This window comes from Lepisosteus platostomus, chromosome 13 (assembly GCF_059453375.1).
Source record: "Lepisosteus platostomus isolate fLepPlt1 chromosome 13, fLepPlt1.hap1, whole genome shotgun sequence".
Classification (NCBI taxonomy): Eukaryota; Metazoa; Chordata; class Actinopteri; order Semionotiformes; family Lepisosteidae; genus Lepisosteus; species Lepisosteus platostomus.
Window position 1 is genome coordinate 39,610,384 of NC_142623.1, and position 144,179 is coordinate 39,754,562.

The window sequence follows — 144,179 nt, forward strand, 5'->3', positions numbered from 1 at the left end:
ATAATTTCAACCTGAGAAAAAGATGCCTGTGCGTAATTAAATTGTTAAAGCTGTCAGCCTTCTCCAGCACAGATAAACATGACATGAGAAATGACCATATTATATAGTAAAAGGAGCAAATGTTTGAAGAAGGAAAAAACAGATACAGTGATTAATTTTTATGTAGAGCCATCTCCTTCTAACATATAATTTCTACCAAGCCTCTTATGTGTTTGCTCTATATCTATTTGTTTTTTATTTTTATGTTAGCTCCTAAAAATCCTTATACTGTCTATAACTGCCCTAACTCCATAAAATTCTAAATAAACACTTAGGTTCGGTAGAACACTTCAATAAATTTTTATATTAGAATTTGTCGGCTTTAATGACTGATTCTTTATATACTTGCTACTTGCTATACATGAACTGCCTGCAACATTTTAAAATCAGTTTTACAGCAGATAATACGCTTGGAATAGAACGGTTTTAGAATATGGTGGAATAAAATTAAAAAAAGGCAGAATAATATGTTGCCAACTTGAAGTTGGTATAAGAAAGACAACTAGATAAATCAAGCAACCAAGGCAGCAAGATTGTAGATCTCTTTCAAAGATACAGCCACAACCTCACTTATACTCTATTTTGTCTAGTTAGACTGTACTATTCACTTGTTTCACTAATTTACTACAAAAATAAGTACTGTAGTACATTAAGCTGAGAAAGTCTTCCAGCTTCTGAACTTCAAGTCTCAAAAGCTTTCTGGTTGTGTACTATAAGCATCTGTGACAAAGACACGGTTTTTCTCATGCAAAAAGGTCATGACTTGTATAAACATGCTTTCGGTGCCGAAACAGACATGAAATTATTCTTTCATAAGAATGGGGGCCTGTGAAGCAAAATAATGCATAAAATCAAAACCAACTGAGTTCTGTCAGTATCACAGGGAACCAACACTGTACTGTAAATGAACAATCTTGACAGGTTTCAAAATAGAGGTTTCTTGAAAGAGATAATTGGTCATTTCCTTTGGACCAGACACCTTCAAAAGCTACTGCAGGCTGTAAGAAAGGAGGACTTGTGTAGTTTCAACCCTCTTACTGACGTGTGTATAAAGTATTTGGGCTATTTAAAGAATAATGCCTCCCCGCAATGGTAATAAAAGGAAACATAAACTGATTGGATAAAGAAGCAGCTCATAATTGGTGATCCCTTTAGATACAAAAAAGCTTCAATTAAACATAGTTCTCGCCATGAAAATGCAAGAACTATGAACACTGAACAAAGATGTCATTTGTCCTCTTTAAGCCTTCTTTGATGTAAGACAGGAAAGAAAAGAAATTGAATCATTTATGCCCTATTGCCAGATCTACAGTGCTTCTCAGGTACTCTCCTTCTGTTCTCATAAACTTACTCTCTGTAAGAGGCTAGAGGCTCTGTGTGATGTAACTCTGTCTTCCCACTGCAGTGACTCATGAACACCTGCCTTATCATACAGTGTTGCTTCATGGGAAGACAGTTACCCATATGCTTGATTCCTCCTCCTCCAGTTTCCCCTGATTGTTGAGTTCCAACTTTGATTTATTAACTGTTTCCTCCCGTTAAGTGTTTTATTTTAGTTTCTCAAAAAAATAAAATCCAACCTTTGTGAATCAGATTGTTATTAGCAGAACGAACTACTGCAAAGTTTTTATTTCTCTCAGATGTTCTTAGTCTTAGCGTCTTCATTCACTTAAGCATTGCGAGTCTCTCCTCCCGTGCCTCAGGTCATCAGACTACTGAGAATATCCAGCAGTTTGCCGAAATAGATATCTTGTTTTCTGCCTTAGGGAAACTGCATTTCAGTAGTTACAGAGATAGCTTTTATTTGCTGACATTAGAATGCCTGAGGATCTAGTACTGATAAAAAGTGCAGTGTAATTGTAATGCTCAGGAATTCATCTAATATATTTACATGCAAGTTTTGGGTGGAGGGTGATTGTGTATGGAGGGAGTGGTGAAGCAGATTAAGTTCTCTCAGAGCTCATTTATCTTATTGGTGTGGCAGTGAGAAACGTATTTGCAAAATAAGGAATAGCATTGAGTATTAAACTGTTATTCAGCTCATTTTGGCTTCAGGGTGTAATTATGCACACGTTTTATAAAACATGAGAAATTTATCTCATACGAGCACTTTTAATCCTTGTAGGTATTTAAATATGAATTTTGGCGGTTTCTTTCTAAAGGCTCTTAGCACTCAGTAATACAATCACAAATCATTTCAATGAAGATAATCAAAGCACATAAATGACGTAACATCACACACAATTCAGACGTTTAGCCGAAACTGACCCTAAACTGCTTAGTCCTCCTACAAGATTAAATTTTAAGTGCATTAAAAGCGTCGTGTTCAACAAGCCTATGTAAGTTTCGGTGGTTTATTGTCGTCTACGGGAATCACGAGTTGTGAACCTCCGACATCACAATAAAAAACCGAGAAGGCCTCGGGATTTAAACCACACACGCCTGACAGTCGAGTGCACGGCTGTTTGGAAGCAAAAACAAAAGGGAAGGTAAAAAAAAAAGAAAGAAACAGAACATGCTCACTCCCGCAGACAAACTGCACCCAGCGTTCAAAAACAGTAAAACAAACAAAACACGTCTTGCAAACTCCAGGCAGCGAGCCGCGACTTGCAGACTCCTGGGACGGAGAGAAGACGTCATCGCGGGAGCCCGCAGGTGACGTCTCCGGCCGTCCGCAGGTAAGCGCGGAGCTCGGCCACTCCCCCGGCACACCTGACCGCCTGGGTGTGGGCGCCTCGCTGTCGGTCACCGAGTCACTGCCTGTGTGTTCGCCATTCCGGGAAGGAGTTAGCACCCCCGCCCCCTACGTGGAAAAGGCCAAAAAAAAAAAACCCTTGGATAAAGTTCGAGAAGGTAGGGCTTGTTTTTTTTCCTTTACGTTTTATCCCGAATATAAGAAACGACGTAAGCGAAGGTGCGAGTTAGCTGACTTTTCGGAAGTTTATTTTCTTCTAGGGAGGGTGATTCAGGGCAGCAGCAGCAGCGTAGGAGTGGCGTGTAACAGCCGCGCTGATCCCATTTCCTCTCGGAGTTGGGAAGTTTGGTGGAGCGGAGGAGCACGGGCAAACGGGAGGGATAAAACGACGGAGTGAAAAAAAAAAACTTTTCACGAAAACTTCAAATCTGAACTTTTTTGTTCGTTAGGGTTTCGTTCCAGGGTGGGGAAAAAAAAACGCAACATCGGAAGCGGCGTGTGTTTCAAGGTACGCATGAATCGTGTTTTGAACTGTTGTAGCTAGAAAAGAGCAACACAATCGTTTGTTTTGAAAACAACGCGATAGGCAGGGTTCATCCATTTTGACTGTTTTAATTTGGGAGGGTTCACCGTTTTATTCGAGCTTTCCTCTAAGCGTTGTGTGCTTAAAAACCTTTCCCATTAAGCACCGTTGTATCTTTTCCGACAGTAATTCGAAATGTGAGAATAATAAGTCTATTTTAGAAGCACGATAGACTTATTGTTTATGGGGAAGAATGGCTTCTCCATTTCATTTCGGGGCTGCCCTGCCTAAAAGTAATGAAGTTTCAGAAGGGAAACTAAATTAGTGGTTTTTAAAAGTCACGTTTTACGTGTGTTCAGATCACGTCCTGTAAGTTTTAGTATTTTTTTTTTGAGTTTAGGGGAATGCTGGTAGTTCTTACTTTTGACAAAAAAAAAAACATGCTAAGCACGGACTTAACCACAGCATGAGTTTTTAAAAAGTTACTCAACAGGGTTGAAACACGCACTGCCTTCGACTTGTTTCTTTTTTTATCCTGCGGCTTTTTAAAAATAAAAGTGAAGAAATGAATTTGTACAAATTTCCATTTTTTTTAAAGAACAGCGTGTGAATCGCATGAACTTTCGTGCGTCTTTTTAAAGTAGGCCCGGGCTACCATCAGACTATGTAATGATGTTCCCTTAGTTTATGTGTTATTTTTCTTAAAAGTTTTGAGCTGGTTACTGTACGAATGTCGGTTCTGTATCGATCCTGCACCCCAGGGCGATTGAAAGTTAAATTAACATGGCCCAGGATACTCCCATGCTGGTCGGGTCCGTGTTCCGCACTTTGTAATCTGGGAATGATCCACCCTTTTTACTGATTTCATCAGGAATGTGCCAAGCCGCTACCACCTGTGTTGTTGTCTTTTTTTTTGTACTTTTATTGTCTCTTAAATGTTGAGACGAACCAAACCAGATACGCCACATCTCCCAGAAAATAAAATATACGTATATTTTCGTGGGGGGGTAGGGTTGGGCTGGGCACTCATTAGGCAGAAACTTCCGGTTGTCCCAAGCGCGTAGTAATGCTGGGTTTCCCGTTTCCCGATATACCGTGTCCTTTAATTTCAGTATCGTCCTCCGTTGCCCAGTGTTTGCTCTGTGGGTGCTGCGATATCAGGCCAGCCTCGGTGGTCAGGGGTGGTTTTTAAGTTGGACCCTCTACTGATGGTGAATTTGAGTGTCCCCGGTGTAATCACGTATAACAAGCACGGTGCATATCATCTAGCAAGGCTGCAAACGTAGTTACGGTTTTAAAAATAAAAGTAACAAAATACTGAAAGTCCTCCGTGCTGCTTCTGTATCATATTTAGCGATTGGAAATAAGATTAAAAAAGTTTTTCATACTTCCTAGGCAAGTAGGCGTTGGGGTATTTAACAATCTTTACGAGACTTTCAGTAAATAAAGGAGTGATGGACTGTATACCGACTCCACCTGTCTAGTATTTTTCCTGTGTGTAATGTGAAGTCTGGCTTTATTACAATAGAAACATCTAACATTTGGTTACATTTTCGACTAAATGTCTTTTAATTAGTTCAATTTGCAATCATAGCTCCTGTTTATTAACACTAGTCACTGCTAATCGGGTTTTGAAAGCGTGGGATTTATCTGGATAAAACGTGGCTATTGTGAATGCTCATCAATTCTTAGAAAGTTATTTATATTAAAGTTGCTGCCCTCTCGCTTGTTTCTAAATTAAATTCTGAACAATAACTTGAAAAACATTTATAAAATAATAAAGACTATTGTAAGACATGGCTAAAAACGTACACCTGACTAAGCTTTTGTCAAGTTCAAAGGAAATTTCTGATAAATTGGAGTACTTCTCCACAATAGAGTTTGCAGACTTAAGTCTTCAAATCAAATGTCTGGGGAAGGTTGGAGGCTGTTACAAATGTTGCAAAAAAGTGTGTCCTGGTTCATCCCGTTACAATAATAAACCATTTTTAAGACAACAGAAACTTATGGAAATACCTGGGCCAATATTCAAACTTGACCCAAACCTAGCTACCTAAAATGAATTTCAGATGGCTCTGACCCGATGTGGTATTTTGTAAGAAGGGTCTGGTTTGCCCATAACTGTCCACAACCGATTAGTAGGTATGAAATTGATAGGGGGTGGGAGGGTCCAATTTGTGATTTAAGGCAAGCCTTGGTTTTTTACACTGCTCCTAAATTGACCTGTTTCACTGCACTGTGTAGCCTACCTGTATTTAAGATGTGGAAGCTCTGTAGCAGGAATATCTTTGCTTGACTTTTGTGTAGCGGGTTAATTTGCTCCCTGGGTGTGTTCAAAAACTGAATAAATGAAGTTCCATTTTTAACTTGTAATCCGTTTAGAAATTAAGAGGTGGGAATGTTCAGTTTCTGAATTTATTCTAAGTAATAAATCGGGGTGGCATTTTTTTGTCGGGTATTTTAGCTTTTTCCCCTTCAACTAACTAAAAAAAAAAAGTTTCTGTATATTCACTGTCCAGCATAGTAAAAAAGTTTTAAAGTCTGTAAGTGGTCTTACTAATTTAACTTTTCCATGTCTAAATATATTTTCTGTCCCCTACAGTTATCCAAAATGTATGCCCATCAGAGCTCCTGAGGCTTATGTTATACACAGACATGTAACATATTTGCACAGCAGATGATATGGTAATTGGTAACTGTTTATTAGTTGGTGCTGGTAAAGTGAGTGTGGAATCTGTTTTTTTTTTTTATTGGACCTGCTGCTGTTGGGCAGAGTGCTTCTCCTGAGCATATGTCCTGCACATTGCACCACCCCTGTCAATCAGCTTGGCTTCCTAACAGCTGCCACCCCCTGGGGGGCTGGTTGTCCTTGATATCCAATGCATGACGGTTAATCAATGAAGGATGCGGTTGTCACATCAACAGCAAATCGAAAATGAGCATGAAGATTATTCTGCTGTACCTAATAACTGTCATTCTCTTTTAGGCATGTGAAATATTTAGGCTATTTGGGAAGTAAACTCGTTAAATTGATTTTTTTTTTAAGGACAAGCCTTTCCTGTTTTTTTTTTTATACGGTCCCCAAATTTATGAATTGTGGAACTGTGTTAAGGAAATTGAGTTTTTCCGGAAACCTGAATTGCTGGGAAAAATAGGTACTTTGACCTTGTGAAGCTTTTTTAAAGAAAGTTTGTATTGTTTTATTGATCAAGTACGATATTGAACTGCTCTTGCTCTTCCTTCTTCGGTCTGCTTCAGTAGGTAGTTGATTTGTTTTTGTAGGTAGTTATAAATAATATGCTTTTCAGAGTTTTGTCTCAGATGTCCAAGGGAAGCTATGGTTATTCTGTGTTTCTGATTTTTGCCGGTGACATCTGATATTACTCTACAACAAGTTTAACACTGAATGTAAAGTCATTTAAGGTGTTGGAACAGTAAAAACCAGTGTACCCTGTGGCACAGATTCTGCCAGCATCTGAGAAAGTCGGTCGGCTCCTTCTGCGGGTGGAAAATGCTGTCTAGGGCGACGTTCCAAATTCTTGATGAGGTTACGATGTGGTGACTGAGAATGTCATGACATGGATATGGATTTGTGCTCTGTGGATGGGGGGGGACTTGCCACCGTGAAAGACGCCCTTCCCAGCATAAAAGAGACGCTGCATCATGGGATTAAAATGTTTGCTCGTTTCTGAATGATAATTGCAGTTTATCACGGACTTTGCCCTCTAAGGAATGACCAAAACCATGCCAGGAAAATGCCCACAGCTTTATGGAACTACCTGAACCTTTCAGTGTTGTAAACGGGCACTCAGGCCTGTAGGTTTGTCTGTCCTGAACACAGTGAAGGATGATTCACCTGAGCACATCGCATTTATTCACCGATCAGTGGTCCATTGCCAGCGCTCCCTGCACCACTGGAATCGAAAACATGCATTTCCAAGAGTGGTTAGTAATATTTGAGCTGCAACCTGACTAAAGTATCCCACTCTGTGCAGTTTACAGTGAGCATTTTTGATCAGCCTGGCACGCAAGCAGCCAGTTTAAAGTTTGCAGTTGATCATTTGTGTTTTGCACTTCTGTTTTGGATATGATGATCCTGGAGTATATGCTTCTGCTAACTGTTGCCCTTTTCTTTCTTTTCTGGAAATTCCATGCTGACCTCACTTTATGAAATTGCAGATTTGAGCTGGCTTGGTCACCGAAGCTCCAGCTAAACAAGTCCCAACAATTGCCCCCTTTTCAAAATGACCGAGTGTGTTCACTTGCAGCCATGCTACTAGCCATAATTATAGGCACCCCGTCCTGTTCAATATTATACAAGAGTGACCTTAAACATGCTGAGAGGTTATTTGCTTAATTAATTAAAGAACCACACCAATCTTTTTGTCCATGATCTGTATTCTATTGTACGTTGTTCCCAAAATTTTAGTCTGTAATTTGTTTTCCATAAGTCTGTAAGATTTGAAGTGCTCAGTAAATGAAACTTGTACCAGACATTAGGCCCAACATTACTGGAAGCTTTGGTACAGCTAATGGTTTATTTGTAAAACTGGATTAAAAACATGCTTTAAATTCATGGGAAGAACTTGTGTTGTGTGGGTTTTAATTAAAACGGTTTAGTCTTGATACTATGAAATGTAAGGCTTTTGCTTCTCCTTACCACACCCTAGGTTTAGGTTGAGTCTGTTTATCTAAAAGAGAATTGAGTATTGAGTTATTATTAAACTGCTTCATGTGTACAAAACCTCTGCTGGTATTTAAATGATATATTGTAGCCAAGTCAGATGGACCCAGGGTAGTTACCAAGAATGGGCTCCTTACGTAAGATCACAGGATAATTCTTTTAAATTAATTTTTAATTTCTTAATTTTTTTTTGGAAATGTACATTTAGACGTTGTTTTTTCAGATTTGTCTGGAAGAAAGTTACATTTTTCACTATCATTGCAAACGGTTTCTGCCACAGTACAGGCTGCATAAACCTGTTTTTAAATTATGGACTTTTTCCCCTTCATCCAGTTCTGTATAGCTACAGGCAGATCTGTGACTGATTAGTCCTAATAGAAGACAGCTGGTGGTCCTCATTTTGTTGGAAGTCTCTTACCACAGTAGTGGTTCTTAACTGTTTGAAAACAGTTGTGTACTTCCAAGCAGAGCCACTTGTGATTCCTCGGCAAAAAAGACAAATTTCTTCACGCTAAAAGTAATTTGTTTTCTGGATGCAATGCCTGTCTTAATCCTCCCATGTCTATGAAAATAGCTGTTGCAAACATCCTTTGTCTAGCTAAAGGATATATTGAGTTTTGCACCCCCACTATTTCTGACAGTTGTGGGTCAGTGGAAAGTGCTTTACTCCCTCTGACTTTCTTCTCATACCTCTGTAAAAGCTGAAGTTTTCAGATGTAATGTGGGTTTAGTCTTGTTGGCCAGCATGACCTGTTAGGAGCAGTCCAGAAGTGCAGTTAAGAAATCATGCACTTAGGTTCTGCAGTTTACATGTGAGATTCCCCACTCATCAAAAGTTTAATTAGGTGTGAGAGAAATGTAGATTAGGTAAGTTTGCTCCACATCTGAATATTGGTGAAATTCGTTTCTGAAGTTGCTGTTGCAGGTTTCTCCCCCGGTTTGTAGATTGCTTTTCAGATAAGCTAATCAATTTTAATTGTGTAGGAAAGTGTCATGACTTGCTGCTGGAAGCATATCTTCTGATCAGCTTAAATTGGTCTTTATAATATGGAAAACTATCCAAGTCTGCCAGAGGATTTCTGCAGTATTTCACGCTGCAGGATTTCTCGCAAACTTCAGCATCGGCTTCGAGTCTTCTTATTTTGTTTAAAGTGCAAAAAAGAAGTGTTAATTTTTATTGAGCTTTTATACATTATTTCTTCGAATCCCCAGCTGGGAAGATGGGGCTGAGCAGCCTTAGGCATATCTTGCTTAATGCTTTAAAGTGGTTTAAGTCTAAATGGTAATTCAAGAAGTGGCACACAGAAGGTGAACTGCTTTTATGGCAGCACAATGCAATAGTTTGGATTCTATTTTTATTTTAGATGGTAACTTTTGAAGTTACAGATGAGAGAACCATTCATTGTTTTTGTTGCTTTTATGCTGGAAAACTTTCATCCAGGTGTTTTTTATGGTCTGACCACTGCTGCTTTTCCAACATTGTTATATTGTTAATGCTTTATTAACCTTAAACTGAAGGTTTTTTCATTTTTAGTAAGAGATACCATCCAGTAGATGAATAACCAACTTGCCTGCTTCCTTTTCAGATACTGGATTAACATGACGAGCATTAACACAGCGAACATTAACTTCAAATGGGACCCAAAGAGCCTGGAGATCAGGACTTTGGCTGTGGAGAGGCTGCTGGAGCCCTTGGTCACCCAAGTAAGAATTTTACTTAAGGCTCAAATATGGACTGTATAATTCCAGTTCATGTTGCATTTTAATTATTCATCTATCAACCAGTTTTAATTTTGCTTCTTACTGCGTAATTGTGGTTGAACTAATTCCATGAACTTGGCTTTATTAAAACCGAAAATGACAGTTTAGTGGTATGCATTTGGGGATGTTGCCATGACTACTGTCCTTTAATTCATATAATATTACTATTCAAGATATATATTCTTTCATAGAAACACAGTAAGAAATGGTATACTGTCTCTGAATTGATAATCTCTGAACCGTTTTTCTCCTGAAAACTGGGGTTGGGAGAGGTTTCTCATTCTCAAGAGTACTAGATAAATTCCACAGCTTTGTAAATAGTTTGTTTTTGGAACGAAGTCCCCAAAAAACAGAGGAAATGTTGTAGATTTCAGCAACTGGTAATGTGGTGCATGAGGAAAATGTTAAAGACTGTCAAGTCCTGTTTGCAGCAGTTTTCTTTCTGTTTAGAGATGCAGTCTTAGGACACTGCTGGAAATTTTGCCTGAGTGCTACTTTTTCACGATCTGCAGTTCCTGTGATATCATGGCTTACGTGGAGCTCTAATTGCACCCAGTCTTTCACTTTCTAGTCTTTACAGAGGAGCTTGTGTGAGTTTGCCCCCAAGTATCAGTTTGTTCTCTCTCTAGTACTTTGTAGGAATAAGGAATAAGGCGTATAAAACTTGTCCCTGAATTCTGATTTTGAGGAAGAGTGAATGTTCTTCTTTCAGGTCACCACTCTGGTGAACTCCAGCAACAAAGGCCCGTCGAACAAGAAGAAAGGGCGTTCCAAGAAGGCCCATGTTCTGGCTGCCTCAGTGGAGACGGCCACGCAGAACTTCCTGGAGAAGGGGGACAAGATCGCCAAGGAGAGTCAGTTTTTAAAGGAGGAGCTCACGGCTGCGGTAGAGGACGTGCGCAAGCAGGGTAAGAAACAAGGGTGCGAATACTTGACGCGGTTCACCGGGCGCTTGGATCCCTGTCCTGTAATCAGGCTGGGAGGTCCAGCTGCACCAGCCAAGCAGACAGCCGAATTTGCCAGTGAGAATAATGTAATCCAAAAGTGTTTCTCATTGCTACGTGAAGTCACTGCTCTCTGAATTGGGTGCCTTCTTTACATGGGTGATTGCTTTCTGAGATAGGTGGGGTAATGTCTGGCCAGCAAAAAATAAATGTTCCTTGACCTATGAGAAGTTTTTTTTTTTAATTTCTTATGTTCTTTTTTGACTTGCAACGCTTGCAGGACATATACAGACTTCAACTGCACTTTCGTGATCTCCAAGCACAGTTTCTAATTACCAGAAGCTTACTGCTTTAATGTAAAAGGACCTCACAAAGGTCTGTGACTTCTGTGCCCTTATGCCGAGTAAGAATTTCAGTATTTAGATTGATCTGTATTTCTTCACCCCTAAGGAAATCCATATCCATAAAGAAATCCGGTGTCCTTATAGTTTATAAAATGATCAATTGATTTTTTTCTGTTTGTGGGAGACATGATATTATAAAGCTGTAAATGCTAGTTTGTATTTTTCACTTGTAGGAAAACTGAAGGATACAGAAGACAGGCCTTGATTCTGCTGAACAATTTGCTCGCAACTATACCTTTCATAAGTGTTTATACTATTGCATTGTGAATGAAGTGTTCAAATTTAATAAAATGCGTGTCTTATTTTGTCATCAGCAAGTCAGGAGCCCTTAAGTTAAATGTTCAGTGCAGGGAGGGCTTTTTCAGCAATTTACTCCTTGCCTTTGTGGTAAAGAGGATTTGCATTGCATGCACGATAAGTTGTCTATTGGATGGTAATCTAGGTATTTGTGTGCGCTTCTGGGCCAAAAGAGGATTGTCATGCTTGTTACTGAGCAGCCTACAGCTACTCTCAGCATCTCTGGTGCAGTGTCAGGTTATTTCCATGAGACATGATTGCCAAAAAAATGGAACCCATATTATAAACTAGTGAACTTTTGTCCTTCTGAATTTCATAGAAAAGCAACTGTATAAAAACGATTAGAGTATGTCCTTGTGTACCTGCTGTAGCAGGCAGATGTACAGTGTTGCTTATGGCTTACACGGATAAGGCGTAATAAGGTGTTCTTTTGCGTAAAGTGCTTGGTGAATTAAACAACTCTTTATTTTAAGAACATAACACTTGCCAAACAGCGGAAACATTAAACAAATCTGTTAGCTGCCCGGTCTGCAACACGCACGCGCACTCGCGCAGTATTTAGTAAAGCGTAAAGCATGAACATTTATCGAACTTTTGTTAAAATTATATAGAGGAAAATTGTCTCGATAATTATCGTTATCTAATTATCGCCAGGCTCTACGCCTGTGGTTGCCTTGGCAGGGCCAGACCAAATGATACGGCCCGCGGGCCGGATGTTCCCCACCCCTGATCTAGATGAACAGATCCCATAATCTTCCTTCATTCTCATTTCCTTTTGGTGTCATGTGCTGTATGTATACAAGTACATCAAATAGGATGTTGCACATTACAGCTGCTGTATAATGAAGACTAGTGAAGAGCTGTGAATTTTAGTACACAGACAAATCAGATCTTGGGGAAACATTCCTGCAGGAAATAACTATGCACACTTGTAGACACCACACAGATCTTTATGGTTATAATAGCCTATATACATGGCGAGACAGGATGCTGATATGAGGCTGTTGAGTGTGGACTCTTTCCTGTGAGGAGTCCCGTTTTTGTTTACCAATCTTAATTGTTCTGCATTGCACAATTCTCATCAAGCGTTTTAAATAGGACAGCTAACTTCATAAATACGCTATGTCCAGGCACTTTTTTTGGGGGGGTTCTTTAAATGGGGGGTGGAAAACATTTGTGACTGGAACTGGTAGTAGATAGTTCACTGCCCTGGAATGTCAGATTGGTTTTGGCATGCTTTCACTGGTGTGGAATGTGATGACTGCTAGCTGGTGCCGGGGCCTGTCAGCTATGCAGTGGCCGGGCAGCCGTGCGTGGTCAGACTGATAATGCAGCTGTTGAGTGGAACTAAATCCTTTCCAGACTGAAAAGCATTTTCCCCACCCAGCTGTAGTGCACCAGCTGTTATGTGGAAGCAGACTGAACTTAGTCTTAATTAGTGTGGTGTAGCATGATTTTCCATTAATGAAAATATAAAATGCATTTTTTGTCCATTTGGATTAGGTTAGGTTCAAGATGTTGGGCATGGCTTCTTTTTAAAATGTATTTTTACAGTTGCACTATTTATATGTGCAGGTTTGTTTTCAAATTTAGCTACCCACATTTTAGCATTGCAAAACCTCAGAATTTTAGACAGTCAAATTAAATGTATTCTGGATTTTATCCAGAATCTGTTATCCTAATTGAATAATGCCCAACAGGTTTGTCTAAAAAACAGTGCTTTTCACTTCACTTTGCATGATATAATTATGATATCCTTAATGTTATTTGCTATAATGATCGTGCTAACAAATGTGGTTTTATTTACTCAATTGTATGGTGTAGTGGCACTTAATCAATGAAGTGCAGACTCTCTAATGTTCAGCTGCTAGAAAGAATCAGTAACCCCTGGCCCTCCTTGTTCCGGGTTGGGAGTGCCCTGAAAAGCCTTTTTAGAAAACATCCTCATAAAATATTTGATAAATTTATTGATGCATCTTATATTGGTATGCAATTAAGATGGACCTATGCAAGTGAAAAATCACAGACATATTTTATGAGATTGCACCTGTTGTTGGGGTTTTAAAGCCAAGGGATGCTTTTGAGTTGATGGATGAGAGTTTATTACACACACAGCGATCACTATCTGCACTGTGAAAATAGCTTTATTGATTGGGTTCTCTGAAGGGAATGACATTCTTACGGTAGCAAGTTTAGGAAAATCTGTATCTTTCCCCAAGATCTGCTCCAGTGTGAGCTCTCTTTATTAATGGAGAGTCTTTTATTCCAGGGTTAAAAAAACTACCTCTTGTAACTGTCTGATTGTTTGATGTACCTGATGCTTTGAGTTATCAATTTGTGAGCCGACGAATTTTACTGAACAGCTAAGAAGCACTGCAGTTGCTGGGTGTAATAAGTCAACTGGTCCACATTTGTTTCCTATTTAACCAAATATTTAATCTCTTATTGAAAGGGTAATAACGTTTCTGTGCTATAAAGCCAAAAAAAATGCCAAATGAATTCCACCATTTTCTTTTCAGATTTGACTTAGTGTCTTGCATAGATTAGTGTAGGTATACCAGTGATTGTTTTCATGTTTAATAACTTCACGTGGCATAATTTGTAATTAGTTACACCAAATACTGGTGCCATGCTTTTGAATCTCAAAAAAGCAGTGGTTAATTCTTGAGGTCTTAAAACAGTGGGAGGAGGTATTCTCACATCCTGCTTGCATACTAGGAGAGACTACATTACCATAGCAATGTTCTGCCCTGCTGTAACCCCCTTCCTTCTGAATAAGACAATTGGGCAGGACCCACTGTTCTATAAATAGCAGGAAAGGAATGGAATGGTACTGTATATCGATCTGCAGCAAGTTCATTTGATAGTGGGCAAGGAGCTCGGCACTTGTTACATTGTTTCTTATACACAAAAGCCATTTTTAAGGATTATGCATAGTTCATAATTAAAACATTTTTCAGGCTTGAGCACATCATTACACACAGAAATGAGCTCATTATATATGTTCTAATTTGAGATTATTTTTTTCCCCAAAACTCCTCAGTGAGTACGCTTATTAAAATAGGCAGTGAAGTTTGTGCAGTGCTTGATTTTAATACTTTGCTTTTATGAAATCTGCGGTAAGTTGAAGATCGTATGATCAGTTTTGCCATGTTTTTTACTTTAAATCTGAGGATTGTTTGGTAGCTTGTTTGTAAATATTGCTGTATCTTACCCATTTAAAAGGAGGCTTCACTCCTAGAAAATGCAGATAAAATAGTGGATCCCATCATAAAGAATAGTGCACTATTTTGTAATGCTGTAACCCTTTGAAATATAACCTTTTTGTATGTGGATTATAGGCCATGAAAGCAACATCAGAGCATTATATGATGACTGAAAATTTGAGGCTGACCTGTTTCTTGGCAACAACAGGAAGCTCTTCAGTGAAATTGTCCTTTTTTGGCACAGCTCTAATTGCTGTCTATTCCTGTTCCCTTTGTTACAATGGACATTCCATTGCAATTACCTCATAGTCTTAAGTGCCTGCTACAGGCAGACATGGGTTTGTGTAGTTAATCCTTACCTGATGCTCAGCTGCCGGTTGGTGTCTGTTGAATTGGGGGTATTAAAATGAAGTTTGAAAGTCAAATCTGTTAATAATGAAAGGTTGGTGAAGTTAATTTTTGGAGAGTCATAGCTGTTGGAAGTGTGGATTTTCATCAGTTCTCAGGATCTCAAGCAGTCATCATCAGTAACTCTTAACTGCCTTAAGATTGAGCAGCTTGTGTAGAAAAACATGCTGTTCAGATTTGTGTTGTGTGCTACGCTACATACGAGGTCCGTCTGCTGCAAGACACTTAGATTGAAGGCGGCGTTGTATTTAAAGGCGTTTATTTCGATCCTGCAGGAGATTCGATGAAGACCGCCTCTGGGGAGTTTGCAGATGACCCCTGCTCATCCGTGAAGAGGGGGAACATGGTGCGAGCAGCACGTGCCCTTCTGTCTGCTGTTACTCACCTTCTGGTCCTGGCTGACATGGCGGACGTCTACAAGCTGCTGGTGCAGCTGAAACTGGTGAGAGAAGGGGCCTGGAAGTCAATTTGTTGGCTGCTCCGTTTATTTCCCCCTTTTTTTAGTCTACTCCAGGGGTGTCAAACTCTGTGGGTGGCTGGATTTGATTAAATTGTACTTCCTGTGGGACTCAACCGTAAAATCCAAATGCAAGGCAGAGGCGTTGATATTATTGGTATTATCGACGTGTAGCGTTCTGTGTTTTTAGCATTTCACAGCAGAATACCTCCCCTTGCAACTGTGGTTAGCAGTCATTGCATTTTCACTAGATGCCAGTTGAGGAAAACATGAATTACCTCGGAGTGTGAGGTGCTTTTTAGCATTTTTAACCACAATTTAATTTAACTTTGGTTGTAATTACTGTGCACTGGTCCTGTTTTTTCATTATATCCAAAATACCCTGAGTTAGTTTTTATTGGACTTGATGACATTTTCATTAAATACAGCTTTTAAAAAATGTTCAATTTCTTTAGTCACCAAGGTGCCTGAAAGGTAAACCTCGACCACATATATTGTAGTTATTTCCTATCCTAAACTCCAGGTTAGTCCTGGGATTTGGTATCATTTTGATTAATCTTTAGTGACACACTGGAAACTGCAGAGGTGACACCTGGCTAATGGATTTGAAAAGCTGCAGATTTGTGATTTTTTTTTTATACCTGTTTATTTTGCCATTCCCCCCGCCTGGTAGCTTTAATCTGAGTATGAGATTTTATAAGGGTTTGGTCACAAATTATCTCGCTTTCAATTTAGCTACCCTCAAGCACTGAGTATTTATCATTTCTATAGTAGAAACAAAACAACTTGATTTATGTTGCTAACATTTAAGTCATTATTTTTTTTTAATGGCATTGTGACAATGTAGATGACCACATGATTAATGTGTGACTTTGGGCTTTTGTTTGCTCTTTAAAAATTGATTAATTTTGCTGTATATTTGTGAAAGCTAAGTTGAATTCATTGTAACTTCTGTTTTTATAAGTTGCAATAAATGTAACTCTGGTCTTCCTTACATTATACAGTGTTTAAGTGTGAAGTTTCATATCCAAAAGGGTGTCATTCTCTGATACATTACATTTTCCCTATCCTTACATGCCTTAAAATATTTAAATAATACCTTCATAGGACCAAGCCAGACCATTTTTGGAGATACATGTTTAAGAGTGCCTCCGTTTCTTTTGTAGGTAGAGGAGAATCTCGTGAAGGTTCGCAATGCTGGCACAGAACAGGAGCTGGGGATACAGTACAAGGCATTGAAACCTGAAGTCGATAAACTGAACATGATGGCAGCCAAAAGACAACAGGTACGGTACATCAGTGCTAAGGTGGGGCTGTGCAGGAGCCTGATGTTTGAATTTAAATTCTTTTGTGCAGACAGAGGAGGCTGAAAACCTAAAAAAGCCTTTCCAGTGTACAGCAATAAAACTGAGGGCTGTTGTATTGGAGGTGAACAGTTTTGTCAACTTACTGCCAGTTTTTTTAAAAGCCTGCTCACTGTTTGATCTCTACTGGGACACACATTTTGACCTTCAATCACTAAAGTATATCCCAGTGTTCAAAGGCAATGCATTAAACTGTACAATCGCTTTCCAAATTCACCTTAATTGATTTGATGTGTTCATTGGTACACTTTAACAGTATAGACTGTGAAAGCTCTTGTGTGGTGACTGATGTCCAATCAGGGATAGCAACCAGGTCATGTACATGTTTTTTGAATCGTGAAAAGCTCTACATTTATGGAGCAGGCTTTTTTATTCTGTAGAACAAGTTTTTATAGATATCTGCATACCAGTTATTGATTTTTGTATACCATTTTGAATAATTATATAGATAAATAGCTCAATCCATTTTGTGGTCATCAGCTCTTCATCAGAAAGCCTTTCTTGGTAATTCCTTTTCACATTTCTAATCGCATTTAAAAACACCCCACAGCCTTTGACCTTTTTGTCTGCAAATACAAGCTTGAAAATGTTGATGTTGCCTGTTTTTTTTTTAAGTCTTCAACTGGTTGTCCAGATCCGCTCAATTCTGCATTTCAGAGATCCAGTATATTTAGTAATTTGAGTGCTTTTAAGACTTCGAGTCTGAAATCTGAACTCCAGTTTGCTTGGTTACATTTAACAGTAATTTTATAAACCTGCTTGAGTGCCACGAATGTCCATTTCTCAACATTTTCCAGTGTTGAGGCAATTTAATTGACTATATGTGTCACCCTGGTGAATGTTGTTCTTCACTTCTGCATTTGAAACCAGTCAGGATACCTGTAGTGCTCTGAGCCTAACCTTTCTAAAATGTCTGTCTGGTTCTGCTGTAAGTTATGCTGACATATTCTAATAGCGGAATTATGATAATAAAGACTGCTCTCTCTGAAATGTATCGGTGACATTCAGACAGTGACTTATCATACCCGCCATATTCCTTCCATGAAAGCTGTCACAATTAACATTCTAACAATGGTGCGTTTTCACCTCAAAAGTCCTAATCAAGCACTTCTTGATTTTATATAGTTTACAGTGTCAACTCACAGCCCTCTTCTGTTGATATAGTGCAGATGAACATAGGGCAGACAATTGGAGGACGCATCTTGCTTTTGTTGTGTATGTAGTATAATTTCAAACTGAAGTGGTTCAGGAAGATTATCAAATGCACATGAATGCAAATGGCAGGTTTTACATGAAAAAACATTGCAGACATTAATGCCGGTAATGTGATAATGAACTGTGAGGCTGAATTCTGCTGTAAAACGATGTGCAGGAAGTGCTCCTTTTTTTGATTAACAAGAAGTGGAGTTCAGCTGTAGCAGTGTTTTAAGCAGTTGAAACTTCTACTCTTTCATGGGGAATTGTAGAACTGGAATGGTTTTTGGAACGGTTTATGGTTGAGAATTTCCTCTTTGGAAACAATGAAATATAATGGCTGAATCGGATTCTCACGTTCTCCTCCCAAACCCCCCACCGACAGGAACTCAAAGACGTTCACCACAAAGACCAGATGGCAGCAGCCCGTGGGGTCCTTCAGCGGAACATCCCCATGCTGTATACCGCCTCCCAGGCCTGCCTGCAGCACCCTGATGTGGCAGCGTACAAGGCCAACCGGGACCTCATCTACAAGCAGCTCCAGCAAGCGGTGTCGGGGATCTCCAACGCCGCTCAGGCCACTGCCTCTGAAGACTCGGCCCTGAGCCAGCCCGGAGGGGGAGGCGAGCTGGCATACGCGCTCAATAACTTTGACGTAAGTAGTGTTGTCAAGTCAATTTCTTTTTATTTTTTCTTCCATACAGTTCCCTAGGTCTGTTGTAGGGACTTGCACTACTCAAACATCAAGCTAATTAGCTTCTAGTCACCATTGCTCCAATTGGAGTTAAATTTGGCAGGTTGCTTTGCGTTAAAACCTGCTTCTGACTTGCTCTACACATGCTACAACAGTATATTAGACCCATAATGGGTTATCACCTGCTTGGTGAATTGTGCTCTATGCCTCCTAAGTGTTATTCAAAAACTGTTTGGCTGCTTTCTGGAGCTCATCTAAACTTGGTAGGTATTCCTGTAGTGACAGCATGTCAAAATTGGATTCCTGCTTTAAACAGAAGGCCTCCTGATTGTCATTTTCTTCCCTTGTCAGTGTGCATCACAGATGGTTTCTGATCAGATCTGTTTGATTGAGCTCCAAGCGGGTACATATAATTTTTGTGACAATGCTTAATTGTCATGTTACGATAAAGGCTTCCTGTGTACAAGCTGACTTGCCATTTTGTTCTGAAAACAAGCTTCCTGTCTTGAACTGGAGCACCGACCGAATTAAAACTTGGCAGGTTTCACCAGCAGTCAAGCCTGAAACTGTGCTTGTAATATCCTGCAAAGTATTATGTTTAGTATTTTGTCAGTACGCAACTAACAGCCTTGTGTTCTTGACTGTCCTTGAAAATAGGTGAATGTGTTCTGTGCTTAAAATGGAAAACATCGGCAACACTAACTTAAATTAAGGTCCCCTAATAGATTCACAATGTAATGTCTCTTATAGCATTTCACTTGGATACAAGAGGACCAATTGAACTTGATTGACCGCTGTCAGGCATACATTACAATTACAATGTCAAAGACATGAAATAAAGAGCAAGTATGTGTGGGAAAGGGGATGGCATTTTTCTTCATTTTAGTGAACAGACATGATTGAAAGATGTTTATGCATATACTTTATTAATCAGAACTTGTATACAATCTTACACTGTCAGTCCTACTCTAATGTTTCTCTTACTGCCTTTAATGAAATTCAGATGCATTTATTCCTCAGTCCATTTAATATTGAACTTCACCATTTATACTAATGAGAGCTTATACTAAAATTAATCCATATGGTATTTTTGGTTTTATGGACAGGATCTAATAATTTCACATACTAGCAGAGTGACATGCTTTGGAAACTAATCCATGTGCTACTTCTATGTATGTTGATATTCTTGAAAATCATTTACTTTCTGCACCACATCTTTGTGTCTAGTGGAAGAAAAGTAGGTGTTCTTAAAACCTGAAACTTTTATGCAGGTCTGGTTATTCATTGTGACAATATTTTTGGACAGTTTACGGTCTTCAGGCTGTTTTGTTTCATAAGAGTTCCAAAGGAATAGTCACTGCGATTCTGAATATGCCTACTCAGATTTCCTATCCAAAACCGCTAGGAGCTATGTTTAGAAGGTTTGTGGTTAGGGCAATAGAGTATTGCTGCTACCCTTATGTTTGTATATTTATGTAATATCTATTCTTTTGAAAGCCTGTAATATAAAGTCTGAACTACATTTGGGTTCATCAAGTTATTTTGTATGGAAAGTGGTCTGAAAGGTTTTTAGAATTTGGGCTCCTAAAAATTAACGATGTCTTGATTTTAAAAAACCTTTTCTGTTCCAGCTAACTTAGTATCTCTTGTATCAAAAAGGAATTGTCTCAATGAAGTATGTACTCGACATTTTCCCCCCCCCAATTTTGCCGGTCTTCATCCATGGAGTTTGCAGCACACTGAAAAGGTTGTCTTGTTCATTTGCTCTGGGATACTAGATTGTCCCTTTTGAGTTCAGCGACTAGTAAACCTGAGTGCAGTCGCTGTTGAATTTGCTTTCTTTAGTGTAATGGAACAAGGCCTTTCTGATTAACTGGTTATAGTAGGCCAGGTTTTGCACTGAAAAACCAGTCACCATTAACATTCATCTTAACTGAGTGTTTGCTCATAATCCCCATAAGAAAATAGTTAAGTATCTCATTGCTCTATTTCCTTTGTGAGGCAGATATATTCAAGGTGCATACTGTAGGTCAGCATGACATTAAGTTTAAAAAGAACTATACGGTCTTCATGGAGTCTGTAGTTCTTCTGCCTGTCTCTAGGGGTAGCTCTTGAAGCATTTTTAATTGTAAGGCTGACCTGTGCATTTCTGATCTTCAATTCTAAAAGGGGCTTAAGGGTTGACATTTGGGGACGGGTTTAGAGTGAGAGGGAAAGTGGAAGTATACTTAAGGCTATGGTTGTGACTTATTAGAATCATTATTCTTAAAATTATATCTAAATCTTTTAAACTTATATCATAACCAACTGACTTTAAAACTCTTAAATAGATATTGCATATCTTTACAAAAAAAGGAAGTTTTAAGATTAAAACTTCAATAAACTTCGGAAAGCTCTACATTTCCTATTTTAAGTCTGAAGTCATTTTTCTTTGCCTCTTGCAGCATTATAAAATCACATGGTGTTAGATGGCAGTGAGATTTTCTGACAAAGGGGCTAAAGAAAGTGAGGAGTTACTTCTCAAACATCAACTAAGTTGTTACCTTTAGAAGGGCTATAAATGTGATAGGTCAGCTTTGCATTCCCTTCATCTGTTTAAACTTAATCTTCAAGAGATTTATTCACTATCTTCTGCTTTTAAGACTCTGCAACATGGACCCGAAACATTTTCTGCATATGTCCAAAACTTGGGATGCATTGCTTCTATAAATCTTGGCAATGAATGTTGTAGGATCTTAAGGATTGCTGTAAGATTTAAGGAGTTATGTCAAGTGAGGTTTACAGAACAAGTATATGACTTAGTATTTAGGTAGCATGGTGAATTGTAAGGTTCTGTGCGTTGTTTTTAGTGCGCATGTAGATACATTAGGACACAGACACCTGTTTTTCAGAGCCTAACTTGAAGCAGAAGCGACTGAGTCATCAGCCTGTTTCCATGGAAACATGATGCGTAAGCAAAGGAGGTCAGGCAGGAAGATAAGGCTAATAAGCTAGAATTTTAACAACGGAATTGTGGAATGTTTTTCAAGGATAAGGTAGCATTAGAGCTTTTTGAAATTGTTCAGAAAATATCTTTCTTGCTCAAAGCAGTTCTCCCAGGTACATACTGCAGTCTTCTGCTAACCTGTTATGAGAAGTTAAAGCTTTCCTTCAAAAAGAAAAATTGCTATCTCGCAGACTGGAATAGTGTCTTGCTACTGTTTTCAGACTGGAAATTGTTTTGGGAATAGTATTCCGGATATCATGTGGAATAATTTTTAAGTGTTATTTTGATTTTGTACTGCACAAATTAGTGATGTCAAGTAAGAATCGGGCAATATTAGTTTTTAGAGCAGAACATGTAGAGAAAGGAGAACCTGCCTATATTTGCATATACTTTCTTAATTCTTTTCACAGTCCTTTGCTGCAGCAGCAGCAGCAGCAGCAGCCCTAGACCGATCTAGAGTCACAGGATGTTAGCTAACCTTTCATGAGGGAGGTGGTCTTGGTGTGGCCTTTGTGGGGCTGGCTTGGTTACCCTTTTGAAGAGTCATTCTGACTCTCCCTCTGGGAGGTCCAGTGCTTTGCTGTCGAGAGTCAATGGAGAAACACTTGTTGGGAGTTTTGTTAGTTTTTTTTTTCCTCCTACAGGAAAAAAAGATGGCTCTCCCAGGTTGTTTACGCTGTGGGGGTAGCGAGCGCTAGTCGAGGAACTGACTCACTTGAGCTTTAGCCTAAATGTTTCCTGTTCCAAACTTAAAACTTCACTCCAAACTTAGTTAATATTTGTATTTTTTGCAAATTGGGGAATTACGCCAAGTCTAATCAGGCCTTAATACGTCTTATATTTTAAATTTATCATGATGGCATTATTGTCTGAATGTAGGCTTTATGACAATTTGCTTTGTAGGCTACCACCTTGGATTTAGTTTCAGGTGTTTCTAAATTGACATGAGGTAGAAAGGATCACTACTAGGTAGAAAGGACCTGTTAATGCAGGATTTGAAGACCTGTAGTGTTCAGCTTGTGGTTGATAGTCCAGTGTTGCTGGAGTCTGCCATGTTGAGAAACATCCGGAGGTTTGTCTGCATTTTAAGCAGCATTTTAAATTTATTTTACTGATTTCTAAGTGGTAATTCTTCACAGAATGCCCTATTGGTCTTTTGTTTTTTGCACTCTTCAGAATCGTTCCACTGGAAGGGTCACTTAACCATTGTTGCAATAGCATGTAGTGAACAATAGTCTGTAATTCGGATAGTGCGTTTTGATTTTGGTCTCAATCTCTCTGGATTACTGAAAATACCCGCTTAATTTATCACCGTGAAGCAGTAAAAGTCTTTAGAATTTGGTTATTATAAATTATGTGCAGTTAAAGAACTACCTAAAACTTGCAGGACTAGGGCTGTCCAGGTCTTGTGTTGGAGACCCATGCCATAGAACCACCTTGACATACTGCTTTTTGTACCAGTTTTGTAATAACCTATTATTTGATTCACAGCTGCATGACAAAATCCCATGTCACTTTGAGTGTGGGTCAGTGTATGTACAATTTAAAATAAACAGTTTATACAGCAGTTTTAGTTTGGTGCCAGATTTTAAGTCATTCAAAGCACTGCTAGTGCAGGAGTCTGAAATGTTAATTTATACTTACCAGTCTTTTGAGATTTTATGTCATAGCCTTGTCACTTTTATGCAGTATTTACAATCATTTGTTTGTACAGTGAACTTGAGACAGACCTTTTTGAAGTTGAAAATCTGCCAAAGTTGGTTATATAACAGTTAATTTAAAAAAAGATAATGAACATGAAATTGCTCTATGTGATTAGATTAAATGATTAGAAACTCTGCTATATATTGTGGTACATGAGGAGAATTTTTTTTTTCACTTTATTGTGAAATTATTATTACTCGATAGGTTTCATGTGTTTCATCGTTTGCTTTGGGTTTGAGGCTAGTGGTGCAGTGGTTTGGGAAACTGGGATTAATCCTCAGAATAGGGTAATGTGAGGCATTCATAGTGGAATGAAAGGAAATTGACTTTCTCTTGCCATTTTCAGGTCAGTAGCTCACAGTCCCTTGCAAACAGGCATTGTATCTCAAGGGGGAAACCTAGCTAAGGTTCCTTGATTTGGAGAACACGGCCAACGCAGCAATTCATAAAGTACACACTGATTTAATTAAACTGCACACGTTACAAAGGTTAATCAGTAGGATTAATAAATCTTAAAGTACTTTTTAAATATAATCAGGTACAGTGTAATAGGAACATACACCTTTGGGGGTGTGTACCTAAAGTTGACGGAGACGTGAGGGTCCCAAAAGCCTGTTAAACACCATATATATATATATGGTGCTTATTATCTGAGGTGAAAAGGGTCACGTTAAAAGTTTTCTTTTCTTTGTGAAGGTCACAAGAGTTAATCTTAACTTGAGTTGAAATGGAAACACTGCTCGTATCTCCAGATTACAAGATATGCCAAATTTTAAGTTACGTGGGGTACGCCTTTGGAAGCGGTAGTTCTTGGTCTTTTTTAGCAAGCTTGTGGGCGACCATGCTTAAGTAGTGGTATGACTGGCTTTGCCTTCCCGTGTCGGTACATCTTTTTCAAACTGTAACTAAGGGATTAACAAGACAGTCCTGTTGTGTTCTCCAACAAAATAAACACTTGAGCAAATGCGTGTATGAATAAAGCTTGACACCCAAAGTTCAAGGTAGTATACTGTTCCAGAGAAAGGGTTTCATGGCAACAGATTCTGTACTTGTAGTTTTAAGTTAATGCACCATCACTAAGGGAATTCATGAGGTCATCTTGCCGCTTTAATTTTCCATGAACAATATGGTGGTTAAGAAATGGACAAAAGCTTAAACTTACGCCTTGTCTAAAAGACAAAATTTCATAGTATTTAAAACTGGAGTGTGTGCTCGGAGTATGACCATCCCCACTAGATACCTGAATGCATTCAGAAGTGGACATAAATCCGCTAGAGTCAAAGCAAAACTGTTTTCATAAAATGAGTAATGCTCCGTAGCTGAGCGTGCTCTTAAAACTAATACAGAAAGGAGACAACCTTTAGACCTTAATGTTTCATAATAAACAATTGACAAACTTGCATGATGGATTTAAAAAAACTTTTAATCCACGGTGCATCCATATACAGGCCATAAATTTAAGGTTTATTTGTAACATTACAAATAATGTAATGCCTTTGAAAGCCTTAAAGGGTTTTTAAAATGTTCAAAAGCTCTCCTTAATTAATCAGCATGTCTGAAAGTCACATATGACTTTCACTTTAATAAGTTCATTCAAAATGTGTAGTGCATTGTTGAAGTTTACCACGTCATTTTCTACAGGCAGTAGACAAATGGAAAAGCTTGGGTGAATAATGCAAACCAAGTATATGAAAGCAGGGGCTTTATAATATCCAAGCATGCTTAGTGTCGCATATAAAAAATGTTAGACAACCATGATTATAGACAACCTGGCCTATCATGTCTACGAGAGATTTCATGAGCTTTGAAAGAAGCAATTTTTGGGCCATTGAGCAATTGTCTAGCTGGAGCTTCAGTGACCAGGAGCTCACCTTGCCCATGATTCACAAACAATGATGTCTCGGGTAATGTCAGTGTGGAATTCCAAAGGAGTGCGGGGTAGCCCATAGTCCAGGATCTTGATAGCCTTGCAGCAATCAGCTGACTGCAAATTTCAACCTTGGAAATGAGCAGCCAGTTTAATCAAAAATGTCCCTCTGAAAACGGAGCATGTTATCTTAAGTGGGTTGCAGTGCATCTGTCCAAGTCCAGCTTCTTGGTTTAGGTGCACTTGTTCCCTTAGAAGGCAAGGTTAATCCTGATTGTCACTTAGTGCCAACGAGTGGCCTTCACCTCATGTTACAGCTTTTTTTTTTCTTGCTGGGAGGGTTGTGTTCCAGTTGACAATGTCCCCATCAGCAGAACATGACTTATCATCCTGTGGTGGTTGATCATGGCACCGATGTTGTCCATGTCATGGCCTTTTTCATCACCAGTTCTGAACCCGGTCAAGCATTTAGGGGATATTCTGGAAACGCCTTCATTTTCATTTTTTTCAACTGGTCATTGCCTTTCTAGTGGAAGAATGGTGCCAGGATGTTACTGTGTTCCTATTTGTTTTCAAGTATAACTTTAGTATTTTCAGGAAGCCTGTGGCATTTAAATAGACTGCTTGATTTCAGGTCCGAACCAATACATTATTCTAACATGATTGTAAGTTAATTTTTCATATAACATGTCCGAAGTGTCCAGATAATGTCATAAGCAAATGGTAAGGCCTTTTCATTATTTTAATTTCTATGATCAGGTCTCTTGGGTGGCTGCCTATCATTCAGGGGTCTGAAGTTTTAAGTTTGAAAACGAGGTATTCTGGATATTTATTTCCTCTTTTTTTCCCCTTCTGTCTCTCCTAGAAACAAATCATTGTGGACCCTGTGAACTTCAGTGAGGAGCGGTTCAGGCCTTCCCTGGAAGAGAGGCTGGAGAGCATCATTAGTGGTGCGGCGCTAATGGCCGATTCGTCCTGCACACGTGATGACCGAAGGGAGCGCATTGTGGCAGAGTGTAATTCGGTGCGACAGGCCTTGCAGGATCTGCTCTCGGAGTACATGGGCAATGTAGGTCCTTTTCTGTGTTTTTCTCTTCTTCCCAGTCTTCTTTCCCCGCTCCGAGACTTATTTTATAGCCACCTGCTGTTTGAGATGCAGGGATCTTGGAGGGGGTCTTAAGCCCTGTTCCATTGCAAGTTGTGTTCATTATTTTCCATGCCGGAGCTCCTCTCTTTTAAAGATCACTCTGTTCCTCCTTGCCTTCATTTAAAGTATGTTTTTTCTGTAGAGAGAGCTGCTAGTCCCTGTGGTGTATCATTGTAAGTGCATCTCTATTTAAAGAATACCTATTTATAATGCAGTTGTGGAACTAGAATATAAATGTGCCTCATAAAGGGTTTTTTAAAAGGTGTTTTTTTTTATCTCCGTTGCTTGAAAAGGAAACTGTTTTTACCACCATCAGCAAACAAGTATGAGGCTTTTTCAACAGGTTTTTACCGATTTACATTTCTAATGTCTGTAAAAAAATACAAAACATTTTTGAAGAGTTTTATATATGTTTCTCAGATTTCTGCAATGATTATTTTTTCCGCTCAGGCTTTCCACTAGGTGCACTATTTATTATTTTAGGTCTTACTTTTGAAGACCACATTTATTACATGTTTATAGTTATGGTTTTTAACTTTTTGCAAAAAAGTCCTGTACATCTAACTCTGTAACAATACAAAAGTTTAAAAGTCACAGAAAACTAGATCACGCAGATGCTTTGATCTTTATGCCATGTTATTTTTCTAGCCTAGCTACCATGGTGAAGTCTTACCCAGATATCTCATGCAGGTGAGAGATTTTGTAAGAGCTGCCTTGCTCCAGTAAACTGAGGAGCTTCATCAAGGTTCAGTAGTACAAATCACCTCGGCCCTTTTGTAAACAACGATGACATTTATTGATAAATAAGATTGCTTTTCTGAAATCTGATACAGCATAACAGATGGAGCACATTTACCCACCTAATTAAAATGCAATTACCAGGCCACATGAACCCTTGTTTATGTGATTTTAGATACCATACTGGGATGGAGTGTTAAAGGCTAATGTGGCACTAACTTTGTCCTGAATTAACTCAATTATAGCAGAAATATCTTGCCTGTTCTTTAGAACGTGGTTTTGTTCTTCTGCTTTTTAAATGACACCGAAAATCATACAGTAATTAGATTGTCAGTTAACTTTTACTTAGGCATAGTGAACGGTTTTGTGTGGATGTGTTTCTAGGCTTAAATCTTAAGCATTGCGTCTACCTGTCAGGTGAGGAAATCAAGACTTCACAAAAATTCAGTAGGCAGTTGCTTTTTTCTCCTTAGGTTGTTTTAATATTGTGACATTAGCTAAAGCAGTGCTATCTGTTTGAAGCCTTTATCCTTCCCCCTTCAACAGGCTTGGTGCCCAAAAACATCAGACTGAGTCAGATGTAAAGTGTTGGTGTAGAGTTGGAGTTGACAATTCAAGAGACACTGCTTAAGGTTATATTATTGGTTTTACAACTTGTCAGAAAAAAGATTTTCTAAAGCAGTATGATTTTTAAAACCTTGCATCAGTGTCAAATTGGTGGTGACATATATTGATCATGTTGCTGCTTCAAGCGTGTTAAGCTCTGTTTTGGAGGTCTTACCTAGTACTCCTCAGAAGGATCCCCTTAACCCTGACCCAGTTGGAAAACTAATTGGATAAACCTGGAACTAATGTGTTTATTTTTTAGTACCCGTGTATTTTAGCAGAACTTTTTTCTGGTATTCATAGCTCGGGTGCTTTGTGTGGATTTAATCTGATGTGCCAACTGAGAAGGGCAGAGAAATTTTATTTTGGCGATTCTATTTCTTGACACGCTGAACAGAAATATAGTGGACAAATTTAGATCGGCAAATTTAATGCATGGATAATCTATAGACATGAAATACTTCTAAAACTTCAATACTTCTTAAAAGAGATAAAGCCAATAAATTGGGCATCTTATTTTAAATTCTGTATTGAGCCACTTTAATTTTATTTGCACACTTATTTAACTTTTGTATTTATATATGTAATGTTTGTAATCAGTGTATGCATCTTTAAGGTACTTTCTTAAACGCAGGCTACACAGGTAACATCTTGTAACTTTATGGCCATGGTCTCACTTTTTTTACATTTTCTAGGCTGTTCTTATATGTAGGTGATAACTGAAAGAAAAGCATTCACACTGTCTGAGGTTTGCATTTAGTGAAGTTCAATGAAGAAGCTCTAAAGAACATCTGGGCATTTTCCGGCATGGAGTGGCCTTGCTTTCCTAAGTGCTCTGAAATGTAAAAGCTTTGAAATTGTTGGATTGGCTTTAGTGTACTGATGAGGAAAAAAAATAACGGTTCAGGCAAAAGTGCAGCTCATTTTAGCAAAGTGTTGGGGAATTATGTTCATTGCACTTATGAACTGCAGCGAAAGATTCCACACCGCCTACAGAAACATTTCAGCTGTGCCCTCTTCCCTCCCTCCCTCCTCTCTTCCTCCCCTAAAGATATAGAAAGCCACTGAATGTTTCCTGCAATAATATCTGAAACGTTGCAAATACACTTTTTATCTATCAATAAAAATCAAGCTTTGCTTTCCTGCCAGTTGATCGTTTTTTAAAAAGCTACACTGAAAAGTCTAATTTAGTGAGCCTGTAGACATAACTTATTCCTCCCCCCCATCTTGTATTTTTCCTTGTATAGCTACATTTGCAGAATGCAACAGTGTGGCTCAGATACACAAGTCAAAATCTGGATGGAGAACAAAAGATGAAAGATGTTCTTTCAAGGCTGCAATTGTAATAACCATCCAGACCCCAAGGTCCATGCGCAGTTAAAAACCGCCATTACCTTTTTTTTCTGAATTTATCCCTTTTTTCTACGTTAACTAGACCAGGGATAACCGTGTGCTAAGGTTTCTATGGGGTTTCATTCCAACCCTGCTCTTATCAAGCTATATCAGCTTATTGCTGGCTTAATTGGATCAATTTAATAGCTTCTCCTAAAGCTCTTCAGGTGCTGCTGTTCAAAGAGACCTAGAAACCCTTTAGACACAACAGCACTCCGAAGACTGAACGGTCCTGCAATAGACAACATGATTTTCATAAAAGCATAGTTCAGTCAATATTCACATCAAGCAAAACCTGTAGACACTAAACAGTGCCTGCCATAAATCTCCTGTTTCAGACATTGTCGCTGAGTACAGTGTATAAACCAGGGATGTCACTTGCTGTGGTGGGCCAAATTTGATTTAAATATTTCAAGCAGGCCGTACATACTATAAATTATATAAGTACTATGCACAACCAGTACATCGTTTTTTAGTGTTTGGTGTTTTTGATTACTTTGGAATGACATTCCTGCAATAATCCACCCTTTTCTTTGCTAGAACCCCATTTTGTAAAATGTGCTCATTGACCTCTGAGTATGGTATGTCTTTTAAGATGTTTGGCTATGTAAATCACCATTCAGTTGAAAAAGTCAGAATAGTTTGACAGCTGATGTAAATGTGTATCTGTTGCTTAGCTGCAGTGCTGAAACAAGTCAAATGTACTATGGAATTAGTTATGAACATCGGTTGCAATATTTTTGTGAGACTAATAAGCTTAACACTCAATGCGTATGATAAGTGAAAAGCAGTTCCACTTATTTTATTTTTTTAACTCCACAAAAGGTATGATATGAACGTTGACAAACTCAAAATGACACGCTCTGTTTGTTATCCGTGATGTATAAACAGCAGTAATTGCATTTCTACAGCCATCGTGCTTTGGTAACTGCTGCCTGTTCCATACAGGTTGGATGTCAGCTGAGTACTTTGTTTAAATGCTTCTCCTCTTCCCTTTTAACTACACAATGTTATTTCTTCTAACAGAATTACAAGGCCTTAATATATTTAAAAACATCCTGAGATTGTAACAGAAAACCACTAGGTACAGTTCCCAGGAGCCCAGTGGCGGTTTGTTTGCTGACATTGCTCCAAAATTTAGTGTTATAAGCCTTGCGGTTTGTTTGGTTCCCCCACCATTTTGTGCAGAGTCATTCCCCCGTCAAACCAGATCTGTGATGTCAAATGGAGTTGCTGTGATGAGGTGAAGGCAGAGAACCACAGGGAGCACTGCATGTGGGACTGTTGCAGTGACATCATCAAAGACCCCAGTCTGGTGTGTAGGCTATGCAGGCTCAGACGGGGCACAAAGTGAATCGTGATCGAGGCTCTGGCTGCACCTTTACCAAGGGCTGAACAAATGAGCTCTCCTGATGTAGACATTCTGGCTTCTAGAGGCAGATTCTGACGGAATAAAAACATTACATATGTGCAGTGTTTCTATCACTTACTAATAAGTCCCTTTGCATTTTTGCCCTCATTTCTGAGATGACTTGTCTAGAATTCCATTCACGTGTGAAAGAAGTGGCCTATGCATTTCCTTTGCCGGTTAATACTGTAGTTCTAATCCAGTCTCCCCGGCATCTGAGTTAATGCTTTTTCTTGTAATTGTAATGTGCAATTGCATCATGCAATTTTGATTTTGGTGTGTAACAGGATGCCATGATTTTGTACTGAATTTAGTGTATGTGTTTTAACAACCTTGCCATTTTTGGATTATTTATAGCTACGAAATAAGATGTCCCAAGAGCGGGAGCAGTGCTCCTTTACCTTTGTTTACCTTTGTAAATTCTTATTGCTGTTTCCAGTTTGACCGCTGTCTTCTGAAAAACTCTCTCTGGCTTTCATAGCTTTAATTGTTAAAATGCTGGAGAAGTACATTCATGGATGGTTACGTATTTCCTGCAGAATAAATTTATATAATGAGGCGACTTCGAAGATCGAGAATCTCTGTACAGGAAAGAAATTTCAAGTCAACCACACTAGTTTACAGGGAAATGTGTGAGGCACAGGCACTGTCTGATGCAACATCTAACTGCTGTCTGAAGATTTTTGACTCCAGCATAGTTGGATGGAACTGCAGAATCATCTTGATTTACTAATATGAATTAAGTTAGTACTGCAGGGGCCACCTACCAGGGCACAAGTTGTACAGAAATGTAGGCCTACAGTTTTGTAGCCATCTCCGTTGTGATAGTAAGACAGTTTCTGGGAACCATGGCTGCTCAGCTAAAGTTTGCTTATTATGTATAATTCCTGACTGTAAATGTTTTTGGGCTGTTTGAAAAGCTTAGCCTTGTTTAGATAATTGACCCACTTTTAAATGTTGCACACAAATGTTTATGCAATTTTTAATTATAATTGAAGTAATTTGGGTATTTCCATCCTTTTATTTTCCCCTCTCGATTTGCCGTACATGTCTGTTAAACATAGATATCTGTTCGCTGTGATGATGTAGAACTGACATGACAAGATGCTGGCTGCCAAGCCAGTCATTGGCTTCAGTACAGATTAAGTCTCTTGAGTGTACCTGATACTTGTGTGGTACACAGTGTGTAGTCTGGTGATAGGCTTTACTTCAGGATCTTCCTGAAGTCTGCCACAAGAGATGTCAATCCTGCTGACAATAAATGCCCCTTTGATGAAGACATGGCCCATTATTGATGTGACACTTGTCATCTGCCAGTGCGGCGATGGGCTTTGACGCACATCGAGCTTTGGCAGGCACTGGCTTCTGCCCCAGCCTGCACTCGTAGAGAAAAACGACACAGAAAAGGTGGAATCTGATTATCTGCTTGTTTTGACGCTGTTTTGTCCCTTCCTTAAAGGATTTATGAATCTGATACTTTTATCAGTGGTTCTTGACACTTGCTTCTAAGCGATTTCATTATGATCCTTAAATTGTAGTAAATTATCTCTGCATGAAGGTTTCCTCATTGGAGGTCCAGCATTCATGAGACAAAGGGCACATTAACTAATAGTACATCAAGAGTTTTGCTGCAGCTGAGGCATTCTGTGATGAATGGACCCTTTAACCTTTCTGTTGTGTTCCCCCCAGATTGTGAGTGTGGGACGGTCCAGTTACCTATAATGGAACAGGTGATTTTTTAATGACAAAGCACAGTGCAGTGGATGTCTGCTCTGCTTCATTTAATGAGGTAGCTTTTATAAGATAGTCAAAAGAGAGAGAACTTCCCAAAATTGTGGAATTGAGTTGTAATTGAATTTGAAGTGCAGCATGTAGTACAGACAGAATTGTACTGTTATTAGCAATGTATTAATTGCATTGAATTTAAATGTCATAGTGGTTACATTAAATTATCACTTGGGATTTTTATTGCTTAAGAAATGAGGAGACAATTCTAATACCTTTATGAAAATGTGAGTTCCTTTGAGATTAATAGGATGCATCTGCATCTTTATAATGTTGAAGTTTTATTGGACCCATTCTCAAATTTATTTATATGTAAATGAAATGAAGATTAGCTGGATAGCTTCGCAGTGTAGATGAGCTCAGTGTAGCAGGAGTAAACCTCAGGACTGTACAGGATTGTCATTGATACATTTTTACCTCTCCAAGATGGCTTCTCCTGCAATTTGTGTGTAAACTGTGGCAGGATAGGACATCTCTCACTTTGTATATTAAGTTCATTTATGTGAAGATGGTGGTTAAATGAAGTAATGTTTCCTTGTAATATCAAGGCACTGACTTCTAGGTGGCTTGAATGCACTGCCTTTAGGTTTCTTGAGGACAGAACTTGTGTAACATTCATACAGACCACCGGTTTTAATGGAACATGCTGTGCTTTTGTTTTCACTGTGATTTGAGATCCCTTTAAGGGTGGAAATTCCCTTTAACTAGTGTTCTATCATTTTATATTCATATTCCCATGAGACTGACAGGAGTGGATGAGCAACAAACCATCTTTTGAGCATTTTTTAGTTAAATGCTCATTGTTACATGAAACAGTTCTTCACTGAAATGTACTGCACACAATTTAAAGGAAAACCTCCCCCTTAAAATGAGAGAGGGGTTTTTAAGCTTGGCTGATGATGAGGCAAGTTTAAAATTGCTCAAAACTGTAGAGCGGTTATACATCTAAGCAAGGATAGTGTTGAAATTTGTTCCTTCAGATCAAATAAACTGTGTATGATGAAGTCGCTTTGAGATGGAGGGACTGTTGATTGCTTGTGATTACTTTTCACTAAAGCTTTAACTCTGGTGGTTTTGTGCTAATGCCCCAAAAGACCCTTGCTTACTATAGTAGCGCCTCTTTAAAAAGGCACTGGAAATGTAATGTACAAAAATCAATTGTTTTCAATGATTCATTCTGCGTGACTTAGGAAGCAATTATTCATGCCCTTCTGCTTCTGAGGTTGTCAGCCATCTTTAGAGCTACCAAATACTATATTATTGCTGTGCATGTCCTATGACGTGTATACATTGTTGTGCCATTCTTTTCAATATTTGTAACTGTAACGCGGAAAGAACTGTTGAATGCAATTATGGTTGTTTAAAAATAAGAAGCCAGATTTCTACAAAGTATTCTTCGATATACAGAGTGGTGAAAAAGTACACCCCACGAAAAGGCGTTTTTCTCACAATATTTCATATATGGATATTTGATCTTCATTTCAACAGTATTGATGGATAAAGGTGATCTAATTAAACAAATAAATTATTTTCAATCATTTATTCAACAAAAAAGTCAGAAAGCAATTGTCTGCTGGGGAAAAATAAGTATACCACCTAGTTTCAATTGCTGGTGTTGCCCCCTTTTGGCAGAAATCACTTCTTGTAGGTGTTTCTTGTTAGTGTGTATCAGTCTCCTACATCGACTTGGAGAACTTTTTGCCCACTCCTCCTCACAGAACTCCTTCAAGTCCCCCCACAGCATTTCTATGGGGTTAAGATCTGGGCTTTGACTTTGCCATTCCAGAACCCTCCATTTCTTCTTTTTGAGCCATTCTTTTGTGGAGTTGCTTGAGTGTTTTGGGTCAGTGTCTTGTTGCAAGGTCCACTTAAGGTTCAGTTTTAGCTTTTTGGCAGATGACCTCACATTCTCCTCAAGTACTCTCTGGTACAATGTGGAATTCATGGTTGACTCTGATGGCAAGCTGGCCAGACCCTGAGGCAGAAAACAGCCCCAAACCATAATGCTAATACCACTGTGCTTTACAGTTGGTATGAAGTTCTTTTGGTCAAAGGCAGTTTTTGGTTTTCGCCAAACATGATGTCTGGCATTGTGGCCAAGCAGCAAACCTTTGTCTCTATTGGATTGTTGACTCATGCATTTTGGCATTGCCTAAGGCAAGACTTGTCTGTAACTCCCTTGATGTTATGGTGGGGTTCTTCTTTCAGTCAGCTCTTGGGCTGAATTTGGTGGGACGACCTGGCCTGGATAGGTAACCAGTGGTTGGAAATTTTCTCCATTTGTAGATCTTTCGGACAGTGGAGTCATTGACTGCAAATTGCTTGGAAATGGCTTTAAAACCCTTCCCAGACTCATAGGCATCAATCTTTCTTCTGAGGGGCCGAGAGAGCTCTTTTGATCTTGCCATGATATAGCCACACACCTCAATTGCTAGGACTAAACCAGACCACAGGTTTGTGATGTTTATATAAGGCAATGCCCCCCAAGCTACTTTCTAACGATGTTCTAATCATTTGCATCTGTTTTGGTGCACCTGATTCTAATTTTAGGCATTTGATGCAATGATAAAGATAGGGGTGTACTAACCTTTTCCGAACAAAGAAATTGCATTTCTGTTGATTTAAGTAGTACAAATGAGAGCAAAATGTTATTTTAAAATCGGATTACCTTTATCAGTATTGTTGAAATGACGATCAAATATCCTTTTATCCAAAATGTAAAAAGAGACCAACCTTTTCATGGGGTGTACTTATTTTCACACCACTGTACATAGTATGGCTTTCTTCAGAAGCTTCAGTTTGTCTGTAGCACTTTCATATTTTATCAGGTGTTCCTTTCTTTCTTAGGTGAACCAGGGTGCTGGGTTTGTTCTGTACAAATAGTCTTCATACGACTTAAGTGATGTTGACATCAGGGCTTTGAGGAGGGACCTTTCCTTGGTTTGAAAGAATTTCATAAATAGGTTTTATGTTCATTATTCTAGCCAATTTAGTGTTAACTTGCTTTAAAATGAATCTTGAACCTATAAGTGTTTCACTGCTGGGGTAAATATACTATCACTTTTCAATTATTTCCCAACATCATGGGAAAACGGACACCAAACTGCAGTTGCAATGTAAAAAAGGTATTTATATTTACAGTGAGGGAAAGTGAAAGCCACAGAACAGAATCTTTGGCTTTAAACTACAATGCATTAATCCCCTTACTATAAATTAAGCAGCTAAGCTACTTAGCATTCCAAAAAGTTATCTCCAAACTCTTCTGAAACTCAAAGCTGTCCAAATAAGCTTCACACTTTATAACTGAGTAATACAGGTCCCTCAGTTGATTGAATTGGACAGATTCTCTATTTCCTTCTCTTTCTCTGCTGTGCATATAACTGAGGCTCTGCTCTCTTCCTCAAACTATGGGTGTTGGCTGACACTGGAAGTCTCTTCTTGTTGGTTTTTAAAGTTTACCCAACCAGTTTTCCTTCGGTTGATCAGGTGCCGCAGGATGACAGGTTGTTCCCTGACACAAGACAACAGCCTCCTGTCTTCTCTGCACCTATTGGCTTTTACATCATGCAGAAATTATTCTATTGCTGTTTTCTGTTGCTTTTTGAATTTTATTTTAAATTAATCCCAGTGGATGTGTATTAAGTAGAACGGTACTAGTATTTTAGTTTTCTACACGTGTAGAAAACGTGCTTTGTTTCTGAGCCTATTTAAAGCTTAAAGCTTGTTATAATAGTAGAGATAACTGGTGAAGACTAACTTGATGCTCACAGTGTAAGGTACCCCTGAATGATCATGTTTGCACAGCAAGACATTGTTTTTAGTAGGGTAACTATACTTAGTGTAGGTGTTGGTTACTGACCGATGCTAGTGTTTTGTTTTTTTTACTTTTTAACGTTAGAAATCTTTAGAGAAAAGAAGCATTTCAGTTGAGACTGAGAAACGCCATCACAAATATTAAACCCAGGCTGTTCCACTTTCTGTTTATATTCAGGCTTTCCCTTTCACTGCCCCATAGTGTTGTTGGCTTAGGGCTTGAGTGATTCACAGTGGGCAGCTACTGAGGATTTGCCAGGTGCCTTCGCTAGCTGCTGCCATCTAGGTGATGAGCATTTTAGCTCTGTTTGGTTTGAACTGGTGAAGGTGATCAACCTTACAAATATCGTATTTGGGTCTTCCCAATTGCAGGAGCAGTCACTTCAAGCTTTTTAAATGTGTGCTTCAGTTTTAGTATCTTCTGTATTAGTTTGGCTATGTATACAATTTTATATTTGTAAATGTACTCTGTTCTTGCTCTTTTAGTTATGTTTGCTGCAAAGCTTTAAACTTTGATCAGTTTGCAGCACTCACTGTTGTAATGGTTTACTTTAAGCACAAAGCAATGCTTTGATTTGATTTTCCTCAAGCTAGTTTTTGGGTGTAAATCTTTTTTTATCTGATAAAGTAGATTCTGAATGAGCCTTATAAAACAGGTACTTTAAGTGCTTGTAGGTGTGTGCTTTCAGCATGCAGTCTGGAGCTGGAGAGGTTTTTCATCATGTGTGACAAATGCATTAAATGTAATGTTCCTCTGATCACAGGCTGAGATTCGAGCAAAAAGCCAACATGATGGTTAGCAAAAGCCTATCTTCCAGTGCTTTGACTGGTATTTACAGGAGGAGAAGAAAATAATGGGAATGCCTATAGAAAAAGGAGTTCTATTCCAAAGTAACTAAATCACAGGTAAAAAGGTTTCTACAGGTTTCATATTAATTCCAATATGACCGATGTTTTAAAGTTCCTAAGGCAACCTGAGAACTAGCAGATTTTTAAAGAGGTCAAATGCTTGGTGTCCGAATTGCAGGTGGCAGTCACAGAAAAATTGAAATATAATGCGCTAAAGGGAGCGATCAAAGATCATGATGGCATATGCCAAACAAGAGAAAACGGCATCAGGGAAGAGCCACAGTGATCGCACGTCGAAGCTCACCTTGTAACCAAGGCCAGTGTGCAGCAATGCGTAACCTGCTGTAATAAGCAAACCTGGTCTTCTGAGCAGTAGAAGAAAGAAATATGGTCTAATGAGTAATTTTACTGTTTTTCCTAAATCTGAATGGGTTTGTCTTCGGCGAGAGCCAAACAACCTTCACACTGCCTGTTTCTAGCTGTTAAACATGATGGTGGTATGGGCTACCATTTCATGGGAGTCATTGGGTCTGATTATTAGTCTGCATGGTAGAATTATGGCCAAGGAATACTAGGGCTTTTTAGGCAACCCGTATTGCAAGTTCATAATACCCCATACACACTACTAAATCTATTCAAGAGTGATTTTATATACAGCAGAATGAAGGGCAGTAACTTCCATAGTCTCCCCAATCACCAGATCTTAATATCATTGAACGTTTGTGGGAAGTACTGGAGTGTAAGAATAAATTTCCACGTCCTTCATCTCTAAAATAACTGAGTCTTTGCTTCTTGAAGAATGGTCCAATATCCCACTAGAGATACCTGGATGGGAGACCGCCTAGGAAAAACTAAGTTTGCTGCTGGAAGAGGTGTTAGTGGGGCCAGCAGGGGGGCGCTCATCCTGCAATCCATGTGGGTCCTAATGCCCCAGTACAGTGACGGAGACACTATACTGAAAATAGGCACTGTCCTTTGGATGAGACTCTCTGTGGTCATTAAAAATCCCAGGGCGTTTCTCGAAAAGAGAAGGGGTGTAACCCTGGCGTCCTGGCCAAATTTCACATTGGCCCTTACCAATCATGGCTTCCTAATAATCCCCATCTATGAATTGGATTCATTACTCTGCTCTCTTTCCCACTGATAGCTGATGTGTGGTGAGCGTTCTGGCACACTATGGCTGCCGTTGCATCATCCAGGTGGGGCTGCACATTGGTGGTGGTGGAGGGGAGTCCCCATTGCCTGTGAAGCGCTTTGAGTGGAGTGTCCAGAATAGCGCTATATAAGTGTAAGCAATTATTATTATTAGAAACGGATCAAAACATGTATAACACGATCTAAGAAGGATTGAAGCTATTCTGAAAACAAAGGATGGCCCATCTCCTTATTAGTTAATATTCATATTGCTTTATGCTTTTTCTTTTGTCCACCCTCTGTATCTGCATATAAAATGCTTCTCCGTTATACTTTTAAATGTGGGCGGTCATATGAAAGTATCTTGTAGTATAGCACATTTCCCAACTATGTGCTACTCTAAGCACTCTTGCATGGGTATGTGTATGTAACAGTATTTTACTGTTGAGTTCTTGAGGTTTTGATGGTCTTTAAAGAAATTCATATAAAAGAAAAACACGAGTATTGTATTATATTAGTTTGATTTTGCCCTATATTTCTTTATACAGAAATCTCATAATACTTTAATTTTTTTAGTTTTGTTTTTAGTTTGTTTAGGTAAAGGTTTCAGATCTATGGTTATATTTCCTTATTCAGTGGTAAGTGCTTTGTCCAAAGCTTGTTATTTGTAGAATGTAAGTTCTGCTACAGCGATGACCCAAGGTATTGCTCTCCCTATTACTAGTAATGATAGGGTGACTCAGTTTTTGTCGTTGAGATAAAAAGCAAAAAAAAGGGTCTTTCAGTGACTTGAGTTTAGTTTTAGTAATTTAAGGACTAAATTTTGCCCTAGTTCAAACTGAAATAAGATTAAGCATAGGAATTAGAAGGGATTCTTTGTCTAGTATGAATTGTACGGTTTCATTTTTTGTGGAAGCCTGTAGTTTAGTATCACAAAGGCATATTTCTGTTATGCTTTTCTGAAGATTTACGAGCAGGATGTTTATTTAGCGGTTTTTAATCTAGTAACTGAACTATAAAATAAGAAACTTTTTTTCCTCAGGTTTTGTACAGGGTCAGGTCAAATCTGAATTAGGCCTAATAGGTACAGTGAGGGTTAAATTGGGTTTTGCTCTACCACAGCCATGGTAATCAATCTCTGACCAGGCGTCTTGGTTCACAGTGGCAGAGATTAATCTAAATGAGTGGTTGTGTGGGGGTGTAGCTTAGAGCTGGAAGTAGCATACCATACATTACAGTTACACGCCTGCCTCCACATGGAGAAAAATACTGACTGGTTCAGGAAGGCACATTCTTCACTTTGGGTTACCAGGCTTTGCTTAGAAGAATTATCTTCCTGGTCTCTTTTCAATATATATTCATTCAGGCAAACGTGAAGTGCACAGTTCCCAAAATTAGCGTCACCCCTCATTTATCTCCAATTCTGTTGGGCTATGTGTTCTGGAATACATGTATACTAATAAAATAAAATGCTTCTGCAGTATGTATGGGAAGAAATGAACTCCATAATTCCACATGCATTTTTGTCAGGTTCGTCCATTTCAAATTCTGTAGCAAGTAAACAAAAATGCGCTGGAACTCCACCGCTTCCAAGTGGATCTAGCTGTTTCTTCCCCTCCTGCCATGCACTGCTCATCCATTCTGCCTATATGGTGCATTTGTGTTGACGGCTAGAGAGATCACTGACTGTCGGCCGGGATCGGCTTTACAAATCTTTGCTGACAGCCACAGTATGACAGACAAAAGAGTGCCCAAAGTGCTAATCTTTCAGATATCCCTGTCGTCTTACATGTGTCTGTCACACTGTAAAATGCATCTTATACACTTATTGAATTGATAGTGGAATTTTGCTATCTGATCTCTTCCATGCTACTTCACCTTTGACCTACATGTCACCTGTGAGGCTTCAGTTTTTTAACTAATAGCATCTCTGAGATGCAACTGCATGGTAACTACTCCACAAAGTTATTTGCCTTTAACAGGACTGAAAGTTATTTTTCCTTATGTACAGCCTTATTCATAATCACTGTTAAAGTGAATAATATTTGAATTTTTAGTTCCTGCTATTCCCGACTTCTGGTTATTTAAGGACAGTCTTGGGTTGTTCTAAGTTTATGATGAGTCTGTGTTGAGTGTCTTAATTTGTGATCATATACTCCCGTTTTTTATTTGGAGTCTAAAGTTCATTGTTTTCTAATTTTTAGTAGTTATTCGATATTCTGGTGAGTATTTGTTGTGGCTGTAACATGGGGAGGTGTTCGGAGGAAAACAGGATTTGCAGTCCACTCTCTATCCTTGAATGAAAATGTCTAATTTCATTTAAATGCATAATTAAAATAAATTACAACACAAAATGCATCGTAGAAGAGATTTAATGTCCCTGAGGCTTTTAAAACTATTTGCATAAGCCTCTATAAAACACATGCACGTCACTTACAAGCTGTCAGACAGCTTTCCCTGACTGGGTCCTTGATCTCTTGCTGTGGAGATCCTGCCTTTTTGATTGACTTTGCTGGCAGGAGGATGAGATACGGTTTTGTGCTCAAGCTTAATTATCTGGGCAAACTAATGTTCTCTTGGCAGCAGAAAGGTGACTAATGCGCTAGCTAACCTTTGCAGTATCTGTGCTTTCTTCTTCAGTGTTTACCTTTTTCTCTTAAAATCTGAGGTCATTAGTCATCTTCTGCAAGTGTAAAATGTAAAAGGCAGTTTTAAGTAATGTTTAACATTCCCTATATCATAAACATGATATTAGACCCAAGCAAAAAATACATTGTTCCGAATGACCTACTGACAAGCTCCGTGGAAACTGAGGTGTAAAGAAAGGTCTGCCTTAACATAAATGCGTTAATGTCCAACTACTGAACACCTAAGGATTGTAGCCTTGCCTGCAGTTAATCGTGCGTTTTATGTAATTGGGTTTCTTTTTTGAGGTCAGTTACAAGATGTACAGTATTTTGCATTGTGGGCATCCAGTAACTGTATGTGTGTAGAGGAGAGTCTGAAGTTGAGCTGTCTTCTACCATGGGTTAATGGGGTCACACTTTTAAAGATTCAGTGTTTACATTGATTACAATGGCATTTATTACGTCATAATGTCGATGGAGGAATCAAAGCATTCATGACAGTTCTGTATTGCGTATGAGTACATCAGAGATGCAAAACAGTTGGTATAGGTTGATTGTTCAGGATATCAGTTTGTTTATGCTAAGCAAGGACCTTCGATTTCTGAAGTTGTTAAGGTGAAATGGGTTGAAGTGATCTCTAGAAATAAGTTCCTGTAATCCCCTGGGAAAGACTGCATCAGGCTAGTGTAAAAACAGTTGAATTATGGTTCCTGCAAAGAGTCAAGATCCCTGGTTTTCAGGATATGCGTGCCTGCCCATCTTAAAAATGCAGCTGATGAACATTATAGTTGACTATTTCAGTTGGTGATCCAGTTTTTTCTTGTGAGTTGTGCAGGAGGAAAAATTGTGATTATGGAAGATGCGTCCATATTTAAGATGTATAATCTGTCTCTCACCCACCAAAAATCTTTAAAAGCAAAACTACAGATTAAGATCTAAAATGATTTAAGTTAATCCAATATTAGTTTTAACCCCCCCCCCCACTCTTCCCTTTTTTAACTTTGTACATTATTTCTGCATGGCAAGATCCGATTGCCAATTATGATTTCTAATTGGTCTGTGTGTTTTAAGCCTTTATCTTGACTTGTAAGTAATGAGTCAGTCAGACACTTTTTGTGCCGATTAGGTTTCACGTCAGATGTTAAACTGTGCTCCAGCGCACTTGCATTATTGCTTAATAGCAAGAGCTGGTAGATTTTCTGCCAGTGTTTGAACACCTCTTATTTGCTCTCGTGTTCTAATGTAAAACGTCTAAGTGACATTGAGTGTGGCATTTTAAAGAAAAAATGAGCTAGAGCGGTAACATTATATGCAGTAACCTTAGCCTTAAACTCACCTAAATCTAACTACTATCCTGTTTCTAGTCCTGATTTCCATTTGGGGGGGGGTCTGTTTTGAAATGATCTAGAAAAGCAGCCCTCTACCATATTGCTATAAGTGATTGTGTAAAGTTACAGTACTTTGACAGGTTACATTGAAAGCTGACACCACCCAGAGGAGCTTGTGTGGTTTTCTCAAATATAGGATGTTAAAACAACTAATTATCATTGCCTTCTGGTATGTTCCACAAAACACGGTATTCAAAGTTTCATAACGGCTGATTTGACTTTTCTGTGATTGGTTCGCATGTGATCAGATTTTCATAGAACTTCGTCAGCCTTTTCATGTCTCATGAAAATGTTGCAGCTCTAAGCTCCAACCAGGAGCGAATGAAGTGTAGGTAGACACTAATTATATGCCAGCAGCCATATCACTCTGCAACTCACAACTGGCTAAGCACGTGTGAGCCTGGTCAGTACCTGGATGGGAGACACCTGGGAAAAACTAAGGTTGCTGCTGGAAGAGGTGTTAGTGGGGCCAGCAGGGGGTGTTCACCCTGCGGTCCATGTGGGTCCTAATGCCCCAGTATTGCGACGGGGACACTATATGGTAAACAGGCGCCGTCCTTTGGATGAGACGTAAAGCAGAGGTCCTGACTCTCTGTGGTCTTTAAAAATCCCGGGGCGTTTCTCAAAGAGTAGGGGTGTAACCCCGGCGTCCTGGCCAAATTTCCCATTGGCCCTTACCAATCATGGCCTCCTAATAATCAACAGCTATAAATTGGCTTCATTACTCTGCTCTCCTCCCCACTGTGGTGAGCGTTCTGGCGCACTATGGCTGCTGTCGCATCATCCAGGTGGGGCTGCACACTGGTGGTGGTGGAGGGGAGTCCCCATTACCTGTAAAGCGCTTTGAGTGGAGTGTCCAGAAAAGCGCTATATAAGTGTTAGCAATTATTTTTATTATTATTAATTGTAAAGTTTCTTTTCACTATCATTAGAAATCTTTTTTTATTGTAGTTGGTATATTTGCTGTGTTCAGTCATTTTGTAGTATATTGTTTGGGATCAGCTCTAAATGTAACTCATGTTTCACATAGTGTGGTATTTCCTCAGTAAGCACATTTTCAGTTTAAGTGTGACTTTTCAAGTCAACTGTGCTTGTGTGCTGAAACAAAGGTCTTGGTTTATTGTATGTGACTCATAGCATGTTGACATCACCTACCTGACACAAAAACAGCCTCACAAAAGTAGGATGCTGAAAAGCCCAGAGTGAGATATGAAGTGTTTTGTGACACAGAATGTATGATGAAAGATTACTGAGTCTGCCATTGATTGGTGATATGAAAGCTACTTCATATTCGTTTGCGGAGTAATTGACTTTTTTCAGACCATGACGGATCAGTTATTGCCAGCTTTCAGAGCAAATGTCACCTCAGGTCCCAAGATATGAATTGAATTGATTTTTCCTTTGTTTTTCTCTTTAGCTTGTTTGCTTTCCAAATGATCCCTGACACACTGCACTGTCGATATTGTTATAAGTATTGTGCTTGGTAACTTCCTAAAGCAATTTCAAAAATAATTAAATGGTAATAAATCATAAACAAAAAGTTTTAAACTGCCAATTCTGTGGTTTAGGCTAAATTTTTTACATGCATATATATGAAGTGATTTAATTTTGGTGTACCTTTTAGAAAGCACATATATGTAATCAATATAAGCCCTGAACCATCTGCCTCAAGATTTTCGTTGCTTCAACTTATTCTCTGTTGTGTAGATGTAAGAAATTGATCCGATGGAAAGTTTTTTAGTGACAAGGAAAGTATGCTCAAAACGGGTCTTTGAACATCAAAACAAACTTGTTTTATGAAAGCGTGCAAATGTATTGGGAGCGAATCACATGAGGTTAATTCAAGTCCATTTCCAAACTCATTATGCAGGTAGCCTAATTCTTAGAGCCTATCTGACTCCTGAGTGTGTTTGCTGTTATAACAATAACAAAAATGTCTTTAGGATTGGCAGTTTGATGTTTCAGCCCTAATGAAAGTGCTAGGTCTTAAATATGAGCAGCAATGGATCTATTTTGCAGACTGTAGAAAATCATTTACAACAATTTTATTTCTAAAATGGCAAAATGCATTTTATTTGTTCAGCTAGGATTTCTTAAAGCATTTAAGAATGTTCCCTTCTTCGTGAAACAGAAGGGATACCTACACTTTCAGTCTTGAAGATACTTTATTCTATAATTTGTACTTTTGAATATCAGTATAAACATACTGATTTAAAAGCTAAGTTACTATTAGAAGCAGCAGAACAGCATCTCCTAGAAGTGAGAAGACAACCCTAGGTTTTTTTTCCTTCTTTAGTTACCTGCTTGCAAAGTAACAGGTAATTAACTTTAAAGCAATAAAGTATTCACCATGTTCTGTGGTAGGTGAATCTGTTTCTGCCCTGTAGTTCTGTCTACTTTCCACTGTATTTTTGTCTTAGATCTCCACATACAGTATGTGTCTTTTAAGTAAGCAATGGCCTGCCCCACTGTTGGTAATTGTGGTAATTTTCTGGATAATTCACTCCTTCCTCACTTTAAAACTAGTTTATTTAGTAATCGAATGTTTTATAAGCAATCAAAATCTTGAATTTTTGGGCACACCCCTACTTCACCAGTTGGCTGTTTTTGACCAGCAGTTCAGTTCACCGGCATTAAGATTCTGGTTTAATTTCTCATCAAACGTCTCAGTAAATTAAGTGATATTTCCTTAATAATGTAGCCATTTCCATTAGTATTTCCTACACTCAAAACATAACTAATTCACAGATAAGCCGTATTGTAATTCTTTATATTTAACATCTTTGATCAGTAACCAAATTGCATTGCATTTCTCCATTATATTTTTGATGCTAAAAGTGAAATTAGGTGAGAGGCTTCTGTGATTTTAATCACAGAAATAGGTGTGTTTTGTTTAGATGTAATGATCTATTCATAATCGGTGCACAGGCACTAGGCAGCAGCCTACTTTCATATGTGTGGCAGATGTACGATTTGGCCATGTCCCCGACCTTGCCAAAAGGAAATTACTGTGTACTGCAGCAGAGGGGAATTCATGAAGTATTTAGTTTTTATCAAATCATTTGCAAAGCTAACAAAAAGAAGCAGCTCACACAAAAGCAGTTCTTTAGTTTAACCCTTCCACTAAAGCTTTGGCCTGTATGTCCACTTTCATTGAAACCCATCTAAGCAGTTTTAAACTACTATTCATCAATTTTTGCCTGTGCTCTAATTCAAAAGTAAATCGTGTACTTAAAATTCTTACCATCATGAGACCTGTAATATGTCATTTTTTAATCAACTCCTATGGTGCACTCACGTGAATTATATAGAAACACAAAGTGAAAAGTATGGGACATAACCATTTGTCATATGTATTTCAAGCATCTTCCTTGACTTCCTTCTTCCGAACAATGCCCTGGTAAATTACATTGTTCTCCTCCTAAAATGCCTTGTAATTACATTTAATGAATATCAAGAGGAAGGGAATAAATTGTCTACAAACAGATAAACAAGGTCGGGAGAAGATTAATTGCCGCAGAGCCCAGAAAACAAATTTCAATTAGTTTAAATGGTCTACAAATGGCACTACATGCTGTCAAAAAAATGCCAGTTGTCCTGAATTGAGCTGATCTGTCGTATGGCTTAGTCGTTTTTTTAGTGTAGCTCCTCCTCCACTCAAGAAAATGAGCTCGTTTTCAGCTTTGTAAAGAAATGTCCTGCTAAATGTGCCGTTACTAAAATCTTGAGTGATCTGATTAATTTGCTTTTATAGATTGGTGCTTTTTTTCTGTGTACAGCAGAGGTGCACTTTACTGTTTGCAAACCAGTGGTGCGTTGATTTCTGTTGGAAAGTTAAAACTACGATTAATCTTCATGACTGGAAATGCAATAGGGGATTTCTAATGTTTCACCTTTTTTAGTGTGTAGTTTGTTTCTTGTCCTAAAGCTTCAAGCATTTACAATTCAAGATCTCACTAGAGAATACTAGATTCTTCAATCGCACAAAAAAGAGAGAAGCATTGATTTCTTGGAAGTACTCTATTGAAGCTGAATGTGGTATCAAACCAAATACATGTATATTCATGTGCAAAGTAACTGCTGGGTAGCTCTGTTTATTCTGTGATTTTATTGCTGCCTTTGTACTTTTCCTTGATTTTGTTTTTTCTCGGCTCATTTCCATGTGCACTCAGAGGTGTGTAATTTTATTTCGAGGCAGTAACAGTTCACTATTAGGATTAAGACCCTATAGGGCAAAGTTTAGTTTTTCTTACTCTGTTATTGCATTATTTTTCATGTGAACTGGAAACTATATTAGCAGCATTATAAAGGGAAAAGGAACAAAACAGAAGTACAATTAATATTCTGTTTTTTTCCCCAAGAACTTGCAGTCCATTACCTCTGACAATGTATGTAGCAGGTGCAAAATGAAATTTTATTGTAGCTGCCAGCATTCTGGCTTAATGCTGCCTAGAGCCAAAAAAAAAATCACAAATCCAACCCATTTGTCAGCTTTGGTTAATACTATTACATTTGTAAAAATCCATCCTGAGCTGCACATAAACAGACTGTTGAAACTGCAAAGTGTATCCTTTATTTAACAAAAATTGAAAGACTCATCTGTAATTATCAAGAATCCGAGGTTCTCAGTAACCAGTCATTGATTTATAACCTTCATTGAAAATTCTCAAGTATCTAAGGGGTGGAAGCATTGAGGGTTTGATCTGATCTTAAAGAAATTGTATTACTAATAAGAATGAAAAGGTAGCTAAAATGTATAGAGTATGTTGGATGGATGCTCAGTTAATTTGCTGAGGTTGTCTGAATTTGTCAATGGGAGATTAAATTGTCAGTTCCAGCTGTGCTCATGGTTGCTTCCTTGACCTTTTCTGGGATGTGGATGAATGGATGTAATAAAAGCAAAATCCCATTGGTTGAATTTCTACATATAAAATAAAGTACTAATCATGTTTTATTGTGGAGCTTTGTGAGGAGGTGGACTAATCAAAGCCACATAAAGTAAATATGACGAGTGTGCTGAGTGCTAACAGTGCAGTATTTTACTTTTGTTTTAGTCTACAGTTGAAAATGGTGTCAGACCTTAAACGGCTGTTCAGAGAACCACTGGGAACAATGTCCCTGGCTGATGACCTCTTAAATTCTCACAGCTCTTTCAAGAAAGAGGAGGTTCTTTTGTTTGGATTAATCAAGATACTTGTAGAGTGGTTTTGTACTTTACTGTTGCAGTTAGAACTGTGGTCTTCAGATTCGGAGGTCAGCTCAACAATGCAATACAATGCATACATGTAATGCAATACAAACTGAAGCCCTGCTAGCTCAGTCTGCACTTAAAGCTGGTAAAATAGAAGTTAATTAAATATGGGCACAAAAGCAAACAATATTTATACTGATAGATTAAGTCAAAAAGAGCATTTATACATGTTGACTGAAGGCTTTTTACAGTGAACATCAAAAAGAACGAACCAATTGTAACTGCGACAAAGTCAGCTATCAGGAAAACTTGAGGCATGTGCTCTGACATTTTATTGATTAGACACCATTAAATGCATATATTGCTTAATGTTGGTCTTCAGCTGGAGCTCTTATTTTGAAGGTCCCAAGATGGTAGCTTGTAGGGCTACTGTTAGAAGACAAGAATACAAGCTGTACATCTGCTAACATGCTTTGCTTGGCGAGTTATGTGACTTCGAATATTCTTGATTGTGGTTAGCTAGAGTTGCATTCTGGTTTTTAAGCAGCAACTTCCAGCTGAAGAGACCATATAATGCCTTAGGTCTGATTCTGTGGGACTCCTGTGAGTTATAAACTCCCCTCGGTGTAAGGAGTAATTTTGTCTTGACTTTGTGATCATGAATTTGGAAAATAATCCCCAGAAAAGGCTTCAAATGACTTATTTCCCTTGTCCTAGTCTCTCAGTAAAAGTCGTCCTGACTTGTAATTTTGCACAGTAAAAGCATTATCTATTGTTGAAAGATAGTATTAGAATAATCATAAAAAATTAAAATAGTGGTTTTAAGGACACAAACTTGTGGTAAAGGTCAGGGAGATTCCTTGAAAGTGGATAGTGTTCCAAGCTGCATTTCAAAATTGAGTGCGCTGCTCAGATCAGACCTTGAAGAGAGCTGCAGTACTGCAGCTGGTTTCGAATCTCATCCATAAACATGATTTCTTGTCTTGAATTTTCTTTTGCCACTTGTCAGCCTCTGAATACTGAATTTGGTAAAGTTGAAAGCACAGTCACCTTTTCCCTGTAACGTAATTTCTTATCTGTTTCATATTCATATCGTTCAGCCTCCTTGTTAGATTGTCACACTAATAAACAGTAGGGGTGGGGGGAGGGACATTGTTTTTGTAGTGTAAACCTTAAGATGTTCTCAGTATCACATTCAATTAAATTCAAAGCTTAAGATTCTTGTTAACCAAACACCTGAGCAGCAGCCCTAACAGTACACTGTCTTGCAAGATGAGTCATATTGCCAACTTCAGCGTGACCAATTTTGTTTGCCATAAAATGACTGGTAACCACTGATAGAGATGAGCTGTAAACAAGGCTGGCAAGTTCAATGGTTGTGCTCAGCCTGTTCTGTCAAGGGCTTTATTACCCATTTAATGTAGTTGGCTCTGTGGGATTTAGTAAATGGCATATACTGTAAAATTTTACTGGGCTTTCCTTTTTTCCTGATTGTTTTCAGATTAAGAGGTGGGGCTAGCTTTCCCCCTCCCTGGTGATCTGAAGACCTGGTGTCTAGCTGAACAGCAGTGTGAGCTGTTGCAGATGTTTAACATAGGAAATGTCATATGGCTTTGTTAGCAGTCAGCTTTAAGAGACCAAAGCAAGGTACATTTTTAGAAGGTCAAGAGTAGATTATAATGGCACTTTCTTCCCAAATCAATTTTAGCGGTAGATAACAGACTTCTGCATTGAATGCCAAAAAGTCATCCAGATTTAAATTATGCCTATGTAATTATAAAGTTGTGGTATTGTCATGAAAGAGAGAAGGAAAGCATGGGTATTTATCCAGTGAAACTAGTAGTTTTTAATCAAATCAAGACGGAAATGCAAAAAGTATCGATGTTTTGTCCAGTAATTTCGATAAACCATATTAATAGTTACATGGTTATGGATTGTATGGTGTTATACTTAATGCTCAGTAACTGAGAATTTGAATAGATTTTAAAATGCATCGTTTAAAATACAGCCCATGAAAACTCATCTTGATATGCTTTGCCACATTTTTAAATAAACCTGAGGAAGGCGGCTTTTTTTACTTTAGTACAAAATCGTGGATGTCTTATGTATCACATCTCTTCGGGTTATGGCTCATAGAATTTGATGTATAGCTTTCCACATGAGTGGGCCTGCTGGTAAATCTCTGAGGGATAGAAATTCAGTTGGTGGGGGGTCTTTAAACAATAAACATCAGCGTGTTTCAGTGTGATCTCATACTGCTGTCTAGCAGCTGGTAATTTCCTGAAGCAGTCCCCTGAAACATATTAGGTTTGATGTGGGCCATAATTTTAATATGTGGAATCCTTGTTTAATTCAGTTACACTGCGCAAAATGGCATGGAGGTGTAACAGGAGCCCTCTGAGAGAAGTTTTCCCTTTTCAGTTTAAGTTTTGCGCTACTGAAATAATTGATTACAGTGGAGGCAGGTGACTGGTGGGGTGTGGTGCGGTTGTATCGAAAGGCTAATTTGGTACACAACCCTGACAAATGAAAAATAAAAGAAAACTGCCACTGCAGTAATAAAGTGAAAAGAGATGCATGGAATGAAAAGTCTCCTGACACAAAAAAATGACAGTTTAGTTGGTTATTTATACCAAAGGATTAGTGACAAGGCTGTCTCAAAGGTAACGTATGTTGTTCAATGAGACTTTTACATGCTTAATAAATCAACCTCATGATCTTTTTACCTTTCTTGCAGAGAAGATTGATATTTATATTTTTGTCTTTGGGGGAAAAAGGAGGAGTCTGTAACTTTGCTTGGTGATTTTAAACCAGAGCAGATGCTGCAGTCACTTTTAAAAAAAATTGGTATTCAAGTCTATGTGGCAAAAGGAGCATCTGTTCATTGAGTGCTTGCAGTGTCATTTTGCTTTAGTGCTGCTGTAACATAGGCATGTGAATTTGCAATGGCAAGAACCACTGGGAATTAATGTAACTGTAGGTAATGCAAGCAGTCTGCTTTGGAATATTTTTATATTTTTAATGCGATATCTAGTGGCACCACAGAGATTAGGTTATCGGTTTCTCTTATGGTAGTTTCCATTCTTGCATTTGCATAGTGCCTTGTTCAGTGCAGATTTATGGCAGCAACATGTCAGTTCTATAGAGAATATAGGAATCACATTAATAAGCCTGTATCTCACGGATGCTGTAATTCCACATTCTTATGCTCCAGGTCAACACCATGTAAAGGTTAAAGGAAAGGTTTGGGGGGGGTTACAGAATAAATTGAACTTTCCTGTCTCACCTTATGTTGAAATCATGATTTCCATCTGCAGTTTGACTTGCCTTTACTTGACAGAATAAAGACAAATGTTGCACAGTAGTTATCCACTGCTCTGTAGGATCTGGAGGACTTGAGGTGACATTGAAACAGATTGCTTTGTGAAGATGGATGAATGCTGGCTGAACTTGGCTTAGTTGCACTTTCACAGCTCAGTACAGTGACTAGTAACTAAATGATGGACAACAGCTTTTCTTTTGTTAGTAATGTTGCTTTTGGAGACAACTTCAGACACTTTCCTGTGTGACGTCGTATCTTGGAATACAATGTTTTACAATTGATATCCTTATCAGCTGGTACATAGTTGGAGGGGAAGAACAGTTGAAACCATGCCTTTAATGAATGTTAAGCTGTTTTCCACTTTAATGTTTCAGTGTTTGTTGTACTACCATAATCCTACATGTAGTTTTGTTTTACAGTGGCGTGTCCCAATTAAAATTGCGATTAGCACTTGTTGCATCTTTGCTAAAGAGCAATATAGCAAAACATTCAATCCATTCTGAGTATAGAATGTTTATCCATAATTATACCAATTGTGATTATTCCACGATGCATGCATCTGTTCTGTTGAAAGGAGTAGTCAAACATACTCACTCGGCTAGCAAAAATGCACATCTCAACCCATAGTAGTGGATTAGTAATCGGCAACAACTCTGAACTTTGAGACATAAGGATGGTGCTGGCCTTTTTGTATTTAGCAGGCCATTGTTTCCACAAAAGGAATCATGTGATGCATAACAAAACAATCCCTGAAAATGCAGAATCCGATTGAAGAATTTCTAAGTAAACTTGGGACCAGTCTTATTAGGAAAGGAGTGAGGGAAGCCACCTTTGATGCTATAGTACATATGCAAAATTGTGCCTGGTCTTTAAAAAATAAATTGCTTCAGGTAAAAAAAAAAAGAGAATAGCCCCTTCTTAGACTCAACAATGATGGGTAAAGCCATTTAGAGTTGAGATGAATTAGGCCCCTTTTAACTATGCATCTTTAATTATGCCAATGATTTGGCAGATCCCTTGATGCATCTTATCTCAGTAGCAAATCAGTATGCTAATTTAGATGTTCCCTAGTTTGGATTTTGTGCTCATTTAAGTCAGTAGTCAGAGGACTGCTTCAGCCATTAAAGACCTTGGTCTGAGCTAGCTCAATAAAAGATTTCCTACATGGTGCTCATTCAAAATAAAAACTTAAACATCTAAAATTTCACCGCTGAAGACAAAAAGTGGTTGAGATTTAAGATGAAAAGTTCATTTGACCCCCCTACTCTTAATTACAATGGATTGCACTAATATCCATTTTTGTGTTCATTTAATGCATCTTGTTAAATAATCCAAAGAAGAATTATGCCTGTACTAACTAATAGCTGACCTGAGTCCCACTTTAGTTAACATAGGACGCAAGAGATGGAAGAAATGGAAGTTTATTAGAATATATGAAAGGCAATTTAAAAGTTGAGATGGGCCTTTCTTTAGATCTGACCCTGTGTATTGCTGAAATACTCTTAAAAATTAAGTATTTTCTCAATTGGAGAGAATTGGCCCTAGAAATCTTTTCCTTACAACATGAAATGTATAAAGTGCTACATATCTAAATGTTTATATTTGTGATTAGAAGTGTACAACTTCCACAGCAAGTTCATAAAAGACAATCAAATGAGACATCTGCATACCGTTTAAAAAGTGTTTTAAAACTGAAGAAATAGTAAACTTGTGCTCTGGTAAGGTTGAGTAACTATAAATATAGAAGAGGTGATAGGATTATTAGATTAACATTATTAAAACATTACTTTACAGTAAGAGTACAAAGTTTTTTTTAAAATTTCAGTAGACTGAAACTTGTCATAAAAGTAAACAATCTATAGGACTTACTGCAGGTGCCAGTATCCTGAAGATTTTTTTTATGGCTGGATGAGGTCCTTGGATCAATTAACTACTACCAGTGGTCACCTCATTTGTAACCATTATGTTCTTAGAGCATTTAATTAACTTAGCCACTTAACTCTCCTGCATACCTGGAGCATTTAGAAAGTTGAAAATTAATGTCCTTTACAGTAAATTGCAGTCAACAATGAAGCTGTCTTCTGCACCTGACTGCACATCAACTTAAGTATATGAGGTAAAAGCCATTTACACTTAAATAAAGCCCGTAAATACTATGCATGTTATGTACTGAGGGTGTATTTAGCTAAAGGTGCTTGTTCCTTAAAAGTTAAATTTAGTAAAGATGTCTGACGTATTGTTCTGAAAATAAATGTATGCTTAAGGATGTCTTTCTCATGCTGTCTAAACTTTCAATGCATTGTCTGTATCTTATGTCATTAGTCATGAATATCCAACTTAAATTCATATCCCTAATTGGAACCAAATGCATTTGTTTTTTTCAGTGCCTTTCAGTGTATTATGAAAAGTCAGAAATGAGCTGACGTTCAGTCTTGTCCAATATGTAATTGATGTTAAGTGCAACTGTTTTCTTACACTGAGCAGGTTGATATCAACTAATGGTTAATTTTTCATAAACATTGGGCTTGATTGCTAATTTCTGGAACTCCAGCAAAGTATATAGGTGTTTTTTTAATACATGGACATAAACCTTATACCATCACTGCTGCATCGCAACCAGTCCTTTGCTTTTAAGACTAACAAATTGCAAAACACCACCTGCTCAAACTAGACTTGTTGAATCTAAGCCGCATTTAGTCCTGGGATGGCTGTAGTAATTATAAGCCCAACCACAAAGCTTGATATACAGTCAAGGACCTCCACACTGCCTTCCTCCCTGTCTGGTACAAATATGAATTGCTCTGGTTTGAGCACACCAATAGAATTCCAGTCCCAGCCTAGGCTATAAATTACTGTTTGCAGCCAGGCAGGAACGCATGGAACAAATGAGGCCGTCCGCAGGTTTTCTCAACAGCCTCCAAGGTTCAAGGACTTGGAGGCTGGTGCATGCTTCGAGTATTCATTATGGGCTCCCAATAAATCTAGAAAATGCTTACTAGGAAGGACGTATCGATCTAGATTCTCATCAGCAAATACCCTACTAATGTATTTACTGCCAAACACATTTAAGCCCTTACATTAATCGGAATTCCCGAGTTACCTTAGTAAGAGGGAAGAGATTGTAATGTTTTAGAAGAATCTTTAGTCATGGAATCTGCATGGGACACCTTTGTTGTATCAGACCACAGTAGCTTTTAGGTATTGTCATAATTTGTAACATCCGGTCTACTGTTTAGGTGATAGTTGCGTCTACATTTTGCCTCTTCTGCATCAATATAACAATCTACCAAACTAATGTACAATGCTTACCGCTGAACCAATAATGCCAGTTAAAAACCTATTAAGCCTATTTTGAACAATATAAAGGCCGTTGTTTAAGTAGGGTCGTTGAGTAGAAACTGACCCTTAACAGAAACAGCTTTTCAAATTTACTTGGTTTGTTGCTAGGGATCCTGTTATTCCCTTTAAATTAGAAGTGCGTCTAAGGAATCAAGTTTGACATACATTTTAAATGTTTGACTGACCAATCTATGCAGCCTGCATTTTAATAATACTGTTAATAATGCCGCAGTACACAAGTATGCTGTTTTATATATAGTGCAGCTTAAATGACTTAATACTAGACCTTCATTTCTGTCTATCATGAATATAATCAGTTTTCACTTATAGGTGTCTGTTACTTGTTTTAAATCTCACATCTGTAATGTTTTAGAAAATGCATAAGGCTGTATAGAAGTGACTGCTTTCAGAAAGTGTCGACCTGATGTTTTTCTATATATTTCGAAGTTGTATAATGGTTTGTGGAATGGTTTCAAATTCTGTCTTTTAGACTTTCAAAGTGTCGCAACTCTGCACAGAGATCATTGTCTTACAACTTATGCTGTTTGAAATGATGCAGATGCATTAAAATGAAGAAACATTGCTTTTTATAAGGCTCCATTTTTGTTGCTAGGATTGACAAATGCGGTTACAAGTCAACTACAAAATATTAAGAGCTCCAAGTTACTTCCTACCAACTATTATCCCAGAAAACTAGAATTCAGAAACTGCATGCAAGCCATTTATACAAATTCACAAACAGCTTTAAAGTTGAAGGTCTTGTGAATTTAAAGTTGAAATTCAGACTGTGATGGCACCAGAGCTACTGAACTTCCAGCTCTTCAGTCTGATGCATTCTGTATTTTAATGCAACAAGCTCCTCCATTCCTGTGGCGATTCTTCTATTTCTCAATGAGCAATTAAGGAGTTGGTTGTAGAAGATGGTTCTTTACATCCTCATAGTGGATCACTGAGTAATTCATTTAGTTTGGTGTTAATACTGCGCGTTTCAAAATGTTTCTCTTAGCTTGGTGGAGAACTCAAAAGTCCACTTAGTCCGTTGCTATGCTTCGCAGCAGTGATTATACCCTAATTTGATATGTTGCTAAGATACCACATAAGCAGACTCCACCTACAGAAACCCATTTTGTTTAAAAGCAGAGCCCAGAATGAATTGAAAGATAATATTGGGAAGCATTGTTTAGAGAGACCTCTTATCTTTTTTCTCTCATTAATTGGAAAAAAAAACCAAAGCAACTGGGATCATCCTGGTATTACGTCGTGCGTATTATTGTGTCCAAGCAGAAATATAAGTATAATATCTGTGCTTCAGCTAGAGTTTGAAATGTGTACTGGAAGGAAATATCTGAAATGGAAATAGGATGTAATGTTTAAGTACTTCAAGTGACAAGCTAGCTAATGTGATTGGTTCGATTTGTAGACTCACAGTATTGCTTAAGAACCCTTTTTATATTTTAAAGATGTAAACCATAACAAAGTCAAGCTTTAAGTCAACCTGAACCGCTGCCTTTATAATGATAAAACTATTGAAGCCTTGTTTGATTGAGACCACTAGGCATAGAAACAGCAAAAGAAATGCACTACTTTTGCTCATCAGTGCTTTGTAACAGATCAGTCAAAATGTAAGCATAATGCTGAGAGAATGTTTAAAAAAAATTCAGTTCAGTGTGATGTTGATGATGACTCAATTCACTGTTTATGAAAACTTGAAATAAATGACCTATGGGCCTGCAGCAAAATTTGAGAATCACTGAATTAGTTTTCTTCTTTGCATTCAAGATCAGCAGCTTAAATAATTTAAACTGATGCCAGTCTTTGTATGTTGATCACAATCCCAGTTGTGCACTTTGAGTATCCCGTAGGCTAGAGAAGACATTCTGCATTGTCCTTTAATGGATGAATATTATTCAGCCATCACTAAGTTTCAGATTAGGAGTTTAACAATGATTGAGTGTTAATCTTCAATTAAAAAAAAATTGGTTGAAAATTCAGTAATATCACTAATTTATAGCAAGTTTTCTACTTAAATAGATGCCTTTGGAGAAGTAGAGCTGATAAAGATTTCGATTTACACTGCAGCTTTGAAATTTAATCTTAAACATGGAATTGGTTTGCTTTTATAGTTATCTTGGAGGGGGGTGAAAGATGAAACTACAACCCCTAGTCTACAAAATTGTGGAAAATGTGAATGTAAAGACGTTGTTGTTGGTAGTAGAATGTGATATTGGCATTGGAATTGTAGTCATGTTAACCATTAACTTTCTATTCATATCTGGACAAAAATTCAAAGTAATGACATCCCTGAAACTGGCTGTAATTTTCCAGACTTCAAATGCGCTTTTGCAACACCAGACCAAAGCCATCCATAAATTGTAACCGTTTTTATTTAAAAATATATGTTTTAAGGAAAAAATCTTTTCAGTTAAAGCCACATCTTTACCCACTATACAGATATGAAATTGTACATATTACAATAAAAAAAAGCATTCATTATGTGCACAAGGGTTGTGATCGGTGAAAAGGTTGGGAATGGGGGAGGGGGTAATGACTAATAGACAGGTGAGAGTAGGAGGAGTGCATTCAGATGCACAGTCCAACTAATTGTGTTTTTGTCACTTCACAAGCTGCTGCTTTAACGGTGAGATGCTCTCATGGCTGCAGAGTACGTTTATGAATTTGGTTAGTTATCGCCGTAACCGTTTGCCATCCCAAGTGCTCTTCATGGCATCAGTACTCTATTCTACAAAAAAGAGCTATTACCCGAGGGAGCGACGCTCTTTCACAGTTTAATTTTCTGTCCCATGTTTGTGGATCAGGCAAAGGGGAGGAATGACATGAATGTAATGAATACTGCAAATAGTGGCTATCCTTTTAGCGAAAGCTTCCAACAAGTAACAGAACAGTGGTACGTGGCTTTTAAATGTGAACAGATATATGGCATTTTTAAGTTTTCTCTATGAGGTTTGTGGTGGTGTTTTTCTTTTTCACATCCTGCTGAAAAAATATAAATGTTGCATCGTAACTGTAATATGCACGTAATGTTCTCTCATATTGATCATGTTAAAAGAATTGCTGTACAGTTAAACTCCTCTTGCACCTTTTAACCGAGAAATATTTAGATCTGAATTTAGAAATAAATTTAGATTTATTTAAATGGAAAAAGGTCATCCTTAAGAGCCTTGATGCTGATCATATAAGGGTGTGGTACATGTTTCTCTAAAATTGTCCCAAGTCCTTGTTTTTTTTTTAATAATGCAGTCTTGGTAACCACACATATAAATTATTCCTGAGTGATAAAAAGGTTATTTTTGGACATCTAAAATGAAGGTATCCTTCAGCCTTCATTCCTATTGGATGTGCATTATCTGCATTTGTTTTAGGAGACTTCATTCGTCATGAAATATATGCATGGCATGCTAACTGGATATTCAGGCTCAGCAGTTGTGGGGGTTAAAAGAAAACCAATACGATTTTATTTTACAACGTAGTGAAAGATCATAGGCATGGATTACAAAATTTGGCTTTAGATATTCAACAGATTTCTCTTGCTTTCAAGCAATTTGTCTGTCAAAAGAATTTCTGGTTTGCACAAATCTCATCAAATAGCTCCCTCTAGAGGCAACTTTTATTTTTCTTTTATGTTTTGTGTGAATATATCATTGCATGGATCGTGCTTATTTGTGTGGGATCATTATCATACCAATTTTTAAAGTGAATTGATCTCTAGAATAAATATCTGGGTATTCCACCGATAAAGCACTTCTTGTTTTTGGGGTGATGGATGTCAGATTAATGGAAAAAGTAATTAAAATGACTTTGCTTTTTGTAAATAAAATTGGGACTTTTAGGTAATTACTGCCCTTGTAAATGTGTCTCCAGGTTGTTAGAATGAGATGGCTTTTGCCTAGTCATCTTGGTTTTCATATTCACTGATCAGTCTTTGTTTCCCTGTCGCTAAGGTCAGACCTCAGCCAGATTTCATTAGAATTCCTCACGTTTCCTAAGATGCTGACAGCAGCTATTGTTAAGCTGTAAATTACTAGGTCTCGTCTTAACGACTTAGTTTGTTCGTGTTGCAAGGACAATTTTTATTAATAATCACAAAGACCGGAGGGCTTCGGAATTACACCCTGCCCTTTTCATTAAAAAATATTAGATGAGTCGGTTTTCTGTACCATCCATCCTTTTTGTCCAATCTGAGTTTTCTGCGTAAATTGTCCTCTGTTCCAGTCATTTGTCTTTTAAGAAATTAAGCACACGATGTTAATACTTAATATTTATTGAATTTGACAGCAGAAGGTTTCTGGGGTGATTTTATTTTTTGGGGTAGATGGAACTATTCCTTCTAAATGGGCCACATTATATGGCAAAGAAAGCTACGTCTTGTTCAGAATCAGTGGTGTGGGTGACAGAATATTAAATCCTTTCTGCGTTCCCTTAATTGGCTCAATCTTGAGTCTGTCAGACTGGATTAAAGCCAACATTGCACTGAAGCCCTCCTGACAGTGGGTTCCGCGTATAAATCTAGTTTTTAATGGAACTTTTATTTTACAGTACTAGCGTTTGCAGTACTATTCTAATAAAGACCCTGTATGTTTTGTAAACCTTGTTTCCCAACAAAAATGTGCTGTTTTAAACAATACCTCCAATTGAGAACATTTTATCATGCATAAAGATGTTAAAATGCTTAAGTCAGTGATAATTTAATTAGATATTTTTGATTTACATTGTTTCAAAAAGGAAGCACCTTTTTCCAATTGAGGGAGATAACTTAGATGTCTTGGCAGAGGGAATGCTGCAGCATATTGGCCATTAACCTTTCCAGACACAAGTGCTAAGCTTTTGAATTTAATAAGAGGTAATGGAGTTTATTGAATGAAGTCAAATCCTAAAACTGGAAGGCTATTAGAATATTTTAAACGGGGTTATCACACAAGATGAAAAAATCCCGTAATTGATTTAAAGTGAATATGCTAAGCACTTTTAATTTTCTTCATACCCCACAGACAGGGGGGAAATTAGTTCAGCCTTTAGATATAAAAACCTGTTAAGGCATTTATTACAAAAGAGTATAAACCATGAATTGAAATTTGCCAGATTTGTGTCAGTTATTACTGAAGAAGGCAAGATTTGCAGTGCGTTTTTTACAGATCAGTCAATTGTGCATCATGAGTTTGCAAGTGCATCAAGACCTTGTTAAAACAGGAAAGATGGTATCTTTGTGGAAATTCTTCCATTTGAAGAGCAGAAACCTCCGACTAAATGGTTGATGGACTTTCTGAATTTCTTTGAATTATGCATCTTACTCTCCCATGTATGACAAATTTACATATTTAAGTTCCTTTCGGGTTGCTCGAATTTTTAACAGTATATAATTACATTTCCCAGATAGGGTGATAATGTTTTTGTACATATAAAAATAAATGTCCTATTATTTCAAGGTAAATTTTGTTCCGTACATCCCTAAAAATGGAAAAGGAAGAAAGATGAAAGCCAAGTATCGGCAGCATTCTAGCCTGCTGCTGATTTCTCAGAACTAATGGAAAATGTAATGCTTAGGTAAAGTAAAAATCCTGTTTTTGTTTTTGGAATGGCAAAATGGTGAAGCATGATCACAGGAATAAATAAGAGTTCATACTTCACACTCTTTGTAAGGCAGCTGCTGACATTTGCACTGCCCGTAGCCATTGATGATGACCAGTGCTCCTTCTTCGTGCGCTGGCTCATACTCATTGTATGGGACCTGGGTGGCTAGGTCTGCCATGGTCTGCCGTGCCTGGGTCCTCATCTGGCGGCGGTTCTGGAGGGCCGAGCAGTGCCTGATGCGCCTCAGAGTAGGTGGGCAGCACTTTCGAGATATGTAGACCACAAAGATAATGAGAAAGAAAGAAAACAAGAGCGCCATGGTTCCAATGATAACACGCTGGGTGAGCAGAGTGTTGTCCATCTCCAAAAAATCTTCCTCTGTGACTGGTTCCCCTGCTACAGTGGTGGTTGTCAGGCTAGTGGTTGGGGAAGGGGTCGTGGTTGTGGTTATTGTAGTAATATCCTCTGCATAGAAGTCCTGTGTTGGGGTGGGTATAATTCCGAAAACGGAGCTCGTGGCCTCTGGCGGAGTAGTTGCCTTTGGAGAACTTGTAGTTGGGGCAGCTGCTACTGAAAAATTCTGACAAAGCTGGAACCCATAAACTGCATCCAGTATTTCCTCACCCTGCGCATACTCAGGGCTATGGCACAAAATGGAGTGTTCCCATCTTCCCCTGAAGGTGCTTAGCCAAGTAGCAAGAGAGCAGATCCTTTTGGTACATTCCCAAAGGTTGCTTGAAAGCCCTACGGTGCTCAGTGACTTCCACATATCCAAGATCTGTGAGTCAAGGCTAGTAAGCTTGTTGTTATCCAGCAGCAGAACCTTGAGATTTGGCAAAGTCTCAAACACATCTGGGGTCAATGTGTGAATCTCATTTCCAGTGAGGTCCAGCTTTTCCAGAGTTGTCCAGATCCATTCCATCCCACATGTTAAATTGTTGATCTTGTTCCACTGCAGAAAGAGAGTCTGGAGAGATATCAGCCTGGGGAAATGAGCCAAATTGATCCTGGTCAACTGATTGTGCTCCAGGTGGAGCTCACGTAATTTGATTAAGCCTGCAAAGCCATTCCTGGCCAGGCTTCTCAATCGGTTGTTACTTAGGTCCAGGAACTCTAGGCTGCGGCAGTCCCAGAACACGCGCACAGGAGTGGTACGCAGGGAATTGGATCGCAGGTGGAGTGTATGGAGTTTGCGCAGACCGTGGAATAGCTCTGGCTCGATTGATGTCATCTGGTTAAAAGAGAGGTCCAGGTTCTGAAGGTTGATGAGGTGGATGAAGGTGGTATTGGGCAGCGTAGAAATGAGGTTAGAGCTCAGGACGAGTTCCTTCAACTTGTAGAGCCCCTGAAAAGCATCCTCCCGTACAGTCTTAATTTGGTTATGGTCCAGGTGAAGCCAGGTGAGCTGACTGAATCCATAGAACTGGTCTGGGCTCAGCTCAGCGATACTGTTGTGCCGTAGTGAGAGGCCCAGGGCCCCCTTGTCTACACCATCTGGGGGTGCCTGAAAGCCCTGCGAGTCACAGTAAAACAGCAGGTCCTCGCAGCGGCACTTTTGAGGGCAGGCTGTGCCTGACACGGGGAGCATGCGGAGCAGCATGCCGATCACACAGAGTGCCACTGGTGCTGGTCCCACCAATGGCCACCTTGAATGGAAACCTGAGTAGTTTAAAGAAACAGAATAAGGAAAAATAAATCTTCTCCGGAATAGGAGAGACGTTCCGTCGTGTATGTGAAGTGACTATTTTTGGTGCATTTCAGGATTCATATTCATGTGTTCATCTGAGTAAGTCAGTGAATGCCTGTTTGAATTACTGTAGGACAGATTGTGACATTTCTGTTGCTAGCCTGAAGTTTCGTTGTCAATCTGTAATATTTTAACCTTGACAATTTTAAAATTGTTTTTTAGAACCTGTTTTATTAGCGTGTATTGCTTTGTCAGCCTTGTGCCTGTGACGGTTTGTCAGCCTTTCGTTTCTTTCATATCAGAATCCATGAAAAGGTATATCAAACAAACCAGCTCTGAAACTTTGATAATTTATGTAATTTAATACAAAGTTATTGTATTACAATACAAATGTAATATAAAGTTTATGTAATACAAAGTTAATTTTTATTTGACAGTAAGATTCCCGTGTAGAGAATCTAGTGATCACCAGAGATCTAGTGCCCTTAAAATGATTTGGGATATTCTGACACAGATCCTGTATTTACCTCCATGGAAATATTCAAGCTAATGACTGAATATTTTTCCAACTTTCCTGCTTTAATTATATGAATGTGTAGCCTCTTAAGAATCACACATCCTTTGCCTAAAAATGTACATATAAAACATGTCTGGTTGGGAGCCCTTGAGCTGTTTGATTCTCTCCACTCCTTTGCACTGTTTCCTATTCAGGTCCAGACTTGATATATAAAAGAGCAAACTTACCCATTCTTTTGTGCACATTGGAGGCTGCATTCAACTGTCCTTCTCCGCAGACTCTTTGAGCAGCGAGACGGAAAAGAAATCCAATTGAAAAGAGCCCTTTTGAGAAAACACAAAAGGAATTGTGCTTTTCTCAGATAAAGCAATACTTAGTCCCCCCAATTGTAACAAAAGCAGAAATTCCATGTCCATCGATTATGATATTTTTTTAAATCCTTTTGTAATTTGTTTTAGGGATTACTTGAGCAAAATCATTTTCCTTGTCAATCCTTATTTTTGAAGTTTGTTATTCAGATCTGAAGCAATCATTTGTTTTCTTCCCCTTCCACAATGGTGTCGGCTCAATTGGTTAATTGAAGATCAAAGTCTTCTTTCACAGCTGGGGGGGGGGCGGCGGGGGGGTCTATCAACCCCAACTTGTTGATGGCAGCAGAGATCCCCGTTCATGAAACCAGCTCCTGTATGGTTCCAGCAGCAGTGTTCTATACCGAGTGCTCAGCTCTGAGGAGAAATGCTGTAAAATGGGAAAAAAAGGCAGCGAGAGAAGCAGAGATGCTATACTGTGCTTTTGTTGCAGGCACTCTCTGCTACAGAGTGGTGGCAGGCTGGCGTTGATTCAGTGATGCTGTTTCTCTCTCTCACTTGCTGTCTTGCACACTTGCTCACTCCTACTTGCGTGTTTCTGATTCCCTGCCCCCTTCTCTCCTTCCAGCCTTTTTTTATATCCGAATATTGATAACTGAAACGTCTTGCAGGGCTCAGTTATTTAAAGCCACGTCATTGCTCATGTTAATTTTAGTTGGGCTTTTTTTTTCTGATGGGGTGGAGAGGTGTTTTATACCCTGTTAGAGCGTAGTGAGATTGTTCAAAGAATGAAGATTCAAAATATATCCAGAATAGCGTGAATATCTGTTTACTTACATGCCTGGCTTTTGTTAGGTTTGTGAATACATTCTAAATCAGTTTGGCTTTGGGATTTTATCATAGCTGATTTTAATACCTTTTCAAAGAGCCCTGTCATGACAGATTGTAATTGGAACCTGAATAGACTGTTCATTGCACATTTCTGTAGGGTGTTAACATGGTTAGGTATGGATTTGTGCCTTTTTACTTACATTTCCAAATCTTAGTGTCATAACTGAAGAAAATGATAATTTGATTTTAGTGGCTTGGTTTGTAAAATCAGTCAATTGAGTTATCCTCCATGAACAGAAGTATGTAAGTACTGAGGTGTAGTTAAAAATACTCAGGCTTCACATTGAATAGAGGCTGTTAGCAGTGGGAATTCTAAAATTATGAAGCACATTTCACTGAACAATCTTGCATATGATGCTTGAATGTTTTGTTGGTTAAATGTTAAACAGGAGATTTGTACTGTGGCATATGCCTTTGTAGAGTCCATTAGCATAAGGCATGCATTCAGGTTTTCCAGTCTTTCCTCTGAACTTCAAAGTGCTTTTACTAAATGTAAATAAATCAAAAGCAAATAAATAGAACTGGGAAGTGTATTTGGCGATAAAACTTATAAATGCATTTTTAATTTAATGAAAATCTAACTTGTGTCCTGTAGGACCCTTTTCGTTGTACTAGCTTAATAGCATTTTAAACTTAAAACATTGTATCAGATGGCAGTGTGGTTTGTCTGTATATGTCCTCAGTTACTTTTGGCTGTTTCCTGCCCTTTTGTTTGTAGCCTTTCCCTCCATGTTTGGTTCATTTTCTTAAAGCACATGTGCCTCTGTACACATTTTCTAGATTTGCCCATTTGTGTAATAGAAGCTGACACAACTAATTTTAAACCTGACTTTTCAAAATCGCATCCAAAATACATCGGAAAACACCAAATACTATGTTCCACTGCGGAAAGATGGCCAATTAAACAGGTTACTTGGGTGTCAAAAGTTTTAACAATAAAACTTAAACCTAGCCTATAAGTGTTTTTTGTCGATGTCCAAGCAGCTCATGGTTGGTGCCGAGCTAGCTTTCAGCTGTATTGGAAGGTGGAAGTTGCATCTAAGGAAGATCTCATGCTTGCCGCATAGTCCATTTCGAATTCCATGGATCGAAAGAAATGCTCGAATTACATAGTTTATTAACCTTTAAGGAAGCAGTGAAGAATTGAAAGGACCCCGTGACGGGAGCATCTTAGAAGTGGATTTTTTTTTTTTGAAAGTGATCGCTGCAATTTTGAGAGCACGTGCATAATAACTTCCTGTGTCACAATTATATAAAAGAAGCTGGACGAAGACAGCGGTGTTCTCTGGGCTCCAGCAGTGAGCCAGCCTGAGGTCAATAACATTGCCGTGTCTCATTGGCGCTCCTGCAATTGCTGCTAGTGTTCTGAGGAGAGATTCCCCGCAGGCCTCTCTGCTGAGATGCACCTTCCAAGCGCAGATGAGCAATTTGTTGGGCCGTGTGAGTGAAGTCCATTTGCCCAATAGAAACTGACTTTTTTTCTCTCCTCTTTAAGTTTTATAGGCCTTTCTTTCTGACAAGATGTGTTCGGAGCTAAATATACGGGAATTTATTGAATTTTCATTCCTGTCATCTAGAGGCTGAGTTAGTTCTGTACCTTTTGAAGTTTCAGGATCAGCCTATGGTTTGCTTATTTGAGTTAATGGTGGGTGAGAAAAGCCAAGAAGAAATTGTGCACAGTGTTTTAAATCCACATAGGGGAAACAAATGTTGCTGGCCTGCCTAGCTATGTTGTCATTTAAATTTGTAGATGGGGGGGGGGGGAATGCATGTTGACCATATAAAGTTTTAAATGTTTTTTTATAGGAAACAATGTTGCAGCCATGGCTTTTTTCCTGTTACATAAGTCTTGTTTTGTAGGATTCGGAGTATAGAATATCAGAAGTGGGTATTGCAGTGGGGTTTATCTGTATTTTTTCTGGATCCATGTAAGCCACAAGCTATGAGTTGATTTTTTTTCCAACTCTTTATATGTGCTGTTGTGTGGTTTTAAAACTAGATGCTGGAGGGGGAAAACATTTAAAGTAGTACACCTTTGCTATTTTTTCTCATAATTGTTGTTGGTGTTCTTTAGGCAACCAGGCTAGTACTTTACTTGTGTTTATGCCCCTTTTGTTATTCTGGAGTTCACAAGTGTATGAGCCAACCCTCTGTTACCCTCCTTGCTAAACTTTGTGACCTCTGTCGTCATTTTAAATCTGAATCATGTTACATTCTACTTCAGAGACCCACATTGTAAGACATGCCTTAAAATTTAATTACTGATTCAATTAACTTCTAAATAACTGTGGGAAAAACACTAATCTGCTAGGCAGACGTCTCTATGTAATGTACAGTAATTGCTCATTACCCTTATGGTTAGAAACTGGTTGAACTAGCAAGCTGTTCAATTTGTACTGTACTGCAAAAGGCTTTATAAATAGTTTATAGTTTTTTAAGCTTCCAAATCATTAATCTGTTTATTCTTGGCTAATTTAGCTTTCAAAAGTTCTTGAGTACCAATAATTGAATATAACCTCTTGGGGAATTTTAAGAAAACTTTTGCGAAGTCTGAGAGAAGTCATTTACAAAGATTTGCCTATGCATATTTATATTAAAGCAAAGGCAGAGCAGAAGTGTACAAGTGTTGGCCAATTATGGGGATTTTGCTAACTGTAATTGGAATCTTTGAACATCTCTTCCATCTTCTACATTTTTGTTACAGGCATGCTTTGATTTAATTGTTGCTTGAATAAGCTGAATTCTCACCAGCCATTGCTATAAATTAGGGAATCTCACGTCAAGCACTGAACCAAAGGTATTAGAAACCTTTTTTCTTTTAAATTCTCTTTTCAGAAGACTGAATTGTGCTCCTGGACTGGAAATGGGTTAAAGCATTAGTCCTAAATCTGTTTCCTTCACCTTGTTCTGCTGAAGCGGCTTTAAATCTGTTCTTAACTATTATTTTGTTAATCATTTAATTTTACTGATAAACCCAAGTACTCCAACAAAATATTGATTTACTTGGCAGTTGTCGGTTTTAAGTTATGCATTTTTCATACTTCATTCTTAAGTGGCCACATTTTGCTTATGCATCTAGTCCATCTAGAAATGTAGATCTCTTGTAAGACAAATGAGCAAACAGATTTCTCCTTACTGTTTCAGGTAAAGAATTATTGGTGAACACAAGAATTGAATGTGCTTAATATGAATGTTAAATATTAAATCAAATTTCCTGAATGATGAACCCGCATTTTTTTCCATCAATTTGTGAATAGTAATCCAAAACCAAAAATTACAAACGCTTATACTTCATGAGATTCATGCAGAAAAATGACTATATATCCAAGATGCTCAAATCCAATTCTAAACATGCATGCAATCTATAACAGTACAGTTTTTTTAATTACTTTTGGGGATTTTTTGTGCTTTTTGTCCGACTAGGTAATTTTTGACCGTTGCATAGACATTGAAAGCAGTTTCTCCTTCTGAGAAAATTAGTCCTTGTTCTGTTGCAATTTTAGTCTGAGGTTTTCTTGGGAAATGTTTGTAATGGCAAAAGCTTTAAGCAGATGTTGCTCAAACTTGAAAAATAAAGCGGTTTCTGAAGTTTGTGTGAAACAACCTCTTGCCTTCTCTGGCGATTCACTGATTTGGTTTTTATAGAGAAAATGCTCTTTCTGTACCTTTGTCACATTCAGATACTTATGGGATAGTGAGGACTTGTCAGTGAGTAGTCCTCTTAATGAAAACAACCTTTTTTTTTTCTTTGTATTGCAGGCTGGCAGAAAAGAGAGGAGTGATGCCCTTAATTCAGCCATCGACCGGATGACTAAAAAGACACGTGATCTCCGCAGACAGGTTTGTCCCCCATTTGCTGCCTGCACTACCACTCAGGCATACAATGATAAATAAAACTAGTGGACAAGATTCTCCCCCCCCCCCCCCCCATTTTCTTCTGAATGTTCAGAACATTTAATGGGTATCCTAAAGTGCCTGATTAGGAACACAGGCATCAAAGCCTCTTAAATATTGATTTGCTAAAATATAATTGGAATGCAACACTACGGATCAACATGCGTGCTTGTCAAGTCTCCTACAGATTCTTGCAAAAGTATAAGGAGTTATTTCTTTGCTAGTATAACTGAACATTAATTTGATTTGTGATCTTACAGTTTTTGGTCCGGAGTGTGTGTAGTAGCTCTGTCCTAATAGTCTCCCACAGAAGATTGTGAGTATAATTAAGGGTGGCAAGTAGATGAGCTTTGGACGTACTGTGCAACTGGTTGTCCACAGTGTGCTAAGCTAAGGATCTCCATAGCCACACGGAATGAAGCAAAACAGTCCTTTCTGCTAAACCCTATAAAATCTCTTTATATAATGTCTGGTTTAGATGGGTTTAAATAATTTTTTTAAAAAGTTAGGAGCTAAAGTAAAAATTGATTTTTTTGCAAGTTGCTTAATATTCCTGTGGGATTGGCCTGCGACAAAGTGCTACACAAGCATTAATAGCAGCCCATCCAGTGCTATAAATCTCTGGAACCTCACAGCCACAGTGTAGGTTATTGCTTTTAACAAGATGTTAATACCCAATAAGTACAGTTCACTTTTCAGGCTGTGATAAAGTTTCTCTTGTCCCAAATGTCTGACTTAGAGTGATGATCATGCTTAATGCTAACAGGTTTTCCCTGTTGCAGAAATCAATCGATTTTCAGAGCTCACATAAATGATTACATCTGTTTATCAAAGAAATGTCCTGCTTTTCTGCAGCCCTCACCAGGACAAGCAGGCTTGAAATGGAGCCTTCTCTCCTGTGTGCATTTTTTTCCTTTTCTTATTTTAAAAGATTAGAGCAATATAGTAAGAAGTTGACTAAATTTAGCTCATCCAGTGACTAATATTCCTTTTTTTAATCATGCTAATGTCTGCTTTTTCCTGCATTTCCTCAGCTGCGTAAAGCAGTAATGGATCATGTGTCGGACTCGTTTCTGGAGACCAACGTTCCTCTTCTGGTGCTCATCGAAGCTGCAAAAAACGGCAATGAGAAAGAAGTGAAGGAATATGCCCAAGTGTTCCGTGAACATGCCAATAAGCTGATTGAGGTAGGTGTATACAACTCATAACTCCTTTTGTTAAGCCATAGCAGGAAAATGCCCCCTTTTCTTCTTTTCAGTTTTTTTTGGGTTTTGTTTTTAGAGAGATTTCTGCTGTTGGGGTGGATTCCCACTAGTGCCATTACTGTAGAGCTCAGTTCAGTTTCTAGTAAATCTCTGCTGTTGCTGTGTTGTGCAGCAGCTGGTATTTTATTTTTTCTGTTTTTCTAGCCAATATGTGCATTATGTTTGACGGGTGGCATTTTGTTATCTTTTGGTTTGTGAGATAAACGGTCTTTTTGTAGCTCTCCCTACAGAAGCCAGTCTATTATCTTTTTTAATACATTTATTAAAGTTACTATCCCTACTTCTTTAACAAATAAAAATCACAGGTTCTCACAGTGGTAATGACTTTTTTTTATACAATTGTTCCTTGACGCTGCTGTAGTTTAATAGTTCAACAGATATTTGTAGTTTCCTTCATTGGGTAGAGGCAGTACTTTTAACTGTTAGCTGGTTTTGTCATACCAGCTGTCAAGTTCTTAGCTAAATGAATAGTTTTAAATGAAGTTGTTTTAAAAGTAGGATGTTTGACCCTTTTTTAAAAAGAGGGTGTCTCTGTAGATTTTTAAAGTTCAGGATATATAAACAGATTTTTTTTCTTTGATGGCAGTCCTGCTTCAGCATTAGTATTACATTATTTTAAAAGATTGTAATCACTATATGCACCTCACCAATAGTGCTTCTCTGAGAAGAAACTTTATAATTAATATAATTCCTAACACTTATAGCGCTATTCTGGACACTCCACTCAAAGTGCTTTACAGGTAATGGGGACTCTCCTCTCCCACCACCAATGTGCAGCATCCACCTGGATGATGCGATGGCAGCCATAGTGCGCCAGAACGCTCCCCACACATCAGCTATCAGTGGGGAGGAGAGCATAGTAATGAAGCCAACTCATAGATGGGGATTATTAGGAGGCTGTGATTGAGAAATGCAAATGGGAAATTTTGCCAGGACGCTGGTGGCACAGCCCCCTTCCCTCAGAATAATCCAGAAGCAGTAGAAGAATCCGCAACCGCACAAACAAACTGGCCATCTGTTTTTCTTGTGTAAGAGCATAAACCCTTTTGTAAATGTCCTGACTTTCCCATCAGTCATGGAAATGTTTGTGGGTGTCCTCAGCTCTTTTCAGATCCCTCTTGGGAAGCAGTGCTCATTGGCCTCTTCCGGAGTCTACGTGGCTGTTTACCCCACAGTGTGTTGGCTAGCAGGAACATTGCATGTTGGTCCGGGATCACAGGAATCCTGGCTTCTGTCGATCCTTGCTTTTGGCAACTGCATAAAACTGTTAAAATAGCTGCCACGTCTTCTAATGTGCATAATCCTATGCTGTAATACGTTTTTACAATATGCTCTCAGCTGATGTAAGAGCCACGAAGAATGCACAACAGAAGTAAATATTTAGGAAAATGGCATAAAGAAATATGTCTAAGTCACTTGCCTTATGTAATGTTATGGAGTAGTGTTCTATAAGCCCGCCTGTAATTGATGACCTGTGAAGTTTTTCAAGTACATCATGAATATCGTGAAAAATGCTCGCAATGATATGAGCAAGCTGGCCCGAATGGCCTTCTCGATTTGTAAGCTTTATATTCTTCTGAAATAGATTCCAGCAGTATTTTTTTTCCCCTTACTTTGAGTTTGTTGAAGCGTGATATCTTAATGATGTCTTAATAAAGAACCTCTTTAACAGAATCCAAACTATTTGTCACTGTGAATAATCAGATTGTATTAAGCTTTGTTTTTAAAGCTTTGATTGTGTTCAAGTATGGAAATGGATCTAAAGGTATTTTACAGCCTTAAATAGAGTCTGTTCGGATTGAAGAGGACATGAATGAAATATTCTGGATGCAATGAAATACCTTTTTATTCTTCAGTCGGAACTGAAGATTACTTAGATTTTAGATATTATCCCATTATGCAGAAGGCAGTTTCTGTCCAGTGCCCTCTACAGCTTTTCAAGATTAAAGAAAATAGTTTGAATGTAAAGTTCATTCCAAATAAACTAGCGCATTTGCTGATGATCTTTCATAGTACTTTTATCTCCTTTTTCACCATTTCATTTTTATTAATGCAAAACCTCTGTGCTGTTGATATACTGTGATCTAAAATAAAAGGGCTTTAAGTAAGGCATTAAAGGCAGGAATGAGAATATCCATCGAAAAGTAGTAAATGCCCATCACATATGATGTTGGTGTTGAATTGGTTATCTGGTATAAATGTACTGTCAGTAATTTGAATGATTACTGAGGGAGACCAATCCGTTATTTTTGGACACTTAAGTGCCCAAGGGTACATATCTTATTTAAATCGCCTTGTCATAAACAGGCATTTTAATTCTTTAAATTTGTTAGCTACACTGCAGATCCAAGGACACAACCATTAAACGTCTTGGAGTAAATCCACACGCACTTGAATTGTGTGCCCATTTAACATTACATCTAATGTTTTTAATATATTGATTTTCTTGACAATTTTAAAATGCATACAATTTGTGCAGCGCAAGAACATTGCAGACAATAGATGGTTGTATATGTGCTTTGCATAGGAATGCCCTTGTTTGGTGTTGGGTTGACACCCTATTATAAGTGCTCTTCATTAATGCAGCTTGTAGGGAAATTAAAGGCCTGGGGGCTTAAGAACTGAGGCTGTTGTTTAAACCTTGGTGGGAAATGGATTTACAGGGTTGAATCTAAATGAAAACAACAGATAAGCATGCAGAAGTCTCTAATCCATTCTGGGATCTAAAATGCCACCTCCTTTTAACCCATGGTTCCTATGTAGCACTTAATTGTACCTGAATACACTGGCAGCAGTTCATCACCAACTCATTACAGGCTAGTGGAGTTCCATTTGTTTGACGTCCGTGTAGTTGAGTGCTTTTTTTCCCTTCCACCAAAATAGTAAATCCTCGATCTCCCCAGTAGAAGTTACTGGGTTCAATATTTAAAGGTTCTTTATTTAAGGGTTTCTGCAATTTCCCTCATGGGATCACTAAAGTATCTATATATCACCCAAGTCCTTCAGACACTTTTCCCTAGTCTTTCACAAATCTGAAATGTAAACATGAATTTCATTAACATAGTCTTTTTAGTCTTAGAACTACTGTAATTCTAATTTATCTGTAATTTCTTTGCAATGAGCAATATCGGAGAACTGGGTTTTGTGTCACTTTAAATCGGGAAAATGTTTCGCTTCGTTTGCTGAGTAACATGTTTAGTCCTGATTTAATATTCAACAAGGAAAATGTAAGTGTTTTTTAAATGTTACATCTCATATACATATATTTAAACACTATGAGCTGATTCTTAAAGGAAAAAAAATCAAGCTGAATTACATTTTAAATAAACTTAAAGTGCAACAAATAAAGGTAGTTAAATTGTAACATCATTCTATCTGATCATGTGAGCAACAGTGACAGAAGAAAAAATGCTTACCTCCAGTTTTGAATGAGAAGCAGCCTAGTTCAAAGAATGTTTTCACTAGAGCATTTTTTTATTGAAGTTAAGGTACACTGCTCATTTGGGCTTATGAACAGTGCTTTTATGCAAATTACCTTTTAAAACTTTTTCTGCTTCTGTTTATGGGCTGTCCCATTGTGTGATTTGTATGCTTTTTAGGAGTTAGGATTACAGTATTAGTCAGAAGGAATACAGTGTTTTCCTTGTCTTCCAGTCTTTCCTTGTCTTATAACTTCCAGTTCTTATTTAACATGTAACTTCCAGTTCTTATTTAACATGTAGAAAACAGCAGAAGCATCTCATGGATGTTTTTGTGGAGGTTGCATATTGACTTGGGAAAAGGAGTCCGGTGTGCTTTAAGAAAGTATTTACTTTTAATAACCCACACAGTTCATTTCTAATCTTGTAGGGTTTACAGGTAATCCTGATAGAGCATTATTAGAGAAAAAGTATATTGACTGAAATCCTTTTTTCTCCTCTCTTGGAATTCATAACCATCTGTGTTTTCTGGATACACTAGTTGCTTTGTATGTAAAAGTGAATCATTTGTGAACAAGTTGGAAAGGAGTTATTTTATGGTTCCTTTACTGTTTTAATATTTTTAGTAATGTTGGCATTTCTTTGAGAATTCAATTAATTGATGCACAAGATGCAGCAGTCACAAATTATGGTTTTATTTTCTTTACTAGTGCAATTCATAAATTTGGTCCATTAAGTTGTGTTCTAAAGGGGCTTTGGAGTAGAATTCTGGACGGCCCTGTTCTTGCACATATGTACACGCCTCGAATGATAGAAACTGCAGTTCAAGCTAGTGCTATTTTTATTTTCTTCATTTGCAGTACCTTTTATTAACGTGCAGTTACAGAAACTGATTGCATGTTTGAGTAAGGGTCACGTACCTGACATGCACATCCTGCAGAACCATTGCAGCAGATGGAGGCAGCTAAAAAGTTTCCCCACCAGTGGGATTTTCCCTCACGTGGATAAACAAATCAGTTGTCTGTTAATATATAAATATAGAATTTTAAGATTGAGACAAGGCAATTCTTCACTAAAGTGCTCCATATTTCCAGAATGTTCAGCTGAAAAATAATGAGCTTGTAAAGAAATTTATGTAAAACCCGTTTCTTCTTTGATTGCGCAGCAGATGCTGTCTGAAATTTTAATTTCTTTAGGTAGAGGCTGAAAAGTTATTAGAAATCAATTTACTTTCAGAAGCCAAGAGCTTATCTGTGATGTGACATTTAAAAAATCTTTTTTTTTAAATTACTTCTCATAGATTTGAATAGAAACAATGACAACGATTACTTACCCTGCACCTCTGATAAGGTTATTCTAGTGTACTGTCATGATAGAATCAAAAACAGTGCACACATGTACTGTGTACCTTTATTAAAACAAATAGATTTTTTCTTTATTCATCGTTTTCTTTATTACACAGAATGCAGTACTGATGCTGTATTTTATCAGGCATGGATGAAGATAGGTTTTAATACATACAATTAGTGACAGTGAATAAATCTGTAATGGGGTCGAAGATCCTCTTTCTTACCTGAAGGATCGAAGAACAGTTAAAAGTGGTTGATCAGAGTTTTGTGGAGAAGGCAAAAAGAGGGGGAAAAAGGTCACTTTTCAGCCTTCACATGGCTTAATATTGAACTTTTAAATTACGTCTTTGCCAATGACAAGTAAGTGTGCAACAGTCATCTACTTAACTGTTTTCTGTCCCTATAGATGATCAACTGTTGAGGCACGTCCCTTATAGCTGCATTGCCAGTAAAGTATTAATATAGGAACAAGTAATAGGTTTATTCCAGGCTGAAAAAAGAAGAAAAAACTCCATTTCAGCTGTGGAGCCTTCCTCAGGTGTATTAATACACACAGCTAGTCTTGTTTTTTAAGGTTTGTTTTAACAAAGGCTTGTTTTATAACCTGTCCAGAGGACTTTCATGTGGTACCTTGACTGAGATCTTCTATTCAAGGTTGTTAGAAATCAAATTTATGGGAAGGAGAAATTACAATCCAGAAATTATTTTATCAGCTTATGGGTGGTTGAAGTAGACTAAATCTTGTATACTTCAACTGTAATGGTGCAGCAAGATTTAGTCGCATCACTGATTACCATTTTAATGCTTTCCTGATCATGGAGGAATGTTGATTTTTACATTCATATGCCTTCTTGTCGTCTTGAGCTTTTTTTTGCTTATTATTTTAGTCTTGGAAGAGATAAAGGTGCTAACACCAGTTCTCTGGCTAAATGTGACATTGGAATTTCATGAACTGGTCAACTAAGATTTCCCCTTAATTTAAACTGGTTTATTGTCTCGCTTATTCACCTGATTTGGTGTGTGATGGGACTGCTGGTGCAAAAGGGAGGCTTCACATTACTCAGGTAGGACTGCATCCAGTGGTGGGTGCAGTGTATCCCCTCCCACATGTAATGTGTTTTGGGATCCTTTGGGATAAAGATATATAAATGCTATACAAATAAGAAATAAGTTGAGGATTTGCTTATACTGCCATCCTTTGTTTCTGCAGATGAGTCTATCCGAACTTAATAAAAAGTGCAAACTTTCGATTGCTGGAAAAATCAATCAGATCGCTTGAACGTTTGCTCTGTCAGAAGTTCATTATTAAAATCCCCCTGGTTTGAGTAGAAACAAAACTTCAGCTGCTTCTGGGTTTGATCTGCCAATGTAAGTTTTTTATGCAGTAATTGTGCGAACTTTATGCCTTCCCAAGAGCAGCATTTTCATTTACGTTTTATAAACTGATGTAATGTTAATCTTTTAACCATGATTTGGGAGTTGAAAAATAAATGCTCCTCAGCACAATGTTTTCATATCTTGAAAATGCTCTTGATGTAAAATTTAACTTGGTGATTGAAGAATCTCGACCCCTGTAATAATATAATCTGCTTTGGAATTTTATTTTAATCTTGACCTTTTGCCTAAGATCCTCAGTGATCAGGACTTTGCTAAACAGCAGTTCTTGCTTTTCTGTTTTAAATGGAACATCATCTTGTAAACCTTCCAGTGTAGCAAGTTTAAATACATATTGTAACTGCTGAATCTGCACCAGTTTTTAGCTTTCTTACAAGCACATGTCCTTAAACTTAATTTAAATACACAAGATTTGATGCCTTCTAGTGTTTGCATTATATAAAAGGTTTTAAATGTTGTAATTATGATTATGGTCACCACCACCCCCCACTGCTAAGTATGATGTTTCATCTTGGTACATAGGGTAGTTAAATTCCTTTTTAAAAAACATTGGTTAACTATTTTTCCTCCTGAGTTTTAAATGACAACAACTGAGTCTGAAAACTCGAGCTGGGTGTGCAGATCTTTTCCCCTTTTTTTCCCCTGTTCTGACTACACTTGAGCACTGTTATAGAGATGAAAACTATATTTTGATGGCCTTTGTCATGTATGAATAAATGGATAGTCTCATGTGTAAGAAAGCCCATTTTAAAGTTTATCTTTAGTTGAAAATTGTCTTCGTTTGATTTGTATGTTCTACAAATGTAGCTTTTTCCCCCCTGCTCTTTCTTTCTCATCAGTGCATCAGATTTAGCTTTTGAAAAAGAATAGCAATAAGTGGTTAAAGAGCTGCTGGAAAGTGCAGTTCAATTTAGGTTAATGAAATATCAGGAGTGGAATATATCTTGATTGGTCTGATTTCTGTTGTGGCCGGATCTGAATTACTGGTGGTGGCAGGGGGTTTCTCATCATTAAAGTGTCAGTAAAGTAGTAGTTTTTCTAAATGTTTACGCCAATATTTAGAGAAATCTTAGGGCTGAGGGAGTTAAAGTTCCAATGCACCGAGTGGTCAGAGTATTTTTAAACTGCTAGGCACGGTAGCAGAATACAAGATTTCTAAAATGGCATTGCTAAAAGTTATTCATTCTTTAGTAGTGAGGTTTAAACCGACGGCAGTAGCGTAGCAGGGGGTATCACCTTGTTTAAGGTTCATGACCATATAAGGCCATCGTCAGGGTTATTGCCCTGTTTGCAGTGAATAGGAAGTGTGTGATGCTGAAAGGGTTTAATGTTTAATTCATCACAGTACTAACTTCTAGCTGGTATGAGAACCTCTACCAGTACATGTTAAACTATGTACTGAAGGTTTTAACACCAGTTCTTCAAGTTTGTTTAAATAGCACAGCATCGTGAAAGCCAGTTCCCCTTTTAGTGGCTAAATATAATTGGATTTCAAAATACAGATCTGGCCAGGCCTTATCCGCGCACCGATCTTTTGACTGTCATGTACCTCCTGCAGTAATGTATTACATTCGCCCCCTTTTTCCTATTTTTTCCTCTGCTGTTTGTTGTAGAAAACGGAGTTACATTTTTTATCGTGAAAAAAATGTTTTTGTAAATGACATTCCAGTGAGAGTATCAAGTTTAATTTTTATTCTAAAGAAGTTTGATTATATGCCATCTTTTGATGTGCAATTTTATACTAAAATGCATTCAAAAGCCTGGCCTGATTTGCTTATACAGCTGTTTTTATTCTGTATTCAGGTTGCCAACCTGGCTTGTTCCATTTCCAACAACGAAGAAGGCGTGAAGCTGGTTCGTATGGCTGCTTCTCAACTGGAAACTCTCTGCCCACAGGTATATACATTGCAAAAATCCTATGGGTTTTTTTTGTTAGAGAATGTTCCATTAAGGCGTAATAAGGAACACCAAAGCTGAAGCTTTGTTCACAATGTATACAGCATGTTAAGGTTTTTACCTTACAGGCTGGTTTTGTTTGAAAGTAAATAAAAAACATTGCAATGCATCATCCATGCCACGTCAGTGCAAAAGCTTTACTTCAGGTTGGTGTAGCCTGATAAAAAAAAAGATCTTGCTGAAATGTAACGAGATTTATGACGAACCTTTAATTGTGTTTTGTAGGTGATTAATGCAGCCCTAGCTCTTGCTGCAAAGCCAAATAGTAAAGTGGCTCAAGACAACATGGACCTTTTCAAAGACCAGTGGGAGAGGCAAGTTCGTGTGCTGACTGATGCTGTTGATGACATAACTTCAATTGATGACTTCTTGTGTGTGTCCGGTAAGCGCTTTGCTTCAGATTGATGATTTTTGAAGTTGGTATAATTCAAGATGTAGGGATTTTAGCCCTGCAGCACAAGACCCGTTTGGTTTTGTTCATTTCAACAGGTAGCTCATAGGCTGGCGTTTCTTTCATTCAGCTTGTGATGCGTTCTGCCAGAAAGACTGATAACCGTAACACCTTTCTCTTCCGTATGAAAGGACCTGGCCGTCAGCGAACTGTTGAAAATTGCCAATCTGTCATGTATGTGTGAAGTCCCTGAACAAACTCCTTGTCAGACTGGCTTAAAAAGCTCACATTAAGCTGAGCGGCGTTTTGCCTAGAAGCAAGGACAGATATCAGTGTACACTATTTGTATTTTGATGTCTATTGGAAACAAGGTCCTAACTTATTGCAACCTGTGAGTTTGCCCTTGCTAATGAGGCTTGAAAAGCCTTTGATCATTCAGGGACACTTGAGTGGAAGATTTACTAGGTGCCAAACGATGGCCTTAATGCACTTGAAATTCTTATTTCTTATAATGATGTACATCTTCCTTTCCCAGAAAATCACATTTTGGAGGATGTGAACAAGTGTGTGATCGCACTCCAGGAAAAAGATGTGGATGGACTGGATCGCACTGCGGGAGCCATCAGAGGGCGGGCAGCCAGAGTGGTCCATGTGGTCACTTCAGAGATGGACAACTACGAGCCAGGCGTCTACACTGAGAAAGTTCTGGAAGCCACCAAGCTTTTGACTGATACAGGTAAACATCTTTACATCTGACCTTATACCTTCTGGTTGCTAATGAACAGTTATCTAATGGTTTAAATTCATTGCTATCAGGAATTGCATTTTCACTAATGTTGGAGAACGGATGAGAATAGTAAGGCACGGGAGAATTTTCAAGATTGGTAGTTGTTGTTTTCAGCACAAAGAGAATCACACAGGAAAATGTTAGTAAACTGAAATATTGTTTGCACGAGAAAATAAGGCTTAGTCAGGAGCCTCTCAGATATGGTTGTTTCAGTGAGGCAGCTATATAATGTTTTGTCAGGAGGCATATTTCGAGAAGAAAATGGTATCAGACCCTCAGGTTTTTTAAATTGCTTTGCTTTTATTGGGTTTGTAAATATTTGGAAATACCAAGGAGTGCTTCTCCAGGCTGGTCTAAAGTGTTTTCTTGACAAAAAGGCTAAAAAGGCAAACTCTTCTCCCTTGTGCCTGCTTGCAGCATTGGAGTTGATGAGTGTGCATATTAATGCAAATCTAAAAACTTATGTTTGGAGGTTTAGTTTTATAGTTATGGGTTAGATGGAAACCTATTAGAACTGCTTTGCAAAAGTCTGGGTTCACTGGTCAAGGTCAAGTTAACACGGAAAGCACGTTGCTGAAAATGCTTGTGATTTTATGTTGCCTTCTTCCCAGAAGGCTTGCTGGTTAAAAGGGCTTATGGGTAAAACTGCTGTAAAGGTGTGTAAAATGTACAAATACCATAGTAGTTGTACTTTTAAAATGATTTTTTTTCCTCTTTAGAGGTAGTCTTTTTGTTTTAAATTATTATTTTTTAGTGTTAATCCAAATTACATAAAGCAGAGAAGGGACCTGTGTTCTTATTTTTTACTAAATGCTTTTAGGATTCAGTTCCAACTCCATCCGTTTTAACTGTTGGTGCTGTCCCTTGCAGTGATGCCCCGTTTCAGTGAACAAGTGGAGGCAGCAGTAGAGGCCCTGAGTGCTAACCCAGCTCAGCCAGTGGACGAGAATGAGTTCATAGATGCCTCACGCCTGGTGTACGATGGTGTGCGCGATATCAGGAAGGCCGTGCTCATGATCAGGGTATGTTTGACTACTACATTGTGAAAGCTGTCATGTGGTATGTTTTTCACCTTTGTAATTATAGGAAAGCTCAAAGGCCAGATACGATCTTCCTTTTGAGGTTGGCATTTTTCCTTTTTAGATGTTGTGTATGATTTCCTGACCCCTTGAAATTAAAATCTTGAAACCTGTAAATACAGCAGAATAAGCTTTCATTACTCATGAACATATTTCGAATAGCAAAGCGTATGAGAAAGACAAAACTGATTTACATGCTAATATTTCATTCAAAGCAGGTTAAATTAAAACCGCTTATCCAAATTATGCTGCTCATATATTATCTCCAATTTCAATTACTACTTTTAGAACCCTGATATGCATGCACAATAAACACAAGAGCTTGGAGATTGGGTTAAAATAGCAGACTAATCCACCCAGAACAATTCTTATATAAATTTCTGCAACTCTCAAACTGTTAATCTGTAGACTGCTTTTCAAATCAATGACCACTTGAGTTTAATAGAAATTTCCTTGGCCAGTCAGTTATATTTGTTCTTATTTGGGTTAATTTTCACACTGTTACACGTGCCTTAATGTTAGACATTTTAACTGTTTCATACTGTATAGCCAGAAGTTAATGACTTGAAACTGAACAGAAGCAAACCTGTGTCATTGTGTGAATGGTTATTTCCCTGCTGGGTGCTAAACTTCTACAAGTCTGCAGTTTAGTGTGCCATTTTGATACAAATTGGCACAAGCGGTTATATTTTTATGATTCATTGTTCCATTCACTGTGAAAGTGAAAGGTGATTTAGCTGGCTTCTGTGATGTGCTTTTTGTCCTGTTTCCCGCTTTATAAACTTGAGACTTGTTGCCGTCTCTTCTCCCTCTTTCTGCAATCCCCCTTAATTGGTGGAGTACATCGAGTTTTAATTACCTGGTTTTAATGCTGTAACCATTCTTTGGAAATGTGTTGTTTACTTAAAAGTAAATGCAAATTCCTACAATTATGACTTAAATAATTGGGATGTGTAACTATAGTTTTACACAACAGTGTAAACTATCACAGCTGTAAGGTGATTATTTTTTAGGTTGTCTGAGCTTTAAATATGGAGCTTCTTTGTCTTTTGTTGAAGAGCATTTCATTGCTTTTCTTTGATATTGAGTTTTCATTAAATCCAGGTGCCTTTCCCACACAGTCAACCAGTAATCCAGATTCTGGTATGGTTAGTAGTAGTCTAGTATGCGTGTTTATATAAGACAAACATTAACGCACCTCCCTCCTGCAAAAGTATTGTACTGTGAGAAAATGCATTAATTGCATATTGTATTTTACTTTAAGACATGAAGAAAGTATTATACTTTCCATTTTCAAAATGGGATGGCATAGTAACAATTGAGCAACACTTGGAAGCATAGCTGTATTGCTTACTTGTAAAATGAAACGTGGCTACTCCTCTATATGATCAGACAACCTTCCCGTTGCTGCTAGTCAAGATGGACAGTCTTTAACCTCTGTAAGTAGAATACTTCTATCCCTTGTACAACATCTCTTGATGCTTGACAGTAACGCGGGGCTGTTGGGATCCTAGTGAGGTTGCTCGCGGGAATGTCTCGGATTAAAACAGCAGAAGTAATGAGACATTCTGGCTGCTTGGATGGATTTCACCTTTACTGTTCAGAATAACATTGTAGAACTGTGCTGCCGTTTTCTTTTGTTTTCAACTAGTGGACTAAAACTTACTTTGGGTTCTTAAGTATGTTATGAAATTGCTTAATTTGCCATGAGCTAACATATGTCAACAATACTTCACCCTCTAGTACTACGATATAGATAAGTCTCATTTTCTCACGTCACCCTCTTTTCCAAGTCAGAGAACACAGAGTATCCTCTTAAGATATTGGTATATTAGTCGAGTCAGCAATACTTTGGAGTCAGCCTGTTTGGCTATAATTATTGTATAACTGTTGAAATGAATTTTGACTTTATTGAAAATCACAAGTTGTACTTTAATATATTTACTACGATAGATATCTAAATATTATCTTTGGTTGATGAGTAGGCATGTAGGTAATTCTCACCTTAACTTTAGCTTCCTCCTTGCACTGGTTATTGCTTTTGCACATTTCAGTTACACTTGAGACAGAACATGGTTCTTTCAGTAGCTTTGATTGTAATATTTGAGCTCAGGATTTCCACACAATTTTACTACTTAAATGCTATAGAATTCTTTAAAGCGCTCAGTGAAAAAGTGTTGTGAAGGCCACTGTGGCAGTGGAGCTCGAACTCCAGTGGACCTCTTATTTTGAAGTGAAGTTTTTTTTCCAACTTTGAAGCATTTTCCGGTAAATCAGTCCTGAAAATAGAATTTGTTCTGTCATACAATTTTGTGTCAACTTTAGGGTTTACGTGAGGTTTTCCATTGTTATGTAATTGGACAAATGCTGTAAATGAACAAAGTTCTTATCTGAAGAATGGAATAATGCTGTTTGGTAAGCATCATCTGTCACCAAGATAATCCACAACACCATTGAGTTTACTATGTTTACCATTGAGTATGGAGCTAGTGACACATTGATTTATCAGTTAAAGTCCTAAAGAATCTGCTTCTGTATCCTTTACATTTAGTAGCCCTATTGCTATATGCTACCTTGAACCGTCAACTTTATTTAAGGTGAAAATTCAAATAGATATTTTACTTTAGTTTTATGATTACAGTTAGACACTTCAGACGTTTAAGCTAAAGCATGCACTTGACATTTAGGTGCTTACACCAATTGCTGGTGTAGCTGTTGTAAATTGTACTGTCTTGGTTGACGCAACCTTAAGGAAGATCACAGTCAACATTATTTTGCTTTTTAATTATTGTGTTACACTGACATAATATTCTACATCTTTCATCACAGCTTGATTGCATCACAATGAAACATGTGAAACTCATGAGTTTAAAGAAAAATCCAATTTCCAATAGTGAATGTTGAACGGAATATAAATGAGCACAGTGCTGAAATCCCAAAAGGTGAATGAAGCTGGACATAATCTGAACAGATAGAGCACGCCATTGGCTTTGATGACCCATTAAATCAATTGACTAGGCAGAAGTTAGTTATAACTGAACAGTGTAAATGCTTTAATAAAGTGAAGGACTTTGCAAATGAACAACTTGAAAGTCGCCGTGCTTTTCTAGAAAACAAACCAGCCTAAGATCCTGTTGGAGAGTTAAAAGCAGTGCAATTGTATGTCGTCTTTGCCACTTCACACCCTGCTGTTTGCTTAGTATTATAGCTGACTGATGGGTGGAGAGAACAAACTTGAATTAGCTAAATGGATTTGGATTCTTCCTGGATTAATTTTTAATCTACATTTTCTACTTAAGGAGTGGGTCAGTCTGTAAGTTTCTTATTGCCACTAAAAAATGTCACTGCTAATGTTATCCCTCATATTGCTGCTAAAATATCAAGTTGAACTTCAGAGATGTTAATTTATTTTACAGTCCATGTATAACTTGTTCCCTACCAGCCCAATTCTATTTATACAAACCTGTATGTAGACAGCACATACTTGCATTAATGTTTTAAACTGTATTGTTTAATAACATCTATTAAGTAATCCTAAAGCTTGAAAAATATATTGAAACATTAAGTAGGAGGTTGCTCATGCATTATTTAGCACCATTGGATTATGCAGAAAGTTTTGAGGCTGTATAACACTTTTTATACTGCAAATAGAATGTCTGCAGATTCACTATTTCTTTTCTGCATAAGCCACAAAGATGCCCCAGTACATTTCAGTCACTGATTAGTAAATGGCACAATTATACCGAATGTATTATGTAAATGAATTGGCAGATCAAATAGAATTGATCAGCGGTGTTCTAAATCTGTATTGCAAATTTCTGTATCAGGGCACAGCTTGATTTTTTTTTCCCTTGTAGACTAGAGGTTGGGCTGCAAACATCATTTGTTTAGGAAACATGTCAGTGAATCATTGCTTGGAGGAGTTCCAATCCTGAGGTTGACATTGTGTACTGTGTTTATGTATATCATGCATCTAATGCAGTGAATGGGTAGCTATGTTGTCCTTCTCCTTTCTGAGCTAATTTCTGAACCGTATTGTGTTACGCAGATTGCCATTGAGTGGAGGCATTACATGGAAGCTAAAGATCCCAGTGAGCATTTTATGTATGAACCCATGGAAGCGTGGCCAGTTATGGAGGTTATACTAGTATTTCATACACACTACAATACCTTTTTATTTTGCTAATGAATTCACCCCTCTCGATTTAATTCAGATCCCTTTCCCCCCTACAGTGTCTGCAGAAAACCCACTGGTGGCTTGTGTGTATTAACATGTGGGAGCAAAGTTATTGTATGCAGCATGCTTGGCATTCTGTGCAGGCTTTGGAAAGGGCAAAGTGCTGGCACCAGGGAAAGGACAGCTGCAGAGTTTTACTGGAGCCAAGAGCTTTCCTCTCCATCCTTCTCTACAGAAGTCAGATTATGCATATTGTAGCATCACCAAATCTTCTAATGTATTGCTGCACCTTTTCTATACAAAGTTTTTTAACATGCAAAAGAGTCACAATTAGATGGTATACCCATTGATTTGCTGTATTTAATTCCCTTTACTCATATAAGCTTACATAAAGCCTTTTGAATGCAACATACATGATAAACATTTGTCCCAGAAATTGTACAGCCAAACAATGCAGCTTTGAATTTGAACTGTGCAGTGTCACATTAAAAATGTGTGTTAACAGAGTGCATGGTTAGAAATCAAGGCAATTCAATGTAAAGAAGCATAAAATGGATTACTACTAAAATCTTCTTAAAGGGGTGTTTATGACCAAATACTGTATTTATGTAGTGTTATAAAAATGACCTTTTGTTGAGGCCCCTTAACACAATGTATAAGTATAATGTTGTCTTGGGAGCACTTTCTGTGAGTGTCTTGGTTTAATTGACCAAGGGAGGCATAAATGGAAAAAGTGGCTCATAAATGTGACATTTCTCCTTTTCAATGTGTCCACAGACCCCAGAAGAACTGGATGATTCTGATTTTGAGACTGAGGACTTTGATGTAAGGAGCAGGACCAGCGTGCAGACAGAGGACGACCAGCTGATCGCTGGACAGAGTGCCCGGGTAAGAAATCTTTCATTATAAGACTGGTAGACAGGTGCAGTCGTTTGAATTTTTAGGCTTCTGAGCTGATGCTCCATCATTATGTGAGGGCTTCCCTCCCGCTTCCTAAATCTTCAGTAAGCTCAAAGATGTGAATGCAGTCTTAGGGATTTAAAAGAATTTAAGTTTTCAATGAATTTGAACTTTCATCATGGTTTTTAACCCATCCGTCACATTTAAGCGATGAAAGTAAACTCATTCATGTATTGGTCAGTTGTTGTATAAACATTGAATTAGGAGAGACTAATGAGGAGGGGTGTTATTGAATCACTATGGAGATTACAAATGCGTTGTTTCTGGAGTAAAACAAACCACATGGCAAGTAAGTCAGGGATGGCCACAGGGTCGTATGAAAAATAACTGGAACTGGCAAGAAATATTTAACAAAGGTTTGTATGCAATATAGGTACAAAAAAAAAACTAAACAGCTCTTCAGGGTGCCCAACTTCAGAAATGCTAAGAAAAAGTATAAAAAGAAAATAATTACTACAAAACAGAACCCCCCCCAAAAAACAAAAAACAAACCTCACACAGATAAGATGCCATCCCCACCATCAGTGCTGGGTTTAAATACCACCCCCAGATTGACAAGCAACCTCCATTTAAGCCAAGAGGAGTAACCCAACACAAAGGGCAAACTGTGGATCCACATAGGTAAAACATAACAGGACCATTGAACGACAAATGACAGCCTCAAGAGAGGTCATGGGACGAAGGTATGCACTGCCTTTGTCGCTCTTGGTTACTTGAAAACAGGGTATAATTTCATATGGAGCCGTGCAGTAGTCTGTTTTTCCACTTGAAACCCTAAAAGCACCCAAAAACCTGACTCTCAGAAAATAAAAGTACAGCCAGTGAGTGCTACTGAACTGTTTTTCCCATCTTAAAAGTAAGGGAAACTTAAATACCTTGTTGATGGGGGAAACAAAAGCAAAACAAAATGATTAGGTCACAGACCTGCTGTGCTAACCACATTAATATTCCGCAGAAAGTGCTGCGACTCCTGTTAGCCCAGGCTTGTCCCCCGCCTCTCTCTGCGGTAGGGGGACACCCACAGTTGGAGCGGATTCTTTTTTGTTGGAGAAGAATATATATATTTTCCCTTCACTGAATATTCTGGTCTGCTACATTGGTGACAAACGCATCCAGACATGTCAACCAATTGAAAGGGAGAGATGTTGTTTTAAACGAGGCAATGCAGTCATGGGTGTTTATATTGATTCTAGTGACTAAATGTAAACATGAAGTTTCCTAGGAATGACAAGCTGAACAATTTTGTTCCTATGCGGCTGGAAAGCATGAAGAGACCTTAAGTGGTGCTTAAGGGATCTTGTCACAGTGGGTTTTGGTATTTTAAGAATCTATTACAAAAAGTATAGAGAAGCCTTTTTTATAGCGGTTACATACCATTTTCCTAATGGGTAGTGATAGTTTTGGCATTAAATGCACATTCCTAAACTATTTTGCAGTGGAAAAACTATACAACTATTAGTGCTTAATTTGATTTTGGTTAATTTCTTTGTAAGGGGCAAAGAAAAAAGCAATTACATTGGAAATAATTTGATGTCCTATTAACTTGAAATAATTCTTACACCAGAAGGCCTGAAACTTCAAAAAGATGGAGAAAAGATTTTGAAGCAGGAAAATGGTTAATTTTTTTCTTTATAAAATGGTCCTATAAATAGTATTTTCCTTGTAGGGTCACAAAGGAAATGGGTTCAAGGTGATACAAGCTTTGAAATTCAAATTCTCCTAATGTGCTCAGATTTTTAATAATGATAATACTGAATGTGCATTAAAGATTAGGGAGGATCTTTTTTTCCCTTTTCCTTTTCTCTGACAAGACTTCTGGAGATATTATTTTATACTTTCTCAGAGTACTATAGACCCTCAAACAGAACTGCTTTCATCATCTCTGGATTAAATGGGGAAAAATGTCAACCTTGCATTTTAATTAGCATCTATTCTACACTTGGCTCCTGGAAGAAGCTTTAATTTTATGTAGGATGCTACAGTTTAAGAAAAATAATTGCACTATCTTGCTGATTGCAGGAGCCAAGATCTTTGGTTTAGGTTAAGTGGAAACTGGTTTAGGTTAATTAAATGTTTGATTTCTGGTTTTAGAAATGGTTCAATCCACATTTGTTTATAGATAATTTCTCTGCACCAGACCTCTCTCCTGTTACTTAAGTCCTCTTATTTATCAACTGTTTAGCTAAAACGTGACATACGGGGGGTAGACAAAATAATGGAAACATTTAATGAAAAATGACTCATGTTTTGCAGTAATTAAATCACAATTAAAAGGAAAACATTTTATACTAATTTCCAATAGGTTCAGCTAGAAAACAAGTCTTAAAATCAAAACTTTAATATGTGCTATTAAAGAATCTTCTACAGCAACATGAAATGTAACAGACTTTGAAAGAAGTCAAACAGTTGGTGCCCAAATTACAGGAACATCAATCACAGAAATGTCCAGGGTAACAGTGTAACATCATTACATGCACCAAACAAGGGAAACCAGCATCTCACAACAGGAATGGTGGCTGCAAGTTGAAACTCAACAAGGGAGTTGCTAAAAACCACAAGAAGTCCTCACAAATAACCAGAAAACTGAATCTATACCCCCATAAGCCAGTCTCAACAAGAACTATACATCGAGCTGCAGAAAGCTGGTATTTGTGGTAAGGCTATTGTTCAGAAACTGCTTATAACCAAAGCCAGTGTGCAGTAAAGCATAACCTGGTGTAATGAGTGCAGAACCTGGATGTCTGAGTGATGGTGGGGAAAAAAAGCAGTATGGTCTGAATTATCCATTACTTTTTTCTACATTGCAAAGGATTTGTTTGGCCCAAGTCAAAGGAAGCGTGTAACCCACACCGTCTGTTCCCAGTTGTTAAACATGGTGGATGTGCTATGGTATGGGCAGCCATCCCGTGGGAGTCATTGGGTCCGATTTAATAATCTGCATGGTAAAATTGTCAAGGAATACAATGCCATTGTAGGTGACCAGGTACACGCTCTTGTGTGTGTACATCGATGTTCCCGTATTCCAAGATGATAATGCACTACTAAATGGATTCAAGACTGGTTTCATTAATACCAAGTTGAAGTCAAACACCTTCCACTGCCTCCCCAATCACCAGATGTGAACATCATTGAACCTTCATGGGACGATCTGGAATGTAGAGTGCGGAATAGATTTCCCCTTCCTTCATCTCTCAAAGAACTGGAGGGTTTCATTCTTGAAGAATTGTCCGATATCCTGCTAGAAACGGGTCAAAACTTGTATAAGGTTTGACGGCAAGGGGTGGCCTAACTCCTCATTAAATATCATATATAGTATATATAGTTTGGTGTTTCCATTATTTTGTTCACTCCCTGTGCTGTCTAAGCCAGTGGGCTCGAGATTGTGGTCTTTTTTTAATTGGCAACATTTCCTTGCATCTGTGGTTACATGTGAGACTGGCAGTGTCACAAGTCAAATAAAGCTTAAACAACTTTGATATACTAAGGATCAAAATTATTTTAATAAAATTACATAATGCTGGTTTGGGAGAGATTGGGAAAAGTTCGAAAAAGGTATTTTGGACATCATTAATGCGCTGTTGGTACCATTCCCCAGAGTGTGTCTGGGTTTATTTCAAAGCTTTATTACTGGAGCTGTTTTTGAAAGGCGGTCATCAGTTTGACATCTGTCTCCTCTGTTGTGAAGGTTACTTCATAAGGCTACTGCAACAAGCTTCCAGTTTAACTTGCTGCCAGGACTCTGAGGGGATTGTAATTATTTTTCCTTCGTCCTATTCCTAATTGTATCTCTGTACCTGTAGTTATGATTATTTGTGAAGGAATTAATTTGAATCCCATGTGTAATAATCTTCCAGTACACTACTTGCTGTAAATTCTAAATGCTTGTTCAGCCTTTGTGTGCTCTTTAAGTGCCTTAAATACCTCAAGTAATTCGGGGTGCTGGGTTTTAGCTCTTCAGAGTTTGGCATAAGCTTTAATTTAGGTTGTATCTGATCATTTTCTTTCATGTGTTTTTAATGGCACGTTTGATCTGAGAACTCCCATAGATGTGTCCTTCATGAAACTGCACATCATATTTTGCTTGCTTATATTGCCTGAGTACGCCCTGACAGTGCTGAATCTGAGTGGGTCAGAGCTATGCATAGTGGCACTCTTGTACATTGAATTGGTGTCCCTGTAATCTTTGTTTCTGTAAACAGAGGGTGATTTAGTTCACAAGGGGATTCCAAAGGGCATCCTTGTTAGCCAGTCTTGGCACAAAGTGCCCCCAGATGTATTTAAATTAGTTTTTTACCAGAGCAGATATCTAGCCTACAATAAATTAAGCTCAATAAACCGAATCAAAAGGTTGTCGATAAAAAGTGCTTTCCATGATATTAGTCTTCTTGGAATTGCTTTAAAAAGGTGATAAATACATTTGCACAGGATATTAAGCACTGGAAAATAAATTATTCTCTTATTGATCTTGAAATTACCGCAGGCATTGAGAAAAATGTGTCTTTTCGGGAGCCAAGCCTTTTAATTTGTGTACTCTAAGCCGAGTTCCTGACTACTGAGAAAAGTCTGCTAGTTGTACATAATTTTCTATTTACTTGGATCTCAATGGGTTAAGGTATTCATAAATGACTTGTCAAGTAGATTACAAAAAATTTGTAACCTTGACACCTACCATGACGTACACGCAACATTTGGATTCAGCTGCCTTAAGGTTGAAATGTAGCTGAAGCAGTTGAAAGGGTATAGCCCTGAGCCATTGGCTTGAATGCATGTGCATGTCACGTTGACCTTAAGGATTTCTTTTTGTTTCAATAGGCTATCATGGCACAGCTGCCCCAAGAGCAGAAAGCCAAGATTGCAGAACAGGTTGCCAGTTTTCAGGAGGAAAAGAGCAAGCTTGATGCTGAGGTGTCCAAATGGGATGACAGCGGAAATGACATCATTGTGTTGGCGAAGCAGATGTGCATGATCATGATGGAAATGACTGACTTCACCAGGTGAGTATGCAAGATGACTTGCATATCAGGGATAAGGCAGGAACATTTTTTGCTGAATCTCCTTTCATGGAATTTTGGATTCTTTCAGCAGCTTGTATCCAGTGAATAGACCAGATCTTTATTGCAGTGTCACAGAAAATATTTCATCAGAGTATAATGCATATATTAGCATTTACAAATGCCACAATTTTTTCCTCTCGCATGATTATGCTTCAGACCTGTGTCCCATTGATTTACCTAGTATTTTATGAGGCGCAGGTATATCAGTAGAACAAAATGCTGCTTTATTCAAAAAGATGTGAATGGGAAAGTATCCCACGAGTATTGCTATAAAAAGGAGAAGACATGACCTAATTACTCTCTTCAGCCACTATGTTGCCGTTTCCCGTCTTAACCAAAGTTTATACTCACTGGGGGAAAACAATGGAGGGACCAGGACCTTTGGACCCTCTTTAGGCAAGGTTTTTTATATAGTAAAAGTTATCTGGAAGAAAACGGATCATTTTGAATACATTACTGTTACTGCTGGAAAGAAAGGTCATCCATGTCATTTATCAACATTATTTTTCAGCTGGCAGCATAAAAAAAGCCCACTTGAGATGAGACAAAGCTCATAGGCTAAACACCTGAGAGTCCCCACCATCTGTGCACCTTTCCAAAATGCCTGTCTATAGGCTTTTAGAATACACCATTGTCAGCAACCAAGGAAAGAATAGTCCTGTACTTGTTGTTGATTTCCTGTGAGCTGCAACTTTACGCACTATTTTAGGTTCTGTTCCCCACTGGGTATTTGTTCTGTTTTTGTCCTATGTCAAATATGATCTTATTTAATGTCCTGTGCACACGAACCTTAAAACCAGTAACACCGCAGTGTTGAAATGTTTTGCACCAGTTAGGTCTTTCAAAAAAATTCCATTCCAGCAAGCAGGTTAATCAGGATTATATGTATATTTCTCCCTGAAGGATCAAGGGGAACTTATTGCAAAGCAGCTTTCTTTTCTACAGGTTCGCTGTACTGCATGATAATACTATGCAGATGTATGCAAATTAGCCCGGCTCCGATATCAGGCATTGTAGAATATAGACGTATTTTAATTAAAATGCATATCAGCAAAATATATGCAAGGTAGGATGCTTCTCCTTTGTACATTCCCTGCAAGGAAATATTCATTCTAAAGATATCTACACAAAACCATGTGATGAGACCTTGTTTTTCAACTGAACATGTTTAAAGGATTGTTTAGTTTATCATAAGGCATAAGGTTGTTCTGTTAACAGGAGCCTAGTATTTGAGAGGTTTTTGGGATCTTTAGTTTTTTTAATATTTAGTTTTTAAATGTGTTTTCTAGGAAGTTCTTGAACTAGTTGTGGGGTTCTAAATTTTGTAATTGAAAACGTATATACGGTGCATAGATAATGTGAAATTCTATCTGCTATATAACTGTGACTTATCAGCAGCCATATCACCCTGCAACCCACTAAAGCTAAGCAGGTGTGAGCCTGGTCAGTACCTGGGTGGGAGACCTCCTGGGAAAAACTAAGGTTGCTGCTGGAAGAGGTGTTAGTGGGACCAGCAGGGGGCGCTAACCCTGCGGCTCATGTGGGTGCTAATGCCCCAGTGTAGTGACGGGGACACTATACTGTAAACAGGCGCCGTCCTTCGGATGAGACGTAAAACCGAGGTCCTGACTCTCTGTGGTCATTAAAAATCCCAGGGCGTTTCTCGAAATGAGTAGGGGTGTAACCCCGGCGTCCTGGCCAAATTTCCCATTGGCCCTTACCAATCATGGCCTCCTAATAATCCCCCAATAATCTATGAATTGGCAACATTACTCTGCTCTCCTCCCCACTGATAGCTGATGTGTGGTGAGCGTTCTGGCGCACTATGGCTGCCGTCGCATCATCCAGGTGGATGCTGCACACTGGTGGTGGTGGAGGGGAGTCCCCATTACCTGTAAAGCGCTTTGAGTGGAGTGTCCAGAAAAGCGCTATATAAGTGTAAGCAATTATTATTATTATTATTAATAATAATAATATCGGATGATGAATAACGAGAAAGGGGGTTCACAAGAGTTTAAAACTTGGTATGGGTCTTTGTCCTTCAATAAATATAATATCCCATGAAGGCGAGTAAAACAAAATAGCACAGAGCTTGGCTGTAGCCTTGTTCTGTCTCCAGTCTTAATTGCTTGTTTGTTGTTTATTTTAGGCTCTCATGAAAACAAAATTGTGTAGTGTGAATGTATGTGACATTTTTGGGAGCCACCTGTCTGAACATGTTGAAGTCCAGATCTGCAGTCTCCCATCTGGAACAGTACATTCCCACGCATCTTTATTAGCTAATTCGTGGTATTTGTGACATTTTATTTGAGCTGCGAATGCAAATTTGATAAACGCATCCCTTAAAAGTCACCTCGCAAAGCAGTCACCTTGTGCGTGCTTTTCAAATGTGATATGAAGAACTGAAGTATATGTTAATTTCCTCTTGATGTGAGAGTGGATTTTGATTGTGTTCGTAATGTTTGGGTTTCTTTAGTGATGGCCAGTAGAGATCGCTTTGTACTATAAAAACCACTAGGTTTCCTGCTACACTAATCAGGTTTATTAAACCAAATCAGGCATTCAGTGATGGGTTTGTGGCTCTTTTGCCACCTTCACTGTATACTTTAAGGGATGATGAATTCCAGAGCTTTTTTTTTCTGGTGCAGCAAAAAAACCTACTTTTTTAAAAGAATTTGTTTACCAGTTGTCTTAGAACCTGTCTGCATGACGTTTTATATTGGTGTTAGACTCCAGAGTATTTTAATTCTTTATTCTTCAAATAAATTATCCAAATCCTGACTTGCCAAACATCCGATGTTTGTGGTGAGAATGGTGTATATCATGAGGCTGGCACTTTACACTGCTGTGAGTAGTGCCTACAGTACACGTACATCCTTATGCACTTTTAATGGGTTGGGGTTCTGTTTGTAAAGGAAAGCCACACCATGTTAAATTGAACAGCAGTTCCCAAAATCTAAAGTTTCAGTACCCTCTGTATAAAAAGATTGTGTCTTTTGTGGTTCTGAATTAAAAAAAAATGGGTTTCTTTTTTAAGTGGAATTTTATATTTTCAGAATGTTGCTTGTGAGCACCAAGTTCTCTGGGTTATAAAGTTGGGTTTTTAGGAGTTTTAAATTAAGTGAAATGTAAAATTTGTTGCGTCACGTCAGGAGTAAATGAAAATCTTAATTTCTCAGGGGGAAAGGGCCGCTGAAGAACACGTCTGATGTGATTAGCGCGGCCAAGAAGATTGCAGAAGCTGGGTCAAGAATGGACAAGCTGGGCCGTACCATTGCCGACCACGTGAGTTCCCCGACTGCAAACATTTTATAACCCTGTAGTTCACGCCTCCAGAGGGTTTACATCTAGACTTTGTTACACCTCTGTTTTTCAGTGGTCAAGGAAAGCCGTTAAATTTCCCGTATTTGTCTCCTCAAAGTCACAGTGCTGTCAGTACTTGCTGAATAGTATTCTGGAACTTAGATCTGGATTTGCACTTTAATATTGCTGTGTTCTAAATGCAGTTTTGGCAACCAAAAATTTACCAAAATTAAATGTTCACTAGCATTTTAGCTATGGAGATTGTTTTGGTTATAGATTCTATTTTACTTACTTATTTCCACTACTTTCGCTTTGATAAACCTGTGAACAGCTTGTCAAAGAAAATAAAATACCAGCCTCGCAAAGTACTTCCCAGATTGCAATCCTAAATGCAGGCTTTAATTACCATTTCTTCCCAAAGAAACACATAGGAACCACTTTTATTAACAGCTGTAGTTTAGAGTTAATGTAAGAAAATCATGCCTTGTGGATTTAAGAAACCTTTTTGAAATTAATAAAATTACATAACAATGGATAACTGTAAGCAAGCAATTTGTCCCCATTTTTTTACAGATCAGCTCTTCTAGAATCATTCTTTAATTGGGGGATGTTTTCAGTACAAGCACATGCAAGGTTGTGACAAGTGTTTAGAATTAGGAGGGGAGGTTTGGGCCTTGGCTGAGGTATTCTGAAAAGCTCCACAATACTGCAGATTGTCATTACAGGCACTATCCTGTGTTTTTGTTTTTCCAGTATGGTAAACAGGACTCTGGCCTATTTCAAACACTGTATGCAGTGTTTTTCTATAATAAAAAGCTCTGGAAATATTTGAGGTTACAGAGGTATTAAAGATGTCAATTTTTCTGCCGATATTACAGAATGGTGTACAGAAAGCCGGGGGCCACATGGGAAGTATTTTAGCCCACTGTGTCAAATGCAGCATCATACCGATCTGTATTCATCACCATTCTGTGTACGGTACTCCTACTGAACAAATTGATACTTCAAATACGACAAGCACTATCTATGCCCTGAAACCTTGTTGCTGAATTGCTCTGATACATCTTTACTCAAGTTTTCCTTCTGTCCTTTTCTAGAAAATATTCATTGTTTTGATTTCCTGCATTGAGTTTGTTTGATTGGATTTAAGCAAGGGGTTTAGTGGGGGTGGAGATCGTCATGCCACAGTTTCAGCTCTTTGCACTAAGAAGCTGCTTACACACTGTAATAAATCCAATGGTATCCCCTAAAGATAACAGATGGGCAGTGTACAGGTTTGTGTGTGCGTGTGCGTTTGGGGTGGGGGTTGGCGATATTTCTAAATAAATTTACTTGGCCGAAGGAAGAGATGGACGTGCCAGTGCTCAGAAACCATCCACATTTTAAACAGGTGCAATCACTCTCCAGAGCCAGCAAATCTGACACATGGATCAGAAATGTATTAATCGACAAAGGTTTTATTGAAAAGAGGGGGGGGGGGGATTATTAAATTAACATGATGAACATTCATCCTACATTGATTTCATTTTAGTTTACATCCAACAATGGTATTTTTGTTTAAACTACCTTTACATGCAGCATAAAGCTTTGGGTAGTATTCTTTTGCTACATTTCTATCTTAGAGGGAACATGATTATTTTTTCTAATGCAAATAAAAGCCTCTAGGGTTTTAATTGTCATTAATTTCCACTGCTAAGGAGGATTAGCTTTTTTTCCAGAGATTTCCAAGTATAAGAAAATAAAGCATTGAGGATTTTTACTCCTTTCTTGGTTCAGCAAGCACAAGCATTCCACAGTCTGTACTTGAAAATAGTCAAATTGCTTGTGATTGTTTAGATTTATAGCGGACATTTGCAATGTATGCTACGATAAAAAGCACAAAGGTTTGGCATCAAACGTGTGTTTGACTGCAGGTCATTTTGTTGGCAATGTTTCACAGGTGTTTTACATATAGCAAAAGAATGATCTGTTGTAATGCTTTGGTCTTTAACTGTTCTTCTAAAATACTCATTAGTGCATCTAGCCCCCATTAAGCTGTACATTAAAAGAGTTGTGGTTTGTTGTGTATTTGTCTTTTTATGTAAAGGAGAGTAAAATCAGTTAAGTGTGGGTAACAGAGCCCTATTAAAGTTTCAAGAAATGAGCAGACTGAAAGGATAGGAAGCTAGATTTAGGTCAGTGCTGTACAAAGGTCTGTTCTGCAGTTTATTAAGAATTTATGACGGACACTGGCTTATAAGAATTCTGTGTGAGCTCTGCAGTAAACAACTAATCATCTGTAAATGAGATTTAGTCTAAAATGTAATATGCATGTTACCTCATACTCCAGAATTTAAGCTTGTATCAAAAAATGTTCAATGTGTTTCGTATGTTTAATCTGTTTAGTATTTAAAATTTGTATTTAAAGGGCTGTAAGTCTAGGCCAGGCCTTTTTTTATTACATAAGATTTGGACAAGATCAGCAATGCTGAACTGTGACATTTTAGTCACAGTTTGCTAGTTCTGTATCTGTACAAAATCACAAAAAGTAGCGTGATGTCTTTAGAATTGCTCAAGAATAGCTGGAGTGCTTTTTTAAAGTTCCGGTGTTATTATTGGCCAAGGTGTTACAATGTGATTCTCTTCTATTCTGCTTCTCTGCTGTTGGAATGCTTGCAGTGGGGATGGTACCTTGTTTATACCTGGAAATTTTCTTAGTTTGTAGGTATTGGTGTTTGTTTTTTTTGTGGTTACAATTTCCTGAGTCACCAATTTTACACTGATCAGGGAATATTCAATACCTTGGCAATGTCCCACTATAATCTGTTATCACTATTAATATCCTGCTATTATTACTATTAACTCCCAATGGACACCTTTGCAAATTTTTGAAGCAGATACAGGTCCTTCCAGGAAGCATATGGATGAAATGTTCTGCTCATTAAGGTCCTACAACCAAATGAACAAGAATGAGATGAATTGACTTCAAGGATTTTTTTATGAAGGTGTTTGTCATCATGGTTTAAATTTAGAGTTTTTTCAGTTTAATGTCAGCTATGAATCATTTTTATCCTCCGTAAAATAAGACAATCTGTGCTTTCATTTCATTTAAACTGTACAGCTGTATTTGTGTGCTTTTCTGGAATTTAAAGTATGGAAAGATTAGAGGTTATCTGTTCTAGCACCATAAGAACCAGTTGTTGAAGATACCATGGTTTGTAATTTCATTTGTGTGCGCTTAGATCATGATATTGTAAAAAAAAGTTGTCTGCCTTTCCTTTGATTGATTGCCTATATTTCCTTCATCCTCTATTGAATTCTGAAGCCTGTATGGGGAACACTGCAAAGGGAATGGGAAATTTCATCCACTCTTCCGTATCATTTTATACATTTCTAAACAAATTAACCTTCTGTGACCTGCAGCTAAGGTGATGGTTAATGTGTTTTCCTCTAGAAATATGCTAGTAATAAATTAGCCACAAAATCCTTCATGTTGTATGTTCCAGAAGATGTTAATGGTAGCAAAAACATTTGGCAAAGGATTCAAGATACTCGGTCAGGTAGCAAAGCAAGGCTTTTCACCATTTTTCTTTAATGCTGTCATCATTACAGGTTTAGTGGCCTGTGGGTAGCTTTAAGAATTTGCTTGGCTTCTGTGGGATAGAAGGTGTATATATGTAAAAATTTACACTAGTTTTATTTTGCAAAATTATTCGGTTGCCAGGGAGATTTCCGTTTGTTTGGCTGTAGTCAAAAGCCTTTTCTAATTTAATGTCTTTCCAGGTTATATGGCATCCAAGGTTTTTCTTTCCAGGGCAGACCAATTAATTTGGATGGCTTACTGCCCTTGGCTTTTAAGTATTTTTTTTAAATTATTTTACATCGTGAATATGTGAGCTGAGGCTGCTCCTGCTTACTCATCTGGGAATTAAGGTAATGCAGTATGTGGGGGGAAAAACACATTAATAATAAACGGGGGTGGGATGATGTGTTGGCTGGTTTAGTGTTTTTTATATATTTAGAATCGCCAATTATGCTTCTCGTGGCCTTGTGGTTTATGTGCTTATCACGTCTCAGCTCGCAGCAATGATCCCCACAACAGTGTGCGGGAGAAGGACTCGTGTTCAAGCCACTTGTCTTTTACCACGTCACAGGCTGCACCGCTTCATGCAGGTGGTTCAGTGCTGGCTGGAGCAGAGGCTCGCTGAGAGCACTGCACGCCTGCAACTGCCCAGGAGGCCAAGGAAGTCGCAGAACCCAGAGCAGCGATTTCTTTTTTTACATTGTTGAAATGTTTACATCTCTGCTATATTTTCAAATACATTGCCATGGTTTCAGAATTCAGATGATTATGGCAGTAAAAACTGGAGTGTTTAGCTTTGATTAGGAGTTGTAAGCAGGTGGCCTCACCAGGTGTTTTAACTAAGGATTTCGTTGCCTTTTTTTTGGAGAGGACATCTGATTGGTGTTCTAGGTGAAGAACCCTCATTTAAATGGAGAAGGCATGCTACACCAACACCCCGTGAGGAGATTCATTAACCTTGAACGATATGTAAATCTTTCAGTATCTGCTGCCCAAGAATGTAGAATATGAACTGGGAGCAGGAGTAGTCTTGATATCCGAGTCTCCGGTGAACTTGACAGTTAGTTTAGTGCCACCTTAATAGTGTTTATCCTGCTTATACTTGTATGCTACATGCATCTTGTATATGAACGTCTACTACTGCCATTTACAGTAAATATGATCTTGGATATGAAGTTCAAAGGATATTGTGTGTAAGCATATCTTCTAAATGTCTGTACAGTATAGCAAGTGTATTCATGATTGTCACTATAAAACAGGATAATATCAAAGACAGACAACTGAGAACCAAGCAAGTAGATACATTTTTCATGTATGTTTCATTGCCATCATTGTCAGTTCATGGCTGCCTGCCCTTTAAAGGTTTTAACTGTAGTACCAGTAGTGATCTGATGAATGAATTTACCAAAGGATTGTAGACATTTTCTTTATTTAAAAATGGATGAAGGTCTACTGTTTTAGTTATTCTTAAATACGGTAAATCAGACATAAAGGAAATAAGAACTACTGATAGCATCGACTCGCAAATAAGCAGACGATGCATTTGGCTTTTAATTTAAAATTTGGCTTGGTAGTTGTGTATTATTGTATACCCAAGCATTATTACTTTTTTTGCTCATCAGGATATTTCGGATGCATTAATTTTATGGTGTGCTACTACATGGCCCCCACTATGTATTTTATAGATTGGTTTCTGATGAGGCTGCATTTCTAACAGTGTGGGAAAGAAAATAAATTGCCAAAGAGTTACGTTACTGTGAAGCAAAGAGGCAGTAATACTTGTTCCTGCTAAAAGAATCGGCTCTTTCCCAGTTCAGGGGTGGCGCCCCCTAGGGGGAAGGCTATCCCTCTCATGCCCGTTCTCTTCTACATCTTTGGCTCTCCAGACGTTGCTTGCCTCGGATCTGTGACAGTAAGCACGTTAAAGTAGTTTGGCAGAAGGCTTGACACATGGCAAGTAAAATAAAGGCTGTTTGCAGCTTCAGTTCTCAACTTCTGCCACTGCTCATCGCTGTAGTGTCAGGCTTGAATCACCCATATTCAGCAGCTGGAAGTAACTGTTTTTCATGCCAGTGACACCCAGAGCAGTTCCTGTTGAATATTATGGTACCGGTGACGTTTTAATGATCCACTTTTTGAACTGGCACTTTAGTTAAGGCAGCAGGGGGGTACATATCAGAAAATACCCATCTCGCTTATTACCTTTATTTACTGTTTAAAGGAATTGTCCTTCACTGCAGTGCTATGCACTTTAATAAACTTGTCATTAGTTCTTGGGTTAAAATTATTTTGCTGAAATGGAAAGATCATTCCTGTAGTGAAAAAGCTTTACATTTCACTACACATTTCCCTTCACTTACACAGGGAAGGGTCAGACCTTCCATTAGTATTTTCCTCCAGGAATATTTCCAGTCTTGGTGGAGAGGGTTTTTTCTCGGTATCTGCCGCAAAATCCATCTTCCTTACAAAAGCCTCCTTCTGATGCCGATCCTATTATGAAAAGGATAGGTTTTAGTTGTGGGAGTTCTGCAGAGAAGCACACGTAGTAGGTTATGAGCTCAGTGTAGAGCTGCAGGAGTTCGTTCAGATTCCTGCAGATGCCAGTATTCCATTGAAGCAGCTTGGGAATACAAGGATCTAGAAGTTTGAATGTGTGGGAGTGGTTGTGTTTTTAAGGTTTTAAAGGTATTAAGTGCGTGCCAAATCGCACAGATGTCTTTTTTGTTGTTGTTGAAAAATAGATATATGCTCTTAGCAGGAAATGCAAATAGAAATTAAGAAATCTGTACCTGTCATTAATGCCGTACCATGCCATTCTAAACCTTTATTTCTTTAGCATGAAATAAGTTAATACCAGATTTCATGGTTAGCATGTTGATATTTCACAAGCTTGAGCTGTCAGTCTCTTGCTTTTATTAACTACAGAAGTTCGGATGCCTGCACTGCAGCGTTTCTTTTAATCTGAATGAGAGGGTGAAGTGCACTCAATTTTCAAACACTTTCGCGCCGACTTGTCAGGTTTAACCTTGTTCCTTATTTTTTTAAGTTAAAGCAATCTCTTGTACAATGTTATCTCTACATAACAGAGGTAAACAAGGGTAGACCTAACTTTTCAGGTTTACCCCTGCCAGCCACAGGCACTTAGTTATCTCCAGAAGCCTAATGCAGGGGGTATACAATTCTGCCATTCAGTTTTCTGCTTCCCTCTGTCAGGTCTGTCTGCAATAAAATGTACTGAAAATGGCATCGGGTGAAGGTGATAATTAAGACAATTTTGTTTCCCGCTAGAGTGATGGAATGAGATTTGAACAAAAAAGGAGCAGGTGCTGCCCTCCCAAGTTGGTCTGTGAGGGGCTCTACTTATAGGGAGCCCCCCTTCTAATGTGTGATTCCTGATGGTTCCCCAGGAGCCTGAAAGCACAAGGTGCCTCCTTCCTTCCTGGGCTGGCCTGTCTAATGAGCCTGCAGCTTTGCACTGGGGATATTACTATAGCCTTTATTATTATCTGCAGTTACTCCACTCACTCATTTGTATAGCTGGTGGGTAGCACAAAGTAATTGGGGAAAAATCCTTCCATTGAAACTCATGGAACAAAGCTTGAAAATTGTTTCCAGTTATGTGGCAATTATTGCTTTTGCTTCATGGGTGCAGTGTCTGTAGTTTTCATAAAGGAATTGTATTTCTTTACTAATGCATAAGATCATTCCTGTGTATGAATTTAAATAGCCGCTATGTCAGTTACAAGTATATCATCTCTAAATTGCAAACTGAAGGGAAGTGGAGAAAGTCACCATAGCAAGGTACAGCTAAGACTGCACTATCTGGCATTATTAGATTCAAAACTCTTTTGTCACATTTTATCTCTTACTACCAGACGTTCAGACTTCTATGAAAAGCATTTTTACCATTTGCTTTTGCCACAGATCAAATCTTTCAAAAAATAAAATCAACCTTAAGAACATTCACAGAAAATTGTTGTTTTTTTTCCATTTTGAAATGGAAATATTTAACTCAGTTGCAAAAATCGAAAACTGCCTGTCTCTGGGTTTGAGTTCGGATCTTCTACCCACTAATTTAGAGACCCAAGAACAAAAAAAAGGCAAACCTGAATCTTGTTTTCCTGTGCTCAGTACTTGAACTCGTGTCTGTTTGGTGTAGGCCTTTTAAAATGCTTTCTTCTGTAGGTTTTCATTGAGGCTGATTGAGCATTTGAGGTTATGGGCTAGACATTCTTAATGCAGCCTCTACTAGTAACTGTTAGCAGATGGGCACAGGTGACCTTTTCCCAAAATTGCTTTAGTCTCATCTGTGATGCCTCTTGAACTTTATACTTAAAGAAAATTGTTTGAGAATCACTGACAACTGGGTCATTCACCATTTGCTGAAGGTAGACGAATGCTGCCTCTTTATTTCCTGAAGTATGACATTTCTTAGCCTTTCCAAACCATTTAGGAGTGCATAGCCCCTATAGCCATATGGTGAAGAGAGGTGGGAAAAATAAAAATATTTTATTTAACAAATGGACTGCAAAAAAAAGTCCCATTCATCAAATTAAAGGCCTCGACATTAGCTTTTGCTTTTAGTGTCTAGATGTGAATGCTATCTTTGACAGTTTTATGCAAAGTTTAGTGTAATAGTTTTCAGCTATTACTCAGCATTTGTTTCTGCTTCTGGTGATACTACCTGCGGTTTGTAAAAAACGCTGGAAATAAAATGCGTTTGAGGGTTTAGGTGTTTTTGTACTGACATTTTTTTTACCTAAAAAGCCATTCCTCTGTACAACTGAATGTTTTCTTTTGATTTTCAGTGCCCTGATTCCGCCTGCAAACAGGATCTGCTGGCCTACCTGCAGCGCATTGCCCTCTATTGCCACCAGTTGAACATCTGCAGTAAAGTGAAAGCAGAAGTGCAGAATCTGGGTGGAGAGCTGGTAGTGTCTGGGGTAAGGTGTTCACTATTAACGGTTTAGTGAAAATTCTTGCTTCTATTCCTCCTGTATTCCCAGATTTTCTATCTGCCTGAGTGATTGATTTAAAGATGGTTTTGTTTTAACAATGTCACAGTGGTTAGCGTTACTGCCTCACAGCCCTGGCGCCATGGGTTCAATTCCAGACACAGGGTGCTATCTGCGTGGATTTTATGTTCAGTTTCCTCCCACAGTACAGAGACATGCTGATAGGCTAATTATCTTCTAGGAAATTTGTGAGCTTGTGCGTGTTTGTGTCTGTGTGTACCCTGCGATGGACTGTGGAATCCTTTGGAATTCTCTGGATTTCTGCATGAATGGCTTCTAAAATGTGACCTGATCTTTATCGGAGTCATAATGAATAGTCTTATTTAACAAACAACACACACAACATTTTACATTGCTATATCTTTATTGCACAAATGGTAATTAAGGTCAATTAAGGTAATTGATGAATAAAGCATGTGAACATCTTAAGAAGAGGGTAATTGGAGTCAGGTATTCCAATAAATGAGTCAGGGATTCCAATCAATTCAGGTGTGGGTTTGACCTGCCCTGCTGTATATAAAAAATCACAGTTTTGGTTACATGCTCATCACTACTGAATTCTGTTGAAGTCCAATATGACCCGATCAAAAGAGATTTCAGAGGACTTTAGAAGAAGAGTGAAGCTCATGAGACTGGAAAGGGTTAGAAAAGGATTTCTAGACTTGGGCCTCCATCAGTCCACAGTCAGCCAGATGGTTAACAAATGGAAGAAATTCAGCACCATTGCCACTCTCCCTAGGAGTGGGCGTCCTATAAAGATCATTGCAAGGGCACGGTGTACAATCCTCAAACAGGTGACAAAGAACCCTAGGGTGGTCTGATCAGCAGCTACAGAAAGCATGTGGTTGAGGTTATTGGCAATAAAGGAGGTTCCACTATTAACTAAATGTAAGGGTTCACATACTTTTTCCATCCGTGACCTTGATTGTTTAAACCATTTGTTCAATAAAGACATGGCAATGTAAAATGTGTGTTTTTATTAAAGAAGACTCTTTATTATTATGACTTAGATGAAGATCAGATCACTTTTTAGGAGTCATTTATGCAGGAATCCATATAATTCCTTGGATATGCTCTGGCTCCCCTTCGACCCTGAATTAGATAGAGCGTTTGAGATGGATGGCAGCAGTATTTTTAATGCACTATACAAGCATAGCTGCTCCTTTTTTAATGGCAGTACACCCGGACACAGACAAGCATGTTGACAGGATACATTCTTCTAAGGCTGCATCCTTTTGAGCTTTGCCAAACAAAGGCATGAAATAACAAAGCTCTACTGGTATAAAACCTGAAAGGAAAGGGCTGTTTAGTGCGTCGTTCGTATTGAACAAAATTTTCATATGTTTGATGTTTCAGCGGTTTGTAAATAGAAAAGAATTTCAAATTCACTGCTGCCTCAGAAGAGGCCAGAATCCCCAAGTATGTGCAATTATTAATTAGCTCACTGGCAACAGCTTCTCAGTGTAGATTCCTGGAGGAGGTCTGTTATTTGAAGGGAGAGCACTGATGGGGACGTCAGAGGGCTGACTGCTCTCCTAAGGGTGTTAAAATAGGAAGCTCTCCCAGTGAACACCTGGCGCAACAACTAATTTTAACTTCTTGAGGCTGCTTCTTGCTCTGCTGCCTGACAAGTGGAAGCTGAATCATCTCTTTAGAATGAAACAAATAGCTGTCTTGCCCAACGTTACTGTTAACTTGTTTCTGTTTAATGAGCATTACTGATCAGCTTTAGATTAGTTTACAATTTTCTCTCAGTATTAGTGTCAATTTTCTTGAATTTAGCACAACAAAAGGATTTAAACCTTGTGACAGGGAAATTATAGCATTTTATTTTTTAAATACATTTACATTTAGTATTTTTTATTAAACCCCATGCTTTGCAACTGCATGATTATAGCACTTATGTGGATTATCTACCCACACAATTGATTATAAATTCCTTTTTTAAAATGTAAATAAATCATGGATTCGCAGAATTGACCAGTCTTGAGAACAGTGGTCCCCACAATGAGATCATTTCAAATGGATCACCTTTCCATTTGAAACTGGATTGTGACCTGCCATGCATAATGTTTTACGATAGATGGTTATTTCATCAATTGATTAAGACTAAAATTAATTTCATCAATTGAATTAACTTTGGCTTGCATTGCAGTTATATTTCAGAGAAGCATGCACTTCATTAATGAACAGTTTTCAAGTAGTATTTAATTTGCTGCACTTCTAATGCTTAGAATTTCCAATACTATGGGCTGTGTCATGTAGCATTAGGTTAAAGCAAAACTGTGCTACCTTGTAATATATAGGTAGTAAACTTTGTTAAATTCAGGGTTTTTATGTATAGATCTGGGGATTTTTGAGTTGAGCAGCACATGCAGTATTAGTCCTCAAGTACTTGGAAGTGGCTTATGCTGAGAAGATTACCTTACCCAATTGTAATTTCCTGGGTAGAAGTAATGCCAAAAAGTGCAGTTGGAGATTTAACAAGTAGTGCTCATCTGCCTGTAAGTGCAGTTCGATCAAAAGGCACAAAATTTGCTTAAGGGAAGAAATTGCACTATCTTATAAAGTATCTCTTCGTTTTGGGGAAAAAAGTAACTGATATTTCATTTTTTTTAACAATGACTCCCTGTAAAAGGGTGGTGTTTTGACAGTTTTGTAGGCCTTATTGTAAATGATTTGACAATTTGTGACTTTTAATCTTGACGTGGCTAAAGTCTTATAGTTCACTCTTTTGTACTGGGTAAAACAGGGCTGTAAAAATAATTTAAGCCATTAGTTGTGTTCCTGTAGTGAAGAAAACATCCTACAGGAAGATAATGCAAGCTCACTGTTGGAGGCAGAAGCCAGTGGAAACTTCAGCATGAGAGTCACTGAGCATTTTATTAACTCTGCTAAATGAATTCTTGGGTTATGGTATTGGCATCCAAACCTTACTCCTGAGTTATGCAAAATTACATATGCTTAAGCAAACTTTTTTATGTGAAAAATGAATGATGAAGATAATTTAGTGGAATCAAACTTTTTTTATATCAAAATCTTCAAGAACTTGAATGTTTGAAAAAATAAATGCTTAGATATCCAAAAGCTAATTTGGAAAACAAGGAAGAAACTTATTTGAAATGAGGGTATAATAAACATGCCACAATGATTGACAGGTAGAGAGGCATATTTCATGTCTTATGTTATTGAGTAGAAAATGTTTGTAGCAAAGAGCAAGATGGCTTCCTTGCAGAAAAGAAAACTGGAAATACTATTAGAAAATAAACTACAGTGCACCGCTGCAGAAACATAATTACCTGTCGCAGAACAAGCTGAATGTTTAATCACTTTAGACTTCAACATCCGTCTGTTACTTTGCAAGAAGTGGTACACGCGAAAAAGGCAAACAAGTGTTGTCTCTGCACTGCGGAGTTCTTCTGCTCCTGCTGATAACTTAATTCAAAAAATGGCGTGTTTATATTTATGGTTCGCAAGTGCAAACCACTGAAAAGGGCATTTTATATCTTCTGGAATGAATGTGATCAGGTATTTCTTTATCTTGTTAAAGAAATCTAAAGTTTTATAGCATCATAATTAAGGTTAAATTAGTTTTAAATGCTACTTCAAGGTTTGTCTGCATTGGTTTCATTTCATGTTTGTACTGCTCATAAGTCTTGTCTTTTGTGTTAGATGCATTGCTGCCAATGATAAGACCAGTTATTCTCAATGAAAGTCAAATATTCAGATGTTTGTAATTTTAATAAAAACTTCACTGACTTCCCATCCCTGCTCACTAGAAGAGCGTGCAAGTACACAAGTGCATTTTAAGCTTCCTTTCATGTGTTAATTAAATTATTTATAGCAGAGATTGGTTACACTTAAGATAGAGTACTTAACGACAGGTTGTTTCTAATTGAGACATTGGGTTATATAGGCAGATACATTTTGAAATTAAGTTTAATCTTTTTAGGTATCTGAAGCTTTCTCTAGGAGTTTTTTTAACTCCTCCTTTGTAACAGCATTATTCTCTAATTATCAGGTGGACAGTGCCATGTCTCTGATCCAAGCAGCAAAGAACCTGATGAACACTGTGGTTTCAACGGTGAAGGCTTCTTACGTGGCTTCCACCAAGTACCAGAAGTCCCAGGGCATGCAGTCTCTGAACCTGCCGGCCATCTCCTGGAAGATGAAGGCACCCGAGAAGAAGCCTCTGGTGAAGCGCGAGAAGCAGGACGATGGGCAGACCAACAAGGTCAAGAGATCTTCGCAGAAGAAGCATATCAACCCTGTCCAGGCCCTCAGCGAGTTTAAGGCCATGGATAGCATTTAACCTCTTAGGATCTATATTTTGGCTATCAGCGGTGAGAACAAGCGGAAATGAGCATTACTGTTTAAATTTAGAACTGGGCTTGAAGTCTGTAGGGACACATTCTGAAAACGTCCTTGTTGTTTTTGTTACTGATGATCGTCACCCTAAGCCTCACTGATTTTTGTCCAGATAAAGGGAAAAATATCAGTTCCTGACTCTCCTGCCTATATCTGAACAATCTCTGTCTAAAAGCAATAAGGTTTATAGTTCAATTGAAATTTCCATCTAGAAGTACATAAAGTGACTCTGGAAATGCAATTGTAAAACAGTAGCTGCTGTAGGATGTCTTGAATAGGCTTTTCTGGATTTAATGTCAAACATTTTTGCTTTGTCAGTTAATTAAAAATGCTTTAATCACTGTGACCCTCGACCTGTCACAGCTTGCTCCAGTTTTCAAACTTTTATCATTAACCTTTTGAATTCTAATTTCTGTTGGGTCCATATGTTCGTTAACTAGGTAAACAATCTTTTGTATTCTGTAATTAGCTATATTCTGATCCTTTAGATTATATACCTAAACAAACTCTACTGTTTGCCTTCTTTATCTATACAGATTCCAGTAGATTTAAGACAAAGGGTGTTACTATTTGCTAAATGCAGAAAAGTTTTAATTTTGGTTTAAGAGTTGGAACCAAAGACCGATTCCTTACTTTCGGTTTATTACAAATTATATCACTGCTGAATTTATTCTTGACATGGATACTGTATTAATAGATCAAAAAGTTTTAATTGTATTCATAAGGGTTACCATAAAGATTTTAAATCATTTTAATAGGAAATCTATATTTTACACTTTTGATATTTGATATCTATTAAACGCTTCAGATTATCTTCATACCAGTTAATTACCAACTTAAAGCCGACATGATTTTCAGTGATTTCAGCAATCCTTAGACTTTATATATTTGTCCAGACCTACCAATGCAATACTAATTATTTGATTATATAATGCTTTAATGATTTTTTTTCTTTGTAGAATATGGAACGTTTGCAGATAATACTCCATGTTTTTTCTGCATAAAGAGTTTTCGTGGCCTTGTTTAGAAATGACTTTTTTTAAATGAAAATGAGATGCAGGCTTTAGTTCATAAAAGAAAGCTGTTGACATTTGCAAGCCCAGAGCAAAGGAGATTGATGCAGGTTTCTCATGTTGCATTCCGATATTCTGTATGTTTAAAAATAGGCTGCCTGCATACGTCTCAAATGAAATTAACCAGTTAACATTTAAGAGCGGTTGCTTACTATTCCATTAAACATGCCGCTATTTAAAAAGTGCAGCGTATTTATAATTTGGTTACCTTCATCTTGGGATAACTTGATGCACACTGTCGGAAATGTGTTGGCTGTTTATCTGCTGAAAAGGTTAAACAGTGCATAAATAGCAAAGGGGGGATTTTATCAGTTTATACAGTGCTAATGAGATTCTCTACTTTAAAATGTTTAGGTAAAATGTGCTATTTTTTACATTTAAAAAAAAAATCCCTCTTACAAATGACAATCTTATAGAGGTTTAGAAATGTATGCTTTGCTGTGCCCATTTTTTACAGAACCCGGAATGCATTTTGACTTATTGCTGTGCAGTGTATCACTTCTGTATCCATTTCCATATATATAAAGAATAAAGTTTCTTTTCTAATGTAGTAATTATTTTGATTTGTACAGACGTTTTTATTCTATTTTCTAAGGTATTTCTGAACAGTCCCTTAAGATTTCAGACGTCTTGTCTGACTTCCACAATTGTGTAACACAAATCTAGTTTCTTTAGTTTTAGCTAAGTTTTTCAGATGTACTGTATTACCAAAAGATTCCAGTACACTCTAGGCAAAGGTAAAGATTCAACTTGGGTATGTTATGTGCTTTAATTTGGAGTATTTTAAGTTCTAATAAATACTGCTTGCAAACCAGAAGAAGATCCATAGAATGTTGTGGGAAGGATCCAAGCACTTTCTCAATCTTGAATTTCTGCCTCTCAAAGCATAAGCCTGGAAAAGCTCTCCCTACAACGTGTGGTATTTGACCAGATATCTCGTGAGAAAACACCTGCTTAACCTGGTAATCTGTGGATTCCATCTTTTCCTTATCATGCATTTTCAGGTGTATGGAAGACAATCTACAGTACCTTGTCTGTGAGGCATAGCCTATGCGTGATTTACTCTTCAGTAGGTTGATGGTTATTTTTTTTAATTATATATTTATATTAAGTTATTTATGGTGTTCTATTTAGCTAAGGTGGGGAAGTAATTCAGTCTTCCCAGAAATACTGCAAGGTGTGTATTCATAATCGTTATCTATTTTTGGAAAAGCTTTTTTCAAGTTTATACCTGTACATATGCAATTTTGTCAACAAATGGGCTTGCTTTTGGGCCCATTTGTACAGCAGGGCATTGTATCTGTTATACCTTTAAATGGGGTACTTTACTCAAATTGCTTCAGTGCAAAGTGCCCTACCTGTGATTTGATCCCATAACTTTTCCGTTAGGAGTGCAGAGCCTCTGCCAGCTGCTGCTTTTACAGTCCCAATTCAAAGTGGCAGATCCATCATGGGCATGCTCTTAGGTGTTCTTATCCTTTGATGAACTGGCATTACATCTTATCAGATTCTGTAAGCACACAGATTTGTGAAACAGGATGACCTATGGAATTTGACCCTATTTGGAGTGACTGCCAAAATCTAGAAGCCAATAAAGTTTTTTGTGACATGATCAAAAGTGTTCCCATAAAGCTCTAGGGTTCTCATATTGCTTTCTATGGCTTGGTCTGCGAGAGGAAAAGTTTTTTGGAAGCCTCTTTGTAAAACTGTAGTTGCCTTTTTAAGCATGCATGTGATTGTTCCTGCCACACCTGTATTGATGAAGGTCTCCTGAATAGTGCTGCACTTTGAAGAAAATAATTGTGTAACCGTGCAAAATTGTGTGATGGATGCTAAACTTTTATCGACAATGTATCCCCTGCTTGGCCAACAGTTCTATTTCCTGTAAGCCATTTCTCAATGGGGAACCTAGGACTACTCCAGGAAGAAGTAAGCATCCACAAAGAAATATTTTATCTAGGATGTTTCCTGGCGTATCAGCAAGGCTTAAAACGGTGTTCTGTTGGTAAGGCATCACCTGAGGCTCTGTGGGAAAGGTGAGAAATCTGTTAAGGAATAGTACATGGTGTTTAGAGTGTCGGATTTATAGAGATCTGATACATTAACCATGATATGTTCCCTCAGGAAACTTTACGTGCTTTAGTACATACTGTAGGTTGATTAGGGATGTGATATTGAGCCATCGGTCGTTTCTCTTTAGCTTCAGTTTTTTTTTTTGACTCCACATAGCCTCTCTTGGAAAGATTGCATGAATGGTGCTGACTGCTGACGCCCAAAGCAAGGCCTACTACTGTGCCATGTCATCAGATCATTCAAGCACCTGCTGGAGCTCTTCCAGGCTTCGTGCTGCACAGCCATTGCATTCGGGTTCACCAGCAAATTTTTCCAATTGAATTTTCAGAATTTTACAGAATTTTGAATGCATCTTTTTCTTTCTCCAGTAAGTCCCATCAGTTTTTCAATAACCCCAGTTCTTGTTGGACATTAATCATTTTGACTTGTATAAATAGGTTTATATACCTTGTGTAAAATGTTAGATATATTCTGCATTTATATTTACCGTGTTACAGAATAATTATCATTTTCTTCGTAACTGCACTTCGAGGCCCATGTCATTCTGTGTGAAAAGATGGTATATCCATAGCCATCAACTTCCATCTTCCAAATATGCAAGTTAACTTGTCAGACAGACTCTTTGCAGTTGGCAGTATCTTTAATATTGTTACCATGTTAGCTCCCTGCCTCAATGGTTGGTATTAATTTTAACATTAAGGAAGAGACATCCTCCCTCACTTTGATGTGGCCAGGTTAACGAAATTGTGACCTTACCTGGTCCCTCCTGAGCTGGCATGACAACTGGTTCCCTCCTGAAGAACAGTCAGTGCGCCTGTGTGCGCAGTGAACAGGAACAAAGCATCATCCCTGCTGCCAGGTGACACTGTTGAGTTCTTGAAACTGCTCCAGCAAAGTAAGCCTGCACAAGAGGGATTTCCTCATTTTCACACTAGCATTCAGGGACTTCTTGCTGTTGCGAAGCTCCTGTTTTTAATATTTGGCTCAAGGAAAGATAAGTTGCCTAAGCAAGTTCTTTTCAAGTTTAAAGACATATATCCGTTTTTACACCTATGGTGTTTCAGAGTAAATGTGCAGTTAATTATGTGTTCAAACAGCTGCATTCTGGCCCCTTTTATACAAGGTGATAAAACGTTTATACACTTCTGGGGGCTGAGTAACATTGAAATGGCTGGATGAGGGCAGTTCTTGTTTGATAAGGAATGGTAATATTTATTTTTATCGTTTCAGAAAATGTAAAAATGAATTCACTAGAAAGTCAAGAGATGTTTATGCACTTGAAAGCAAAGTGATCATGCCCAATTAGCAGATTCTTGGTATGTGGTTCCTATGGCAAAAGTTGACCATCAGATGACTGAGGACTTTTTTTCCTAGAGTTCAGAGAAGATGGTGCAAGTTGGACAAAGTTTTGTTGACGCCCCTACTATTATCTATCAATTCTTTGAGTCCCTAGTTTTACATGGTAGTGCAGTTAAAACCAAGAAAAAGAGGTAAAACTGTACTTTACTCAAAGGGCTGTGTGAGTATGGAACAAGCTACTGAAACTCTGGCTTCTCCAAATAATACATGAATGAGATCTTTGGATCCTTTAACTGCTACAGTACCTACCAAACTACTAGCTACCAAATACCCTTATTGATGGTAGATGGTAGGTGGTAGTTAATTGCAATCTATTCTCATTTGTAAAATGTCTTGTTCTAATTGTATGGCGGATCCTAGTAAAGGATGGTTTGCCAGAAAACGGGATAGGTTTTTAAGTTGGCCCTCTCATTCTCATGTTTTAAATCGGAGAAAATATCCGACTACATGTTCTAGCTGCGAAGTGTTAGCATAAATGTTCTTCAAGGCAGAATTACTGTATATGCTAAATAAAGGAAGGAATAAAGTACCACCACCAGTTTCGTATAAAACAGCGAGTCAAGCAGAAGAACTATAACATTAAATCATGTTTCTGTGTTGCAAGAAAAAAAATAAAAACCAGATGGGAGCTTGTTCTCTTAAAAAAAAAAAACTTTTGAAATTGTGAATATTCCACTAAATGAAATAATGCCTTATTATGAGCATTAATTAATTCATGTGTAATGAATTGTCAACCTGAATTAATGTTGGATGCATACAGTGAAAAAAGCTCCAGGCCTTGCCTAACACATGAGTCTCTTTTCAAAAAGCTCTTAACTTCTTTCCATGACAATTTTCTGTGATGTACTATAGGAAACATAAAACAGTCTCAGTGGTCTTTTTAATTGAATATCCTGTTTAATTTGTAGGCATGGAGATCATTTAAATAAAGTATCTTCCTCTTTATTCTCAGATTGTTTCAGGTTATCTGTGACTGCTATTACTGCTGACTGTAAAACATGGGAGTCTCAGAATAACAAAGAAGCTAACTCTACTTGCATCTGTCTGTGGTTCTTTATCACAGCACCTACTTAATTACCTCTGTCTGACAGCATTCTTAAAATGCACTTCAATTTTGGGTTGTTGTTCTCAGTTTGCAGATCTTAAGTTTTAAGTTTGGGTGCTGGTGAAATCTGCTAGTTTTCAGTTTGATCAGTTTCCCCACAATGACTTCCTGAAAAGATATTTTAAATATTTGCACGAGTTCTGCATCTTGGTTCATTCAGGTCACCAGGTTTTATCACTTATTTATATGCCTTCCTTATCTGTTAGGTTTGGAGTAGATCAGCTGCATAAAAACTTATTTACTATTAACTTCCAGTGTTTGAGTGTAATGGAATATATTAGACTGGTAAAAAGGAATGTAAAATGAATGGGTTCATTTATTACATTTGCCTGTTTTCCAAAAGATTTGTAAAGTGTTATAAGATGAATTCTTATTAACAAAGTGAAATATCCAAATAGAAACTTGTTTGACATCCAACTGCTGTGCAGTCCTTACAAATGTTTTTTTTTTTTGTGATCATGTTAAGAAATAGAGTTTCTGTACCTCTCCTCCAAAACCTTAGGAAAATAAACAGACTTTAGTGCCATTGTCTAAAAATCTCATGAGACCTGCCCTGTTTCAAACTGCTGAATTTATCAGTGCGAACATACAGGGGCTCTGTTTTCATCTTAGAAAAACATTTAGTGGTACTAGAGGAAACACAATAAAGAAGTACTGCAAGACCCAGCATAAACACTGTTGGAGCAGCTGATTTCAAGAGAGCCTATCTACAGTAAATTCAAATCTGCATAGAATTTCTTTACTACTATCCATCTGTTTTAAACTGGTGGTGTGTGAATATTGTCCCTAATTTAAAATGTAATAAACATTCAACCAATATGAGGAAAAATAGGCCAATCATTTGCCATTGCATTAATTTTACAAATATAATTATATTCCTAAGAGAGTCAGTAAAAACAGCCACTGTTTCAATATGCTATAAATACCAAATTATAGATTGTTTTCCTTATTCATAATATTAAATAGATCATTTAAGATCATATATACATTAATATTTAATCAGGGAGATATGTTGGTTAGCATTGCTAGCCTTATCCAGGTTTCCATCTGTGTGTGGAGTTCACATGCTCTGCCTATCTGTGTAGGTTTTCTCTGAATGCTCCTGTTTTCTTGCACAATCCAAACTCATGTGGGCTGAGCAGTATTTCTAAACTGTTCCCTCTATGCATGTTGTGTGCTGCAATGTAATTGTCTAGGATGTAGTCCTTCCTGGAGCTTGAGCCTGCTGGGATAGCCCCGAGCTCACTGCAGTCCCTTACGAGTAATGCAATTACTGTAAACTGCTTGGTTGGATGCAACTACAGTATATTCCAGCCCATAGGTATGAAAGTCCCTTCAGAATTTGTTCTCGCAAAGTCTTAAGCAGAGATCTGAATTTTGTCATTGCTCAAGTCCCAGTTCTTTATACTACAAAGACAAGTGAGAAATCTCATATACTTTTTCTTCAAGGCTTAAAATACTATCCGTAATGGGGACTCCCATTCCCCAGACACCTCCAAAAAGCCGGTAAACCTCTCTATTGAACCAATTAAAGCTTATATTTTAATAGTAGTGCTGCAAATCCAGATACATATGTATTAGGTGGAGATGGTACATTTGTAACCATGCCCTCATCTCTTTCTAAAAGCAATTTCCTATCTGGCCCATGGGAAATCTTTATTTTCTGTAGCTTTCTAACTTACTGTAGGATTAGCTGAGTGTTTGTGCTGATGTGGTAGTGTGATTACATAATGAGCAAAAGGATTAATCAAGAGTTAGAACATTTTATTGCATAAGTAGTTAAAAAAAGTTATATTGCTATGGAATGCTGAAAGAAAGGTGTCTGTAGGGGATGAGGTTCTGACACGCAATATGTTAGACCAAATCTAAGATCTTCCGATCAACAAATCCAAGTCTCAAAACACTCAGGGGCATTAAAAAAGTCAACCCAGCAGACTTCTTCGAACTAAACAGATGAGAAATACGAGCCAGAGGACACAAGAGGAAACCAGTATTTAAAACCAATAAAAGTATTTAAAACCAATAACAGGAGGCACTTTGTTACTCAAAGGATAGTGGGAGCTACATGGCCATGTACTTTAACTTATTCTAAGTAATTAATATAGTGCTTTTCTGTGACTGCTATTGACTGCTAGTGTGACTGTGACAGTCACACCTCCACCAGTGTGCAGCCCCACCTGGATGATGCAACGGCAGCCATAGTGCACCAGTACGCTCACCACACACCAGCTATCAGTGGGGAGGAGAGCATGAGTGATGAAGAACAGAGGGATTATTAGGATTGGTAAGGGCCAATTTGGCCAGGACGCCAGGATTACACCCCTACTCTTTTCGAGAAACACCCTGGGATTTTTAATGACCTCAGAGAGTCAGGGCCCCGTTTTTACGTCTCCTCTGAAGGACGGCGCCTGTTTACAGTATAGTGTCCCCGTCACTATACTGGGGCATTAGGACCCACATGAGTGCAGGGTGAGCGCCCCCTGCTGGCCCCACTCACACCTCTTCTAGCAGCAACCTTAGTTTTTCCCAGGAGGTCTTCCATCCAGGTACTTACCAGGCTCACACCTGCTTAGCTTCAATGGGCTGCCAGTTGTGAGTTGCAGAGTGATATGGCTGCTGGCTAATTGATTTTAAATCAATTAAAAAATTATTAGCCAATGTGCTGCACGGCAAAATGGCATCTTCTCATTTGTAACAGCTCTTATGTTCTTATCTAGAATTATTATGGCAGGATAATTCCAATGCATTTACAAGGGACAAAAGACAGTACAAGGAGAAGGAGGAGAAGAAAATAAAATTTACTGTGTTTCATTGATCCAGGAAATAAAACAATAAAGAACCCTTCCCCCCAACAAAAAACTAATGACAACAGCTAAAGGTTTAGAAGATTTTCAATGAAAGCACATTGAAATTTCTATTCCAATTACTGGGAAATGGAGTAACTGCAGTAGTGGCAGATAGATTCTATGAAGAATACTGCAAAGCGCAAACTGCAGATGAAAAACAAATAGTTTAGCAAAGCATTGAGTGAGAAATGCTGAGTGCAGGAAAATGAAAGGAAAGAATATTCATGCTTGCTGTTTGCAGTTTGACTATATTTGGTCTGCACTGGGGAAATGTATTTCAATTCAAATTGTTTTGTTATCAAGTGTGCCCAGAAATTTGAATGACAGTATTTAGGAATCCAATTACCTCTAAAACCTTAACTAAATGCTTTTACCAGTGCTAAATTAACCTGAAATTCTAGTTTATATGTTGTGCTGCTAACCAAAGCATGTTGTTTGGGATTTGCTTTTCATCTTAATCCATAGTTTAGGTGACTACCTTGCTCAGCAGTTAATAAACTCCTGTTTTTAAATAGAATCCACATGATTATTAAAAACTGCAAATAATCTCAACTAAAATGCTTTCAGAAAAATAATTCTGATTTTTAATGATGTTAACAAAAGACCTAGGTGACAATGTCTAGAAGGAGCAGTACAGAGGAGTGCTGAAGGACAAGCTTTATTGGTTTCTGTAACACAGGGAAGATTGAAAGCAGATTCAATCTCGAGCTCATTTGTGGAAATCAACATAATACTATAATAATTAGTTTTCCTCTTCTTCAGAAAGGGTTGTTGAAAAAAAAACATGTTTTAAAGACAATGGGCGTGTTCATAGGTTGCTCTTTGACAATAATTCACGGGCTGCTACAAAGCTTTCAAATCTACCGCATACCACAAAACTCCCATGAAGATTTACTTCCACCACCATACCTACATTACAATATTAGTTTCATTTGGCAAGCTAAGTGGCCAAAGGTTACAGTGCTTAAATGCTTTTGCTCGTCTGACTACCAAATGTTGAATTATACTTGGGGCTTTTCAGTTCAAGACATTAAGTCATTTAGATTCCAAGCTGACTCCACCTTGTCTAACTTTGATGTGCTCAAACCATTAGCTCTGCAATCTGCTATGTGAATTTGATCCTACAACCTCCAGAATACAACACTCATCTTAACCTCTGTTTATCTGATTTGAAATCCAAATCTATTTATTAGAAAGCCATTACATGTATAATTTATGAAAAGGGCAGTGCTGCATGTGAAGTGGACAAAAAAAGTAGATCACACTATTGCAGTGGATCACAATTGGCATTTCTACAAGAAAAAATCATGAATAAGACCATGAATGCAGCTGGAATATAAGTATTCTTGCTTCAGTTGTCCTGTAGAGCACACTTTTCACTGCAATCACATTTTTTCATTCTTCATTGCTTCCCACTTGATTACTTTTTGTCTATGAAGTGGTCTATTTGTGGGATCTGTGGGTTAGCTGTGTAGATTGGAACACTGCCATTATACTGGTTTGTTGATTTAAGCAGCCAAAAAAATTGTTCAAGGATCAGGAATTCACGTTATGTGGAATATCACAGTGCTTACCTCCAGGGTGCTTTGTGACTGAAAGTGAGAGAGAATACAATTGCTAAGCTCTGGCTGTCAGACAGGAGACTAGTAGGCAGACAAAGTGGAAACTAAGTTTTCCTTACTAGACTGGGGCATAGTGAAACAGACAGAAGTCAAACTGACTGAGACGAATTGCAGTACAAGGGACTATCCAAAGGAACATTGAAAAAACAGGCAATTCATAAACAGGGTAGGCAGTCTGAGATTAAATCCAAAAAACAGGTGAAAACCAGAAGAGTGATATTAAAAACCGGGAGTGAGATGGAGCCATAGTCGAAACAAAGAGAGGACAAAGGCGGGGAATCAAAAACGCCAGGAATTGATTGAGAATGAGACTCAGTGTTTGAGCACTGAGTGAGGTAAATGTCAGGACTTGAAAATCTGGTGATAACAGGGTACTGTAAGTAAAGTTGATCGACGGCAGGTGGCATTGATAAACCCCCAAGTTTGTATACCAACAGTGGGTGTTTGAGTCCATGTGGGGATGCGAGTTTCACCTTTGCACAGGTGTAACACTGTCTTTGAAAGACAAACAACATAATTCAGTTCTTGCTTAAGAGCCATTTTGTTCCTGTTTTTTAGTTACAATACTCTTTTATCTTTATCTCCAATTAGAATTTTAATTACTAAAATAAATGTAATTTAATTTAAATATAAAATAATTAAACTTGCATTCAGATTAATCCATTTCTTTATATTAGCACGCATGAGTTGATGACAAAAAGAGATTGTTTGCTTTTGATTATCCCGAGACATATGCAAGAATCTGAAAAAAAGTTCACATAACCATGGAATGGAATGGAAATTGCATAACAGAAAAAGATAGTTCCATGACCTTTCTTGCGAGATCAGGTATTGATCTTTGAAGACAGAGTTCAACAAGCATTTTAAGAACATAAAAGCACAAGTAAAATTGCAAACAAAAGGAGGCCTTTCACAGCATTAATTTAGTTTCATAGTACTGTAACTAATTGATCTGAGGATCTCATCCATGTGTTTCCTAAAAGAAGCTTGATTATCAGCTTCAAAACATAACTGGGAACTATGTTAGTAAGGACCTAAGACAACTTGCTCACACTCTCATATACTAAACTCAATAATTTCAATGTATTCTAGCACAGCTGGTCTATATAAACTAAGCCAGAGGCTGTAAGGGCAGCCACAAACGCACACATTTCAGCAGCAGCATCTTATAGCCTTATAATCTTACCCATCTCAAATTACCCATCTTAAACGTATCTGAATCTAAAAAATTAGCAGGGTCAGAGCTGGTTAGACAGAACTGGATGTGAGACTTCAGAAAAATGAGGTTTCAGCTGTAAATAGTGTTGATGGACAAGTAGATGTCACTCTTTCCTGTGAACCAGAGCACTTTAGGAAGAAAGCATTATACATTACAAGGAGTTATTCTTATTTGTATCATTACACTTTATACTGTTCTTACTGGTTATTAAGAACCTCCAGGTGACAGGAGTTTCACATGTACCGTATGGCTCATGTGCTAATATTTTCTTGTCAATTTTCTTAACAGATGCAAAGGAAATTGCCATACAGTTCTGTAAATGGTATACTGGAGAATTTCACTTAATTAAAAGCTCATGTTCTGTGGAATGCGGGGGATTTTTTAATGAAATTTTCTGGAAGTAAAGCCAGCTGTCATGGTGCATGACACAATGAAGGGGGTAAAGTTTTACAGCCCTGCTGTCTAGCTCTGTTGTCAGTACAAGAGTGGTCCACAGGTGCAAAATGTCTGTGTCGAGCTACAGTTAAGCTTTATAATTTCTCAGTGCTGTACATAGAATGGATGTGTTTTTCAATGTATGTAATCTTCAGTATCTCAATTGAAAGTGTGCTGTCTTTTCTTGCAAGTATTACATTTTGCATCTTGTTGTTACATATCATATACAGTAATTAGCCACAGGGACTGAATATGACCACATTCATCGTGTGGGAAGTATACCAATCATATATAACTGTTGTGTTGTTCATGGCAAGAACATGTGCATCTACCAATTTAAAGTTTTGTGAAATAAAACAACAGTTCATACATTTTGCACAAAACGTTCTTGAATTCACTGAACACTGATTCCTCTCAACTAACTGAAACCATAGGATTGAAGAAGGACAAGATACATTTTTTTGAAGCATATAAGAGTTTTGCAATTATTCAATCGTTCAGGTTTCCATGACTTCTGGGTAAATGGTGCAAATTTCCAAACCATTGAAATTACAGGGAGTGCCTGTAAATGTATTGGTGTGGCACAGAAAAAAAATACATGAAAGACATGGAACAGGCTAGCAGTAACTCTTTGTGGCATAGATTACAGTACATCCACACTATGCCTTTGACAGCAGAGAGATCTGTAGTTTGTCCAGAGCTTAAATGTGTTCATTTCTCTTTAACCGTATTTTACCCATGGAATGCTTGTATGTTTTTTACCTCGGCACCAATGTTTTTTCTATGGAAATGGATCATGGCGCAGCACGCTGCATACAGCTTAGATTCATGTTCAAGGAGATCTCCAAAAGAAGAGAGCCATCCTGATGGAAATATCCCCCTGTCAGTTGCCATGATAGCTTGAACTTTTGTGGATGGCTTAATAAACATTTTATGAAACTCTTTATGGCAGGTATCACACACAAGTTGAGTCCAATTTAATTTTCTGAAGCTAGATTTCAAAGTTATGCCTATTGTAGTTCTCATGCAGGTTTTAATGAGAAGAGTGGCTGATAGAAAGAAATAAAATTAGCACAACGAAGCACAACTGCCTATTCCTGGCTTTTATGCCATAAAACCTCAAACACATTTTTATATGGGTCTTAGAAAATATGATTTACAGCAGCTGCTCCTTCACAATAAAATGCTCAGCTCTAACATTTTTTGAAGCAAGGGAGCATCTCTTTTGTGTAATCCTTTATACCTCACTTTCCTTGTCTTCCGACTCTGTGATCCTTTATTTCCCAGCTTTTTTACAAGCTGTGCTCTCAGTCTTATGCCGGCCATGTTTCCATTAGTTGCCTAGCACCTCTAATAAGCGATGCAACATTTTTTGTGTGCAGAAGACGAAAAGCTACTTGCCTCGTCTCTGGGTGCCAGCAGTGGAACATTAGCAATAAAATGCTTCAACATTGCACAATGTGATCCTGCAGTCACTGTGTATGTCTGTGTGAACTTTATTATGTATCTTGTATTATCCTAGTACGATAATGCAGACAGATTCAAAACTATTTCTTTGTTCTGCATAAGAATGCAAAATAACATGTTGTGATTAGTTTAGTATCAAGTCAAACTCACATTTGGATTTTTAACATTAATTTTGCATTAACCATTGCATTTGTACCAGTACCTTCAAATGGTCATGGATCTTCAAAAGGAGAAACATTTGCAAAAGCTTGAATGGTGTTAAATAGAACAGTTGAAATCATATCAGAGAAAACATGTTGATTAACGTGGGAGTGTGGAACAAGCTACCCAGCCATGTTGTTGAAGCCAATACCCTGACTTCTTTCAAGAAATGGCTGGATGAGATTCTTGGATCAATTCATGACTCCTACCAAACAGGCTAAATGGGCCAAATTCCTCTCATTCTTACCATTTCTTATGTTGTTATTGATGGATAATTGTGTTACCAGCTGATATACAGATAATACTAATGCTAAGAAAGTACTAATGTTTACTGTAATAAAAATATAACATAAAAAGGAAAAATAGTGTGGATGTACATTAAGTAATTAAGATAGCCTTGGTGTTGTCTAGTAGAGTGTGTCTTTTGTCTCTACAAAAGTCTAATTGACACTGATAAAGTGTGCAGTGTGTTTTGTCATGATCATTTCCATCTACAGTCTAAAAAAAACATTTAAGGAATTAAGGGAAAAAGTAACCCTTTACTCAGCCTAAAGCAGAAGCCTTTTAATAGAAAAGTTGAGGGAGCTGTTTTGATTGAGTGCAGACCCCTGGTGAAACCTTTGAAAATGTGTAATGAACATTGTGTGGGAGGCACAGTGTAATGCTCACACTGCAGACACTGCTGTCCTACACTTAAGTGAGGAACCTCACTCCAGTTGCTCCAGTTCATCAGCTGTATAATGAGGACCAGCACTGCTGGGGGGTGTGCCTTGCGCTGGACTGGTGTCCTATCTAGGGGGGCTGTCATGTGCTCTCTTGTCTGTTTAATGCTTCAGAAACCAGGACAAGCAGCATCTCTGGTATGGAATTGACTCATTTTTACTAATTAAATATTAAGATTTTATTTGCTGCCTTCAAACTAGATAAGAGAATCCACAGCACCTCTTAACACCATCTGCAAAGATTAATGTAGAACAAATAAATATATTGGAAATGTCTTTTTAATGATTGTGTATTATTCTGGGAATGCAACTTTAAGAATAGCTCAACTTTCACAACTGCCCCAAAGCTCAAATGTACCATGACTTTCCATATAAGTAAAACAGAATATATATTAATATATATATTTTTAAAAAAGAATTTGATAACTTATTTAAAGTGCAGTAAAATAGGATATAACATCAGTAAAAAATGTCAAATCCTCTTGTTCACTGGATTAACATCGTTCAATCACCAGGGAAAACATAAGACAAACATAAGACAAAAAGAGCAGTTGTGGTTAACGACAATGTGCAAGGTGAAAGAAGTTAGGTCTTTTAAATGCATTTACCAATTTCAAAACAACTGAACAGTCACCAAATACCCTGAACATTTAAACTGTTAAAATAAGAAATTCTCACTCTAAGAAACAAAAGGTTTGGTAATATACACACTATGAAATTGTTTTTAAACAAATGGCATCTTCTATTAAAGCTATCAGGGCCTAAAATATATATTTTGTGCCTGAATCTGTATACCATGTGAAGTTTCTACTGTGTGAGGTTTGGAGTAATAAATTAAAATAGTCCCCTGAAATAAAGGAATGCAAAAGTGTATGTGAGAGTGTTGTTTCATTGTTTTATGTTTTATGTTGTTACCATCTTCACTTCAGGATGACATGAAATCCTGAAAGAAATGTTACACATCAGTGAAAACTGTTGCAGTCTAACAAAGGAGACTAGTCAAAGAGACAAATATATTCACTGTCACTTTGCAACATGGTGGTGAATGGGAATTGTTGTTTGGGTTTTGTTTTTCCGACTAGCCTTTGATAATGATGAAAGAGAGCAAAAGAAATATAATCTTACTGACATATGATGTGAGTTACTTGCTTTGTAAAGAATAAAGCTTTGCATTTATGAGTACAATCTTAAAATGTATTTCTCTAAACTTTCCATCTCATTTTTTTTTTATTTTAACAAAAAGAAAATGGGGGGTTCTTATTCTTCTTTACACATGTTAGTAAACAATAGCAAACATAATTTCCGTATTAATACTTGAAGGCAATCTTCAAGTATTTAAAATCCTCAAGGGCTTAGAGAAAAGCTGAAGTGGTTGTTAATTTATTTGTATCTCTAGGTTGTGTGAAATACTTACCAGAGGATACAACTGTTTACTCAAAGGTTTGGAGGTTTGGGTACCAAAGCACACTGCCCAGCCAGGTATTTGCAGTCAAGAAGCTGGGCTCCTTTCAGAAGACTGCTGGCTGAGATCCTTGGATCGATTAGCTACTAACTGCAAACTGGGCTAAAAGAGCTGAACTCTCTTGTTTGGTTTACAGCCTTCACTAATCCTTACTTATGTTCTTAAAATTCAAAATCTTCTATAATGGAAAGAGATCAGACGCCAAAATGATCCTTTAATGTGGTTCAGAACTTCTCTGGCACTGGATGGCCAGATAATTTCTTTCAAAATGTCTTTATGTATTTATAGATTGTTGCCTACCACCTTCTCCAGGAATCTGTCACTAAGATTTCCATCTGTTTAGCTTCTTTTACCCCCTTTTCGACATATTTCTCATGTTTTCTTTCTTTTACTCTCCTTACCCTCCTTGTTGACTTCATTCTCTTACGTTCTCTCAAACATTCTACTTCCTCTTTCTAATCCTTCTGATCCCAAGTATCAATATTTGTCATGAATATTGAACAAGAAATTAACTTGCAACGTCGGTGGAAAGCACCGAGTCTGATACTCAGAAAATATCAGTAAGAGACAGAAATAACTTCCTACCCCTGAAAACAGAAATACTCTATTCTTCTAGATGAATAGTATTCTGTTCTCTGAAGTATCGTACAGTACATTGTTTTTCATATTTTCACTTTCAAGCTTGGTGATAGTGGCTTCTTTTCCTACTTCCACTAAAAGATCACGATGCACAGGAGCTGATCATATTATCAAGATAAGCACCTTTTTGTCTGCTCTTGAAACATCACCACAGAGATTCATTTTGTGTGCCAATTATTTATCAAAGGGCATGCAAATGTGTTGACTCTTGAAAACAAATGAGATCTAATAATAGGATGTAATTACAAGCAGGAAGCTATTCAAAGACAAATACTAATTTTCATGTTCAAAGAATCACAAGGCAAAGACTAGATTTTAGACAATTATTTTGGTTCTTATGTTTGGCAGCTATCTAATATCTGTGAGTGTCATTACGCTTACTACTATGTTTTGGAATAATTAAAGTCCAAAGTTTTCTAAGCTTGGTACTTTTCTTATCATGATCTTGCAAGGGTCAGATTGTAATCTATACATTAGTTATATATTCTAATATTCTTTTAGAGCAATGAATTTTTGAATTTGAAAAAATCAAATCAAATTATAAATACAATTCAAAACCACAGTCTTAGCAAGAGTCAACATAATTTTTTACTATGCATTTCCATTGAGCCAAATAACCAATGACACAAATGAACTGGCAACAGTCAAGCTGATATACCTCAGTGTAACTAACGCCTACAACTATAAATCAAGCCCCATCTTACTGGATACTAATAATGTATAAGGCTTGGTTCTTTGACATGCACTATATGGCATTGGTCCTGAACTACAGTTTCAAATACAAACATACTTTTGACTCATTACAACTGTGGTTCTAGAAAAATCATTTAAGAAAGGAAATATCTTTGTTCCAGATCTATTTTTCATCCGTCATGACTTTAGCATTATTAAATTTCATCTACCGTACCTGCACTGTCTTACAATACTGTAAATGAATACTAGGCTGCTAGTTTATGGGAAATTCACTGCTACTGTACGTATTCATAACATGATACAGATTTCTTTTTACTGACCATTTCTCAATATCCTGCATCATGTATGAATTTTCTAATTACAGATACCAGTCATGATTTTCCCAGAAAAGATGTGACACACACCCCATCCTTTGGATCGCAATATAATTTTATGTATTTTAGTTTTAATATATTATCATTAAGTCCATTACAAATATTCCCTCAACATAATAAATGTCATGTCCATGGCATATCCACATTAATCAGAATACCACTACACAGTTATGTTGGAATAACCACATGGTAAAGACATGTGATGATTAGCTCTTCTATTGTCCTCACATGCAAATAGATGATTTTAACTCTTGGCTTTTTTGGATGTTGGACTTTATTTCCCATATATTTTGCTTTTATATCTGTGAAACCTCTTTAGGCATTGAAAAGTGCTATAGGAATAAGTCTGTTGTATTCATTATCTTTGAAAATTTAGATTGTGAAAACAAGGAATGTTTGGGTAATTGGATCAAAGCCTGGGCCTTTGAATCAAACATTCATCATAAATGAACACTGAACAATATCTGAATAAATATTTTCTTGGGTTGTCTCCTGTTAAAAACAGTCAAAATCTTTATTTGGAGTGCTGTTCTTTTTATTTTTTTCAATTTATTCAAAAGAAGTCTTTTATCTTACAATTAGAGTATCATAAACTATGAGCCGTGATTTTACAAACAAAAAAAGCTCTTGCAGTATTTTTAATAGCTTCATCCTGAGAATCTGAACAATTAAATTTGTTTTGGATTCTGATTATAAACATCCCATGGGATCCATTAAATGGAGGGAATAAAGGCTTAATAGCTTTTGAAGTAATGTTGCTTTAATACTTTGAAAACCCTGCAAAAATAAAACCACAATTCTTCAACAGTACAAAAATGTTTTCTTTTTGCACAAAGAAACTACATATGCTGAATACCATTGAATACCATTGTGTTGGGTGATAGACCAACTAATGTTACATCATTTGTTACTAGTTAAACATTGCCCAGCATTTTGAAGGAACAAAACAGGAACACACTGAGGATATACTAAACTGTACATTAGGTAAACTAAAATGAATAAGACAACATCATTGTAGAGCAAAGCTTTTACAAAGCTACAACTAGTACAAAGCTTTTATAGGTGCACTGTATATCTCACAAGAACGGCAGCACTCTGCACATTAAATTATATGACTGTGTTTAAAAATGATTAATCAACAGAAGCCAAAGTGGGACTAGATAGCTTTTATTACCACTTTGCTATTGTACAGTATCTGCATTTTATAAATGTATTAAAAAAAGAATAATAAAGGTATAATTTTACAAATTTAAGTAGTGCAGGGTCTCTTCAAATATGTACAATTTAATATAAAACCCTAAAGAAGGCTCACACCTAAAGAAGGCTCCACGGCCGAAACATTGTGTTTTCTTTTTTGTTTTTTCAGCATGGAATAAACCTTTTACTTGTTCATTTAATATTCAGACTGTCATTTGTGTATTGGATGAGGTTACAAATAGGAATACTCACTTCTAAGACTTTAGTGTCAAACATTCAATAGCAATCTAATAAAAACAAACATTTGATGTTTAATTATTTGACCTTTGATGAATCAAGGATGTTTCAAAATGACAATCATGTACTAATTTAACTACATGAAATGACATTTAACTGGTATTGTAAACAAAACTTTCAAGAGACAGCATGAGATCATAAAAATGAGAACTGAAATTAGTACACCCTAATCAATAGTGTCATTATGCAAGCATTTGTTGACAATCTTCAAACTAAATTTGAAAGGTACCTTTGCTCCAAAAAAGTATACTGTATACCTTTAAACAGGATGTATGTATAACGGGAGCCAGCCCTGACTCCCATGAAGTGTGTAGTTTAGCACCCTGTGCAGACGGTATAATCTGGAAGTGGCTATGGGGAAAACACGGTGAGGAATAGAAGGGAATGGCGAACAGGGGGTGGTGCTGACAGTGATCCAGGTGCATGGGGGGAGCCTAGGCAAACAAGTCCACTCAAAGCACTTTACAGGTAATGGGGATTCCCTACACCACGACCAGTGTGCAGCCCCACCTGGATGATGCTACGGCTGCCATAGTGCGCCAGTATGATCCTCACAGAGAACAGACACCAGCATGTACAGAACTGTTTTCGTGATAACAGGTGATGGCAGTCAAGTTGTTTTTGAACAAAGATTCTTTTAGCATGATTTTGTGACTACTGAACATTAATACTTCCACTTGGTTTCCAAGAAGAAAAATCTACAAGTGTGAAGTTTTTTCCAGATTAGGAAGTGCCATTAATGGACTGTGAAAATACAAATTGAATATATTGACCTTAATCAACTTTTAAGATACATTATTTCATATTTGTCTTTTTTTTCTGTTGTGTAAAGGAAGTGTCTGACACAATGATTAATTAAAGTACAACCTGTTCTTATCAATACTACAGAGTAATACTGATTTAATAGCCAAACCATTGTATTGTAAATTTACTGATAATTTCCAAGCAGGTCTTAGCAGTTAATGCTGCAAAAGCATTGATCTCTACTCATATACAAATTCTGATGTTCCTTATGCCCTTTTCTTTTATTTACCATTTTTATTGCAGAGAATAATTATCTCTAGAATCTTCATAGAAACTAAAGTTTCTGTAATGTCATTCTTCAAGATAGTAAGCATTAGATACTTATCTTTTACAATACTTTTATGACCTCCCATGAAAGCCTTCTTTTTGAGCATACAAAAATAGAAAAAAATGCACTGTGGCCTAGCCTACTCTCCTGGAGGCACAGCTGCACAAACAATGTTTTTTTTTATTGTGCTCTTGAATTTTATTCAGTGACTCCCATTTGTATATTGATAGTGCTGAGTCACACCCTTATGTGTAGACTCTCTAATTAGTCCCATCCATAGCAACAGTATCTTGGCAACCATAAGCTTATTTCTGAGGTAAGAAAAGGGAAGTCAGGTGGAAGGTTATCTAGGACTGCATATAGTAACCCCTAATCACAGAACCATCTTGAAATAGAGGGGAAATTCTTATTACAATATTTATTAACACTGTGAGAAAGTCTGTTGCTTTGCATTAGAAATCTAAAAGCAGTGACCTGGTCAAGAAGCTTGAAAATAACTTAATATCTGAAGGTTCCTGGTTCCTAAGTTCTCTTGAAGGATTCCCTGTATAACAAAAAATACCTTTGCCATGACTGTGACTGATTTTTGTCAGAACAAACAAATACACACTTTTAGCTGCATGTTCTGTGACCAGTACATTTATTTGTTGTCCTTTTTAAAAAAAGAAAAAGAATATTGAATCTCAACAATCAACAGTACTATATTCTAAGTACAGTTTGTACAATTAATACGAGTGAATACCCCAATCTGCTTAATGTTCCTTATGAGTTGTAATTTATAAAAGCTTTACAAGAATCATTCATCCTACAGTGCCTTTTTTTGAAATCATAATTAAAACCTTGGATTTACTTCTTATACATTCTGTGAAAGCAATATTACTAAAAATCTTCCACACTGGCAGCCATCACAGTGTGTGATGTCAAAATTACAAATTAATTGCTAAATCATCATGTGTCTACGTAACAGATTGTTTTCCTTTGATTTCTTTTATGCATGACTCAGTCGGAATGCTGCAGGATAATAAAATAAGCAATGGATATCACAAGAAAAAGAGACTAGGTAAAAGAAAAAGAAATTGCCTTTATTTTCTTAAACAGGACTGGATAAAAGCACATTACATGGCTATTTAATTCTAGGTGTATTTGTAGGCAGTATCAAATGTTCTTGTTTTGAAAAAATCTATTATCATGTATCATCCATATTTTAGAAAGTAAAAGAAAATAACAGCACTTGTTCTCCCTCTCTTTGAGCAAGGACCTGATAGTTGAATAACATAGAAAATAATTGATTAGTCCCTCAAAGGGATTGGAAAATAGTTGTTTTACAGTTTTGGTATCCTCTAGATTTACTAATGTTCCAGCTGAAACAGGAACAAAATCCATCAAATAATAGTTTCCAAAGTTAAAAAAATGTAATAAATAATCTTAATAGCATTGCACAGAGGAAATCTGTATTTATTCTAAATAATTGAAGTCCATAAAATATGTAGGTCACATTTATTAAGACCCCTAAAGTTGGTATTTTGTAAATCCTCCTCTGGCAGGGATTACACTGACAAGATGCCCTTTAGTTTTTATTCGTGAACTGTCTTTTTGATAGAGGTCTGCAGATTGAGATGGCGAGCTGAGAACCTTTATTTTGTGTGCAGCAAACCACAATGTTATGGTCTCCATGATTCACTGTATCCTAACAACTTCTTAACACAAAATGTAATATCAATGAAAATTTTTATAAAATCATTTTCTTTTATCTGGTACGGTTTCAATAGTCATGCAGATTCATTGTTGCCAACGGGAGCAACCTTTTTTTGTGGCTTTCTTTCAGGAGAGGCGTCTTTGTTGCATTTTGGTCATGAATGCCAAATTCATACAAATGATGTTAAATGAAAGTTTTAACATTTTGTATCCTAATGATGCCATTGTGTTGGAGATCTCTAACTATTGCATTTGGATTATGATTCTATGGCTGAACTGCTTGTCTCTCAGCCTGTAATGGGAAGACACTCTTGCATCTAATATACTGGTAGCCCCAAACATGTAGAGATCAATGCCCTTTTGCCTATAGTCCTTATAGAACTCTTTGATATTAACCATTCTGCTGCTCCCCATATTAGCTCCTTTTACATCTGTGGGAATCAGGAAACCTTCATGCGACTCCAGATAGTGCCAAAGGGTTCCTTTGCACTTTCAAAGAAGAGAAATCTATTGTAGGACTATTTTTTTGGGGATTGTGTTTACAATTTACATCAACATTTAAAAGGTATGCACAAATGTGACCCTCATATTTTCTGGAACTCAATTATTTGTCAAAGATGACTTGGCAAAGCTATCATGTTTATTGCATAATATTTTTAGAAATGTTTTAAGCAAGGTACATTAGCCAAGGTGGCAGCATGGTTGCGCAGTGGTTAGCATTGCTGTCTCAGAGCACTGGCTCCCTGGGTTCAGTTCTAGACCTGAGTTCTTATCTGCATGCAGTTGGCACTGTGTGTTCTCCCTGTGTTTGAGTGGGTTTAGACAGGTGCTCTTGCTTCCTTCCACAGTCCAAAAACATACAGGTAGGTTAATTGGCTTCTGGAAAAACTGGTCTTGATGTGAATTCTGCAATGGTCTAGCAACCCCTCCAGTATTTATTCCACCTTGCACCTGTTACTTCCTAGGATAGGCTCCTGATCCCCCTGCGACCCTGAATTGGATGAAGTGGCTAGAAAATTGATCAACGGATACATTATCCAATCCATAACTCCATAACTCATTCTCATATACAGTATGATGTTTTTTTTTTCCTATTTCATTGGAACTACTGTATGAATACATTTGGAGGGAACTCTACATACTTCCCAGTAATTATAAATTGATCTTTACAGTTTACAGTATATGCACAGATTTTTACCCTGTTTCCTGTACTGTACTTGATGTTCTTGCTAGGTGCAGTTCATTCAAAGCAATACTGCAAATTAGTCAAAGTAGCAGCACATACAAATACTGTACATGGATTTAGGCATTAAAAAGGCTAGGTTGTTCTGAATTAATTCACCATCTTGTGTGGAAAAGCAAATACACAGCATTGTTTGATCATTCAGTCATATAAACATATACTGTATGTTGATACCCCGAAAAACGATTATGAGTTATTGCACACCTTTTTACCAAATGTGTTGCCTTGCCATCCAAATTGGACAATTCTTTGGACTACTCTGTGGTGAAAATATATAAAAACATGATTTTATGATATATGCAATTCACCAACTCTGTCAATCTGATCTATAAATTATTTAACATAAAAGTAGTGCATCTCTTTCACAAAGATGTGGTGAAACACATTGGACTTTGTGGTTTCTTTCATACTTACAGTATAGTAACCTCTTCATAATCAGCTTGAAGCTCATTTCCCTCCAGGCGGCTAAATTTGACCTCATCAAATAAATTGCTGGAGATTGCACTTCTCGGGCTTCATCGACCTCCTGATTGACATTATTATGTAAGAGTATATTCCATGTCACCTTTTTTATCAAGTTCCCAGTTTTTTCATTAGAAAAACCTGGCACAAGAGCAAACAAAAAAATTGCCTAATTAGTGTTATAATATTGTTTTGCTTAAATCTTCACTATTTGTCTTTTTACATTGAATACTCACACATTTAAAAGTGCATATGTCTTGTTGGGATTGAAAAAGTAGAGGTTAATTTCACACTGAAAAGAAAAAAATAATTCAGACAGATCTTTGGCTGTGGAGAATTCTTTATGTGAGTGCAGAACAATACTGTGATGCAGCTCCCCTCTCCAACCTCTTTATACTGGTGTGATTTCTTACACCCCTCTTACTTTCTGACATTTAAAATTACATTAAATTAAGGAATGCTGTTCTTTTTGTTTGAAGACAAATTTATTCATCCTCTTCCAGATTCACAGTCTTCACGAATTCAAGCAAAGCAATACAGATTAAGTGAAGGCTGGAATTATACAGATGAAAACAAAAGCTGTGCAGGTTTGACAAAGATTATAACCGGATGTTAGCAGTCATTTCTTCTTCTGTTAGAAAACGTGTTTCATGCTGTTTTGTACCCCCTACTCTACCCTTAGAAAATTACTATTTCCCACTGATATGTTTATATTCCAAAGACCCAACCTTTTATCTTAAAGAACGAGAAGTGTTGCACAATCTTTCTTCCTTCTCCAATTAGTTCCCTGAACTCTAACCCAAATCAATAAGTCTTCTGCCTATGAGGATTTCTCTTTTTAACCACAGGGGGATGGAAAACCATAAGCACTTGCCTCTGCTTGGTCCTTTTGGGTCACTACTTCCCAATAATTAAGCACTAGCCAAACATGATTGGTGGGAGGAATATCATTATCTACTTTTTGTGCACATCGAGTTGGCAGGGTTTAGATTTAATCTTGGCAACAAGGGACATGAAGCCAACCCAGACAAGAGAGGAGAGGTTTTTCTATGGAGCAAAAATGACCTCCCATTTAACCCTTTCACTATTTGTCTCTTGTCTGCATGGTGTTTTTATTTCTGAGGTATGTAGTCCACTTACCTCTGCTTCTGCATATACTCTACATTACAGTACTAATTAATCAAATTGAGTTAAATTTAATCAGGATTCCTCAGTTCAAAGCTCAAAGGAAAATCAATTTAAACCTAAGATTATGTGTATGATATCTTTCTAAAACACTTAAGTACAAAAAGATGGTTCCAAATGGCTGAAAAAATGAAAGAGAAAAAAACATACTGAAAAAAGAAAACAAAATATTTCAGTTTCATCTATAATTTAATACATTCTGAGCTAACACTTAATCAACAGGGGAAATAAATATGTTTGGTTTGAAATCAAAAGCAGTGTGGGTGTTTCTTTTTTTGGATCTTAATTCCTACACTTCCAATATGAATCACAAGCATTCAATTAAACCCCAATAGACACTAAGTTGCCTAATATAATATAATATAATATAATATAATATAATATAATATAATATAATATAATATAATATAATATAAGATTTTTGGGAATGAATGATCCAGATTCTGGTAATGGAGTCAGTCAACTAGTCAAGTTTCTACATGATACCAAAACAGCAGGATTAGCTAACACTTCAGAAACTGCAAAGGAGATTAAATAGAATTCAGGAGCTGGCAAACATTTTACAGATGACAGCTGCAGAGTCTTACATCCAGGTAGAAGAAATATAAACTATTAATTTAAGACGGGAAACACTGAGCATAAAGACGCCACTTATGAAAAATACTTTAGGTGACTTAGGTAGACATTGTGAGGAACTAATAGAATGTCAGGATTTATAGTAACAATCACAGAATTTAAATTAAATGTTGTAATACTAAAATTGTACAATGCACTAAAAAGTTTTTCAGGCCTTTTTACAGAAAAAGGAACTCAGTTCTGGAATCAGTTAAAAGAATGAACAATCATATAAAGTACTGTACATCCCTTTGCTTGCAGTACTGTATTACTCTGACAGGCTAAAAAAATACCTTTTTTTAGTGAGGAACTGATAAAAAACTGTGGAGGGGACCTGATTTAAGTGATCAAAATCAAGGCATTGATAAATTCAACTCTGCATGCTTCTTCAAAAATCAACAGTAAAATGAGGACTGGAGAACACAGACGGAATCTACATGTAGGAGAGCTTTTAGAAACAGAAAAAGAACAGGAGGTACGTCTTTATGCAAAGGGTTGTTGAAAATGGATCGAGCTACTGTCACGCCCCCTGCAGCCAGAGGGCGTTCCTACTCTGTCCTGTCCCTAGTTTCCTGTGCTTTGCTGTCCTTCTGGTGTCTCTCTCTCTGGCTATAGATTTCCGGGTCACTCATTCCCCTGGGCTCAGCATTGACGTTCGGATGTCCTGAGACACCAGGTCGCCCCATGTCCGCTGCCTGAGGGCACTGGTTTCTATACGACTCCTGAACTGCTGAGCCCGTTAAAACTGATACCTTGTATTCCTTGAAGATGCAATCCTTAGATCAATTATCTATTAATAAATAGGCTAGCGGGGCAGAATTACCTCCTCTTACTTGAAAACGTTCAAGTTTTCTTAGGTATGAGAGCTCAAAACGTAGAGGAACATTTAGAAGTGGAGGGGTGACTTCACCACGAATAGAACAAAATTCATCTTTACTCTGTGTCATAAATACAACAGTCATAAAGGCTGTATCTGAAAACAACATAAAAAGTCCAGATCAGTCATCTAAACAACAACTAAACAATCCAACTATTTCATGATGTCTACAACAGATCTTTAACTTGGTATTTTGTTCTGTACATTTTAGATTTTTCGTTCTATTTCCTTTTTACACAATACGCCACTTCAATTGCTTGGTCCAGAAGGGAAGATACACATATAAAATTAGGGAAATATACATATACAATTTGTAGAAAACTAAAGAAAGCATAAATATTTCAACAAACTGGATAAATAAACTAAGCAGGGCTTGTATTTTGATTCAGATTGGAAATACCATATCATTTTGGAAAATTCTATTTTTATATTCTGTCTTGCAAGTTATTCAGTATATGAATCAATGTGGCCCATTTGAGAAAGAAAAGTAAATATAAGAATATTGTTAATAGTGGTCTAGTATCATATTATGTTTAAGAGTTACTTAGCTTCTACCTACCACATTAAAGAATAATTTTTTGTCCTGTTTAGTGAACTGCATTTGAAGTATTTTGTTTCTGAATAGATCTTTTGATCTGCAGAACAGTATGACAAAACATTCACTAAGCATGCTGCTGCTTAAACCATACTACAGTCAGCATGAAGTGAAGCAAGAAATGTTAACAGGACTGATGTTATGGCTGTCGATGATAATTGCTCTGCAGACTGCAATGTTCTTTTCCTGTAAGAATTTAAATGTTACCAAAGGAACCCCATTGTGATTGTCCTACAAAGCAATCCCACTGTGAGGATTTACAATGAAACTGCTTGTTTTGTGCTCATCTGAAAGGATCGTCTCTTTCTTGTTATGCATCTTGATAAGAAAATGTCTAAATCAAGAGCAAGTTGATGAACCTGTTGATCATCATAAAGAAAAAAAATTGATTTAATTGAAGGGTAATTTTTAGACTGCTTGCAAAATATTAACTTTTCACTTTGCTGGGAAGTTTTGCATGCCTGATATTCTTATTAGGAACGCCTGAGTGAAGAACACCTCTAGAGTAAATACTTCATATACCAATCTGGGAATCTGTCATTTGGGATTTCCATTCTGTTCTGTTATCTTCTCCACCCTTCCCCTGAGATCTTCAGCCAATCGCTGGGTGTCCCCTGGGGATCTGTTGAATGCTTCAGGCTGTGAGAACAGATTAAGCTCTAGATAGACTTTTTTTTTAGTTGCAAACAAATGTTCTTTTTAAGTATTTTCTGCGCTATGGATGACCAAAACCTTTGCTGACATATCCAAAAAGACTCTCTTAAAACAACAATCTGACACAGTTATGGAAGAAATTATTTTGGCCATGGCGGAAAATGGAAAATGAGAAAATATGTTTATTTCTATTGGTATTAAAGGTTCCACTTTGTAATATGGTATTTAGGCTCTTTTCAATTTTTAAGTTAATTGCTCCAGTAACTTGATAATCATTTGCCACATTTCTTTCAAATATCATTACAATTTAAAGAAATCCCATTGCACAGTAGGTGGAAGTTTTACTCATAAATCATTACAGAAAAATATAGATCATCTTATAAAAGGGAAGAGGCCATTAAATGGAATTGTATCATTTTTGCTCAGTGGCTAAACCAATTTAACTTGTTTATTGGGCTGTTGTTGGCTGTGGGTTTGTATAATAGAATTGTCATTCTGTAGTGTAGTGTTACAATCCTTAACAAAGCATCATTAATTTGCTACATCTAAAGTTTTTCTTCTTTTTTTCCAGCCTGATAAATATGACAATTTCTCCCTCCTTTTCAAACACGGTATCACAGTGACTGAAATAAAAAGCCTTGGGAATCATTTCCTGCTGTGCACCACTGCAACGCACAGTGCAACACTGAGTTTCAGAATGTCAAAAAGCTCAATTAAGTATTTTTGATATTCATTCTATTGTAGTAAGCCATAGCCAAAAGAAAATAATTTTCATCCACCAGCTTATGAGGCATTGCTTAAAGCTGTTGTATGCTATTGTGCGGTGTTATTCATTTTCCAAAAAACTAAAAATATCTATGTTTATCCTTATCCCCAACCTACTGTTAATTAACACCTTAATTAAGGATGGTGTTTTTGCAAGACCAAGCAGGTCCTATGCATTTTGTGCATGTTTTATCATTTTGTGAGCAACGACAACAGACTGCAATACCTGGATTGGGCTAAGAGGATGATTGACAAGCATTAGAATGTTTGGATTCCAAAATTTCTTTAACCACCTGGTAAAGCCACCAGGCCACCTAAAAGAGCTTGATTGTTTTCTTGAAACATTGTGTGGACCCTGGCAGTGGGTCAGGGCTCTCCTTGTTCTTATCAGTTGCCGACCCTGGTGCCCATTCTGCGGTCCCTGCCCAGGCTGCTAAGGTAATGGGTTTCCTCACCCTGCAATCCCCCCTTTGTTGGTGTCTAACAGGTGTGGTGTCACCCCTTGATTCTTTAACCTCCCCATTCGCGAATTTAGCTGATATTTCTTTCTCTTTTTTTTAGGTTGCTCTGTGTGGAATGCTTCCTCATCCATTCTATTATAGCAAATTTTAGCAGGTGGTTGGGCATAGGTTCCTAGTTAGGAATAGCTAAACCTTTACTTCTGCATCTGTACAGTTCACTTCAGGCTACTCTTTTGGGTCACTGTAGAATCTACTGCTGAGTTCTAATGTCAGGAGAGATGTTTTCTGGCTGTATCACCACCTATTTGTGTTCCATCATGTGCTTCTCATTCACTTCATTCTCCACCAGTGTTTCTCCAAAATATTACATATCCAAATGTCCATGCTTTGTATTCACTCCAATGTACACCACAGGTTTTCCAATCAGTTCTTTTGAAAATCTTCATTAGACTTGTTCCAATAATTCCATGTTGAAAGAAATCTGCATGGGAATTTTGGGGATGCTTTCCGGGGTTGGGTCAGGTCTGACCTTCGGCCAAGCCTGTAGTTTCCTGGACATTCAAGTCAATGCCATACACTGAAGTATTAAGTGTGCTGTCTTTTTATATTTCTTGGCTCTTATGGTCGTAATTTGACCAAACTAGTCAAATTATGTTATTTATTGTTACGTTATTTATTTATTGTTATTAAACAGAAGTTCAGGAAGGGGTCAAATTGTAATCTTGATCTTAATTTAAAAAGAGCACAGGCTTGATGTAATCATTTTTGTCTGCTGCTGTGCTATCTGTAGCAGTATGGTAAGAAGATCAAGTGTGATCATGGTCAAATAACTTGATTTACTATCCTCTTCTTCCGCTTGGAAGCTGAGCTCCCTGGTAACACAGAATTGGAAAAAAAGAAAAAAAGATACACTAAACTATTTTGATTAAATATTGTGGTTATGTCCCTATATTTTGAATTAATCTGTCTGTGGGGGACATCTGTGACAGTTTATCATCTTGGACACTAAAAATCATAAATAAAGCAACATAATAACAAGCAGTGCCCATGGCCATCATCTGTCATGTTTCAGCAATATATTTCAGGAATAAATAGATGGAAAACTGACAGTTTAGTTAATATGATATATACTTTCTTGAAATAATACTAGTAATTTTAATATTTTTTTTACGATATCAAGTAAAAATGTTTATTTTTCAAAGAGGCACTCTTTTTTGGAGATATTTTCGTACTGTAGTTTTCACATGACCTATTATACATTTCTCCACACATCAACATTTTGTGTAATCTATTGACTGGATGTTTTTGTGCCAAGGTATATTTATTCAACGGCAGCTGATAGCCAACTCAGGAAAAGAAAATCGTGTCATAAATATTGTTCCAGCCAACTGAACATTGACTGAAATGAAAGGGCAAATGTTATCAGAGCTGTACATGAACTGAAGTCTTTGATGTGGAGCTTGTGAACAACCACTGTTGAAGACCTTATTGATTGTGAGCAAGGTAAAGAGGAAAAGCACTGGTTCAAATTGGATCCATAAGAATCTGCTTTTGTAATAAGATTTTACTTCAGTTGTATAAACACATACAGTAGTTGGCAATCACAATCATCTTCCATGTTATGAGATACCCTTACAGTTTAATTACTGATGTTAGGTTGTGCTTTGATGTAAACCATGCCTACATTTGTGAAGTCACTGTGAGATTTTGTAGAAAAGGAATATTATATACTTCTTATAGCACATTTTCATCTATTCAATTTTAATCGTATCAAAGTATCAAAGTTATGATTATCTTTACATCTTTGCACATCATATTAAGAACATTTTAAATCATATATAAATATTTTTCAGGAGAGATTTTAAAAAAACATTTTGGATTATTCAATCTTTGAAAAGAATTATAAATACACAGCAAAATACCCCAACTAAAACTAAAAATACCACAAGCTATTCAAATAGAGTACTATCCCAAAGAGATCCCAACCATAATGGAGTGTATAAATTCTTCTCATTATATTGTATTCGTTTTTTAAAATATATTATATATAATATATAATGTGTTATATATAATATATTATATATACATGTTAAACACTTTCTCTTTATTACATGCTATTACATGCTATCTTGGATGGATAGTAAATAGTGGATGATAAATATGTTAATCATGATAAATATGTTAATCAAAAATGTCATATATCACATGGAAATGTGATATACGTTATAAAATTCAAATATGAAATATCCCCAACATTTCGACTTTAGTTTGGAGGCAAAACAAATTGACAATGCACCCTGAAGGGATTAATCAATTTTGCAGGTTGTGAGGTAGTAAGAGGTTTCCTTGTGGAAAGCAATTAATTTGCTTCAAAATATAATGTTAATAATGTGGACCTGAGCCATGTTAGCCACCTGTTAATTGGAAAAACCTACTTAATGAGGCACAACTGGGCCGAGTGAATTAGCCATCTGAGGCAGTGAAATTCCACGAGGGAAAGGAGCTGGTGGGATAGGCTTTATATGGAATTTGCCACTGAATAAGAGGCTTAAAGAGCAGTCAGGAGGAAATATTATTTTTTGTTTGTGAATAGGTTCCAGAGTGGGAGTTGGAGGGCTTTGCTTTTTAACAATGGATTGGGATAGATCAGTGGTTCTCAAACTTTTTGGACCAAGTATCACCCCTGATCAAACCAAAGCATCCAAGTACCACGTACAAGTTATCTTCTCATAGGAACCCCAGAAAATGACCAACATGAGCGCACGTGCACACACACACATATATAATAAGTAAAATAATAATAAACTTTATTTGATATAGCACCTTTAAAGGTGGCTTCTCAAAGCACTTTACAGAATGACAACAGGAACAACAATTAAAAATAAACTATAAAAAAGCACCATTTCAGTGAGAGGGGTGCCCCTGTTTAGTCGAGCAAAGCAGATGTGAATTCATTGGTCGAGCCTTGATACAATTCACAACAGAGTCTAACAGATTTTAAATCCTCAGGCGTGTTCATGACGGCCAAGGCCTCACAGTGGATGCTGCAGTGCGTCCACTTCATATCTAATTCAGGCAACAACACCACTGTGCTTGTCATTGCTCTGTACAAACTCCGACGCATTTATCCTGTCGATGCTATTCTCTTAGATAAATTCATTCAGAGGCTGAAATATGTGCTCTCCTGTAGTTCCCGTTGGTAGCGGCTTACAGAACAGAAAGTCCCCATGGGACATACCCTCAAACTCATATCTAACGTAAATGAGCAAATTGGCCAAATCAACTACATCTACAGACTCATCTAATTGCAGTGAAAAGCATCTGCTCATCTTAACGCGCTCTATCAGCGTACTTTTTACATCATCTGCCATATGAATAATTCTATGAGTGACTGTGTCTTTCGAAGGGGGCAGCAGATCGAGCTGTTTAACAGCTTTTTCTCCACACATAATACGTGTCAGCTCTTTTACCAGCATTAAAAAACAATCTTCACAAATAGTGTGGGGCTTACCTGCTTTAGCAATCCGCAAGTGTGCATTTCCCCCCATTTCCGTTTCAGGAGTCCGTCTCAGAAGTTAAAGAAGTTTTTATTTAATGCGCATGGGAGCGAAACCACGCTCTGTGTATTTTTCTCAAACCTAGAAAAGTCCTTAAATATTTTTCTGTTATCTAAAATCACGCACACTCATCTACCTCCCTATTTACTGGAGATAACAGTTGTTAAATACAATTGGTCACTTACGTTCGTAGCATTCCTATACAATGTTTTTTTTTCTTTTTTTTCTTTTTTATTATTTTTTCTTTTTTTATTATTTTTTTAAATTTTTTTAGAATTACATAGTAGCTCTTGTGTCCATTCAAGTATTAGCGCGCGCTGTATCATACTATGTAGGCTGCGTATTTGACAAATAAACACATTTTATTAAAATAGAAAATATGAAAACGCGTCCAAATTTTTCAGTGCACACAACAAATTTCCAGGGTCACCTGGCGTACCACAATAGTTTGAGAACCACTGGGTTAGAAAATAGATGGATGGAAGTTAAACTCACCAGCATGTCTTTCCAGAGGCACCCAATCAACATCTGCAGAAGCATTAAGTTAATATTTTAAAGCTCCAAAATATTCATATGTAGTTGTTCCATAGTTTGAGAACCACGGGGTTAGATCATAGGCCTGTAGGAGTAAGTAAGCTAGGGAGGTCTAAGAAAATACAGTTCAGGCTTTACTTAGGGGTATTGCAGGTTCTGGACAAGCTACTATATGTCATGATCGTAATCCCACCTCTTAAGTGAGCTCCAGCCCTTTCATATTTTAGTGGATTACATGCATTGTCTCCTTATTTCAGCCTGGTGCTCTTGCTATTCCAGGCTCAGCACTGTGAGATGGAAGCCCGGAAGCCCGCCTGCCAGCAGGTCCAGGAGAGACCCGACGGCATAGGTTTCATCACAGCGTCCTGACCATCTGAGTCCGGGGCTCGGAGCGCCTGGCCTCGTCATCCTGGTTTTATTCTGCCAGGTGACTAATGAAGAATGAGTGAAGAGCAACATAGAAGGAAAAGGACCATACAGCTCCCCTTGAGAGAGGGAACAATGTGAAAATAATTCAGATCCCAGAGACGGTCCAAAAGACAAGAACAAAACCCTTAAAATGTGAAAAAAGTAACACGTGTTACAAGCATGAGACCAATAAGTAAGCTCTGGTACAATTTATAGTGTTGTTTAAGGTCTCATAGTGTTAAAAAGTCATGCAACAGTAGTTTATGTAAATAGTCACATTTCTCTCCCAGAATTGTTAAATTAAAAAGCAATTAAAATGTCTAGATGTCTTGTAGACAGTGGCATAAACATCAATCTCCAATATGACTGTGTGTGGCAGGTCAGAGCTGAACAGCGATATGGTTGTGTTTCCACTATCCATCACAACATGTTTCATGGATGATTTTATGTTATTAAAAAAACTTACCAATGTAATTTCTATTTTATACACCTCAGCCATCATAATTGAATAAATCACATGTTGGATGCTTATTTGAATGTAAAATCAGCTTCTGTTTTTGTTCAGTCACATTCGAGTTTTCTTAATATATCCTTCTGCTTGTCTTTGAAGTGTACCATTTTAAATGAAACTACCTTAAGGCATCCAACGTAGAATACAGCATGAGGACTTTGTTTATAGATGAATAGGAAAAATAACATTTCATCATGAAAGGGCTAAGTGAACACTTGGGTATTAGAATATATTTGGCATTGATTCCTCGGTCCCATTTTTAGCATTTACAAAAGTGAATCTTTCTTGAATGACCAGCACTTTTTAGTTTGTTAGTAGAATTTTTTCATTAGAATTAATGAGTATTCGGCAGAATCATATGTACTTTCAAAAATTATTCATCAGATTTTTAAAAGTGCCAATAAAGAGCATCAGCTTCGCAAAACTTACATTCAACAAAATCTTTTTTCTCTGTTTGCATACTTATTATGATCTTAAACAAAATAAAATTATTTGAATAAGTGAACCAACCTCTCCCTCTAAAAAAAACGTAATTAATCCACTTTATCATAAAATATCAGTCACTGTAAAATGCTGAAATATTTAGTACTGATTTAATTCAGAAACCGAAGAGCTACATTAAAATTCTCTTCTCATGTTTCCTTGATAATACAGTTACTCTTTTTTTATAATGTATAAAGTAAGAAGCCAGTTTCAATGGCTTTCACAGCCGTTGTATCAAATAACCTGAAGCTTACGTTATCCAGTAAGCCACTCAGAGGAAAGATGAGGGTCTTGTCCCTTGACTAATCTATTATGCTATCAGAACCTTTTTTTCCCCATGGAGCTAGAATTGCATAATGCATGTATTTCCAGTGAGCTGAGATGTGCAGTAACAGTGTTTTGGTAAAGGGGCAAAAAACAGTTATGTAATCTGTAGGCCTTGCTTGTCAAACTATAGAATATTAATGTACAAGCTGTTTATACCACATAAATGAATGCAAACATATGCATATATATCCATCCACTTTCTAACTGCTTCTTTCAATGCGGGGGTCACTGGGGAGCCAGAGCCTATCCTGGCAAGCAACAGGCACAAGGCACTCCATGGATGGGACTCCAGTCCATTACAGGGTATATGGATATATAGTATCTAAAATATTTAGCATTGCAGTTTAGTTGTCTGAGTACAGGAGATGAGATATCAATCACATAATACAGTATATGACTAAAAGATTAACAGCATAAGAACATGTTAAACTATCTAACTGGGTGTACAGGGGCACCATAGTAATTGGGACAACCTATGAATTTACAGTGTAGCATCTGATCAGATTAATGAAACGAGAAGAAAGGTTGGAAGTGAGAGGGAGCCATTTAGCCTAGAACCATTTCTATCTGCCAGTAGGTGAATGATCAGATCTCATCTAGAAAATTTCTTGAAGGAAGAACTGCTATCAGCAACATGATTGGATAACTTGCACCTAAATCCCACAACCATTCATGAAAGGTGTCTTCTGTTATAACTCCTAAATGAAGTGTTTCCTTGGGTTCATATTTCATGATTGATTCTGATTTCCTTTGGGCTACCTTCTTATTATCTTTGAGGATTTTGAAATCAGGAATAAAAACCCCTTGTAGTCCTCATTCTTCAGGACTAAACAGATTCAGATCATTTAATGTGTCTGTCTAAGGTATTTCTTTAAAGGCTAGGAATTAACCTTGTTGCCCTCATTTGGAATGATTCTAAAGCAGCAATATTCTTTTAAAACATGGCAACCATAATTGCATTCAGTATTCTTAATGAGATCTTTCCACTAAATTGTATAATTTTAACATAGCTTCCCTTAAGGTCCAACTTCTTAGTTCCAGAAAAAAAAAAAAGAGAAGTCTGACATTGCTCAATGATATTGTAGCTCTTCAGGTCTAAGTCCAGGCCTGAAGAATAACCTAAAGAAAGCTTTCTTAAAGATTAAAGAACATTAGAATAGTTAAAAATGTCGGCGATCTAATCACATGTGATCTGCAGTATGTCTAATCAATGCCTGTAATGAGATGATAATGACATGTTAAACATACAAAAACATAACTAAACACATTCATTTTCTTTCTCATATACAGCATTTTCTCAGGAACAAAGTTAGGAAAGGGAGGATCTTGCATAAGCTTAACCTTTGAATAAATAATTTAATCAATTACAATATACACAGAATTAGCATGGGAAAACAACATCCAAAAATTAGATGCTTTGTGACCGTTTGGATTATTTGGATTATTTTGATAGGTCAAATTTGACTTAACCTGATTGTAATGGACATCCCCCTGGCCATAGGACCCATTCAAAGAGAGGATTAGCTGCAAGGTGGCGATAGGGTGGAGGATAGAAGCCTGAGACAGATAAGAAAGTGTTTGTATTCTATATACACAGCTGGTTGAGATCGACTAGTCGATATTATCCCTCCTGAACTTTAGTTAATGGAAAGAACCTATGTATTATGTTTGTGTGCTTATCTTTTTTTCAGATTTTGCTTTAACTGTTACAGATTCACACCTGAGTGAGAGGAGACGTGGTCTTGATGTTCCACCCGAATGGGAGGGTCTGTTACCCTATGAGATGTGATTCAGATCATGATTGATTCTGATTTCCTTTGGGCTACCTTCTTATTATCTTTGAGGATTTTGAAATCAGGAATAAAAACCCCTTGTAGTCCTCATTCTTCAGGACTAAACAGATTCAGATCATTTAATGTGTCTGTCTAAGGTATTTCTTTAAAGGCTAGGAATTAACCTTGTTGCCCTCATTACCTGTAAAGCGCTTTGAGTGGAGTGTTCAGAAAAGCGCTATATAAGTATAAGCAATTATTATTATTAATTATTATGTGTCAAGTCATCATGAAGTAGCCTTACATTCTCTCACACAGATTGTGTCCTGTGGTTTGACTGCTTGTGGTCATTAATTGACCTCTTGACATGTTCACAGTGCCTTTTGTATCTGATTTTCTCCTTTTCTATTTTGTATTGAATTTGTTATTTTATGTAAATGGGGAAGTGTGAGAGTAGTAAGATGGGGGAAGTTTGTTTTTTCACAGGATTGAGTCAGGCTAGAGTGTTGGAGTGTGTTTGGATAGAACAGTGTAGTTTTTTTGTTCAGTTTTTTTTTCGGAGAAAGAAAATAAAGGCCTGTGTTTCGCTTGTAGAACTGTTTGTTATGGTTCGGCTTTTATTGTATTTATGATATCGTAACAGAACTGGGGCTAAGGCTGTAACACTACGTAATTACAAAAAAGTACACACTACACTACAAAATTCTTACACACTATAGGGTCGATTAAATCCTACATTTTAGCCATTTCATTGTCTTTCAACTAGATTCAACTTAAAGTTTTATCCTTGCACTCCAATAAAGTGTATCATGCATTGTTCAATATCATGGATATTCAGTGTATGCATTATGGGTTATCCACATACCTTGCATCCCTTTTTAATGACACCATAACTATAGCAGCATGGTTTGTGAATAGCTTTGATATTACAGTGTTGCTCCAGATATACTGTATATGTATGATTTTAATAAAATATCTCCTGCATTTCTTCAGCTGCAAGGCATCCCAGATTGGGTTCAGTAGGGAAGGAGCAAAAGACCCAGATATATCTATGATCAGCACTTTAGCTAGGAGTCATTAACTCCCCAGCCCCCTGACTCCAAGCACGAGAATCACCGTTCCACCGTTCTTTTTTAGTATCTGCACATGGCATGATACCTCTTGGATGAATGTAAGCCCAAGTGTGGGATCCTTTAGAAGCAGGTAAACAAGCCGAGGTCTGTGAATACCATGTGTCAGTCAAATCTAGCTCAAGAGAGCCTTGAATTTACTGGTCACAGCTGGAGCACCGATAAAAATGCAGCATTCAGCGGTGTATGGAGGCCAAGTGCAATTGCCCTCCTACCTTGGGTTTGGTTTAGCAAAAAGGCAGTTGCTGGCCTTGTGCTTTGTTTATTGCAGTTTCAAAGCAGTTTTCCTGATCATTATTCCACTTCCTTTTGTGTTTTCCTTTTAATAGAATACCACAGCCTTCAGTAGCAAAGTTGTTATTAAATTATTTCAGCAACATGCTGGCTTGCTTACTAATTGATAGGGATTCCTATTGTTAAAGGGAATTGGCCTTTGAATTAGGCCCATTGTAGTCAGAATTCAAACTAATCAGACACAGTAATTGGAACTGACACGTCTTATTTGCACTGTAACCAAGCTAATTGAGACTGACAAGCCAATGAAATTAAGGGTCTAATTACCAGAGCAAGTATTTGATAAAGGCCTTATTTAAAGTATGACATAGATGCCCCGTCTTCAGAGCTGTTGCCTGGTGTTTTCAATGCTTGAGAGAATTTGGAGGTTTTACAATTTGCCTGCACACTATTACAAATAACACCACAACTCCTTCCATTATTTCTTCATGCATACTGCACAGCTGTGAAGATAAAGAACACCTTTGAATTTCTGGAATTGGTAATTCTGTGCTTACTGAAAGATGAATACAACAATGTTGAATTAAAACCCTGATGTGAATGATGTGAAGGATACCCCGCATCTGAGTGAAATAAGTAGTGTTTACTGGGGAGTAAGAGGAGGTTTATATGATGTAAAGTACGGTCAACGTTTTAACAGCTTTCATATATTGTACAGTATGTGCTCATGGTAACTAGACGATTGCAGACCCGCACTGTAATTCTAAAGCCAATGATTTATATATATCACAGGTATTAATCTGTTGTGGTGAGGGAGGTTATACTGTAAACATTAAATAGTACTCCACTAATGAAATATATTTCTCCTCCCCCATTTTGTATGAAGAATAGGTAGTTGGCAAAAAAGTCATTCTAATGAAGCAGGTGCAGCATTTACATATTTAAACATGTACACCATCACACTAGAACATCAGACAATCAGATAAGCATATCTGAATCATTTAAAATGTGGCAATCAAATTATGACAGGTGAGCAATTGTCCCACTCAGCTTTCTTTTTGATGTTGTATTACAATATGCATCCCAGAGCGTCCATAATAGTTATTTCAATACCCTGTATTTGAAAAGATTCCCAGGATGCCCAGATGTTTAGTATCTCCACTGGGCTCCAACTTTGGCTAAGCACACCAACCTCTGTACTTAGCAACCATGGCAACCAGAGAGTCGATATCAAAATATGGTTTGGAGTAATTGCCATCAAATTAGATTGATTTTTCTAGCTTTAAGGATCTTCTACTTCAAGGTGGAATATGGAGGTAAGTAAATATTTTAAATAATAAAAAATCAAATCAACAACAATGTAACATAAATGAATGAGTGAATGAACGACAGGATCCCTGCTATGTAAAGCTGGAATGGACCTTTCACTAATTAAAAAATATTTGTATATGAATTTGTTCTTCCACTCGCACCTCAAAAGTAGTTTCAGAAGTAAAAATATTACGGTTGTTAAGTCTTCCCACTAATTCTTAAACATATTCTTTTGTGTAAGTTAAACACATAAAGCTTTATTTAAAAATAGTGGTTCAAGCTGCTAAGCAGCCAATGTAGTGATATAATATTTACACACATACAGTATCATACAGTTTATTAGTATAACTTTACTCCCGATTATTAGTATAACTTTTCCTCCCGATATAGTCATACTCTAGATAAAACAGGACCATAAACCATCTTATGGTGCATCCACAGTTTTGCCCGATACACATTTTATTATAATACTTTCCTACTATATTCCAGATCAGATTTTCTTAATCACAAAGAATTTTCTTACCTGTAGGTTATCACATTGAAATTAAAATACAAAGTCTGGTTTGCTATAAACC

General features: G+C 37.5%; 2 protein-coding genes across 3 annotated transcripts; one reads left to right on the plus strand and one right to left on the minus strand.

The window, feature by feature from the left end:
- Positions 1–2,738: 2,738 nt before the first annotated feature.
- ctnna1 (catenin (cadherin-associated protein), alpha 1) lies at positions 2,739–106,559 on the plus strand. Of its 2 annotated transcripts, none has more exons than XM_088604611.1 (18): positions 2,739–2,892; positions 9,528–9,645; positions 10,415–10,610; positions 15,237–15,403; positions 16,585–16,704; positions 18,362–18,631; positions 26,093–26,296; positions 66,715–66,795; positions 67,884–68,036; positions 76,081–76,173; positions 76,459–76,615; positions 77,160–77,360; positions 78,282–78,433; positions 83,445–83,555; positions 88,440–88,621; positions 91,861–91,966; positions 100,355–100,489; positions 104,583–106,559. In XM_088604611.1, exons 2-18 carry the CDS (start codon positions 9,541–9,543, stop codon positions 104,871–104,873), a joined length of 2,724 nt encoding a protein of 907 aa, XP_088460737.1. In that variant the 5' UTR covers positions 2,739–2,892; positions 9,528–9,540; the 3' UTR covers positions 104,874–106,559. The 2 variants fall into 2 exon arrangements, with proteins under 2 accessions (XP_088460737.1, XP_088460735.1); XM_088604609.1 differs by lacking the exon at positions 2,739–2,892 and adding an exon at positions 2,945–3,242.
- Positions 56,333–62,640, minus strand: lrrtm2 (leucine rich repeat transmembrane neuronal 2). The gene is made up of 2 exons (XM_088604612.1): positions 61,984–62,640; positions 56,333–61,211 (listed from the first exon to the last, which is right to left on the minus strand). Exons 1-2 carry the CDS (start codon positions 61,985–61,987, stop codon positions 59,599–59,601), a joined length of 1,617 nt encoding a protein of 538 aa, XP_088460738.1. The 5' UTR covers positions 61,988–62,640; the 3' UTR covers positions 56,333–59,598.
- Positions 106,560–144,179: the final 37,620 nt, after the last annotated feature.

Excerpts from the sequence above, each read along its gene's own strand:
- ctnna1 (XM_088604611.1), top strand. The coding sequence starts at position 9,541 with ATGACGAGCATTAACACAGCGAACATTAACTTCAAATGGGACCCAAAG. Across the intron at positions 66,796-67,883 it reads CACGTGATCTCCGCAGACAG|CTGCGTAAAGCAGTAATGGA; the intron begins GTTTGTCCCCCA and ends GCATTTCCTCAG. Across the intron at positions 68,037-76,080 it reads ATGCCAATAAGCTGATTGAG|GTTGCCAACCTGGCTTGTTC; the intron begins GTAGGTGTATAC and ends TTCTGTATTCAG.